This window comes from Rousettus aegyptiacus, unplaced genomic scaffold (genome assembly GCF_014176215.1).
Source record: "Rousettus aegyptiacus isolate mRouAeg1 unplaced genomic scaffold, mRouAeg1.p scaffold_m13_p_1, whole genome shotgun sequence".
Taxonomy (NCBI): Eukaryota; Metazoa; Chordata; class Mammalia; order Chiroptera; family Pteropodidae; genus Rousettus; species Rousettus aegyptiacus.
Window position 1 is genome coordinate 15,912,653 of NW_023416284.1, and position 139,554 is coordinate 16,052,206.

Below are 139,554 nucleotides of genomic sequence, written 5' to 3' on the forward strand. Positions count from 1 at the left end.
CCACTCCTCAAGGGACCAGTAGAGGTGCTACTCCAATTATTCTGGATTGATGAGGGACTTCTAGGATGATGAAAAGGTGGGAGAGAAGATGTCAGAGGACTCAACGGGAGTTCTGAACCATTCGGCCTGGAAAAGAGAAGGTAAGAAGGGCCAGTTTCAAGTCTCTCGTGAGTATGGGGGCTGGGCGGCAGGGTGGGGAGAACAGGAGGTCAAGACTCAGGGTATCTAGGACCTGGGCCCTAGACCTGGCTCTGTCACTAACAAGAGTTATGACTTTTGTTTGACAAGGGACTTTAACTTTCCAATCTTCAGCTTTCACAACTAAAAAATTAGGGAAATAACTTTAAAAAAAAACATCCAATCAATTTATATGAAGAAATGTATAATAATATAGCTAAAAACAATTAGAAGTGGCTTGAATAGTCTGGCAATGGGGAGAACTGCTGAGCAGATCCAGTGGTGGGGGTGGGTGTGCTGATACAACAGAATAATAAAATGCCATTTCGAATGCCGAATAAGTAACATTTATTGAACACTATGTATCAAGTACTTAAGAATTCTCAAAATGCATGATCTCATGTTATATCCTCTAGCAGCTTCTGAGGTAGGTTACAGCCATTTTTCAGATGAGTTAACTGAGGACTTGAGAAATTAAGTTACCCAACTAGTTACTAAGTGATGACATCAGGACTCAAATCCAGAGGTCCATCTGACTCTGAAGGCCATGCTCTAACCTTTACACTCTGCTGCCTCAGTTAGATGTGAGGACCTTGCACAAATAGAGAAATACATGTATGAAACAGTGTTAAGTGGGGGAAATAAAACCCTCAAGTGGATACGCTGATGTAAGAAGTTTGGAAGTTTAAAAATAATAGGTAATTTAGGATGCTGGGAACTTACTTGGGGCTGCTAAAGTTTAAATATTTCTGCTTAATTTTTGGTAATAGAGATGATGAAACCTGACTACCTGAATGAGGCGGCGAGTACAGATGATAGGGCCTTTCTAGTTCTAATATTTACTTCCCTAGGTGAGTAGAAAAGAAAGGTATGGATGCACTTCCTCATCACTGAGGAGATTGGAAATCCAATCACATGACTCTCCTGCCTCAAGATTTTCAGTTACTTTTTGTGTTGCCTACTACAGCACTGGTTCTCAACCTTGGCTGCATGTTGAAAGCACCTGGGAAACTCTAAAACTACAGATATCCAGATCTGCTCCCGGAAATTCCTATATAATTGACATGAGTGTGGCTTTGGCACTGGAAAGTTTAAATCTCAGATGATTCCAATATGCAGAAATATCTGACGACTGCTCGCCTCCACGGTAAAGGCCAATTTCCTGCACTTGGCATAGACGGTCCTCTCTGATATCTTCTGTAAGCTCTCCTATGTCTTTATTTTTCACCTATTTTCTCCAAACCCATTACAACGTCCCGAACATGCTATGCCCTATTTATTTGTCCTGTTATTTATTTCCTCTGCCTGGAATGCATTTCTTCTCCCATGTCCAGTTGGAAAATTCCATTCGCCTTTAATGCCATCGTAGCCAGCCTCCAAGATGTTCTCCAGTGCCCCCGACTCCCGGTATACATGTCCTCCCATCCTGAATAGGCCTGACCTGCACAATGATATGATATTGTGGAAACCATGAAGTATGATTTCCAAAGATGGGGCATAGAAGACGTTGCAGCTTCCATTTTACTCACTTGGATCACTTGCTTTGGGACAAGCCAGTTGCCATGCCTTGAGTAGCAGCTCCATGGAAAGCTCCCTCCAAGTGTTAAGGAACTGAGGCTTCCTGCCAACAGCCGTGTGAGTGAGTCAGTTTGGACGTGGCTCCTCCAGTCTTAGTCAAGCCTTCAAACGACAGTAATCCCAGCTGACATCTTGACTGCAGCCTCATGAGACTTTAAGCCAGAACCACCCAAATGAGCCCCTCTAGAATTCCTGAGCCACAGGAAGTGTGAGATAATGTGTGTTGCTCTAAGCTGCTAAATTTGGGGATAATTATTATGCAACAATAGATAACTAATACAAACACCGAGCTCAAGTATATGATACTCTATGAAGCCTTTTCAGCCTTTTTGTTCTGTTGAAGTTGAATTAATCACCACGTGTCACTTCTGAGCCTCATATAACCCCTGTCACGGCACTCACCACGTGGGACCTGTTGACGGGGCCTTTCCTGCTCTCTAGATTCAGTTCCATAAGGATGGGGCCAGCCACAGTACAGACTTCAATAAAAGTGCTTGTGGAATGAATGAACACATATTCTCATATGTGTTTTACTGCCATCCCAGTAGATTCTCACAGGCCTTCTAGCCAGGCTTCTTCCCTACACAAAAACTCCAAGGTATGGTTGCTGGTAATCATGAGTGCCATGATGAGTGAGTCCTGAGGATTTTCCTGATAATCCAGTAAAACCCTGGTACCCATGGACGTATCTAAAGCACTAGACTGGAAGTCAGAAGATACAGATTTTAATTCAAGTTTGCCAACTACTTATTGACGTTATCTGAGCTCTGGTTTCCTCATGGACCAAATGATATAAGGGCTCTCTCAAGTCTAAAACTTAATGATTCTATGTTTTCAGCTAGCAATTACTCCTGTTTCATAAAAGAAAATAGACTAATAGTTTTAAACCGTAGCAATGGTTCTCAAACTTGGCTGCATACCAGAAATATCCCTGGAGCTTCTCTCTCTGTCTGTCTCTGTCTCTGTCTCTGTCTCTCTCTCACACACACACTCAATCACATCTTTGGTCCCCACACTATACCATCTGAATCAGCATCTCCAGACCTCTGGAGACATGGCCAGGACATGTGTACTTTCATATAGTTCCAAAGTGATTCTGATGTGCATAGAGCAGGGAATCATTAACCTATAATATGTGGGTTAGAAATTAAAAAAAAAAAAAAGTTCTGCCAGTTGTTTGACTTCATGGTTTATACAGTACTAATGGGTTTGTTCCCTGAACTGTTGATTTTATGTGAGGTGGGTGGATTGATTGATGGATAGATGGATGGATGGATGGATGGATGGACGGATGGCGTAGGTGGATAGATGGATAGATGGATGGAGAGCCAGCCCATCTCTACTGGCAGAAAAGCAATTCAAAATACACTGTCAGGACTCAGTCAGGACTTCAACAAAAATACCTCTTCGTATGACTCGACTGCTTAGGGCATTTACTGAAGATCAAATTGTGGGTTATTTTAGCTAACATAGAATAAAGAACTTTCTTTTCTTCTTTCTTTTCTTTTTCTTTCTTTCTTTCTTTCTTTCTTTCTTTCTTTCTTTCTTTCTTTCTTTCTTTCTTCTTTCTTTCTTTCTTTCTTTCTTTTCTCTCTTTCTCTCTCTCTCTCTCTCTCTCTCTCTCTCTCTCTCTCTCTCTCTCTATCTTTTTGTGAGATAGGAATGAACAGGCATTAAGAATGCTGACTTTGGAATCCAGCAATTAGGTTAAATCCTGGCTCCAGCACTTCCAGGCTGGGTGACTGCAGCTGGGCTAGCAAATCTTTCTGAACCTCACTTTTCTGATCTGTTGAATAGGAGATAACATGCACTATCTTACAGAAATGTTGTTAGGATTAAATGTACTTACAGTATATGTAAAACGGCATGGTATTTGGCACAGAATAAGTGCTCATTAAGTAGTAGCACATTATAGCAAAAACAAAATATGACGATTTTACTATTAATAAAAACATATATTTGTCCAGTGCTTTATAAAGTATAAAGTGCTCTTATATTGAAACCTCCCCCTGCAATACTGAAGGGGCAAGGCAGACATTAGTGACCCCACTTTACAGAAAAAGAAACAAAGGCTCAGAAAGTTTCACAGGCTCCAGATCGAATGGCAAAAAAGCATATCTAGATTCAGACCTGGGTGTGAGTCCATGAAGATGAATAATTTTATATGCATACTTGGCAGGCATTTAGAGACCATCTGGCTTAGCAGGCTAAGGAGGACTGTATTTCTAAGCAGCTTCTTTTTTTAGATGAGAGCAAGATGGGAAAAAATAAGCTGGCGAACTGCTTCCCCTCATTTTCAACACTAGTGTGATTTGTGCTCAGTTCTGCCCTCCTTCTAACTCTCAACTGCTACATGTCCATGTATCTTGGTTTGCTCCAGCTGCCCTTGGCTGCATTGCCACTGGCCCTGCCCTGGGCCCCACAGCTGGGATCTGAGAAAAAGAAGTAGGGGCAGCTAGAGACATCAGAGGGTTGGGTGAACACCAGCTGTTCCCAAGTCCGACTGGGAAACAAGAAGCCTGCTGATGGGGGTAGGAGGGCAAGGAAGGAGGGGACAGAGATCCCTGCTCCCATGTCAGTCAACAAGAGGATGCTTTTCCCGTCCAACAGATGGGTCCTGCTCTTGGAATAATGTAATAGAGTGTAATGCTAAATGTGGCACAGAATATATTTCTTGTGGGGAGCAGGAGACCAAGAGATCAAATGTTAGTTGAATTTAATCGGGAAGGCTTTTCATAGAAGTGGAACTAGAAATGAAACTAGAAGTGTAACTAAAGGATCGACAGTATTCGGATATACAGAAAGGAGGTTAGGAAGGCTCTACAAGCAAGAACACATCATGAGAAAGAGCATACATGTGTACAGAATGGGTGAGTACATTAAGGGTACAGTGGAAAAATAAGTGTACAGGAAGAAGCAAAGGACAGGAGAGGTGGGGCAAGACAAGACAGAATGAGGGAGTGAGATATAATTCTACACGAAAAAAATTCTGCAGATTCTTGACAGCTAGTGACAGAGGTGAGAAATGCCAGGACTAAAGGGGCTTAGGGATCAGCTAATTCAATAAGCTCCACTCCATACCCCCAAGTTATAGATAGAGAAACTGATGTCATGAGAGGAGAAGCATAAACGTGAGGTCACAGAGCGAGAGAGACTATGAGTTGAGACTAGAACCTAGGGCTCCAGACTATCAGTTTGGTCCTCTTTTCATTAGACCACCTTTGTCAGGCATTTTGATACAAAAGTGGAGTTTCAGGCAGATGTGGCAGCAGAATGCAGAGAAAAAGAGAGATGGGAGTCTAGGAGATTGTATAAATGATTTCATGGGTGAGCTGATGGAGGGACTAGACTCAGCTGAAATGGAGAGGATAGGCTGGGAGTGAGAACCAGCGAGAGGGAAGACAAGGTGTTGGTAAGAAAAGATACGGCAGTAAGGAAGAAAGCTATGCAGAGGTCATTCATAGGCCATCCTCAGGCCTGGGGAGTTTCCCCTGAGGTCATGGGGCACTTTAACCCCCTGACCCCTGCCTCAAAAGCAGTAGACAAAAATGAACCCAACTAGCTTCTACTTCAGATTCCTATCTCCACGTCCTCTTCCCTTTGGCCAACCTCCACAGGTCTTCTCAGATTCTCCTATTCAACATTTTAGGATGTTTGGTTTACACTTGGGGCACCCACGTGTGTATTTGGATGATCAGGTGTGAAATTAAAACCCAGACCAGAACCTAAGAGTGTAGATTCTTCCTGACGGTGAAGAGAGTCTGCAAGGCTAGAACTATGGTGTGGATTTTGATTTTTGATGTGAGGAGCAGGAAAATCAGAACAAAGAAAATGGAAAAACTGGAATAAGAACTTAGACCAAGATCATCTCGGCCATTCAGGACAAGGGCAAATTATATTTAACTTTATAGTTATGTAAAGAGGATAAAAAAAAAAAAAACAATACTAGTAATAGTAAATATTTATTAAACTCTTAGTATTGGCACTGTATTAAGCTTGTTACATGCATTATTGCAACTTTAAGAGGTACATACTATTAGAATTCCAGTTTACAAATGAAAAAATTGAAGCTCATAGAAATTAATACATTAGCGTAAATCCACAGGGACAATAGTGTAAGTCATCTCATTTCAAAGACCGTGTTCTTAATCCCTGAATTACTTTCCTCATGTATCAAATCAACAGAGCATCTGACCCACAGTCCTCAGCGAAGCTTAGTTCTCCCTCCAACCCATTTCAGTAGTGCTTAGGCTATCAGTGAATCTCTATACAAATCATATAGAGATTGCTGGAGAATTTGACATTCTTGACTCAATCTATCATGAAATTACATTCCTTATACCCTGACAGTTTAGAGACGGAAACCAATTCCATGAATTAGGCAGTATGGCTCAGTGATTAAGAGCTTGAATTTTGATGCCTGAAACCCAGCTTTGCCAAATTCCTGCTGAGAGAGGTTGATCAAATCACTTCTCTAAGGCTGTTACCTCATACATAAAATGAAGCTAATACCACCTGACCTCATGGGGTTACTGTAAGAAGTAAATGAGATGATACATGTAAAGCACTGAACATTCTCTGACACACATTAAGGGTCTAATAAATGTTGGCTATTATGATGATTATCGTCATTTTTGCCATGCAGTTATGGCCAGGAACACTTGGCTATTGCAGCTGGCTGTGATGGGACAGCAAGTGAGCTTCCTAATAAGGACTGGCTCCTTAGTGGATGGCCTCTCCTATTCATTCCTCTGTCACTTTGCAGGCCCGAGAATAAGAGGTGCCCCAGAAGAAAACGGGAGCACACAAATACCCCCACAAGGCCAAGGCATGAAGTTGGAGTCTGTCGACTGACATTTCAAGAACCCAGTAGTCTTCCTGAGGAAGGGCAAGGGGGCAGCTGTGTCAGGACACACGCTGGAAAGGGGCTTGGGGACTGTGTTGGGGGGATGGCAAGAACCTAACCAGCCTTAGCTTGATGTGTCCAGCAGTGTGAGGGATGAGGAATCTCATTCCATCCAGTATTTACTCACCTCCCTTCCTAACTGCCGCACCAGTCCCTGCACAGAAACTTCACAAACACTAGGAGGCCTCCATGAGTATGGTTCTATAATGGGATGGGGAAACGAGAAGATGCAAAGGAAACCCGACATCTTCTTTGCTTTTGGAAAGGATTCATTAGAATGCAGTCTATCCACACATGCCAATTAACATGCAGAATTACCTTGCTTATCTAAAAGGCCATTTATCCAGTGTCTTTCAATTCCCTGGAAGCTAATCAAAGACCAGGACAAAGAACCAGAGGCTTTGATATCCCTCCTGAGCAGTCAGAGGAAGGGTTACAGAATCTAAGCGCTAAAGGCAGGATATTTTAGGTGCAGAAGAGTCCCTAAAGCCCTCTCTCAGTGACTACCTACTTTTACTTTAGACAATTTTAAGTTAAGTCGCTGACCAGAAGTTATAAATTTGAAGTGAACTGGGCGAGCTGCTAGGGGCTGGCACATTAAAGGCAATGAAGAGTAATGGCTGTAACGGGACAATACAGACTATGAAAACCAATCGAAAGGACTAAGAGGACAGCTGCTAAGGGCAGCGCAGTATAGGTACAAATAGCTACTCGAATCTTTGCAGGCCAGAGGGTGCCACTGCTCTGACATCGGACCTGGTCGCAGATGTCTTTGCTCTCTTGGGATGGTGTGAAATGTTAGGTTTGGCCAGACGACTTGCTTTGGCCAATGACATGTGGATGGAAATAATAAGCATCACTTCTGAGCAGAAGCTTTAAGAGCTGGTAGGTGTTTCGCCACGCTCCCTTCCAGCTCTACCACGGCGACTGGCCATGCTTTCCAGAGAGTGGCAGCTCTGCCAGCCTGGATCCCCATGTGAAGATGAACTTGACACAGAAGAGCTCCCAGCTGACCCACAGAGGACAGGCAGCACGGGTGAGAGATAAATGTTTGCTGTTTTCTGGGGCTGCTTGTTGCTACTATATAATCTAGTCTATCTTGACTGACTGAAACACCCTAAAAAGTTAAATAAGGCCAGTTCACATCAAGAAGTGTGTTATTGTTTTGGTAAATTACCAAACTTGTCAATATTATGTTTTGTGACATAAAGGACAATTTCAGTTATATGGATAATTTACCTACTCCAATGTTGCTGGATGAATGAGTCATTACCAGAATATGAACTGAATGGAGGAGAAATGGATCCAAGCTCCAAACAACTTCCTTTTCTAGGGAGGCTACTAGTCTTTACAAAATATACCTGCATCGTGTAAGGGTCTAAGGTAGAAGCTGGGTCTCAGGTGCTAATGCTGCCAGAACCTTGGCATCTGCGGAACCAGCCTCAGGCACAAGGGTGGCACCTACTGGTTCTGTGCGTGCCAAGGGGCTCTGGTCTCCAGTTGGGGTTGGAAGGCCCTATTATATATCTGCATATGCCCTCATAGAAGGATATCCATCATGTGTTGCTGAGCAAGCCAACAACTTTAGAATATACAGTCTTTTTAAGCATATATGGAACATTTACAAAACTGACTCACACTGGGCCAAACAAGTTTCAGGATGAAAATCATCTGGGTCGTTTCCTCGGACCAAAAGCAATTAATCTAGAAAACAATAGCTACAGCATAGCTAGAAAAATGAATGTTTGGGAAATAGGAAACAGACTTTTAAATAACCCATGTGTTACACAGACTCTCACTTAAATCCTCCTAATTATTCATAATGTGGAACCCCATCTTAGATAGGCAAAAACTGAGACTGGAAAGAGAATATAATTTGCTTACATCTACCTAGTTAATGAAACCAGAACTTGAACCCAGCTAAAGAACTCCAGAGCCCGGGGCTTTAATGATATTCTCCTTAGGCTATGTCTCACTGGAATTCATAGATCCTCCTCAGGTTCACAGCCTCCATGGATCCACATTTCACCTCTTAGAAAGAATAGCTGTTGAGAGGTGAGAGACCCAGTCCCAGCTTGCTCTGGTGGCACTGGCCTTGGACCTATTGTGCAGAGATGCATTTCCTTTTTGCTCTTGCCTCCTCTGAAGTCCCTTACTTGGAAGGAGGTGAGACGTCTGTAGCAGTGAAGAGAGGTGTTTCAGGTTGATGTTTCCAGACAACTTTGAACTAGATCCCCAGGAAGACTTCCTTTCCTTTTAAAGTTTTTTTTTCCACATGGGCATAAGTGGTAAGCGAACAAAGACAGAAGGAAGAGTTACTTCCAGATGGCTCCCCATCTTGCTCTAGGCAGATTAGAGAATATTCCAACATATCATTAGGCAAACATGACTATTAATACCATTTATATTATATATGGAACAGAATGAAAATTCAATCTGTATCTTGACTTAAATTTGGGGCTGGGCCTCAGAGCCAGTAAACAGACAATTTACAGCACCCTGGTTCTGAGAAAGTTGGAGGCTCATGGTATCTAAGGTGAGAGGCAAGAAAAGTATTCCTAGACCTCTCCAGAGGTGGCGCCTTGTACTCTAGCTGACCGAACTACCTCCCCTTTTGTGGCAAAGTCCTGTTCAAATGGCTACGTGACACTTTTATTCTACCTTCTCCATCTCAACTTGTGTTGTTTCCTGCAAAGATACATTTTCAGCAAAATTCAAAGACATCCGGATCTTCGAAGGCCCCCCTCTGTACCTAAGTTTTGTATGCCATGAGAACAATACTGTCTGCCCTACTCCATGGGATAAGGATAACTCATCCTAGGTGCCCAGTACTATGTTCCATGCATTGAGGCTTAAAATAAACAGAAAATCTGATGGTAGTCCTAATCCTAGTAAGTGACCTAAAGTGCTGAAAACTCACCAAGTGACCCTGGGTAGGAAGCTGAGGTAGGAAGAGAGAATGCCAGGTTGGACTAAAGGTCTGAAGGTAGAAATTTTCACTCTAGCCTTTGGCTTCATTTTTCCTGCTGAAGAAGGTACACTGGCCCAAGGTGAGGGTGGCTTGCTAGATGGGTTAACGGTGCTCAGCTTGGGGCTTCAGTGACCCTTAGTTTCACTCCACTGCTTGCTCCCCACACCATCAGGGTTCAGGTCCCAGAAAATCAGTGTGTGCTGATCAGTAAGTGATCCAAGCCCCATCGTGAATTTAAGATCAACAAGTCCAAGATCAAAGTAGTCAGTTACCTACCCAGTAGTGTGATTACGTCTTTTTGATCTGTGAAGAAGGCCCATGCCGACCACTTTCTGATAGGAGGTTATGGGTGCCCTGAGCAGGCCCCCAAAGGGAACTCAGCTCAATGACCTTTTATGAATGGCCAGTTGTGCCTAAAGGCTGAACAGATGGTGAGGGGCCCCTGGGATGAGTGACGGTCCGATGCCTTCAATGAGGTTGTTCCATTGGTCATAGTCCTCTTTCAGGTCTGAAAAAACAGGAAGGTGAAGTATATTGTTGAAAGTTTAAATCACAGAGTACCTACCACAGACTTAGTGAAACATCCTAGAGAGAGGAACACCTGGGATACCAAAAGGGCTGGTCGCGGTGGTTGTGATGGTGGTGGCAGTAATGATAACTACTGTTCATTCAGTGTCTTTATAAATGTGCTACATAAATGACTGGCTTCATCCACCATAATGTGATAATACTAATAATAACAAAAAATAACATTTATTGGAGGATAATTCATCCTAGGAACTGTGTTAAACATCCATCATTTCATTTAATTTTCATAATATCCCTAAGTACTGTTATTAGCCCTATTTTACAGTTAAGGAAACTGAGACTCAAAGAAGTTATCTGATTTGCCCAAAGTCATTACAGCTAGTAGGCAGCAGAGACAGAATGCAAACCTCGGTCAGAAAGGGTGAGAAAATGGAAAGCCTACTTCCAGGCTCAGGGCCACTTCTGAGCAAGCTTCTCATGCCAGCCAGTGGATGCAAATCCAGGGCCACCTCGGCGAAAGGCAGAAGGAATAGGGTGACAACATCATGAGGCAGCATAAAACTGGGTATGATTCAAGAAAGGGCTCTAGGATCATGGGCAGATGGGTCTGACTACATGGTAAGAACAGGCAGAAAGGCCTCAGACTGAGGGAGTAGGGCACAGCTGAGCAGGCAAATGGTGTCCTTGTTCAAAACGAACAAAGACTGGGATAGAAGGTAGGGACCACTCTCCTTCATTTTTGGATCCCAGTACCCTGCCAAGAACCTGGCATGGAATAGGTCCTTGACAAAAAAGTGCTACATATTCATTAATTTGAAAAATACTGAGCACATCCACAGTGTGTCCCAGTCTGCTCTTGGTGCTAAAAACATATCCACAAATGAACAGAAATCTTCATTCTCATAGAGCTCACAATCTAGTATGAAGAGATAACAATAAACGTAATAAATTATATAGAATGTGAAAAGGTGATAAGTGTGATGAAAAAAAACAGAGCCAGACGAGAGAAGCGGTGGTGGTGGCTGGGGGAATGGGGATGAGGGGAGCTAGGGAAGGTGCAGTGTTTTAAAGGGCTGGTCAGGTGGGCCTCATTGGGAAGGTGAGATTTGAGCAACGACTTGAAGGATGTGGGAGTGGGCCATAAGACTGTACAGGAAGAATGTTCCAGGCAGTGGGAACAACAGTGCAAAGAGCCAATAAAATTTCCTGAGAGACTGGTGGAGAGGTATAAGAGAAGGCATGCGAATGAGGACTTCGGCTTGAGTAACTAGGAGGGTGGAGTTACTGTGAGTTGAGAAGGGAAAGACTGTAGCTGAAACTTTTATTTGTGATTTTATTAGATGTCGAGCAGTGTATTATATAAATCTAATGTCTGTGGGAGAGATCAAACTAGAGATGTAAGCTGGGAAGTTGTCAGCATGGAGATGACATTTAAAGCCATGAGACTAGATGACCTCAGGGCATACAGACATAGAAGGTCCAAAGACCAAACTGTGGAAGCAGCAAAGTAGACTGAGGAGGAGCAGATCCTGAGCTAAGAGAAAATCCAGAGTGTCGTGTTCTGGAACGTGGTCTTTACAGGGTCTCATAGAGGATGGCATCGTCATCATCATCACCTCTGCCAGAAGCTGAGAGTTCATGCGAGATGAAGAACGAGAACTGACCACTGGATTCAGCACTGTGAAGGGAGATCACTGGCAACCTGGACAAAAGCAGTTTTCATGAAGAATTGATGCAAAAACTTGACTGGAGTGATTTTAAGACAGAATGGGAAGGTAAAAATCAGAGAAAGTGAAGATAGATATTCTTTCAAGAGTTCTGCTGTTATGAGGAACAAGGAAATGGGCTGGTAACTGATGAGGTCAAGAGAGAGAATTTTTAAGAAAAATTTCAGCATGAAATGAACCAGTAGAGAGGGAAAAATTGATGATATAAGATAAAGAGAGAATTGCTGGCACAACCATCTCGAGTAGACCAAAAAGGATGAAATCTACTATGTAGGTGGAGGGGCTGGCTTGCCTTAGAAAAACAGTGGAAAACTCTAGGAACCAGACAGAGGGTTGAGTATATACATGAAGGTAGGTAGGTGGTGTGTTGGGATTCGGAGGAAATGCCGATTGCTTCTCTTTTCTTGGTGAAGTGGGAGGCAAAATTAATCAGCAGAGAGATGGGATAGGGAGGAGATGTTCGAAGTTTGAAAAATGTGTGAAACAGTCTTCCAGGAGAGTGGAAGAGAGAATGAACGAGTGGAGACAGGAGCTGCATGTAGTTAATATGGAAGAAGCACCAATTTTCTCAATGGAAGATAATAACATCCCTGTGTTGACAGAATATGTGCTCTCAGAATATTTTTTAGGAGTGGTGAGAAGTTCAATTAAGCTACCTAAAACCCATTCTAGTTTTCCATATTACAATGTACTGTGTGGCCACCAAAAAGCTTTTCTCTCTTTGAAAAGCTAATTAACCCAAGCAGAGAGCCTTTGCCTTTTTTCAGATTCTATCTAGTCTCTCATCTCCTGGATATTGCAAGAGCCTCCCACTTGGGCTCTCTGCCTCTTAACTTGCCTCATCTTGCCCATCCTCCACATAGCCAGACTGCAAATACAGGTCTAATAATGACATTCTGCTGCTTAGAACCTACTAAGGACCCTCACAGACTGTGGAATAAAATTCAATTATTTCAGCAAACACATGGATTTCTAGATCTGGCTTCTACCCATTTCTCTACCGTTATCTCCCAACAATTCACTGTGCTAAGCTCCAGATATACTAGGTCCACACAAACATTTGTGCCTTCTGTCTAGAAGACTCTTGCCTCTTCCCTGACTGGTGAACCCTACTCATCTGTTAAGATTAAAGACAAGCATTGGTATGTCTAGGGAGCCTGCCTCCTGGCTGTCCTCTCCCTCCTTTCAAAATTAGGTGCCTATCCACTGTCTCCCAAAAACTGAGTACATCCCTTGGTCATAGGTCACTAGCAGAATAGTAGAGCAATTAAGCATGTGGGGTTTTAGAATCAGACAGCCTGGGTTGCATTCTGGCTTTGCCACTCAATGACCAGATAACCATGAACAAATAAATGAGTTAAATGTTCTAAGCTTCGGTATCTTCATTTGTAAAATGGAGTTAATAATAAAAATATCTACTGGAAAAGGTTATCTTCAGGATTAGACATGATAATGGATCTAAAGTACTTGGCAGAAGGCCTGGCATAAAGCAAGTCCTTAAACTTCCTATAGTCTAAAACTCTCCTGCCTTCAATCTTCTCCTGAAGGTCTCTAGTAATGAATATCTTAGCTCAACAGACACTGCTACTAGGGAGCCCGATTATGCCATGATGGGCTCCCGTCATCTTCAGCTCTAACCTAATGATACAGCGCCTATGAGGAAACAGGGAATGTACAAGGGGTCTGAGGCCTCTCTGAGTAGTTCTTGTGGGGATAGCCAGGGCAAGTGGGTCAAAGTTAGAGTTAGGTCAAACCTTAGAAATCCGGGCCAGCCTGGCTCCCTTGTGAAGGAAACCGCCCTACACACAGCACCTGATGAGGGATCAGCCTTGTGCAGATAATTGTAGCCTATTCCATTAGATCAGAAAGGGACATCTGATCAAGAGAGCTCTAGGCCTAGGTTGGGCAATGTGCTTCGGCAGGTAAAGATGAGCTGGAAAAATTAAGTCTGTCTTGGGAATCTGGTCTAAGAAATCCAAGAAAATATGGCAGTGAACAGTGGGAGCTGAAGATGAAAGCATGCCACAAGGCAGAGAGAACAAACCCAGAGTGGTTCGTGCTGCCCGAAGCTATGAGGGAGCAGAAACAATGAATAAGCAGACACTATCAGCAAGAAAAAAAATACAGAGTAGAAAGAAGAAAAATGCAAAGAGAAACAGAGATGTCCTAGGAGGAAGAGACAGAGACATGAAGCCCATGACAGAGACAGAGAAGTCGGCCCTGGGAGCCACCATGGCTCCCATGTCTTTTCACTTTCACCCTGGAAAGACGTACTTTCATACACAAACCCCACTTCTTTCTTGAGGTTAGCGTGTGAATCCCTCTAGTCCTTGTAATCAAAAACAGCCTAGATTATCAACTCCTAAAACCATTAAAGTGACCAGTGGTGGCAGGGAAGATATAAGAGGATATCTCCTATGGGTAGGAGGCTGGACCAAAGACCTCTAGAGCAGGGGTCCTCGACCCCAGGCTGCAGACCAGTGCTGGTCCGAGGCCTGTTAGGAACAGGCCGCAGAGCAGGAGGTGAGCCGAGGGAGAGTAAGCGAAGCTTCATCTGTATTTGCAGCCGCTCCCAACACTAGCTCCACCTCAGTTCATCAGGCATTAGATTCTTGTAGGAACACTGGTCCCTGGTGCCAAAAAGGTTGGAAACCGCTGCTCTAGAGGCCTTGCCATTTAGCGGGACTGTGGTTTATGACATTAGTCATAATACTTCCAGGCTTTTTTTTAAAGCACTTCTACAAATTTAGCCCATTTATCAGCATAACCTCCTCTACAACATAGATAAGGTAAGGGATAATGAGTTAGGACAGAAACAGTGGAGTAGAGAGATGAATGTTCCATTTACAGCAAGGAAACCAAGGCTCAGAGAAGTTAAATGACAAGGCCAACTAGGTCATTCAGGTAATAAGAGAATCAGGATCTCCAAACTTCCAGTTAAGTGTTCTTTCCATAATTCTATGCAACTTTCTCCTTCACTCAGGTTTTCCTTTTACCATAAATCTCCCTGATCTCAGACATGTCAGTACAGACCACTGTACAGGGAAATCTAAGGCATTCCACAGCGCCCCATAAGCCCCAGTTCTCTCCTTACCAAGGTGCTTCTGCAGGAAGGCCAACATGGCCCGCACCACAATCTCCTGACCTTCATAGGGATCCAAGCTCCCACGGGTTAGACTGGAGAAAAATTTGCCAATCCAGTGACCAGACATAAAAGCAAAGTCAGTTTGACTCCGATGAACAGAACCACTAGAAGAAAAGAAAAACAAACAGCTGGTAGGAGTCTGGAGGCTAGGGCATACAAATATTTATTTGTTAAGTACCTACTACATGCAAGGTACTTTACCTGCATTACATCTCAGTTTTCACAACAGTCTTGTAAGGGAAGTATTTTCCCCTTTGACAGAATCAGAGGGGAGAAATGATCTGCCCAAGGTCACACATCTAGTCAGGGAGGGAGTTACGATGTGAATACAGGTGTGCCTGGCTGCAAAGCTGCCTCAACTTTTAGACCACGATGCCTGACAGTGCAGGGAATGGCTGAGTTAGCTGGAGCGGGGACAGGGGCAAGAATACAAGGTCTGCAGCACCTGCCATTCCTGTTCTTACAAACTGTTACACCATAGCTTTTGCCTAGCGACTTCTAAGTATTCACAAAACATATCAGTTCCTTTCTTCAGAACTGTGCCACAAGGTAAACAGAAAAAAGGAACTGCATTTAAGTAATCAGAAAAATGAGGGCAAGGACTTGTAAAAGAGGGTTTCTGGATTAGCATTTAAGTCCTCTGACATCAACTATATTTAATTCAAAGGTGAGATTCTTGGTAGGTTAACCTTGGCCTAAATTACTTATAACTAAATTTACTAGTCAATTCAATAAAGAAAGGAAAATCTAAATGCTAAATTGTTTGAAAGCATGCAGAAAAATTGACTTTAAAACAAAATAAAATATATAATTTTAAGACACATGAAAAAGTGTAAAGAATAATATCATGGATACTTGAGTGTCCAGCACTCAGTTTAATACATTACCAATAGTTAAACGCCCCCCTCCCCGCTCCCGTGGACCCTCTGCCAACTGCTCTCACTTCCCTTCCCTCCAGAGGTCACGATTACCCTGAATCTGACTGGCTTGGGGAAACTTTCTGCTTTACATGCAGAGGGTCCTGGGATCATGCCCCAGGTGGAGCCACAGACCATATCCCGGATGTGCCAGGCCCCAGGTGAGCCAGGCCCCAGGCGCACGCCATGAACGTGAGAGATGCCCCGCCTTCAGAGATCCCCTTCTTAAGGGGAAATGGCAACATCCATAGGTCAGGGGTAGAAGTATGTGTGTGTGTGTCAGGGTGGGGGGAATTAAAGAGGGGGAGAAAAAATTTTTTAAAATTTTCTGTGGAAAATGGTTTCTGAAATAAAAACTATCTGATAGTGCCGGTGATGGAAGTGAAGAGAATGTGGGTTCTCTTAGCCAGAATATAGAGGGTTTATGGAAGATATCTGAATTTAGGTACTCATGAAGGTCTCTAACAATTTATCTTGTGACTGTCAAAGGTCCAACATACCAACACTCTTCAGAAGACCCAATAAAATCCCCAGATGAAGTGAGGGATCTCTGGAGTCCACCCAGACCCAAGGCTCTTCCTCTCCAACATACAATCCCATAATACCCTTTTCCCAGAAAGCAATAGAAAAATCCTGTCACAAAGTCATATAAACTACCGAAGAAATAACTATAGGTGGAGCTAAGTGGAGAAGGACAGATATGAAATTCTAAAGAAATTAAGATTTTGAAATTCAGGATGCATTCAGGTATTCGATTAATAGGTAGAACTTCCGGATAATCCAAAAGTAATTAAGGGAGCCATGGCTGTGTAAAAAACAGAGAGGACACTGGTGCTCCTGACCTTGGGGTTTACTCACAGGACAGTTATGATCCTGGACTGTTCGTGCTGGGCACATATCTTCTTCATCAAGTTGACACTCTCCTTTGTCTGGAACTTCTCAGTATTGATGAAGAACACAGGGCCTTGGGCGTCTGGGAAAAAGTCATGTTCTAGGGGAAACATCCAAGCATCCAAAGCCACAGCACACCTGGAACAGGACCAGACATCTCCAACTACCATAAGAAACCCAAGCAAGAGCACTTATGGTAATGGGGGCATAGTTCTCACCTCCACTGGGGTGAAGGCTCAAAAAGCCAAGAAGGGGGTACCAAGGCCCACGCCCTTCAGTTAGGATCTGAATAGAACACTTTTACCTACCACCAAAGATCCTTCTAGATTTTAAACTCACTGAGGGCAAGGATGAGACCTTCTTTTCTTGGATCTACTCTTAGGCAGCTGACTTTGATTATACAGAATAGCACTTCATTCATTTAATCATTCATTCTTTCAACATCGATTGAGTATTGAACTTAGCCCTGTACTGTGGACACAGAAATAAATGACAGTTCTTGCTCTCGAGGAGCTCCTGGTCTAGAAGGGGAAATAGTACAGACAAGGTAACAAACTATAGCTTAGACTCCTAACTACACAAGTAGCTATGTGAGCTCAAAGCCTACATGGCAGAGGTCAGAAAAAGCCCTGGCCAGTTTGTCAAGCAGTAATCTTGACAACGGCAAAACCAGGGCCCTAAAATAAGCCTCCCTCTGCCCCAAATGCTCCTCCAGTCTTCCCCATCTCAGTAAAGAACAATCATCTTCCACTCAAACGATGGATACACAGATAGAAAACTTTGATTCCTCTTTCTTTCACCTTATACATCATGTAATCCCGAAAATTCTAAAACGTATCCTGACTCCATTCACTTCTCCATCCCACTACCTCCATTCTAATGAAAATCCATCATCTCTAACCTTGACTCTGAAGTAGCCTGCCTCTAACCAGTCTCCTTGTTTTCAATCTTGCCCTGCTACAATCCACTCTTCACAGGGAAGCCAGAGGGATCTTTTTAAATGTAAATAACATTTTTTTCCCTCTGCTTAAAATCCTTCATTAGCTTCCCACCATACTTAGAATAAAATCTAACTTCCTTATTCTGGTCAAAAGGCCCTGTGACCTTGACTCATGTTTATCTCTTTGATTACATCTTTGATCTCTTCCTCCTCACTCACTATGCTCCTCCTATACTGACCCAGCAGGCTTCTTTCAACCTTAGTGCTTTTGCATTAGCTGTTCCCTCTGCCTAGAATGACTTTCCCCTATACTTTTTTAAAAATTAGTTTCAAGTATACAGTACATTGGTTAGACATTACTATAGTTTATAAAACGATCCCCCTAATTGCTCCTTCTCTCCTCTGGTTTTCCACCTAGCTAACTGCATTCTCTATGCCGTGCTCCCCATCCTCATGCCCATCTACTAACTACTAATTTGTACTTCTTTAACCCTTCACCCCATTCTCCCAGACCCTAACCCCCGCCCTAGTCCATCATCAAACTGTCCACTGTATTTGTGAGTCTGTTTTTGATTAGTTTGTTCTTTTTTGTTCCTTAGGTTCCGCACATAAGTGAAATCATATGGTATTTATCTTTCTCTGTCTGACTTATTTTGCTCAGCATAATAACCTCTAGGTCCATCCATGTTGTTGCAATGGTAGGATTTCATTTTTTTAATGGTTGAGTAATATTCCATTGCATAGATGAACCATAACTTCTTTATCTAATCATCTGCTGATGGGCATTTAGGTTGCTTCCATATCTTGGCTATTATAAATTGTTTTCCCTTACACTTTTATATGGTTGGCTTCTTTGCCTTTGAGCCTTGGCTTATGTCACCTTCTCAAAGAAGCCTCCTGATACTCTAGTATATTGGCCTATTTTATTTTCTTCATTGCACTTGGGTGCTGGGATTTGGTTATCTGTTAGCATGTTTACTAGTCTGCTTCCTCCACAATAACATAATTCCATGAAATCAGAGAACTTGTTTTCTTGTTCACCACTGAATCTCCAGCCCCCACAACAGTACCTAGAACATAATACTTGTGTAACAAATACTTGGTGAATGAATGAATGGTGTGTGAAGCTAACAGCAGCACTACTGAGAAACTCACCGAAATTGAGTCTCCTTGGCCAAAGCCAGAATAGCTGTCGCCCCTCCAAATGAATGTCCCATCACAGCCACACAGTTCATGTCGATGCTGCCCTGAGGGAAGCAGAGAACTTACCGAGGCAGAAACGCAGGGGTGCTGTTTTAGGAATTCTTCAGGGGCAAGGGGAAGAAATGGGGAGACAATGATGCAGAACCACAATTCAGTGTGTGAGCCCCTCACACCACACTAATGCTCACTGACGAGCGGCCTGTCAGGCAATCCCTAGACTGAACAGCCTTCGGTAGGCAGGCATTCTGAAAACCATGTTTTTCATCTTTATTTTTGTAATCTTACCACTTACAATATCTGGATTGGAGTAGACATTCAAAAATCTATGAATAAATGAATAAACATGATGTGATCCCATCAGTCTAAGAGCACATTAAAAGTGAGAACGGTCCATCCTCAAGATCTTTGTCTTAAAACCACTACAACGGGATGACACACGCACCAAGTCAAGGAGAGAATGGGGCAGTTCCTGCTGCCCCGTCCACTCTGCTCTGAAGCAAGGTCTGCTCATATAAAAACTAACTCAGGTTCTACTTCCTCTGGATCTCTGTCCTTTTATCCACCAGAGAGTGAATGTGCTCACTTTAACATGCTCTCAGCGTATCTATTTCTGGTTGTCCTTAGAAGCCTTCAGGGTAGTTATATAAAAAGTTACTGCAGCTGCCAATGAGGGGCTTGGGAAAACTCTCTAGGTTTTTCTGCCTGGCCTCTGCCCTGAACCCTTGCTCTCCCTAATTTCTATCGCAAGGCTTTGTATCTAAATCCTCCCCCTTTGCTCAATGCCTCCAGATCAGCAACTTGGTCGGTAGCCTCTTCAGGTATGTTCTATGTTAATATACTCATATAACTCTAAAATCAGGAATACATAGAGAAGTCTCCCACCTGCCATTTTCCCCTTCCACATAGTTGCCCACTCCTTGTCTCTAAACAGGTAAGTTTCTTCTGTGTCTTTGCAAAACCTACTTATGCATACACAGGTAAACATGAATATATACTTCCCCCTTTTTTACACATGATATTGTATCTTACTTTTTGCATACTAGTATATAAAGTGCTTCCTTTTTTACAGTTACATTTGATTTCACCATAATACAGACAGTTAGTGATCAAATTTGTTTCTCTTCTTCCTGCACACAAGCTAGACTATTTCCCAGCAGTTAGATGTGGCCTTGTGACTGAGTTCTACCTTACTGGTGAACATTTAGGGCATTATCAATTGTTTGCTATTACAAACAACACTAGAATGATTACCTTATATGTATATCATGTTGCCTGTGTGCAGGTATGTGTAGAATAAATTCCCAGAACTGGAAACTGTTGGGTCAAGAAATGTGTGCATTTGTATTGTGAATGGCTATTGCCAAACTGCCCTGCATGGGGCAATCTGTACTCTCACCAGCAATATAGTAGATTATCTAGTTCCCCACAGCTTTCCCAGTGGGTAATCAATTTTCAGATCTTAATCTGATAGGTGAAAATTTACTGAGCTTTTTTAATTCTGAATTTCTTCAAAAGGCCACCTCTTAACTAATACAACTGCACTGTAGCTTGCCATGCCCCAGTGCCTGTCTCAGGCTCACAGGCCTGCAGGCCTAGACTTCAGTGCCTGGGGACCCTGCTTATCTGGTTGACAGACACACTCCAAATAGCTGGTAAAGCACTCTAGATTTCTAGTTCTGCCTTATCTTACCTACTGGCCATCTAGGCAGATGCTTCTCCCTAGAAGACTTTACCAGAGCCTTTGAAAGATATTTTCTAAAGAGGCTTTGGAGCACACAACATAGGCTTTGGGATCAAAAACCTCCAATTTATATTTTAACTCTACCACTTCCTTAGCTGCGTAACCTTGGGTAGGTACTTACTGCATACATTTGTGTGAGGAGCTCTTACATCGTAAGTACTCTTAAAGTAATAATTGTTATTTTATATATATTTGCTAAATTAAAAAAAGGCCAAAAAATAGCTTGTATTAAATAACATTATTGTTTTTAAAAAATACATGCATATGTTATACACTTTTTAAAAACTGGAAGACTGATCATCAAAATGTCGAAATTTTTTTCCTTTTTCTTCATGCTTTTGTGTGATTTCCTAATTCTCCAAATAGAGTCTGAGTTCCTTTTAAAATGAGGGGGAGAAAGACTAGGGGGAAGGAAAATGTACCTAACAGGCACCAAACTGCCAGGGCAGTTTCTATCTTCCTGGGGGTTCTTGGAGTTCCCTCGAAGGAAGGAATGAACCTGCAAGGAACACAGGTTTTTTGCTGTTTAATAGCCCTTCCCTTAGGAGAAAGACAATCTCTCCCTCACCCATGTAGCCCTATGGGGATGTTAGGTTCCTCTGACCCAGAAGTGGGTGTGTAACCGAGGCAGGCCAATCAGACTACCCTGCCCCTCTGGGTGATTGGCCCAGAAGGGGCATGTGACCCAAGCAGGACCACCCCCTTCCCAGATTAGTAGAAGCTGAGTCTCTCTTTCAAATCTAGAGCAGGGCTAAAATGTAGGCTTGGGCCGCCAGCTAATACTTTTCATACCTAATGAAGGTGTTCTGGTGAGAATGAAGTCCACGTCTATAGAATGGAACCAAGCAAGAAGGAAGAAGAGTGCCAGAGCTTTGATAACAATGTTTGAGCCACTGGGTCTAACTACATTGGCTTAAAGCCAGTCTGCCTTTGGTCGTCCTAATTATTTGAGCCAATAAATTCTCTTTTGGTATAAACTAGTGAGTTAGGTAGGTTCCTATTATGTGTAACCAAGAAAGTCCTAATGAATACATGAGCTCCAGAATACATGGTCATACCAATTTTTGTCATACCTTCAAAGTCATCAGATCCAACCCACCAGGCAAGATGTTGGGGACGGTCTTCCCAGCTGTGACCTCTTGCAGGATCCTCAATACCCGTGTGCACTCTTTTACCCGTTGATGCACCTGGAACAGAGATAGTCTCAGGGGGAGCTGGAATATTGCATGAACATGCAGCGAGACTCTCGCTTCCCTATAGAGCAAAGGAAGAATGCAGGGGTAGTTTGCTCACCCACATCTCAGCAAGAACTGTGGGCCTCACATGCTAAGAAAGGCTAAGCTCCCCCTCAGCAGCTCACATAAGCATCACCTAACGAACAATACAATGGAGTCAGCCTTGCTATTCACTACTTACCTACCCATGGGATTGTCGAGTGGACCAAACAAGACAACGTATATGAAAACGTTTTGAAAACAAAAGGTAACAAGGGTGTTCTTAGTATCAATCCAGTACTGGATTCTACTTGCCCTTTCATAGCACACATCTACTGTTTTTTCTGCCTAGCACTCACCCACCCCACTTCTCCTGTTAACCCTGCCTTTGAGGGTTACCCTCCGCCCTGCAAACAAATAAATAATCTAACAGTGTATTTCTAATGGGAACTTCTCATTTTGGTACCTCTTCCCTAGGACTCTCTCTCCAGAATTTGTCATATTGTAGCTTAGGACAGGGGTGGGGGCCTAGGGGAGCAACCCCAAAACAGTCCTATTCTTTCAGATGGTGATGTCAAACATATGCAACCTCAGAGTTGTCAAGAGCTGTGGTTCTAATCTCATTAAGCTAGTTTGCTGATGAGACCGACCAGCAAAGGAAACAGGGGAGAGTGAAAAACAAGTCCTGGCAACATCTGAGTTGATTCCAGTGGTCCTGCCCTTCCTACAGTCTGCTTATATAAGCCTACCAATTTTTTTTTTTTTTTTGCCTAACAAGCTTAAGTTGGGTTTCTGTCACTTGCATTTATAAGATTCTTGATCAATACCCTACTTCTACCTACAGATGTGGCAAACGCATACTCACTTTGCGATTTCAAGAGAGGTTAGATAAAAACCTTCTTAATGACTGTAGTATAGGGTGGAAAGGCTTAGTAACAACCTCTCTCCAGATGGCACAAACCTACCTGGGAATTACGAACATGGAATTCCTTCTCCCCTTCCTCAAGTTGACGGAAGGGTATCCATCCCTCCTCCAGTGACTCAGTGGACTGGTTCTCCTCTGGGGCCTGCTTGCAGAAACAGGTGGCCGCAGCTGACCCATCTCTGAAATACACATTCCACAAGAGAGAAAAACCAGAAGACACTTGAAGTAATTTCTGCCCTTTACCAAATCATCCTTTTCAGCCAAAACACTCTGGATCTCCCTCAGCTGATGGGGAAAAAGACCTGGGGCATGTATAGGAAAGTAGAAAAAACATGGATTTCGGAGACCTGGGTTTAAACCCCAATTCACCTGTGTCACTTTCAGAAAGTTACTTAACATCTTTGAACCTTGGTTTTCTCACCTTTAAAATGGGTAGCATAATATCTGCCTTGTGTAGTTGTGGTGAGGATTAGAAATAATATATCGATAGAGGACTAGCATATATCCTCACCCAAAGCAAACGCCCAATCCATAAGTAGTTAATGACGACTGTCATCTCTCACCTGTGCTCCATTACTGCAACTACAAAGCCATGGGAGGCCAGCTCCATGCAGAAGGCTGAATATACCGTCCTAGAGATTCAGGAAAGAACAGAGAAAAGTGATCAGAAGAATGGCCCACCCTTAGCCCCCATTCCAACCATGCTCTGCTAGTGGCCATCTCAAAAGATTGAATGAAGAAAGTTTCATTTGTAGAAGCTTTTCTCGAGGTGCTTTCTCCAGCCAGAATACCCCAGCTCTCACCATGGCTCAAGTGTTCTCCTCCAGGATGCACGTACAAATCAACCCATGATGTTCTCCAATCCCATACAAATACTGACTCATCTCCACAACCCAGCCCACCCCTCACCCCACAATACAGTTCGGTTATTTCAACAACTGCATTTCTATTGTCTATATATTATATGTCTCCCTAAGTAGTTGTGAGTACCTCAGGGACAGGAATTCTGGCTATTTCTTTAAAATGCAAATACGCATCTGTGATTTAGCGTGTGGATTTTTTGTCTGTCCTCTAACTTCCCAGAAAAACAAAGAAATATGGCAGACGCTACTAACTGCCTACTCCGAACACTCTTTTCCCTTCCTCCTTATAACAAAATCTGATTTTCACCCGAATCTTATCATGCCATCAAAAGACATTTCCTAGCCTCCCCTGCAGCCAGGTTTGTCTGTGTGATTTTTCTAGCCCAGCCAAAAAATATATAATGCTACCCTCATAAGTAATTTAAAATTTTCTAAGAAACATATTTTTAAAAGTAAAAAGAAAAGGTGGAATTAACTTTAAAGGAAAGTGCTTCCTTCTTGGAATGTGGATGCAATGGCTAGAGCTAAAGCAGCCACTCTGGGTCATGAGATATAACCTTAGAAATGGAAGCCACCTGTGGCAGAGCAAGATTATAAAAGAAGTCTGCTCCTCTGATAACTTTGTGGAACTGCCACATCAGCTCTGTCTACCTTTAGCTTTCTTTTATCTGAGAAAGAAAGAAACTTTATGTTGTTTAGGTCACGATTATTTGGCATTTTTCTGTTATATACAACATCCCTGAATCCAAATTGATTTAAGTAGGTCATTTTCTTGTTTCTTTTCACCTTCTCCCACTTCTCCCGGGGAGGCAATGAACTGGACTTAAAAGCCAGAGAGATTTCTGACCTCTCTCTAGTTCGAACTTGCCTTGCTAGCCTCATCTCTATATCAATTCACCACTTCCTGCTGTGGGCTAGAGTTACATGAGTCCATACTGAGCCTTCTCTAGTGGATGCAAAGTCCTTGCTTTGTTTATCTCTGTATGTCCCACCTTCCTCTCATGCCAAGGGACTGGCACAGAGTAGGTGCTCAACAGATATTTTCTGAATGAGTGAAAACCTAGCAAAACATAGCTTTTGTATTCATTCAATAAATATTTATTGGCAAATAACTACTTTCCAGGTACTGTTCTAAGCACTGGGAGAGAGAAAAGACAGACATGGTCTCCGTCTTCGTGGAGCTTACAATCTAGTAGGAAAGACAGACATTAGAGAATAATCACACAAGTAGTTAATTTATTACAATTATGTTAAGTACTGAGAAGTACAGATTATCTTATGAAAGCATATTACTAGAAAACTTAACCTAATATAATGTAGGGGTCAGGATGGATGTCCCTAAGAAAGTGACATCCAAACTAAGACCTTAAAGGTAATTTGGCATTAACTAGGCAAAACAGGGAGCAGAGAAAAAGGAAGAGGGAAGAAGAGCAAATATTCAAGGAAAAGGGAATATCCACGAAGCACAGCACAGATGAAACTCCGAGGTAATACTTATGGAATTGAAAGGTTAGTTTGTATCAGGAGCTGGAGTGGAGCAAGTTGCAACAAACAAGGCTAGAAACTTGTCTTGGACCTGCCTCCAGGAAAGACCATAAAAAAAGTTGAAATAAGTTCAAAGGGCTATTAAAAAGACTTAAGTAGGGAAGAAACAATCATTCATTTGACAAATAGTTATTGAGCACCTCCCAAGTGCCAGGCACTGTTCTAAATGCTGGAACGGCAAGATCGCATTTGGTTTTAAAACAGATCTCCCTGGCTACAGTGTGCATAATAGTTTGGGAGGTAGGGAGGTAACAGATGCCTTTAAGATGTGTAACACTCTGGGACATAAACTAGACTTATACAATGATGAATGGACATAGAGGAAATTCAAAAGTTTAAATATGACATATGTACTATAGTTATTAAGCTAAAAAAGTACACCGAAGTGTTGACATCAGAATTCACGGGGAGAATTCTGACTGAATACTGATTAATAAAATTTAGGCCAAGGTCTCCCAAAGTCTTGTAAAAGAGATCTTACAGTCACCATCCTATGTTTCTCCACATAGAAATGAAGAGAACTGCATGTGTGTACACCTATTGGTGCCAGTCTAATGGAATCCTCAAAAACTGCCCTGTGAGAGCAGCATCCTCATTTGACAGGTGATGAAATCCAGGCTCAGCAAGTTCTACGACTGCCCCAAGCTCACGAAGAGCACAGATGGTACGGCCAAGATTTACGTGTGAGGCTGCAAGCTGCACAAGGGCAGGGAGTGAGCCTCTCATTCACCACTATGTCAACGCCACAGGCAGAGTTACCCTTCCATATGTGAAATAAATAGCTAACTATAAAGCTCAAGCTCCTTCTAATACTTCTGGACTGTTATACAGGAAGAAAGCTAAAAGTGTTTATTTATATAAATGCTGGAACATGAGAAGCAAAGGATGTGAAGCCTGCTGAAAGGTTCCAGCAGGTGACAGGAGCTTGGGAAAGGCCTTGGAGAGGTGGACCCAATGCTATGGAATGAAGCAGATGGTAGGTAAGACAGCTGGCAGATGGAAATATCTATTTCTCTGCCTTTTGAGAATAAGACTCAGCAGCTGTCACCAGGCAAGGAATATGACAAAGTCTAAGGGATAGAAGCTCTTACCTGAAGGCTCCCAGGCCGTGGGAGAAGATGATCAAGGGGTATCCAGAGTCCTTTGTCTTAAAGGGACCATTCCAGCTAACAGGCAGGCGACAAGACCCTAGCAGAGATACGGGCTATAGAATCTCTGGCTGCCCCAAAGCTGTAATCCCAAGGGCAGCCTGGGCATAGCCGTGATGGAAACACGTGTCCCTCCTGTCTGGAGGACCACATCCGCCCCTGGGCAGCCCAGGGAAGTCAATCACCTGTTCTTTCCCCTTTTCTTCCCTAGAAAGCATGAACACAATAGAAGATGGGAAGCCAAATCCAAATGGGAAGTACTGAACAACTAGGGAGTAAATCCCTAAGGTGCCAAGGCAGTGGGTAGAGTTCCTAATGGTAGAGCATTTGGAGAAAGTAGATGATTTAATGTGACCCCACCCAGCAGAGGACAGTGCTGGAGGGGGAACTGCAGGAGACAGTAAGCTCTTTGGCAGTTAAGAATGTTTCTCTGATCTATATAATAGCTGACACAGAGTGGGAATCATACATGCTAAATAAATGAGGAATAGCCATCATTTACGGAATACATTCTATTATCCCAAATAGTGTACTCGAGGCTTTGCGTACATCCCAGACTTCAAACCTGTAAGGGTAGGTATTCAGGCAGGTTATGTAACTTGCCCAAGCTCTACATGATAAAGTAAATGATAAAGTCTGGATTAGAACCCAGGGCAATCTAACTCCTTAATGAAAGCTTGTATATAATTCTCTCCCAACTCTCCACACCATGCTAACTAATGGATGCCCCGCTACAGAAGAGCTGGACAATGAAAGCTTTAAGGTACTGTGTCTACTCAGGGATCTCCTAGGAACATAATCAAGAATCTGGGAAAGTATCTGAGGGGTGAGGCCAGCTCTTACCCATAGCCAGGTTGAACAGTAAACCCCCCAGGTACTTATTAAACTGCAGGAAATCAGCCAGGCCAGTCCAGTACTCATAGCGGGGAATCCACAGGGGCTGCTCCATGGTCTCCTCTGCCTCCTGGCACGGGTAGAAGAGTCGAAAGAAGGTCCCCTGTACGAAAGAAGAGAGCAGCTGAGCAAAGCAAGAAGCCCAAGCACTACCAGACTTCCCAACACTCAGCAGGTGTTTGGGGCACTGACAAAACACCAAAAAGAGAAAACTTTAGCTTCAACTCATATACCTGAATTTTACATTCAGAAAATCCAGAAAGAAGCAATTTTATTTTTAGCATACATGTAAGGCTTATGCTATTTCAAATATACAACTGTATTTTTAATTATGACTGAGAAGCACCAAAATATTTTGTGCTTGGGACAGTGAAAGATTTAAATTTGTCCCTGAGCCCAGGCCTGGAGGAGTGCCAGGAGGGATCAGCCTTCATATTGAATGGGATGGCATCAGGGCGTCACCTCCAGACTGGCCCTTGGGAAGCAGGAACATACTCATTTTACACGGGAGTAGGTGAGAGGTTACCAGGAAGTATGTGCCTCTTGCATGGGAGAGGGAAGTACAAGGGCCCAGCACAGAAAAATCTAGGAACTGATGGAAAAAAAAATCTGGAACCTAAACAGGAAAGGAAAATAAAGGAAGACAGGAGATGAGAAAAGAGACTGTCTTCCTATACAGGTTGGGAAATCAAAGGCCCATGGCTCTTCCTCTCATACACTCAGATGAGTATGAGACTGAAAACCTTTCCAGAGTCAGGCATCGGCTCTCAAGACAGATCTGAGAGCTGCCTTTGAAGCCAGAGTCCTCCTTTCCTGCTAGCTGGAAAAAAAAAAAAAAACCCTCATCTCTATTGAGAGGTTTCTAACTGGAAGGGGAAAAAAAAGGTCAGGGAAGACAGGCCTAGGAGCTCTATAATTAAATCCAGACCAGCTCTAATTCAGTTTCTCCCACCTGGAAGTACACCATCAGACTGGCTATCGATGTCGGGGTGCAGGCAGCAGCAGTGGAGATGTGTAGGGACAGAGCTGGAGACACTTACCTGGAGACTCTGGCCCTCCATCACATCCCCACAGCCCACAAGGTAAGGTCCTGTGACAGGTGGAAAGCGCACGGACTGGTTGATCCCCATTTTCATCACGAGTTGGATTGAACCACGACTTGGGCAGCGCGCTGACCTTGATGGCTGGAGAGTGGAACATAGAACAGCTTCTTGTGGGTTCCCTCTTAGCTTTCTATTGCTAACACATGTCATCTGCCACCCCATCCACCCCTCCTTGTCACCCAGTCTTCCCTGCCAGTGACTCATTCAATTTTCCATATCATGTGATTTTGCCAAGGTTTAGGGCTGCTTGGGGGATGAGACAGGTATGAAGAGCAGAGAGCGCTTCCATGCTCCTCAAAACCCACTGATAAGTGATTACGCAGCAGCTTCTCTGTGCTCAGCACAGCAGTAACTGCTGCAGAGACTATAATACAGACCTTGTCTTCATGAAGCAAAGAGTAGCAACTACTTAGACCTATTATTTATTCTGTATTAGCATTAAGCTGAGATCCTCACATACATTACATCATTTCATCCTCTCAACCACCACCTAAGGAAGGTACTATCTTAGAGGTGAGGATAGGAAGGTAGAAAGAGGTTGAATAACTTTCCCAAGTCGCATTGCTTAACGGTGGCAGAACCCAAGCCTGTCTGATCCAGATCTGAGCTCTCAACACTTACTGATCCTTCTCATGAGGAGACTCATTTATACAGTTGTCCCTTAAACACCAAGGGTTTAAACTGCACAGGCTTATTTATACATGGATTTTTTTTCTCAATAAATATATAGTCAGCTTTCCATGTGTCTGGGCTTTACATCCTGATTCAACCTACAGCGGATCAAAACCAGTATTTTCGATTCGTGCTTGGGAATTTGCAGCTGCGAAGGGCTGAATGTATGCACTCACTGTTCTATGCCACTTTATAAAAGGGACTTGAGCATCTGTGGAGCTTGGTGCCCTTGGGAGTCCTGGAACCAACCCATGCAGATACCAAGGCCCAACTGTAGTTAAGTTTTGGGGGAGTCAAAAGTTATACATGGATTTTTGACTGCAGGAGGGGTCGCACCCCTAACCCCTGTGTTGTTCAAGGATCAACTGTATATTTACAAAATCATTGACCTAAACTATTAACTATAAAGGTGCTGCTTACACTTGGGCCTTGAAACATGAGGAAGACGTAGAGACAGGAGAGAAGAAAAGCATTTCTAGACAGGACAGAGCAAAACAGGGAAGAGATAGGGAAGAGTATAATGAGGGCAGTAGATCAAACAGGAGCCTTCTACATGGCAGATGTACATGGCTTCTGACTAGAAAAAAATTCCTGTAACTTGGCTGCTTCCTATATTGGAGCTAATGCCATTGCTCTCTATCCCTCTTCGGTCTCATCACTATTGGCACCACCACCATCAGTACATTTACTCTGTGCCAGGAACTACACTAAGTGCTGTACATGTATTATTTAACTGAATCCTTTCAACAGTCCTCTGTGATATGTACTGTTATCTCATCTTACAGATGAGAAAAATAATGCTTGATAAAGTCAGGTAATTTACCCAAGAACATAAGGCAAAGCCAGAATTTGGTCATCGGTAATGTGGTTGTTAACTGTGGAGAATGTGGTCAAACTTCTCAATATCCTGCTTCTCGATGTCCACTCTATCTCGCCCTCTTACAAAATACATCTGTGATTTGGGTGTGGCTGACCCCCCTCTAACCTCTAGAGTTGGGCCTAAATTGACTTAAGCCAATCAGCCCACGGTTTCCTCTGGTCAGTAAATGGAAGAATGGGTACATGACATAAGTTGGTCCAACCAGGGTAAAGCCCAGGACTTTGGTTTGATGGTTAAAGATTTCTGGTTTTGAACTACAGTGCTATACAGATACAAAGCCTTGAACTGTTGCAGACACTTTGCTACCTTGAGGATGAAACCACCTCCGGAGCACAGCAGAGAAATGGAGTCATTCTTGTGAAAACATTAACAATCCCTAGATTAGACTATACCTGAAACCTGATCCACTCCTACTTTATAGTTACATGAGTCAACAATATAGCTCCTTTTTTGTTTAAAAAAACTGAATTTAGATATCTATTGTTTGAATCAATACACTGAGTCCTGATGCCACATTTTTTTTTAACGCCTACAGTACCTGATCTTCCTAGGTGGTCTCCCATCCAAGTACTAACCACGCCCGACCCTATTTAGCTTCTGAGATCAGAAGGGATCGGGCTTGTTCAGGGTGGCATGGCTGCAGACTGATGCCACATTTTTAATTATCACATTTTTCTGCGTTAAGACACTCTGGAATAGATCAGAGAGTTCAAGTTAAGGCATGTCTGGGCAAGAGACCTTAGAGATTATTTCCACCAATCCTCCCACAATCACCTCTACCACCATCCACAATCCTCCCGTCTGGCCCAGTACACACAGGTGCTTTACTGAGGAAGAAATCAAGGTCTTAAGTGGTTGAGTGCTCAAGGTCACAGGTGGAACTATTATTACACATAGATCTCCTGATTGCCAGCTGTCTGGTGCAGTGGAAAACCCCAAACAACCAATAATCCTAATGTCATTCCATTTAACTTTGGAAGATTATAAATTATTTTCTTCCTACTATTAATGAAGATGTCTACTAATGAAGACATCTTCATTTTGTTTCTCTGCAGCAAATTTTAAAATAATCCCAATTCTTTTTAAGAAGCTAAGCTCCTAATGCAGTCAGGGGGTTGTTTAGCCAGAGTGAAGTTGAATGTGTGCTGCTTAGTCTCAGACCCTGACCTTTCTTTTCCCTTGTCATCAATGGCAGAAGTCCTACAGCATGGGCATAAGACACATGTCACCCACATGACAATGAAGCAGCTGAAAGTTCTAACTGTCATAAAAAAAAAAAGTCAAACAAAACATCGCAGGAGTTTTGAGAAGAGAGTTCCTTTAGCTTGGGAGTGGAGAGCAGGGCAAGTTAACTGATCTCTCTATGTCTGATTCCACATCTGTACAATGGGAACACTATGCATCTTCGTAGGGTTGCTATGAAAATAAAATGAATTAATGCATTTAAAGTACCTAGTGTTGTACCTGGCTCTTAGGAAGTATCCAAGAAGCATCTGTTGATTGAGTGAAAAGTATAAACAATAAGATTTAGCAACTGAATGGATTTGGGAAGTCAAGAGAGACAAAGATGTAAGCAGCTTCTTGTAGGAAGAGATTTTGGTCATACCCCACATGGAGAACAGTTCTTGGAATAAGAATCAGGATGACTGGACCTAAAAACAGCTAAATAGAAGGAGAACAGAACACTCTGGGAGTCCTGAAAAGTTTCTGGGAAGGTCATTAACTAAATTAAGTTTGGAAATATATAAAAACTAAAGAAGCTAATTGGCCAAAGTAAGGCTAACATGAAAATAAAACTGTGCTCCTTGTACTCACACCAACTGATGCCAAGTAGAGTGGAGAGATGGAAAATCCGATCAGACTTGCCAATTTTGCCTAAGAAACATCCACACAGAGCATTCAGCATAATTTCTAATAAATGCAATGGAATTTTCCAAGGAAATCAGCCCAGGTATCTCGACCTTCTTTTGCTCACCTTATCTAAACAATTAATGGTGGTGCCTATCTAGAAGACTCTCCGCCTTTCAAAACCTGGCCCATGAAATCTCTGGTCCTCTCTGAAGCTTTCCCAAGTCCTTCCAACCTTCCCCCCTCTCAACTCCAAGCACTGTCTGCATCACCCACATCCCAGGTAACCAATCATAGGCTTTCTTATGACATCCCTTAGATTTGTACCTACTCTAGCAGTTTTCAATCAGTGACTTGCCTGCAAGTGGCCCAAGGAGAATCTAGATCAGAGGTTCCTGAACCTATCATTGCAATCACCTGGAACACTTCAGAAATATAGATTTTAGGGCCCGCATTCCCAGAGATCAGGTAATTTTTAAAAGCTTCCCAGGTATTTCTGATCAGCAAGGTTTCAGAACCTCTGGTCGAGTCAACACAGTTTTCTTTTACTTAGTCACATGTGCATGCAACATTTACTGAGTGTTCCATTCCACTATTTTCATATTAATGAAAAGATAATAACTATGGTTTCACCTTTTTTAATCCCCATGGCCACCAGAAGCATATTCCTGCCAGTCACTAAGTTTAATGTGGTAGCCTGCATATAACAGCTCTTAATAATCAATTTATCCAATAAATGCATTTAATTTTTTACACTTATGCTTTGTCACTTCAGATACACTAAAGAGGTAAAGACTTCTTTAAGTGCTTTATACTTCTTTGCACACCAAACTGTCCTCATGCTATCCCTACACAGTAGGGACCCAATAAATGTTCCTTTATTTGGCTTTGATGTAAACCCTCTCAATCCTTTAATCTCTGTCTTTTTGATCTAATAATAAAGCTATATGGTATAGCTGAGAAAGAAAGCTTTTGTTGAAGTCTGAATCCACCTCTGCCATTAAATGGCTGTATGATCTTGAGGAAATTCCTTAAGTTCTAAGCCTCTGATAATTTATCCACATGAAAGAAAAATAATCATTCATGAAGTTGTTGATGAGGATTAAATGAAATCATGTAAAACATGACATATAGAAGGCACGATAACCATAGGTGGTAGTTCTATTATTATAACTAACTATATGACATCTTTGAGCCTAAGTTCCTTATGTGTAAAATGGGGACATAAGTGAAATTTAAATAAGAAAACTGACATTGCCTAGGGCCTGGTACATTTTAAGTGCTCATAAAATGTTAGGAATTAACAAAGCTATGTCTCCCTTTTATCAGACCCAGCAAAGGTCTCTTTCATTTTTCCTGGATTAAACTCTTTAGCAATATGGATTCTTTCCTCCCAGCCTTTTCCGGCCTGAGACATCCCTACCAAAACCACAGTCTACTAAACAGGCCCAGAAGAGCCCAGAGGGAAGGGTTAGGGCTTACACTGCAGCTGTCCATCTGTTTCCAGTGAGCAGAAACTGCTCTTTTGCCAGCTGTGTGCACTTTTCATCACTGGCTATTTCAGGACATGAGTCCAAGATAAGCACTTCTCTGGGGCTGCCTTTCAGGCAAAGCTCTCTTGAGACTAAAGCTCATTAGTCTGACCTTTAGTCTCTGGAGGAAGTGAAGAAATATCATCCCTTAGAGAATGCAGATATCAAGCACTAAAGGGACAGGCTTGAGCAACAAGGGGACAGAGCTAGAAAAGAAGCCAAGATAAGAGTGTTCCAGAGCATTAATAATAATAAAAAATAATCTCTCTCAGTTGTGGCGGCTTTACAGCTTACGAAACACTTTCACACATATTAGTTTATTGGCTCCACAACACGGCCTCATCCTAAGAGTGACAAAGTAATTGTCATCTCCGTTTTGTAGATGAGACCGTGAGTCCCAGAGAAGTTGTATGATTTGCCCAAGGTCATACAGCGAGCGAACTGCAGAGTGAAACTAGAACCTGGTTCTGCTGACTTCAAGTCCTGGCTCTTTCGCGGACTGGGAAGAAAGAATGGTGACCTTTCTTCAGCAAAGTGAGGGTAAGAGGGAAGCACACAGAAGGTGTGGCGCATAAAGTCCAGGTTTCCAGAGAGGTGAAGCTGTGGGCTCAGGGTGGGTTGTGGGGGCTGGGGTCGTAAGACGAAAGCGCGGGATGGGATTCCAGAGGCTCCGGGAGTGAAAGCTCGAGGACAGTAAGAGAGTTAAGGAGGTGCCTGGTTATTGGAGGGCGCCTGAACAGGAAACAGAAAGGATGAAAGATTCATGTGAAGTTCCTGGGATACGAAGAGGAGCCCCAAACCGGGCTGGAATATGAAAAAGTCTGCATATACTTCAGTTCAGAATAGGAGTTTCCTCCTATCATACTTACCCCGTCAAGCTGACTCCTCAGAAGCAGCCTAGACGCTCACCTCGACGTAAACAAGCAACTACCCAGGAACCCACGGCCCCTGGGTAGTTGTAGTCTTTAGAATTCAACATTGTTGCTTAATAGCCTTTCCCGCCTCTCTGTCTGGAACTACAACTCCCGTGGTGCACCGCGCGAGACTGACCATTACAACCCTAGGAATACAATTCCCAGAGTTCTACGCGGCCTTTTGTCGCGGGGTGAGACTGCCCAAGGCCCGGGATGCGGTACGATTTCTCCCCCTGGTGGTAGAGAAACCGCCTCCACGACCACAAGGCTAGAGCGGAGGATTCTGCTTATAGTAGTAACCCTCCGCCTCACCGTTCCTTAGTTCCCAGGCGTGCCCAGAAATAGCCCTGGCTTCCTTCCCTTTAGTTTCAGGAAGGTGAGGAGGAAGTCGGAATCTGCTTTGTGTGCCCCCCAGGTTTGCTTCCTGCGAGAATATGAGACTGATCAAGAACACGTTTCTTATACACCTTTACTGGTTGGCACGTGAATTTCCATTGTCCTTCTCCAGAAATTCACTGGGCGGGAACAAGGAGAAACTCAAGAGATCACCGATCCTCCGTGTCCCTCAGCCCCAGCCCCAACATCCGTTCGCACTTCGCTGGCCCTGTGCTGGTTTTTAGGGACACATTGGTGAACAAGATACTGTCCCTAGCCTCAAAAGAATACCCAGTCTAGCAGAGGATTCCGACAAAGGAATCATTACAACACAGTGATATGTACTCTGATGGGAGGAAAAGTAGGCGGTTGTGGGAGCCTTGAAAGGGGGCCCTTGCCCAGGCTTGTGGGGAAACTGGGACGGTGTCAGCAAGGCTTCCTAGAGAGAAGTTAAAATTAAGACTTGAAAGAATAAGATTTAGAAATACAGGGAGTGTAAAGAATGTTACACACTCTGCTGGAGCACTGTGAGGGATGGAAAGGAGAGAAGGACACCTGAGGAGGCAGGCAGGCAGGACCGCATCCTCAAGAGTCTTGTAAACTTCCATAATACACGTGGATCATTCAGGCAGCTCAAAAACTTTCAACCACTTCCTCCTGAATGAGGTCCCGACTTCTTGGCTTGGCATTCAAGGTCTTCCCCAATCTGCCCCACTCCACCTTCTTCTCCAGAACTGTTGCTCATGATCATCTGACAGGAATCTCTCCTTTTCTCCCCCGCCCTGCTCCTAGCTACAAATACCTCCTCACCATTCTCAAGGTGCATCGCATTGGGTTACCTCCACATTCATGCTCTTCTCTAGGTACACTGTCCTGCCTGGTGGCCTGTCTAATCCTGTTCTTTTTAAAAAATTTTTCTAGGTCCTCTTTTTCTCTCCATGAAGCTTCCTTGACCCCTCGAGTCCTAAAGGACCTCTGCCCCCTCTTAGTTGCTGGGATTTTGTGTGGACCTCTCATTTGGGGGCTTACCTCACACTGCCCTGTGCCATCTCCTAGGTGGGAGGTCTTAACACTCCCAATAAATTGTAAGCAACTTGGGTCAAGTGCTCAGTCATACAGCTGATCCTTCCACCAACACAGCTACCCCACGTACCCTCAAATTATCAGTATCCAGAGTCTGTTTTAGGCTTCTTAAGCTCACCTCTCCCTGCACACTGTTACCATCACCATCCTTCCAGGAGCCAAGATAAAGTCATCAGGAGAGAGTGATGGCAGCACAGCACTGGGATAATTATAACCCAGATTTAATTAAACCTGTGGTTGGTGGCAGTGAGGGCAGAACATAAAAAGCTTAGTGCAGATCAGAGAGTGGCTCCCTTTGGCTAATTCATTGCCGTTCTGCAGCTGGTCCAGAACATTCATGAGTAACCAAAAGTTCCTGTTCATGAAAGGGGCAGCTAGAAGCAGTTTCTCTGTCTCCTGTTCCCAGATCAAGCCATGCTAAGGACATTTGCTGGCTGAGTTTTAAATTTCTCAGGAAGAGAGATGTCACAGCTTCCTTCACATCCTTTTTCACTGTTAAAAAGATCTGCAGAAGCTAGGCCTGGTTAGTGCTTGGATGGGCGACCACTTGGGAAGACCAGGTGCTATAGACATAAAAAATAAAAAATAAGGGATTGTAAGATGACAAGGTCCTTGCAATCTGTGAGGTCGACCAAAGATTGCCTCACTTAAAAGAAAAGAAAAGAAAAAGAAAGAAAGAAAGAAAGAAAGAAAGAAAGAAAGAAAGAAAGAAAGAAAGAGGAAGGAAGGAAGGAAGGAAGGAAGGAAGGAAGGAAGGAAGGAAGGAAGGAAGGAAGGAAGGAAGAAAAAGAAGAAGAAGAAAGATCTGCCTTGGGCCCATACTCTTTCATGTTGCTAAATCGAATACTCAAGTTCAATTCATTCCTTCCAATTTGGTCTCTTCTGGGATAAATACTCAAATGCTTTAAGCTGTCAGCAAGCAGCTGATTTTCCAGGCTTTTCATCATAAATCTCATCCACCAATGGCCCAAGGTTCCCCCTTCTAGTCAGCTACCATCCCACTCAGGATTTTATCTTGTTGCTAAGTTAGTTTAAGTTGGTATTTGAGTGACCAGCTTTGGGTTTTCTGTTCTCCCCCTGATAATGGAGAAAATAAATTGGAATAAGCATTGCTAAGAGAGTCACTTAAAATGGAGTCAAAAGGTCATTAAGGGGCCTATGTCTCATGTATCAGTTCTTGGAATTCTTGTTAAATTTGCTGACCTATTGCTAAACTCAGCTCAAGGCTCAAGGACAAACAACCTAGATCAATGATTGCTACAAGGACATATATGGACTTTGCTGTCTCCTCAACATGGTGACCAGACTATCTGTATTTTCCACCTTGAAAGAAATCAATCCACTTTCATTTTAACAACCAGAATCCTCCATTTACATAAAAGACCTAACCAATCCCAGCTGACCTAGCTAACATTCTTCATTTATATGGAAGACCAAACTGAGAACAGCTCTTATGGTTTTGCCCTTTATAAACCCTGCCTTTCTTCTCCTTTGGAGTACAATTTAGGTTGCTACCTGAATCTATGCCCCGGATTACCATCCCTCCTACTTTCAAATAAACAGCTTTTATTCTTTATTACAGCTTAAACCTTATTTTTATTAACACTCCCTACCAGCTGAAGTTGGTGAATAACACTTTTTCTAATCCAAGTATAATCTGTACATAATAAACTATGAAAAGTACATTAACATTAAATATATGGCATAACATCCATTTTAAAATTTGATGTTACCACCCCCTGGTTTAAAGTGTAGAATTCTACATTCAAAATGTAGAATATTTCCAACATCCTGAATGGTTGCCTCATGTCCCTTCTCAGTTTATAACCACTCATCCCCATCCACAGAGAGAATCACTCTTTTTCTTTCTATCATCATCAACTAGTTTGGAGGAAACAACATTTTTTAACTTTTCTAAATAATATTTTATGCTCAATGATCCATCAAGGCATGATACCTGTGTCAGTGCCATTCCTATCACAGACTGTCAGAAACACATCTGATATTGAATAAGTTGGATACTCATTGCAGGCGGGAAGAATGTACCTGATAGAAAACTGTGGGCATCTCAGAAAGATGGTGTCAGAAAGGACTTGTTATAGGATTTGCTCTTTTGTCAGATGATTCCCAGGAAGGTTTAAGGGCTTTGCTCTGGATTGGGTGGTGTCAGGAAGTGGGGGTAATTCTGTAATTGGGGATTTTAATAATTCTTATCTAGACAAAGGAAGACTTGATAGAGGTTAGAGCAGTCATGAGTAAGAAACAACAGTCTTATATATGAGCCAGGATAGGGGAATCATTGGCCTTTTTTGTGATTTGCACAATGTTCATATCTTGTCTATGTTCGGTCATGATTATGGAGTGGTCCTGTTCATATCTTGATCCGTCAGAGTCACAGAATGGCCTCGTCAGATATGGATGTTCTGTGAAATTGTTTATGGTCAGCCAGGGACCACCAAGGCTCATCTGTGAGGGCTGGGCCAGCTCCCAGCTATCAGAGACTGCTTTTCTCTTTTTTATATGCCAACATGTGTTACTGTTTCCTCTGGGTTGGGTGCTAGATATATAAATGATTCATCTTTGTGTCCTTAGGATCCTCATGGTTGGTTGGGAAAGTGGATAAGAACACACATACATATTATTGGAAAGTGCTATAGTTAAGGGTCTGGGTTTTGCAGATAAGCTATGAACTTGAAATTCCAGACTTACCACTTACTGTGAGATTTTGCACAATGACTATTCTCTAAGCCTCAGTTTCTTCATCTGTAAATGGGGACAACAATCATATCTATATTATAGAGTTGATACAAGTATGGACAAAAAAAGAAAGGCGTTCTATGGAAAGTAACCCCACAGGGTGATCTTATCATAGATTCCTAACTGGGCAGGTCATGGTGGGTAGTCACACCCCAGGCATATAACTTCTTTAGTGAAAGGTTTTAAGTCAGCTCTGTCCATTGTTCTTGTGCTTGTAGGTTAACAAACCTTTGGAATACTACAATATCCCTCCAAGGAAGGGTTCCAGTATTAATCCTCAAAAGACCATACATAATCTTAACTATCCAATAATCCAATCCCTGCCTTGCTTTAACCCATATCCATGTAATCTTCCTTACTTTCCTTCTTTAATTTCAAATGCATAAAAGAAGCTGCAAAACTGTCATTCTCCAGAGCATTTGAGATCTTGCTTCCTGGCATATGTTGTCAGTTTGGTTCCAATAAACTCTTAGAAAAATACTCTAGCTATTTGGACATTTCTTACATTGACACAAGGATTAAATGAGCTAACTAACCCATGGATCACCGACTACGTAAATAGCTTGGATTTGAAAGGGGGCAGAGGTAGATCCAGGTTTTGTGGGGCTAGAGGCTTATACAATTTGGGGGACCTTATTTAAGAAGAATTTAAAAATAGCTTACTTTTTCAGAATTTGCGAAACATATCATTGTGTGAACACATCACAAGGTCCCCTCCCAGGGCCTTAGAAGGGACTCTGAAGCTCAAACTTAATTAGCTTCTCCATAATTCTGACTTTGAGGAGCAAAATTATGAAATAGCTTTGTTTTTTTCAAACCACTGCCTTCAAACAAGCTCTCCCAAAATATCCTAGCCCTGTTTGAAACTACGCGAGCACTCTTAGCTCTTTCTTGTATTATAGCCTAGAAATTAGTAAGCAAAGGGCTAGTGATACTTGGGTCCTGCTCTAAATATGGCTGCACTGTCTGACAGTGGGGCAAATGTATAATAGCCACCATAATGTAAAGGTATCTTCAGACCGAAAGGTGAAGCAGGTAACTCCACAGAGTAAAATAGAATTTATTATAGGGTAATTTACTTACAGGAAGATTGGGTAGGAGGGGACAGAGGACCCAGCAGTTTTGTGCAAATTATTCCCCACTAAAGACTCCTGTTACTGTGCTGTTTTTATAACATAACTCAGGTACTAATGATTGACAAGACAAAGACTGCAATAGTGACACAGGCCATACCTCCTGGTGGTATCATTTCAGTTGTCATCCTAGCCATTACTAACAAAAATATTTATAGTTACATTTCAGGAAACGCGGACAATCATTACCTAGAGGCTTTGATATACTTACTAAGGGCAGTGAGGTTGGTCAAAGGTCACAGCATGAAAAGACACAAAGATGAAGATGGTTTTTTGCTCACATCTACATCTATGCACTCACCTGTTTTCAGCACTGGGACCCAGCTATAATCTGGATGAATCCTCTTTCAACATTCTATTAACAGGTAGAATATATGCTTAATAAGGTCAAGAATAATAACTGTCCTTCTCTATTACTGTTACTTAACATTCTGAATCCTGCCAGACCCTGTCACCCTCCAAGCCTTTACAAATGCTGTCTCCTCTGGTGACAAAGGTGTTGAATCCACTGTGGCCCATCCAGCGTCCACCTTCACTCCCTCCCTGCCACCCTTCACCTAACAAACTCTAGCCCCAGTGTCCAGCACTGGTAAGAATCATGTTTGTGCTTGGCGTACCTGATCTCATTCAGTTGGCACGATGATTTTTGAGACATCAGTAGTATTATTCCCAGTTTGTAGGAAACCGAGGTTCACAGAGGCCAGGTGACTTATCCAAGGTCTTAGAGTTTATAACTGGCAAAGCCAGAATCAAAACCCAGATCTACCTGTCTGTTACCATACGTTAATGCCTGGCTGGCAAGAAAGGATAGGAGTTGGGATCTCTGAGGCTGCTCCAACATTCCCCCTCTGACAGGCCTAACTTTACAACTGAGGCGACATTTTCCAAGGCGGAGGCCAGAGCAGCTGGGTGGAGTAGGGACTACAGGTCCCAGAGGAAGGAGACCAGTTGGAGGGATCTTCCTACAAAGGAAGGGGCTGGATATCCTTCCCAGCCTGACCTCGGAGGAGAAAACTGATGAAGACATTCTTCTTTCAAACTCCTTCCATATCTTCAGGAGTTTACTTGGCCTTGGCAATGGTCTGCTTCCCAGAATCTCTCATCAAAAATGATTCTTGGAGGCTAGGCCCGCCCATTCAGGGATGCCCAGAGGCCAAGGAAGACCTGAAATCCTACTCTTACTCTTCTTTTCCTGGCTCCCAGCCTTGTTATCATCAACCCCATCAAATGCCTGGTAAAGGCTCCCCAACCTGAAGAACATGAGCTGGCCTGATAGGGACCAAGCTCCCAACAGGTTTGGGAAAATGGGGATGGGGTGGCTGTGGAACCTTTACTGACAATACCACGTTAGTCCTTGCTTAAAATCCTTTTAGGACTGCCTTCAGCCTCCATAACAAAGGTTGAAGTCCTTATCAGAAGCCCAGAAGCCCAGATCTGGATCAACTTCCTTCACCCAGTCAGATTCACTCCTCCTTCTCATCCAAAGTGACCTGCTGGTCCCTAGACTAGCACAAGCAACCACTTGCGTGCATTTGTTTGTGCTGTTTCCATTTGCTTGAGCTGCATCTTTCCCATCTGCTTCCTGTGCAGTCTTTCAAACCCAGCAGAGATGGCACTTTCTCTGGGAAATCCTTTCTGGCTGAATCCCTAACACTCACTGACATTGCCACAACTGGACACTTAACAGTGCCGTGGAATGACCTGTGTGTAGGTCTGCCTCCCCACACGGCCATGAGCTCCTTGAGGGCATAAATGCCATCTTGTTTGTCTCCGTGGGCCTAGTACAGAACCTGGCACAGTGGGTGTTGGTTAAAAGAATTAGTGAATGAGTAAGAGGTACCCAGAACAGGGGTTGCGAACATAAAACACCTTCGGGGTCCAAGCAATGCAGGTAAATTGGTGTAAGACAGTAGGGGGCAGAAGGGACTGTGACAAAGCAGACAGTAAGCGACTTGACTAAAGGAATTCAAATTTGATTAAAGAAAATGGGTGGATGCGATTCAGCCTCTGTTAAAAACAATTATAATAAAATAATAGCTAATAGTTATATTAAACTTACCCTGTACCAAGAGAGAAGGCCCAGTGATTCAGAGTGTGGACTTGAAATGGGCTGCTAGGTTTGAGTCCTGGCTCTCCTGCCTGATAGCTGTGAGACTTTGGTCACATCACTTAACCTCTCTGAGCCTCAGTTTCCTTACTTGCAAAATGGAAATAATAATAATACCTACCTACAGGGTTGTTGTGAGGATTCGAAGAGTAAATACAGGGAGAATACATAAAAGGTCTCCCGACTCACTAGCTGGGTGACCCTAGACATGTGATTTCGCCTGTCTGCATCTTTCTTCCCTAATTCTGAAGCAGAGATAAGAGCAACTAGCTCTTCTGATGGTCATGAGGATTAAATGCGGTGATGCATGTGAGGGACCCAGCCTTTTCTTAAGGAATATCAGTCTAGGCCAGGCTCCTGAGGTGGGGCCCAACTCCCAGAGAAATGGGACCGAGCCCCCTGCATCTCCTCCTCAGAGCCCAGCTCTGGGCCTGATCCCTGCCCTCAGCTCTCACCCCTCTGCCAGGCATCTCCTCAAAGAGCCAACAGAAAGCTGTGTTTACTCTGCCTAGTGGCATCCCTGGGGAGGGAGGAGAGGAGAAATAAATCTTCCTGCAGCAGCTTTGGAAAGCAGGCTGATAATTATCTGCCTGCTAGGTAAACATTTGCCAAGCTGGTCCCACTGACTAACCCCTTGGGCCCCAGGGCTGAGGTGAAGTTGTCTGGGTGTGGGTTGCTCTGGCAGGGGTGTCCAGGAACTTACGGGAGGCTGGGCGTGGCTTCTGGAGCCTTCAGAGATCTAATTCAGGTTGAGACACTCAGGAAGGTGCAGAATGACTTCAAGACCAGGGTTTAAAATTTACTTTACTTGGCCTTTCCAGTCCTGTTGTCCCCCAGGCCACCGTTCCAGGAATACAGGCCCCAAAGGAGGGACCGGGGTTGAAGGCTCATTCTGCAGCTTCAGGCCGGGACCGTATTCTGTATGTGAGGGGCTGCACCAGAAATGTCTGCTCACCTCCATCCCATCTGTCTTTCTCTGGATAACAGAAACCCACCCGACAGGAAACAGAAACCCACCTCCCATGGGACAGGAGCCCAGACCCTGCGCTAAGTCTAGGTGTGGCTGGTTAGAAGATAGCCTTGGGCTGACTATAATTATTCACATGTGTACATACCTGTCCAGCTTGCCAAGCACCTTCCCATGTGTTCTGTCATTCATCTCTCATTCAGCCAGCCCCACAATAAACTTGTAAAGCAGGAATTAGGCCCCTGTGATGCAGTGGTTCAAATTCAGCTCTGTTACTCACTGCCTGTGAGGCTTAACTGAAATCGTGGATCTAAAAACTCAGTAGTGCCTGGGGCAGGGCCAGCAAACATGTCAGCACCTCCCTCAAATTTCCCATTTTACAGAAGAGAAAAATGAAACTCAGTGAGCTATCAAATTATATATACTCTCCTAAATGTTTAAAAAATTATCATACATAATGAGATTATGTATATATATATATAATCTCAGAAATCATTTGTGTAACTATTGGACAAAAATCATTTGTATCTAATCTGTTTTCTATAATTAGCATCTTAGTTCTCAGAAATATAAACTGTCTGGGCCCAAATACATAGGGAGTCATCACATGACCCTTGGGGACTCGTCAGATGATGTCCCAGGGGGCTAATGAAGGTCACATAGTCTCCTCATGGCCTCACTTCCAAGTCCTGTATACTTTTCCTTAAAAAAGTCAAGTGTTGAAAAGATGAGAAAGGGAAGGACTGAGCTTCTGAATTGCTTCAGGATCACTTCTGAGTAAGAATCCCAGACCTGTTTGCTCTGAAAGGCTAGTCCTGCTGCCTCCTTAGGCCGACAATGAGATATTGAAGGCCCAGAAAAAGGGTGTGACTTGTCCAAAGCTACACACATCGCCTGGGGGAGGAACAGAGTCCAGAACTGCTTTCTCCTACTCCCATCCCTGGGACCCTGGGCTGTTCCCCTGGCCCTCCCCAAGGTGAGATCCAGGTGTGGGTTATCCACTATGGGCAGGAACTGCTCTGCATTTTGGTAGTATCTAGGGGCCACTCTCGTTAGCCGAAGCTTGAGTGACATAACAGGGTCCGGTGAAGATTCACTATGATTTGGGGTTATCTGTGCCCAACCAACTGGGAGTTGAGACCCCAGAGGCTCCTGCAGCCTCCAGCCTCCTGCACTTGTTAATTCTGCAGTGAGACACCCAGACAGCTCAGAGCTGGAGGAACAAACAGCAGCAGACAAGAAGCAGCAGATGGGTTTCCACGGTGATCACCTCTTGGAGCTCCAAGTGTCTTTTTCCTGAATAGAAATGGCGGTACAGCAGGAAGAACACAGGTGCAGGAGGGAAAAGCCAAGTCCTGTTCCTGATCTACCCCAGCTGGAAGCTTGGCACCCCTTGGGCAAGTCATCTCACCTCCCTCTGGGTCTGAGGAGGAACAGCACCTGAACTGTGCTCTTAACCACAGCACTATATAGAGCTCAAGGCTCCTTCCTCTTAGAGGACTAAATGCATTCCTTTTGGAGATTTCAGGCCCATCCCAGAAAAGGAAGGGTGGGAAGGGAACAGAATCAGGGTGCAAAGAGGGAACATTTCAGATCAAACACAGTGATGTTAGCCCCTATTTTCTGCCTGGGCATCTTGGCCAATATGACACCTGGAACCTCAGGTAGGAAGCAACTCCAGGCTCAGGTAGCCCCCAGATACCCCCACCCCTAGGCAGCCTAACACCATCATGGCCATGAACAAACACTGCAGTGCTCAGAGCTCTGGGATGCTATCCAGAGCACGTCCGTTTCCTCGAACCCACATAAAGGCCTGCTTCAATCCTGTCCTGCAGGAAACAAGTCTTCAGTATCCTCCCAGAAGCTTCAACACACTAAACCAGAGCCCAGGCTGCTGCTACCACCACCTCCTCCGGCTGCTGTCCTCTCCCTCATGCCCTGCCCCACTCCTATCCCCCCAAAGTCCCGCTCCTGCCCCTGGTCCACAGCACCATCATGGTTCATCTGTGTGGCTCACTTGGTTAAGGTGTGGGAATTCAGGCAAGTTACTTAAAGTTACCTGGGCCTCCATTTCCTCATCTGTAAAATGGGGATAATAATGTATCTCCTTCCTAGCCCCTGCAGGAGAGGATTAAACAAGCACTTAGAGCCGTGCCTGGCACAGAGCAAGTGTAATATGAATGTTAGCTACTATTGTTCTTCATTGCTGTATCCCCAGTGCCTGGCGCAAAGTTTGGCCCGCATTAAGTACTCAATAAGTATTTATTGGATGAATGAATGTGTCTGGGTATAAAGGGATAAAGAGATGGCACAAGAACCTAGAGGAGGGCCTTAACCTAGCCTGAGGAGAGCCGGGGAAGACTCCTATAGAAAAGGAGGCTTCAGCTGATTCTTGTAGGGTGAGGAGGCCAGCAGAGCGAGGTAGAAGGACGGCACGCGGGCTGGAGCATCAAACTGCGTGTGCAAAGGCCTCTTACATGCAAGAACCCGATACCTTCAGGGAACGTTGGCCCATCACTCAGTGACTGACCCTGTAGTGCGAAGAGGCCAGATTCCCCCTTTGCTAACCCTCTTGAGGACATACTTGGGTGTGATAACGAGAAAAAATTCTGAGATGTCCCAAATTAAAATTACAGTGTCTGAAGAGTGAGAGAAAGAAACAGAAGTTAGCTTGTTAATAGTGCTGGACTAGCTCTGACAAAACTGGTCACATGCCTGTATATTTGCTGGAATTTAGGATTAATTTCCAGGTGGCTATTTCCATGATTATCAAACCCCAGAAGTCTCTGTCATCCTGATCCCTGGAACCTCTGCTTCTTATTTACACATGAAATTTCCCAACCGGCTGCCCACAGCCGACCTACGGGAATGGACGCTTCTTCCCTTTGGACCCTGCTGCACCTGTCCCAGAACTGGACCTGCTTCATCTTCTCCTGCCCCCTGTGCCTGTAGCTAATGTAAATCCTTTCAGAACAGCTTACGTCTTATACCTTTCCCTCCCTACCTGATGTATAATAACGCTTGCGAAACTCCAGGATGAGGGAGATGTTTGTCTCTCCCACCTAACCGTGCTGCAGGTGGTCTAGACTCCATGTCCCAAGACCAGACTTCTTTTTTTGCTAGCAATGGCCTAATAAACCCTTTCTTTTAAAAAGACTGTCAGCCATGGAAGTTAAAAAACATTCCCATGGTGGCTTCCTCATCAGATCAGCAGTGCTCTGAGATCAGAGGAAGGCAAGCAGGGAAAGGAGGCTGCCACTCATTAAAGGACCCCCATGGGATAGACCTAGATTTAACCTGGCAACTGTCTCGTGGTGGATATCATTATCCTCATTCTGGAGATGACGGGACAGAGGCAGAGTTCACTCCAGTTCTGCCCAGCTCCCTGTGGCCTTCCTTGTTGTACTGGGCTCCTGGTAGCAGAGTCTGTGTCTCCCCTACCACCCCAGTGATTTTTCACTGGGTGAGATCACCCTTTCTCAACTTCCGTCACAGAGCATAGACCAAGGAACTGAGCAAAAGAACCCTCCCAATGGGTGTGGACTAATGGAGATCTTCCTATATGGACAGGAATAAGCATCAAGACTCGCTGCCTGCAAAGCTCCAGGCAAGGGTAGACCCGTGCCCCTGAGTGAGAGGTGTCAGGAGTGGGCCTGAAAAGGCTGGAGCTAGATGAGATTGCAGTGGGGGCTGCTGAAGAAAGAGGGACCAGTCCTGGAAATAACGGGAGCACCTTACCTAATACTGCCCCTCCACGGCCACTTAACACCTCCCTTAACTGATTTGCACACTCCCACACTCAGAAATCGCAGCTGGGGTGACCAGTGTGAAGCTCTAAGGATTAGGGTCAGGAGTTCAGGGTTCAAATCCTCACCTTGCCATTTCTTGGCTGGGTCACTTTAGGAAGATAACATCCTCTTTCTGAGCTTCACTTTTCTCATCTGTGAAAAAATGATAGTGATAAGCCTCTGCCTTGAAGGGTTATGTGAATTCAGAATTCAGAGACAGAGGCTGTGAGAGCTCATGGCAAACTGTGAGGTGTAGTCCTTCCTGGTTATTATTGTTAGCAATTAAGGAAACTGGTTTGGAAAGGGTTAAGTGGAGACCCTGCCTCCCAGCGAGGAGCGAATCAGGGCTGGCCGGGGAGGAGCCAGGCTGCCTCTAGGAGAGAGATCTAGACTGGCCAGATGTTGCTTGGAGAGGGAATGAGAAGACTTCGGCTGGGCTTCGGGGCCATGGAGCTGGGGCTTGGTGCAGCGTCCCTGGCCTCTGCACCGTGACAGCTCTAAGCTAGAGGGTGCAGGGCCAGCTTCCAGGGTCGGGGAGAGGTGGGGCTGAGACTCCTGAACCAGGGACAGAGGCCGGGTGGAAGACGACCAGGACCAAGATCCCTCCTGGCACCCGGGCAGGGTGCACCCGCTGCACCCAGGCCTTGACCTCAGCTGCCCCTGGTAGCCCACATGGGACGCAGGGTTTAATTTTAGCCCAGCCACAGGGCCTGCAGCCCAAGACTGCCTGTCAGCGGGTACAGGGGTGGCCAGGGCTGCTTTGGGGTTGCTCAGGCAGGGGAAGGATTGGGAAGACCACCTCCGCTTCTTCCAGCCCTGTACCCTGTGGGAGCCCTGATGGGTCCCCCATGGCCTGGCAGATGGTCCTCCTCTCCATTGAGGGCCAGGTCAAGGGGTGCAGCCATAAGGGCAGAAGGCCTAGCAGTCTGGACAGGGTTTGCATCAGCTTGAATAGGGGAAGGGGCAGGAGGCCCTACTGGGAGGGCAAAGGCTGGCTTGGTTGTCCAAAAGCCAAAGAAGCAGAGTCCTGACCACAGGAAGAGAAGGCCAGCTGTCTGGCCTTGTGTCTGGTCAGTGACTTGTTTGATCTTAAACAGGCAGCCTGCTCTCGATGGGCCTCAGTCTCCTCATCTTTGCAATGAGGGCACTGAACTAGAAGGTTCATCCCAGCTCCAGCGGCCCACCCTCAGGTCCCTGCTCCTCCTTCTTCCCCAGTACTGGCTGTGGGTGGCCACATGCAGTCGTGGAGAAGGAAGTCCCTCTGGCTGGCACTGTTGGCCTCCTGGCTCCTCGGCCTCCTAGGAGTCTTTCCCCTTCTCCGCCTGGCAGTGCCTGCCAGACCTCAGGCAAGGCTACCCCAAGGTTGGCCCCGTTGGCTGGATGCAGAGCTCCTGCAGAGTTTCTCCCAGCCCGAGGAACTACCAGAAGATGCCCCTCAATCTCCTAAAGCCCCCCATAGTGGCAGCTGCAGCTGGGGAACTTGCTTTGACACCTCGAAGTGCAGGGGTGCTGGTTTCAAGGTATTTGCATACCCAGCGGCTGGACCCATCTCTGAGACTCAGCGCAGGATCCTGGCTTCCATTGAGGGGTCCCGCTACCACACACTCAGCCCTGCTGAGGCCTGCCTCCACCTGCTTCTCAGCCCGGACGCCCCAGACGGAGAGTGCAGTCCGGTGCCCCCACAATGGAATGGGGGCAAGAACCACCTGGTCCTCCGGCTCCACCCGGCCTCCTGTTCCTGGAACTTCCAGCTGGGACAAGCAATGGTGGCCGAGGCCAGCCCCCCAGTGGACACCTTCCGGCCTGGCTTTGACGTGGCCCTCCCGCTTCTCCCTGAAGCCCACCCGTTTCGAGGTGGAGCTCCTGGCCAGCTGCAGCAGCACAGCCCCCACCCCGGGGTGGCCCTGCTAGCCCTGGCAGAGGAGAGGGGCGGGTGGCGCACGGCAGGCACTGACTCCTCTGCCTGCTTCTGGGATGGGCACTGTGAGCAGGACCGAGGACCTGAGCAGTAAGTGGACCTTTCCCCTCAGGGGCTGGATGGGAGGGGAGGGAGTCTGTGATGGGAGTGAGCCCAGAGCCCGGGGGAGAGGGCAGGGTTAAGATGAGAGAATCAGCTAGTCCCGGCCAATTTAAGTCTCAGTTGCCGCAGGAGGGAGTCAAGTTAGACAGCAGAGAGCAATACCACCAAGATGGTGATTTTCTCCAAGACAGGTCTCAGAGTACTTCCTTGAGGATCTTTAAAAACATAAAACATGACTCACTCCTACTTACTCGTTTCCTCCTATTCCAACCCCTCCTTCCCTAATGTTTTATTTAACATATACTTCTATAGTGCTTGCCCTGTGGTAAGCACTTTCATAAATAACGATTATAATAAGATAATACTAACTGCCATCATTGTTTGTGTACCAGACAATGAAGCTCAGAGAGGTTAAGTAACTTGTTTGAGGCCACCCAGACAGAAAGAGCACAGCCAGTATTTTAATTCAGAATTGCCTGCTTCCAAAGCCTTCAGCATTAGAATTCTGAGTTTTAAGTAAGAGCTTATGATCAACCCCATCAAATGCCTCAGACCCAGTGCTTAGTAACTGGTCAGAGATGAAAGCTGCTCTTATGCCTAACTTTAGGGATTAACCTCTCAAGGAAACAGCCTTCAGTTACAGCAAATATGAGTTAGGTTAGACCTACAGAAGAACTTACTGCCAATTAGAGTCCTGAGTACATATAAGGGGCACCAAGGTCTATGGGACACAGAGAGCTGGTTTAGAAACTTCTCTCCACCTGGGCAAGTTGAGATGACATACTTTAGGTGATAAAGCAGTTAATCCCTAACCACGGTACCCACAGGAGGCCAGTTCTATCCAAAGTCATGCTGGGCAGGCAAAAATGAAAGCCCTTTTGAGGTTGCCCAGGGCCCCTCAGTAGAGGGTTCTCTCCCCATTTTCCAGGGCAGTCCTGAGTGGTCTCCTTCCCTTGCGTCCCACCTCGGGAAACTCCCTGTTCTCTGCTAGAACAACATGGGCTATTCTGGGCTCCACTTCCCTCAGGGGTGGCCACGCTCCATTTCTGCCTCTGCCTGGGGCTTCTGGGCCTTCCCTCAGCCAAAGCATTCTTGTGGGAATGAAATCCCTCTACCTCCTCAAGGCACATGGCCTCCAGGAAGCCCCGCAGGGAGCCAGGGGTGAGAAAGGAATTGCCCCAGTCAGCCCCCAAGGCCCTTCTGCCAGGACCCATCCCTCACTGGGCATCTTCGGTAATAACCCAAAAAGTCAGCATTCCCCCAGGCACCTCAAGCTCAGAGCTCAGACAGAGCTCACCTTTGGTGACAAGCTTCTCCCTCCACTCACTGTGCCCCACATTACTTTTTGGATTCAGTATTGAGCTATTCTTGCTGACGGGAAGTTCTTTTAGTGGACTTTAGTTACTGCTAAATGCAATTGGTTATTGATAAATCTGAGAGCTATTGCAGCCTGAACCTCTTTGAGAAACTGAAAGTTAGAGAGCTGCACACAGCAGGTAGGTGCTCACTAAATGTTTACTAATTGATCCAAAATTTGCCAAAACTGGCTAAGGTTTTCTAATCATCATGGCTACCCTCTGAGTAGCATTTTTTATTTATCTCTAAGGCATAACTCCTGGCAAGCTCTAATTGTCCTCTGAGCATCAAGTTCTGTCTTTGACTTTAGCCCACCTGCAAGCAACAGGACTTGTAATCTCTGGGGTAGTTTGAGCCTCAGTTTCCCTGAAGTGCCGGGCAGCTGCCTGAGTGAGCCAGACGGGGACAGAGTGAGAGAGAGAGGCCTGAAGCCACAGGGCCAGCCCCTGGAAGGTGGCCTGAATAAACAACTGCCCGCCAGAGAAAGAGGCGATTCACAGTCCCTGCCGCTGTCCCACATTCACTCAGCTGGCAGGAGAGGGGGAGGGGAGGAAGCGGACATGGGAGAGCTCGTTCTGGGCCTGGTGCTGTGCCAGCCGCCATACATAAGTCATGGCTAAGCCTCTGAAGCACCCTTCAATAGAAGTACTTGTGTCCCCATTTCAGGGAGCAGGAAACTGAGGCTCACAGCGAGGGCCCTTGATGACGAGCTCCTCGGTTCCCCATGGGCTCCCCCATGTTTCTGATCAGGCACTTGGCAGCAGCAGAGCTGGGACTAAACCTTGCACTTCTGGCTCCAAAGCCCATGTTTTTCCACCGTCGTTAAACAATCTCCTGTTGCTTTGGAATAAGCCTCCACCCACTGAAACTGTTATTTATTGATTTTTATGAATAGGGAATTCATTCACATGGTCCAAAATTCCAAAGGCAAAAAAGGTATACTGTAAAAACCCGCTCCCACCCTGTCTCCGGCCACCTGGTTTTCCTTCCTGGAGCCAAACACACTTCTCGTTTCTCTTATGTCGTTTCTGAGGTCTCTCTGTGTGCGCAAGCAACATGTACTTAAGCTCTCCCTGTATCTTGTTTGTTTGTTTTTTTACATAAATTCAATCCACGTTTTAAAGTTCTCTGGCCCATCTCCACTGGGCACAGAAGTGTGATGCCTAAGGCCCATGATACTTTTGGGGGCCCGTGAAAATGTTTTCATTTCTTTGAAAATCAGGAGGGAAAAAATGAACTTTTAGGTAGAAGAAAATGTTTTCACGTACCATATTAATATGTTCATTTTTATGTCGACACAGTTATCAAATATAATTTTTATAATTTTTTTATAGCAGAGGGGCCACAAAGGTCAAAGTGCCTAGGGCATATGGAAGTGCGTCGAGCCACACTGACTCCAGCCTTGGGCGCTGAGGCCTCCTGTCTGTGGCAAGCACCTTACATTGTCACAGAACCTTAAGGCATCGGCAGTTACCGTGATGACCCCTCTATAACACACCTTTACATAAACACACACACACACACCTGCATGCTTATCCGCCTTCTGCTTATTTACCTGTACTGATGGGGAATTTACCACCTCCTGAGGCCACTCACTTGCTACTGGCAGCAAGCTCCATTACTAGAATTTATGCTGAAGCTGACATTTTAGACTGGGTCTATCAGTCCTGGGTCTATCCTCTATTGCACACTGAGCATTCCCTGAGTACCCATTCTCTTCCGGGCACTCTGCTAGGCCCTGGGGATACTGAGATGATGGAGGCACAGCCCAGCCCTAAGGTAGCTCGGTCTTGTAGGAGAGACAGACAAGTCACTGGTCATGACACACACTGTTAAGCAGAGACAGGCTATGCAAGCTGCCCACCTGGCTCCTGTACTTCAAAGCTATGTGGCCTCAGAGTCCTCATCTGTAAAATGGGATACTAACAGCACATACTCATCTTGTAGGTTTGCTGTGAGAATGAAGTGAGGTAATGCATGTAAAACACAACAGCACCTGGAACAAAGTACATGCCGAATAAAGATTAGCGTGGCACATTTCCACTACAGTGCACGCTGGGACTGTGGGAGCAGAGAGGAGGGAGCTATCTGTGGAGAAATCAGGAGGGCTTCCCAGAGGAGGCAATGTTTGAGCTTAGACATTAAGACCAAACAAGAGGGATTCCTCAGACTGCAAGGCAGGGACAGGTGCTCCAGGCTGAGGTGGAAGGACATGGAAGGGCATAAAGGAAGCTAATGGGTGCCGAGGGGTGCAGTTCATTCAGCAGGTTCTTTGTCTCTGGGTTCTCTGAAGCCTTAACCTTAGGCATCTTCGGTCCCTTAAGGCTTTCCTGGGGTGGAGGAGGAGGGCTGTAGCTGACTGGTGCTGTGGCTTTTAATGAGGTGTAGGGCGTTTTGCTGTTTAACTTTCGGCTTTTTCCAAGGAAAGCCGGGTGGACACCTGAGCACTGGAGAAGGCAGGCAGGGGTCCTTTGGGAGACCCCTAGCAGCAGCTCTGGGACGGTTCTAGTTCCAGCTCCTCCCAGCTCTTCGTGACACCCTCGTTCCTGGGTCAGCGACTCAGTAACCCCAGGACTGCTTCTTAAAGGTTCAAACTCAGGCCCAGAAAGGCTCTAGTGGATGAGGGTCCTAGGATCCTCTAGGCCCTATTCATCAGTCCCACTCTGAGCAGGCCCGTGAGCTCAGGAGTCCTGCCTGCCCCCCTCTTCCTCAGTAGCTAGGTCATGAGCACTGCTTCCCTGGGTGGGCAGGCCCAGGGAGGTGGCTCTGAGGAGGCTGTGACTCTCCCCTTCCCCCTGCAGCCTGAGTGTGGCCTTGGAGCTGGCGAGGAGGAGGTGGGAGGAACAGAAGAGGCCTGTCCTCTTGGTGAGGGGGCCTCTGGGCAGCAGCTTCCTGTGTGGTTCCAAGCTGGGGGCCCAGCCCACCTCATGACAGAGGAGCCTTTCATGGGCCTGGGCTCTCGGGATCGGGGGAGGGCAGGGCATAGAGGCTACTCAGGTGAGGGTTGCCAGAGAGCCTGCATGTGGCAGAGTGGTAGGCGGGCAAACACATGCATGTCCAAGTCAGATGGGGCCGTGGAAAGTCAGGTCCCACCACGTGCCATTTTGGAAATGAGGAAACCAAGGCCCAGAGAGGAGAAGGGAGATGTCTAAGACCACTGAGGGTAGAGGCAGAGCCAGAACCCAGGGCCCAACTGTAGGTGAACGGCGGGTATAACGCTGGCGCTTGTGTATCAGTGCGTGGTTGTGCATGTGCACGAGTTTTTGTTAACATATGAGAACATAATGGTGGGTTTGTACATTGTGAACTCGGCAGTGTTGGTGTGAGGGCTGGGGGGCCAGCCAGGGAGCCAGGGGGGAGAGGGGCAGCTGTCCCGGGCCTCACACGTACTAGACCCCTCCTGTGTCTCCTTAGGTCCCACCCTGGCTCAACACTGCCCAATGCTACCTTCTGCCTCATCCCTGGCCGCCGTCCTGATGCCTTGCGCTTCCTCCAAACTCTGCAGGTACAACCCCAACTTGGATATCCCCTATCCCTGCTCCCCTATACTCCTGAGGTGTCAGGATTCTTTGGGCCCTGGGCCAATGGGAAGGAGCTGTGAGCTGTCCCTTACTCCTCTACCCGGGGACTCAGGTGTGCCTGCCTACGGCAACATTCTCCTCACTCTCTGCAGAACCACCCCACTCCACCCCACCCCACCCCAAAAAAACAACACAACTTTTCTCTCCTCTTTATTCCTTACTCCCAATAGCAGCAGCTGCTGACTCTCAAAATAGGAGGTGGGGGGGCATGAGTGTGCACAGGGTGGGACCGGGCTCTGCAGTAACGTCCCTGCCCCCCAGGCTGGCTGCATCCCTGTGCTTCTCAGCCCTCGCTGGGAGCTGCCCTTCTCCGAGGTCATCGATTGGACCAAGGCGGCCATTGTAGCTGATGAGAGGCTCCCATTTCAGGTAACTGAGGGCCCTGCCCAAGGGGTGAGGACCAGACCCAGGACATACCGGGGACCCCAGGATCTCAGTCGCCAGGCTAGCCTCAGTCCTCGTTCCCATCTATGTAGTGTATTCACGATTTTCCCTCCAGCCCCAGCTTCTGAGACTCCCACGGGATCAGATGAAGGCAGAGAATCCAGAGGAGTCTGAGCGCAAGTCCTGAGTCTCTTTCAGCCTCAGTTTCCCCACCTATACAATGGGATAAGTTAGACCAGCTGATCTCCATGGGCCTAGCCCCACTGGTCCATGACTGCCGAAATACCCAATTTAAGGGAAGGACACACACACACACACACACACACACACACACACTGGAGTGCCTCCATGGGGGTTTGGGTGGGAAAGCAAAAGGCACAGCGACTTTTTCATCTGATGAAACTAATTTTGTCAGCTCCGAAAAACGTATATGCAAGCCTTGAATCCACTGAAAAGTGAAGGATGGTGTAAGAGGTTAATAACAATAGCTACCATTCATTGAGCCTTATGATATGCTAAGCACTTACTCTGTATCATCCAATTTAATCATCACAACCGCCCTGAGGCAGGTGCAATTATTATCCCCTTTACAGTTGAGGAAACAGACTCAGAGAGGTAAGTGGCATATCCAGTCACAGTTACTAAATGGCATTTACACTCAGCTCTGTGTGACCCTTGAACTCTTGATTGCTATGTCACCTGGGATATGGCCAAGGGTGGCTGCTTCTGACCCATTTGGAGTATGATGGGAGAGGGCTTCTGGTTCCCAGACCTTCAACCCCAGGTTGTCCCCACCCAGGGTCAGTCAGGGCCTGACAAAGCTCCATGTCTTCTCCTTTTCTCCCTGTGTGCCCCAGGTCCTGGCTGCCCTCCAGGAGATGCCCCCCACGCGGGTCCTGGTCCTGCGTCAGCAGGCCCAGTTTCTGTGGGACACCTATTTCTCCTCAGTGGAGAAAGTCATCCATACCACTCTGGAGGTGAGGGGGACTCACCTGGTGGGGGCCCTGGCACTTGGCTCCTGCCTCATCCCTGTCCCCTCTCTACACGCCTTTGTCTGGACACCTCCTCTGCTGTGTTTGGGCTTCCCCCTTGAGATGCTTCTGGGATGAATCTGAGACTTGGCTGTGAGCTCGTGGGTAAATTCCTTCCCCAATGTTGGCCTTAGTTTCCCCACCCGTAAAAGGACAGCTGTGGCAAACAGATTCCAAAGCATGTGCCATCTCCAATGGCTGCCCAGGGTGCTGTGTTGGGAGGGGTTCTGGATCTGGTGTTGGTGACATCTGTCATGAATGAGGAAGGAGAACAAGGCAGCAATCTGCCACCTCTGGACACCCTCACTGAGTGCCCCCTACTCTGGAATTCTGCATCTGAACTCTTCTGTCCCCAGCAATCTGGTGACACAGCTGCCACACACCCCATAGCCTGAGGTGAGAGATGCCAGGCTAGGTCTGGTCCTTACTTCCTCAGACCCCACCCACTGCCACCCTGGCCACGCCCTCTGCAGCCCTCTCTCACTTTGCAGATTATTCAGGATCGGATCCTTGGAGCATCTGCTCACCCCTCGCTGTTGTGGAACAGCCCCCCGGGGGCGCTCCTGGCCCTGTCCGCCTTTTCCACGAGCCCCTCGGACTTCCCCTTCTACTACCTTCAGCAGGGTATGCCCTGGGGATGGAACAACTTGAAGTCCCCTATTCAACTCTCCACAAGTCCATCCCAGCCTCAACCGCAGAGCCCTGCCAAGACCCTCCCTGAGTCCCCAACATCTCTCCTGACTCCTGGGGTCCCCAATTCAGGTCACTCTTCAGGAAGTTCTGTCCCCTCCCACCCTAATAGCTTGTGTCTCATTCCCCCAGGCTCTCGCCCTGCAGGCAAGTTCAACGCCTTGATCTGGGTGAAGGCGCCAGGCCAGCCCCCCCTGAAGCTCATCCAGGCGGTGGCAGGCTCCCAGCACTGTGCCAAGGTCTGCCTCCTTGCCAGCTGGGGTCTTGGGATCCAGGGGGGCAGACAAAGGACATGGCAGGGTCCTTGAAGATATTTAGACCCCCAAGGATAACCACGTATTTTGTGGGGAGGCACAGGGAGGACTTTCAAGTACCCTTGCTGCCTTCTTTAAGTCTCAAGTTTCTTCTACCTTCCCTGGTCTCCCTCTCTGCCTCCCCATGGAAACTGAAGACTCCATCTAAAAATCAGGTGCCCCTTGGGGAGGCTGGAGAAGTACACATACATGCTCATTCGTTTATTCACCCAGCAGTCACTTTCTGAGCACCGGGCTCTGGGCTTGACACTGAGGATGCATAGAAAAAGCAAGATTCTGCACTGGGATTCAGATTCAGTTAGCATTTCCTGGCACACAGACTGTCAAATCTCACTTCCAGAGAAGCCAGCTACTCTCCTGAGTAGTCACGGAGGGGAGAAGCAGTGACCTCAGACAGGCATAGCTGAAGTGGCGACAAAGGACGTTTGAGCTGGGCTGGGGATGATAAAGGAGTAGGACAAAGAGGATGAAAATCTTCAAGAGAAAATGGGGAATGGGACATGAGGTCAGGGCCCAGGCTAGAAATACTACCTCCGACTCTCTTGAGTTCTAATGCCACAGATAGCTTTTACCTTTGTGTTTCTGGAATTCCTGCCTTCCAGAAGCCCAGAGGCAAGAACATAGCAGCAATGACAGGACCTTGGCTCTGACTAAGCTCACAAAGACAGCTGCTCACCCATATTTCTCTCATGCTGAGAAAGATCGCTCCCCCTTCTGCCCCAGACTTCAGTAACACTCCCTTTCCTCCTAGGTCTTGGTTCTCTGGAGCAGTGAGAAGCCACCTCCACTTAGGTGGCCTGAGATAGCAGTGCCCTTGATAGTCATTGAGGGGCACAGGAAGGTGAGGGATGGAAAGGGGCATGGAAGGGTGGGCTCAGCCCTGGAAGGCTGGGAACTGGGGAGGGCATTTACCTGAGTTTGAGCCAAAGCTGGATTTCATGTTGGGCCTGAAAAAAATCAGAGGGGGTTTTGGCTACAGGTCTAATAGAAATGATTCTCTTCCATCCTTGGCTCTTGTGAATGATGCTTCCAGAGAAATGGGGGAAGGCAGAGGGAGTACGCTGAATGTCTTGGATGAGGGCTAGAGGAGAAACCTGGTATCCTGAGGAAACATGGACAGATGGCAGCCCATTAGGCCAGAGGGGGGTGGCTTTCTGAGAACCTAAGATGGTGTGAACCACATGCTCGCTGTTTGGTTCCGGGCAAGTCCTTTCATTTCTCTAGACCTGTTTCTTTCAAACAAAAATTGTTTGACAACCCCTCCCATGGTCGAGAGGAATCCTGACATGTCGAAACTGGAAAGGCCCCTAGACACCAACTGCTCTATTTTACCTAAGGGGAAATTGAAGTCCAGGGAGGTAAATCGAGTTCCTCAGGTCCAAGTTCCGGGCAGGCTTGCTGTTTCCACCACCCTCCTTTCTACACCATGCTATAGTACTCATGCTCAGCAGATACTCATACTCGTATTCACTGTGGGAGCTTTGCAAGTGTTCCCATAGCTGAGTTGCTCTCACCTCCTTCCCACTGCAGGTCAGTGACCGCTTCTTCCCATACAGCGCCATCAGCACCGATGCCATCCTCAGCCTTGATGCTCACAGCAGCCTTTCCACAAGTGAGGTGAGGACTGAGCCCAAGAGGAGCCCAGTGTGGATAGGGATAGGGCCAGAGGGCCCTGGCGACCCCTCAGATTTCCAGTGCTGGGAGGGCCAGAGGTCAAGAGGTGCAGCCTCCTGCTTTTTAAATCACCCTAGCAAGACACTCGGCCTCCTCCTTAGAAATCCAATAGAAGCTTCTCACAGACTCTTTTGAAAAAAAAAAAAAAATTTTGCCAGCTCCCAGCTGGAAAAGTTCCTCTAAGCATTCCCTGGAAACTTTCATGGTCCTGCCTCCTCTCCCCTGAGTCCCCTCAGCCAGGCTGGCTTTGCCTCCATATCTCTGGATGTTCCTTCCTCACACCTCGCTTACGTATCTCCCCAGGTGGACTTTGCTTTTGTGGTGTGGCAGAGCTTTCCAGAGCGAATGGTGGGCTTTCTGACGTGGAGCCACTTTTGGGATGAGGCCCGGAATGGCTGGGGCTACACTGCCAAGAGGGCCAACGAATTCTCCATGGTCCTCACCTCAGCTGCCTTCTACCATAGGTACAGATGGCAGCCCTGGCACAGGGATCAGAAGGCTAGAGAACCCCTCTTTAAACCCGGACTAGGGTGGCTTGGGAGTGAATACAGCAGTTAGCCTAGAGCTCAGACATCCAGGTTCAAGGCCCAGATCTGCCATTTCCCAGTTGTGTGATGGGCAAGTCTCCTCACCTCTCTTGAGCTTCAGCTTCCTCACCTATAAAACGTATTCACCTTATGGCGTTGGTGTGATAATCAGGTGAGAAATACATATGAAACGCTTGTCACACAGATGGTCAACCAATGGTAGCTAGTGTTATTTTAAGCAGAGCCATGCAGATATGGACAGTGTTTTGTTTTGGTAGCAGTGCAATAAGATAATGGTCCTGATGCTTTGTAAATGTGGGTGTGTAAAACTAAATTTTAATAAGTTAAAATAAATAAATAAATAAATATGTGTGATGGGCTGGAGACTGCCCAAGGCCTTCCAGAAGCTGCCTGAAGAGCCCCAGTCTTGAGGCAGGAACTGAATTCTGGAGGGCCTCTTTACAGAGGTTCCTTAAACATGTTCAAATCTAATATGTGTAACCTGGAACTTCTTGTAGATTTATCCAGGTCCGCGGAGAATTCTCTGTAGAGTGAAGAATATTTGTAGAGTGAAGAATATTTTTAATGTCTGCTGGGTGGACCCAGGTTATTAGGAGCGCTGTTCAATGAAGCAAGGCTCACCTGGAGCAGCATTAGGCTAGTTAATTCCTATCCTTCCAGAAGCTGTTTTTGGGATGCCATGTTTGATGGTATCAGCTGATCCCCTCCTCAATCTGGCTCTGAGTTCAGACCTCAGAGGCTGGGGGCGGGGGCAAGGAGCTGTGAGGGAGGGGCAGGAAATACACTATTATTAGCGGCTGGCAAACCACAGAGCACAGAACAGTGGAGAGCGGTTAGTACTTGGGGTAGGAGCTCTCCGAAGTGGTTAGGGCTCAGAAAGGCGAGCAAGGCTTTTTCGCAAGAGGCTTCACGATTGGGGTCAAAGGAAGTGAGGTCAGGAGTGAGGAGAACGAGTTTGCGCGGTGAACTCAGCTGCAGCCTCTTCTTGTCCTCCTCCCTCAGGTATTACCACACCCTCTTCACCCACTCCCTGCCCAAGGCTCTGAGGACCCTGGCAGATGAAACACCCACCTGTGTGGACGTCTTGATGAACTTCCTAGTAGCAGCAGTCACCAAGCTACCCCCTATCAAGGTGCCCTATGGGAAGCAGCATCAGGAAGCCAGATCACTATCGGTGAGGATGGAGGAAGACCGACCGGCACAGCTCTGGGAGGGCTGGGGAAGGAAAGGGAGGGTCCCCTCTTACCCGCTAATCCAAATCCTTTGCTGCAGGGGGCGGGGGAGAGGGGGATTCGGAAGGACAGAAAACCCTGCAACGCTTCTCCTGTTCTTAGGCGCCTGGGGACCTGGGGCCCGCGCCTGAGCCGCAGCACGCAGACCAAAACTGCATGAACCAGATGGCGGCAGGGTTCGGCCACATGCCCCTGGTGTCCTCTCGCCTTCGCCTGGACCCAGTACTCTTTAAGGACCCGGTGTCCATGTTGCGCAAGAAATATCGCAGCCTGGAGAAGCCCTAAGAGGGACCCGCAGAGACCCCAGCCCTACTCCCAGTGAGTGTAGCACCTGCCTGGAGGGGAGGCTCTGCTCAGATGTCCCCTCCCTGGGCTATCTGGGTACTCAATCGTGGTGCCCAATTGGCCAAAATGTCAGATCCCGATTGGCCAATCATCGTCCTAGCGCCCGGAGGGGGTGGAGCCTCTCCCCGCCCTCCAGCCCAGCAGCCAATTGCACAGCGTTTGCTCTGTCGCCGTGTCTCTGCAGGCGCCCACCCCTCGGCGGAGCTGACTTCTTGTCTTTCAAACCCCCGCCTCCTCCGGGGGCTTGCCTGACCCCATTTCTTCTCTAGATAGGTTTGATATCCTCTGCGCTCTCACAACCGGGGGTTTCCCGCAGTCCTGGCAGTGCGTACAGTCATGCCGCAGGACGGGCCTGGGAGCCACGGGGGAAGGGGGCGGAGGGGGCAGGATCGTGTCCTTTTCTCTCTGGGCCTTGCAGGTGCGCTACGAATATTTAATGGATTAATGGACAGATAGATAGAAGAAACGTTAACTGTGTGCCTGGCTCTATGCAGACCGTGGCAGGAGCAAGGACAGGGTGTACCAAGTAAGAAGACAAAACTCCATCTCCACCCACGGGGTTCCTAGTCCGACGGGAAGGCAGCAACTCGCAGGCGCCTGGGTTTCTAGGTTCGGTCCTCGCATCCCAGCGATGCAAAGAGGCGTAGGGAAGCGAGTTTCGGGGCTTCCTTCCCGACCGATCAGAACTGGGTGGGGCGGGGGAGGAAAGGAATGAGAACGCAGGCGGTCCACCGCTGCCGGGCTGCGGCCCCTGGGCTCAGGCGCGGCTGTCGCCCTGCATTACTACCCTGGACCACTAGAGGTCAGCGCCGCACCGCGCTCCCTCCTCCGGGAAAGGGAATGGCATTTTCAACGCCCGTGGGGGCCAACAGACCGCAGGGAAGCGTGGAGGTTCGGCGGTGCGCAGCTGAGGTTTGAAAACTCGGGGGGTGGATGAGGAAAGACCTGAAAGAAGAACCCCATATTTAGAGCCACACACCTAAGACTAAAAAGGGCCATCTCTAGGTGGGCTTTGGGGGAGCATGGGATGTCTCAAGCCCCGGGAGGTCAGAATACCATGGAGGTGGGGACGCTAAGTTCTCCTGGGTTCATCCACCTGGAACTGGAATCATCACTTCCGAAATAAAGCGCGTGTCCTCTCCCCCTCATGCTCAGGCTATAAATACCTCTTCAGCAGCTGCGCAGGGAGGAGGACTCAGGGTTCATCTGGGAGGTGAGTCCAGCCCAGGTCCAGCGTGTTTTCCTGGGTTGATGGCCTCGCGTCTTTGGAAACTCCAGTCACTAGTTCGCTGGCGGGAACATGCTGTCCCCCAAGACCTTTCTAAGGTCTCCCATCCCCATCCTCCAGCTTGAGCTCTGGCCCCTAGATGACTCGGGTCCCCCCTGGGGCTAGTCACAGCTGGGGGTGCTCTCCCTTGGGAGGTATGGGGCTGCTAGATTCTTGAAGTGGAGGGTAGACTGAGAGTTAATGGGTAGGAAAGGCAGCCTGGCCCAGGGTCACCAACAGAGTGGGTGAGAACGCACACAGCTGCAGCCCAGGCAGCCTTCCCAAGGTGAGAAGGGCGCTCAGTGCCAGGCCCATCCAAGGAAAAGAGACAGCTTTCCCCTCCCCAATCACAGCTGTGGCACCCAGAACTGAACTTGCCCATGGGGAGGACACTGCCAGGCCCAAGGACTCACACTGTAAGAATATGCAGCCCAGAGCAGATCCCCATCCCCTGTTGTAGCGGGGCCTAGCGGAATGAGGCAGAAAACCCAGACTTGCCTCACATTGGCTGTGCAACTTAAGGCAAGTGACTCAACCTCTCTGAGCCTCCTCAGTTTTCTCATCTGTAAAAATGGAGCATTGCAATGACTGAAGAGGATTGTAAGGATCCAGGTTCCTCCAGCCTGCCACAGCTGAGGGGCAAGAGGGGCTGATTCCCCTGAGATTGGGGTACAGTGGAACATGGTCATCAGCAGTCCCCAGACATCCTTCCAAGCCAATACGCATGACTTTCCACAGATTTTGAAGAACCCAGTGACCTAGATCACAGGCACCCCTGTATGACCATGCTGGAAAGGCACAAAGAGATCATTTCACATGAGAAGAGTGGTTCAGAGGGGAAGGCAAGTGATTAACCCCTCTTCCTCCCACTACGGGTCAGCACTGCCCTTAGGGAGGCTGGGAAGCCCACCTGCCTCCTCAGCAAGAATAAAAACAAGAAAAGTAGCCGCTCTTCACCAACGAGATGACTTGTTGCTTGGCAGGTTCTGGCTCCAGGCCTCACAACAACCCTGTGAGGTAGGTGTTAACATTCTCAGATGAGAATCAGAGGCACGGCCAGGCCGACATGCCTAAGGGCACTTGCTTATTATGGCAGACAGACCACTAGATGATTGGGCATGCTGCCTTCTCTGTGAGGGATGTGGGGGGACAGGTCTCCCCACTTCATTTTGTAAACACAAGCCACCTCCAAATTCAGGGACCTTCACACGCACTCCGGGACATACTCCTCAGCCCCTCTTTCCCCTCCATCCCCAAGTTCAGAATAGCCCAGGCCATATGGGCAACAGAGCTGGCCCAACCAGACCTGACTTCAGGCTCCAAGTTCCCTGGGACACTATCGGGCTGAGAAGTGGCCCAGGAGCTGTAAGGTGGTTAGGGCAGGACCCAAGCTGAAATCCTTGCACCCACCCCCATAGGTGGCCAGGGCATCTTTGTGTTGGCACAACCTCCTGGGCTGAGGGAATAAGGAAAGAGGAAACCAGCCAGGTCCTTAACCTAGGCAGAAGCCTCCTCCCTCCAGGAAAGGGAAATGCTTGGCTAACAGCTGAAGTGACTACCACACAGATGGGCCTCCAGTGCCCCTGGCTTTCCATCTCAGGAGGACATGCAGAAGAGTGCACGGTCCTCACAAATCCCCAACCCCCATGGCCTCCTTAAATCAGATTGTTGTTAGAGGCAAAGAGAGGGGGATTTGTCCCTGGGCTCCTTTATAGAGTCATAAATCAAAGGCCAGACATAAGGCAGGTAGACAAGGGGATGTTAAGGCCCATCTCCCCTCCAGCACCCTTCGCTGTGCCTCAGTACCTTTCCCTGAGGCTGGAGGTAGAACACCATTGGCTGAGGATTAGGTCCACAGCCAGGCCTGCCAGGAGCTGACCAGTAGCCAGAAGAGTAGGGTCACTCTAACTTTTAACCTGCCTAATCCACATCCCAGGGCTGGCTGTGGTCAAACAGGGGAGGCAGGGAAAGAGCCCCACTCCTGGAGTGGGCAAGGCTCCTCCACTGAGCATGGAGCAGAGGTCTGGAGAGGGATCTGGTTCATAACAGAGCCGAGGTAAACAGAGTCCTGGATGGCCTTGGGGGATGCTGAGCCCTGCCATCTGCAGATCCCGTCTGTGCCCCACTTAGTGCCTGGCCAGGCAGTCAGTCCGAGGGGCCCTGGCATGCCTGACAGTCCTTCATGTCCTCAGAGTAGTCCTCGATCTGGATGGTCATGGTGTGGAAGTGGAACTTCCCCTGCAGGCGGGCGCTGGCTGCCTTCAACACGGCCTGCGCATCTGTGTTCTGAGCTGGGGAACAAGAGGATACACCAGGGGAGGCACCAGAGAACTGTTTACTCACTCTTGGGCCCTTAGGAACAATCAGGAGCCCCACTGTCATACCCTACCCCCAGCAAAAAAGGATAGGGGACCATGAACGTTAGGAAACCCCAGATTTCACTCTTGTACCCAGCAACCCCCTGGTTCCCATACCTGCCACTACTCTAAAAGAGCAGAAAAAGCACTGGCTTTAAGGTTTTCCTCTGCCACTTATCAGCTGTAAAAGCCTGGGCAAATAACTTTACTACACCACCCCACCCCTAGCCTCAGTTTTCCACCTATAAATAGAATTGTAATAATTAAATGAAGTAATGTGTGCAAAGCACTCAGCATGGGGCCAGGTTCAAAGCATGGGCTCTGCAAGCATCTGGGGTTGTCTGGACCAGTCAGGGATGCCCCAGGCCTCTGGATGCCTCCCTCCCTTCTCCTACCCTGAGCACACCACCACTCACCGATGGCAATATGGACAGACAACACAGGCTGGGCCACAGTCAGCGCCCAGATATGCAGGCTGTGCAAGGCTTCCACACCCTCCACTGACAGCAGCAGATCCCGTACAGCTGTGAAGTCCACGCCTTTGGGGGTCCCTGAAGACAACAGGGATGGGGCTAAATGACGGAAACTGCTCCCTTTGACCCATGCTGGTTCCTGCTCCTCAAATGTCATCTCGGAGAAGACCTCCTTGGCCAGCAGATCCGATGTTGCCCCCATCTCCCAAATGATCTCCATCATTCCACCCTGTTGTAGTTTCCTCTTCACACTTAATACTGTCTGAAATTATCTTGTTTGTTAGATTCTTATCTGTCTCCCCCTTTAATATGGAAACTCCACATGAGAGCAGGACAGTCTGTTGTGTTTACCACCTTATCTTCAGTGCCTGGAACAGTGCCCATAGTAGGTGCTCAATAAAAAATATATTTTGTTTTGTTTTGTTTCTGAATGAAAAGAAGGGAAACAGGAGATCCCCACAACCACATGGGGCATCATCACTTTTATCTGAATCAGTCATATTCTTAGAGAAAAAGCTCTGGCCTGCAGCTGGACACTCCTGCTGACCCCAAACCAGGATCCAGACTGACCCTGCTCATGCAGAGACCCATGACCCAAGGCCCTGGAGCACAGGAAAGCTGGGCGAATGAGTGTGGTAACTCAGGGCAGACCATCTGCCACTACCTATCACCCCTCAAAGCCCACCCACATCCTCCCGAGATGGGGCCGCAGAAAAGAAAGCCCGAGCTGGAGTGGATTCGGCAGCCTTGTCCAACACCAACTGTCTTTCTGAGGTTCAATCTGCCCCACTGTGAAATGGGAAGCATAATCCTCACCCGTCTCTCTGCCCGAGGGAAGGCAAATGGATAGAGAGGAAGTGTACGGGGAAAGGCTGGAGTGCCAGGTGCTGCAGAAATCACCCAGAGCCACCTGATTAGGCAAGGAGGACACATCCCAGCAGGGAGGAGGCACCCTTAGGCCTAAGAGGAAGGGAAGGCATGGTCCAGGAGACATTTCCAGGAACGGCCACACCTTAACGCCCAGCTCAATGCCAAGAATGGCCCGGGGCCCCAGGAGGTTCTCCAGCCTATGCCAGTCTCCAGACCCTGGCTCCCCACCAATGTACTGGGATCCAACCCCGACTCCCACCCCTGGAACTTCAATTAGCTCTGGCAAGCCAAGAGTGAAAAGGGCGCCCCAAGCCTAGTTACCTTCCATCAGCACCAGGATCACATCTCTCAGGATGGTCAAGGTTGTTCCCAGGACCAGGATAGAGAAGAGGAAGGTGCAGATGGGGTCTATGTACTTGTATTCTGGCTACAGGAAAAAGGGAAAGCAGAGCTGGGGTTGAACAACACCTCGGCTTCCCTTCTCCCTTCCCACCCAGCACTGTGTCGGGGAGAGGGGCTCTCTCTGTGGGATGGGCACAAGGCTTACCCTGGCCCTGCCTCTCAGTTTATTCCTTTTGCAAAAGAACAGGCAGAACAGATTACAGTTCAGGATAAGGCATAGTCCCTTCCCACCCCTCGTTGCCCAGGGGGCTGAGACATGAACAGAGCTAAGCGAAATTTCACACACCATCTAGTCCAACACCCCCATTTATAGGTGGGGAAATTGAGGCTCAGTTAGAGTAAGGGACTCACTCCATATCACACAGCTAGCAAGGGATGAAAACAGGCTTTAAACTCAATGCCCAGCTCTTTCCAATGCACCACACTGCCTCTATGTGATGGGCAATGCCCAGGCTTTAGCTGCACACAGTGCTGGGTTTGAATCTGACTCCACAACTTACCAGCTGTGTGACACAGTGCAAGTCATGGAACCTTTCTGAGCTGCAGAAACCACCACTACAGGGTTATTATGAAGGTCAGAAGTTGGATATTCTTTCCCTCTCCCCACCCTTCCACCCAAAGCTGGGAGCGAGCTAGAATCTGGAGAGTCCTGTGCAGAGAGAAGCCCCCAGATGATCTATACTTTCCTGCCCTCCCCCACCCCACCCAAGTCCCTCTGTCCCCAGCTCTGACCTTGAAGTATAAAATATAGGCCGCCACCAGGACACCCAAGCTCTGTAGCAAGTCTCCAATCACGTGAATAAAGGCAGCTCGGACACTGGGGTTCTCCTGCTGCTGGCTGGGGTCATGGCTGTGCCCATGGCCGGACTGGTGAAGAGTCAACCCCATTCTACAAAAGAGGAAACAGAGTCAGAGGCTCACTGAGGTAGCAGGTAGAGGCTTTGAATCAGCCAGGTAGAGGCCATCCATTAGGGCTGGCCTCCCTGTGGCTCAAAATCCCCAACCCCCCCGCCCCGAGACTGCGTGATATCTTTGGCCACGTGAGGAGCTGGACCCACATGGCCTTGGTTCAGAATGCCGTAGGAGAAAGGGCTCAGCTCCAACGGCAGGCTGAATCTGGGCACAAAGATGCCCCAGTGCTCAATCTCAGAGCAGGAGGGCACCACAGAGGTCATTAGTTCCCCCTACCATGTCACAGAGAGGGAAGCTGAGGCCTAGAGAGGAAAGGGGCTTGCCCAAAGCCACCGAGCAAGGGAGAGAGAACCCAAATGAGACAGATGCTCTACACACCCTGACTCTCACTGAGGGGTCAAACCAATTTCAGGCATATCAGCTTGAAAAAAGACTTGGATTCTGCCCCTAGAAACATCTGTTCCTGTAAGAACTAGTCTCACCCCTCCCCACTTCAGGTATAAAGCCTCCCAGGTCATTCTCTGATATGTAGGGGGTGGGGGTAGAGTAGATGCCGTCCCAGATTTACAGCTCCTGATGGCCTTAGTCCAGGCCTAAGGTAGGACCCAGGTGTTCCAGGTGCCAGAGCTCAGAGCTTTAGGAAAATTCTGTTCCCGTAGCCTGTACTGGAGTGCGGCCTGCCTGCTTCCACCAAGAGCAGGCCCACAGGTGTGCACGTGAGAAGTGGGAGGAGGGAGGAGTCACTCACATGATGTTCACAGCCACAGCACAGCCTGCCGTTATCAGCATGGTCTCACCCTCGATCTCATAGTTCCCAGAGATCAGCCGCTCCACCGCCAGGTACACCAGTACCCCAGTCACGACCCAGATGGACAGCACAGAGAGCAGGGCTCCCAGGATCTCTGAGGAAGAACTCACCCCAACACCAATCTTAGCAGGGGGCCCTAAGGCCGAGGAGACTTCCCCTCCCTCCAGAATCCCCCCATCCCCTCCCCACAAAGTCAGGGCCTGTGTCTGATTGGGCTCTGCTGAAAGTATGGCTAGTGTGGTTGCACCGTACCCCACCACTCATCCATCTGACAGTGTCAGAGCTAGAAGGAACTTAAGAGGTCATCTGGGTCAAACTTCTTTGTTTTACATATAAAGACACTGACTTTTTAAGATATACACCTATTGCTTGACTGGCAAACTGAGGCTTCTCGGGAGGAGGGGTTGGCCATCTCCTACCAAGAGGAAAATGACCAGGCAGCCTAAAACTAAAGAGGCTTTTTTAAAGCCCGTTTCTTCCGGAAGTCTTTGCTGAACTTTCCTGCCCCTCAGAGCTGACCCCATGGAGTTATGTGCAGAGTTAAGGCCACATTTTGTTCTTTTTTTTTTTTTTTAAGAAAAAGTAAGGTTTTTAAAAGACAAAAGATAGAGATGGGCTACGCTAAGGAAGGCTGTAGCCCTGTGGAATTTGGGAGATTTAAAGATAAAAAATAGAATATGCTCCAAGGGAGGAGCAGGTTTTCAGCAAAGAGATCTGTAACCAGTCATTTTGTTCTTGAAGTTTTCCCTCTTTATTTCTCAGGAAAATGAACTCTCCCTCCCTACAGACTGGGAGTTACCCTCACCCAAGGCACCCGCCCTCCTGGCCTCACTTGGGGTATACCCATTGCAGCTACCTAAGAACTCATGTCCTGACCCACCCCTCACCCACCCCAACCCCATCCAGACCAAGGCCCTCACCAGCTCGCTGCCAGCCAAAGTTCATGGTCTTGGTGGCCGGCCGAGAAGACATCCAGAGAGAGAAGAGGCTGATCAGCATGCTGGCAAAGTCAGTGAGCAGATGGGCTGCGTCGGTCATGATTGCCAGGCTATGTGCTAGGTACCCACCTGCAGGGGCAGGACCAGGAGAACAGAGGATTTTTATCAGCTCCCCAAGAAGCCAACTTCCCAGACTTTCTGTGTAGCAGAGAAACCATGGGCTCTAAAGAAAGACACTGGATCTGGGCCCTCTTCATTCATTCACTGTGTAACCATGGGCAAGTGACTTACTTTCTCTGTAACCCAACTTCTGTTATCTGTGAAACAGGACTAACAGCACCTCCTTAGAGGGTGAATGTGAAAATCAAGTTCAAATAAGGCCTGGAATAGTAGGCATTTAGTAAATGCTCTTTCATTCTAGGCATTCAGGCCTTCCCTTACCTACTTGTCATGTGTGATCTTGGGCAAATTACTTAATGTGCTTCAGTTTCATCATCTGTAAAATCAGGAGACTAATAGCACCCATATAACAGCGCAAAGTTATTGTGAGGGTTGCATGTATATAAAAAACTTAGCATAGCATAGGGAATATAGTCAATAATACTGTAATAACTATGTATGGTGTCGGATGGGTACTAGACTTATCAGGCAATCACTTCGTAAGGTATAAATGTCTAATTACTATGTTGTACACCTGAAACTAACTGTATGTCAAAGGTAATGGAAAAAAAATTAAATTAATTTAAAAATTAGTGAATGTTTCATCAAATGGGGCTGTTAGAATGGCTGACCCTTAAACAACAAAGTTTGACCTGTACTCGCCCACTTACACGTGGATTTTTTTTTCAATAAATACAGTGGGCCCTTCATATCTGCAAATTTCAAATCTGTGGGTTCAACCAGTTTGGATGGGAAACAGTAATTGCGCGTTCCCAGCCGCAGTTTCCCAGCCTCAGATTACCTAAGGTGGATGGAAAATGGATGCAAAGAGCTGACTACAGCTAAGTTTTCGGGGAGTCAAAAGTTACACGTGGATATTCCACTGTGCAGGTCAGCATTCCTAATCTCCCGCATTGTTCAACTGTCAACCGCATTAATATTACTGGAAAATCCGGGAGTAAAAGCCTTTTAGATCATCTTGACTATTCACGTGTCGATTTCATTTAATTAGCACCAAAGTCCTTACCAATGACTTCCCCAATCATGAACACCAGGCAGATAGCAGAGGCCACATAGAGCTGACGACGGGCCTTCTCCTTCTTGGGGTCACAGTGACTGCCAGGACCCTTCTGGGCGTGACAGTAATGGTTGCTCTCCACATCCAGCTCAATGGCCGGCAAGTCAACACCAGGTGGGGGCAAAGAAATCCAGCCAACTCCATCCTGCCACAGAGATCCCGTGTATGACCTGGCCAGAGAGGAAGGGGAAGAGGAGGCTCAGTTCTGAGATGGGGACAAGGAGGGCTCACTCTAGTCCTATCTTTCCGTGGGGGCTTGGCGTTCCCATGTGTCTAATTAGGAGAAAAGATAAGGCCACTCCAAGCTCGACAGTCCCAGAGGAGTGACCAGAAGCCCGTGTTTGCCGGTGGGTGCTGGGCAAATGATCAGTCTCCAAGAGTCTAGGGACCTTGGCCCAGGGTGTTCCCTCCTCCCCCAACCTCCCAGGGCCTGAAGGAGGCAAAGACCTTGGGAACTGGCCAAGGGGCGGGGCGGTCCAGCCGAGCGCGGAGAAGGAACAAGGCTCAGGCTCAAGGAGATGGGCAAACCCCCATCTCGCGCACCTGGGGACAACGGGGCCTCCCCAGGCGGGGCTGCCCGGGACAAAGTACCTGGCTAGGGGCGGGGCTCTATTCACCGCACTCCCAACCCGCGGGCAGGGGTCAGGATCCGTGCTCAGCCTTGAGGGAGGGATGATCTTCGCGCCACGCAGGTTTTCCAGTCTCCTTCACCTCACCCCACCCCTCCTGTGTGGTCCTGGTTCAAGCCGCGATCCCAACTGTCCCAGGATAGCAAACGAGGAGGTGCGCCAGATGCCGCTCATATCGCCGCCCCTCCCCAGGCTTTCGCCTTACCGAGCTCCGGGCCTGGCGTCCAACAGATGCTCCTTATCCGTGGCCCTCATGCGGCCTCGCTCGCCCCGCGCTGCGTGGGGAAGCCGCGCGCGGACGCCCGTCGAAATGAACCGCAGAAGTTGCGCGCCAGGCGCCTTGGGGTGCGCACTCTCCTGCGGGGTGAGCCCCTCGTGCCGCTCGCGTCGCCCCGCGTGCGCCCCTCGCCCGCCGGCTCTGCCGCGCGCCTGCTCCGGCCTGGGCTGCGCTGGGGCCGCCGTGAGACCGTCCCGCCGCCTCGCCGCTCCAGCTCCGGCTTTGCGCGCGGAGCGCTCCCTCCTCTCGGTGCCCCGCGTCCTCCCGCTTTATCTGGCCTTTGCCACCCCGTGTGAAGCGGTCCGCCGCGCGTCGTGTGCAAAAGCCCGCGGGGAAGGGGGAGGGGTGACCGGCTGCAAGGATGCCCCGGAGCTGCCCTCGAGCACCGGTCCCCTGCGTCCCTGGGGCTCGGGGAACCCACCTACTTTGTGACGAAAAGCTTAACCGCCTCTACTGAGTTAGGACTGCGCTATGGCTGCGCGCCCTCACCCCCGCGCGGAGCCGGCAGCGACCCATCGAGAAGTTCTGGGCCCTTGGTTTGTGGAAAACTGCTTCCGGTCCCTGGAGAGCAGGAATGTGCCTCCTGAGGCTAGGGTTGTGTCTTCCCTTCAGGCTGGAGACTCTGAGGGCTTGATCGGTTTCCACTCTCAGGCCGCAGCCTTCTGAGGTCGGCTGTGTTCGGCTCAGGCTAGACGGCGCCTGGGGGCGGGGTCTGCCCCTTCAGGCTGGGGCAGTGGCCTTCTTTAGAACTATTTGGGATTTCCCGACCCATCCTTGCCACCGATGCGACGCCAGTTCCTCGCTTGCGCGCTCCAGTTAGAATCTGGATGACCGACCAGCTTTGTTTCCATCTTCTCCATAAGGCGGAGTCGCTTCCGCAGCAGCCTCCTTCTGGGCAGAGCGCTGACACCACCACCGCTGTCCCTTCTCCCTCGCCCCGCAGCAGCTCACAGGAGCCCCAGGAAGGTGTCAGGCGTGGTGTTCCTCAGGGAGAAGTCGCCCTGTCCTTCACACCGGCTTGGTGGCCCGCCCTCTCGAAGCTGCATCCTCCTACGGTGGTCTCCGGGGAGGTCCGGGACCTGTGGCCCCGATGCTGGCCTCTGATAGGTGTGATCTATATAGAAAGCACTTTGGGTCACTCAAATATCAGGCTGGCAACCTCCCTGGCCAATCACTCCATCACCCCAGCATCCTCGGTCATGGCTACCATGGCTTGAGTATGGCCCTTTACAGAACCTAGAGTCTAGGATGCAAGCCATTTGCCCACACTACTGGGGACAAAGGAGGGGCTCCTTGAGTTTCTTCCCCAAACAAGAGTCATCTTGTTAGGAAACTAGGTGAAGGGGTGATGATGACAGTGGCATGCCTGCGAAGACTGGGCTTTTCCACCTCTTCTGGAAAACCTTTACCTCAGGCTTCCCGGCTTTCCTGGTATGGTCTAAGGCCCACAGGGCTACCTGGAGAGAGTGTTAAAATGCAGGTTCCAGGTCTCTGCATCAAACCAACAGAATCAGAATCTCTAGGTGTGGAGTCTGAGAATCTGCATATTTACAAGATTCCCAGGGGAATTTTCTGCACAGGAAAGATGGAGGACCTCTGCATAAACTCTTGCTGGTCATCTCAAATAAGTATTCACCTGATCTCCCCTTCTAGATTATAAACTCTTGGAGAGCAGAGAAGTATTTTGTGCTTCGGTTGCATTTTAGTTCAGCTCTGAGTGCCTACTGGGCCCTTAATTAAATACCTGTCAACTGGATTGAAATAAAGAAGCACACAAATATCAGGCTGGTCATTCAATCAGATGAGAGTAAATTAGGTAGGTGCAGTTCACAGGCGTTTCTCACTGGGGCATCTCAGTTGTGTTACAGTTTTAAACTGCCTGTGCACAGAGGAATAAATCTTTTATTTGAGGGCAAAATATTTATGCTTTTAAAAAGTATCTTACATGTCCTTCTTGTTCCCTTTAATACGAAGTACATTGTAAATTCTCAAACACAGATTTGCAAATTGGATCCAGATACGTATACATTTTACCTAAAGTTTTATGCCAGATTTCCTTTAAATTAATGCTTTCCCATCATTTATTTTGATTTGTAAGAATTTGACTAATTAGGCTTTGATATACTGAAAACTGCCAGGTCCACTTATATTATATGCCTGGCTCCAGCAGAGATCCCCAGGAGGTCCTAAGTGAATGACCTAGAAGTTCTCAGACCCCAACATTACCTGAGGAATTTTACTTTTAAAATATAGATTCCACCATTCTACAACCAGAGTCTGATTCTGTAGGTCTCAGGGGGGGTCTGGGAATCCATATTTTTTTAGACCTCTGTGTTTGATACTATTATGGAATTATTCTTTATTTTTTATGGTATAATGGTTATAATTTTTTAAAAGAAGCTTTATCTAAAGTACTGAAGAATACAATGACATGGTATTTGGGATTTGCCTTAAAATAATTCCAGTATATGTGTGTGGGGGGGGGGGGAATGACCAATGGTAGAGAAGAAATAAGTATGTCAATAACTACTGAAACTTAGTGACGGGTACATGAAGGTACATTATACTACTCCCTCTACTTTTCCATATGTTTGAAATTCTCTAGAATTAAAGGTCTAGAGAAAAATAAGGCTTCTATGGTGGTTCTATTGCAGCAGACTATGAAACTATTCAAGATTCATTGGAATAATTTTGAAGCCAGTTTCCTCTCATGCATCAAGATCTTAACGGAAGCGTGTTCATCTAGCACGCTTTACACCACCCTTTTGTGTTCCGGTTTGCAAGGACAGGCAGAGCCCTTCATGTGGCAAAGTAGAGAGTCCTGTCTTTGCAATTAACAAATATCTTCTGGAATTTAAATTTTAACTGATTACAGAGCCTTGACTGCCCTCCCCTTTCCCTCTGATAAGTGACAAGAAAGTAGACTGACATTCCTGTTTGCAATGAAATCAGCAACCTGGAGAAATCTGGAGCTAGAATGTGGACAGATTGTAATACTGCTTCTTGTGATTTCAAGGTGATAAAAGCCTTTTGCTTTTTGATCTCAAATTCCTTCAGTCTTCTATAGGAGGATACTTTAGAGCAGGAGTCACCAACCTTTTTGGCACCAGAGACAGGTACTCCTATGAGAATCTAATGCCTGATGATCTGAGGTGGAGCTGAGGCAGTGACATTGGGGAGCAGCTGCAAATACAGATGAAGCTTGGCTTGCTTGCCCACTGCTCAGCTCTTGTTTTATGGCCCAGTTCCTAAAAGGTTACGGACTGGCACTGACCCACAGCTCAGGGGTTGGGGGCCCCTGCTTTAGAAGGTAAAACTATCAAGAAAAGCAAGTGTGTGATTATCAAAAAAGGATAGTGGCTACCTCCAAGTGGAAGGGGGAGTTACCATGGGAGCGGGCACTTGGAGGGCGTCTAGGGGCTGGCGATGTTCTTTTTCTTGATCTTCATGCTGGCCACACAGGATTTTATTTTACAATAGTTTATTATGCTCTACAACTAGTTTTGTACAATTGTAATATTTTAAAAAATTTGTTTTCCTGCCTCAGAACTTGAGAAAGGACTAGAAATGAGAGCAAAATCTGATTCCCTGAAATCGAAGTTAGGGACTGAGCCTTGTAAAAACTCCCAGAAGTAAAAATGGGCAGAGATGGGAGGGTTAGAGGCACTTTGATAAAATGAGTTGCACAGAAAGGAAATGCTAGGTTAAATATTCTATCCACCAAAAAATATTAAGAGCCTTAAAGATCAGGCAGTATTCCAAGCATGAATACTTGTCTGAAGTTAAATAGCTTTCTTTATGGCAGGACTGCTCAGAGGCCTTAACTTGCTGTGTTCTGACTGTTGAAAAGCTGGGAGACTCCAGTGTTTCTCAAATGTCTATCTCTAAGGCATCTCAGACCAAATTAATGCACCACCTCTGATTCGCTCAGCTTCATCTCTCTCCCAGCCCCTTGACCCCTTGTTCATGGAAAGCCTTGGTGCTACTTCGGCCTTGGTCATCGCCTCATCCCCTAGCACTGGTGGCTGTCCTGGCCTTCCTGGAATGAGTCTGGGCTCCAGCAGAAGCTCCCTTGTGCCCACTGCAGTAGGGGCAGCAGCAGCTCCAGCACCCAGGCCCAACCCAACTGGATCATGGAGATTCTACTGCTCCCACCACCCACAGAGCCAAATGATGGTATTCCATGTAGCTTAGCTTCCTCAGCAGCTTCCCAAAGGGGCCAAGTGATGTGACCTGGAAGTGCAAGGGGATTAACGCTCTGGGAAACAAACTCTAACCCTGAAACAGGAGATAAAAGGAGCCAGCAGACAAAATTCTCTCTCTTCCCTTTGAGTCAGTTGTGTTCTTCACGACCTGCTAGAAATAGCTCACACGACTGAGTAAGAAACAGGGTCTCCGGTGAAGCTGTGCCAGCTCAGTCATGCTACACTATTTGCTTCCCTCATTTCCTGCCTTGTTTCCTCTTTCCTTCACCTTGGTTTCCCTGGGATTCTACCTAGACTAAAACTTTTAGGCTTTGCCTTAGGCTCTGTTTTCTGGAGAACCAAAGAACCAGGAGTTAAACCTGTTTCTTAAGGGTCATCTCAGGGCCAGTTTTCCATGAAGCTCTAATTAGGAAATGCTCATTTAAAAAGCTCCTCTTTTAGTGGGATAGAAGCCCAGCCTTGCCATTACACACTTCCTACCAGGCCTCGGTCCATCCACTCTGAAATATCCAGAAAAAAAAAAAAAAAAAAAAAGGTCGAATGAAACCTCAACTCCTTTGGTAATGACAGGAAGAGAGCGCTGTGCATTTATTAAAACAACATATAACACAAACTCAGTTACCATACCCTATGTCAGGGATAGGCATCGAAATACAGTACATTATCCCTTCCAGGCCTGTGAGCGCTACCCAGCCCTCCTAGCGAAAGGAAACGGGCGGCAGTATCGACCTGGCTTCCTTCCCCCCTAACAATCTCCAGTCACACAATGACCAGACATTACCATACAAAAGTTTCTTTACAAAAAGCACCAAATTGGCATACATATACAAGTATATACAAAAAAAAATCACATTTTAAAAATGTACAAAATATTCCATTTTGCACCAATGTAGAAAAGTGTCCTGTGTGATTATTTCAAGCACGTTTCCAATTCTGGTTCAGTGACTGCTGGACACAGCGGTGGAGGTCCTACCCCTAGTCCCTGCTCTGAGCAAAGAGAAGACACACCTCCCCATTGCCCCTCTAGGGGCCCCGACCCCTCCCACCCTGGGCCTGTCACCAAGGCAGCCGGGCCCATCCCTACCCTCCCCAGTCTCTCCCTCCCAGCATCTAGAGGGTCTCTTCCTCATCCAAGTCCTTACTGGTGTCCTGAAAGAAAAAGATGAAGAAACACAAGGTGAGACAGGGACTCGGGGGGATCCAGGGCTTACCAAGCTAAAGCGACAAAATTATCAAACTCCAATTCCTGCCTGGCTTCTTCCTCTTTAAACCAAAATAGAATTTAGTTGCCAAAAAACTATGGATGGCACATCAAATACAAAACTGGGCCTGAAAAATAACATTAGCAAACACGTGCTAATTAGCAACTATGGCCTTCCTATGTGCCAGATACTGTGTTAAATGATTATCTAGTTTACTCTCCACCATAATCTTTTGAGGTCAGCACTGTTATGCCCCCATGCATAGATGAATAGCCCAAGACTCAGAAAGGTTGTGAACTGTTCGAGATCACACCGCTAGTCCACAAGAAAGCTGCGATTCAGAACTCTTAACTAATAGTCTGCCCAATTGGCAAATTCAGATGCCTACGGGGGCCAGCAGATGGGTGACGCGGGTGCAGAAAGCAGGCAGGCTGACAGTGGTGGGTCTGGGCAAACTGGCAGGTGCATGTCTCATCCAAAGCGGGCAGCCACTGCCCAGTGCCAGCTCTCTGGAACTAGGCAGAAGGGTGAGCCTAGCGTTGTTAGCTCTCTGCAAATTTTCACAAGGTAGAAATCCAGATTCTTAGCTGGAATCTCCTTTTTAAAAATCTCCTAATTTTTAAAATGTTAGCAAGTGTTTAAAAAAATTTAAACACTGTACTGGCCAAACAAAACACATTGGTAAACCAAGCCTGGCTCACGCACGACCTGTCTTTACCTCTGTTACACATTTAGATATAAAATGGGAGCTTTTTATTATGAATAGTTTGAGGGTTTTTTGAGGGGGATAAAGGGAGCAGGACTTTACCCTTCAAAGGTTTAAAACACATATTGAGAATATCATCACACATTGCAATCATCCCGTGTCCAGCACAGTGCTGCGCACAATTGGTATCTCATGTTGTTGAACAAATGAATGAACACATGAAAGAATAGAGGTAGATGGACTTCTTACCTTCTTCCTTCCTCTCTATGGACTCTTCCTCTTCCTGATCTTCTTCTTCTTCAATGTACTCTTCCTCTTCCTCATCTGTGTGTGACAAAGAATAATAGTGTTAGGATAGGCCAGTTTCTCAGAGGAGCCGCTCAAAGGGGAACCAGGCTGGAGATGGCACTGATCCAAATCCCTTCCCATACCCTGTTGGGGTAAATGGGCCCTGCAGTGACATCAGTGGTCCAGGGGGTGAAGAGCTTGCCAAACCCAAGCTGCACAGACGTGGGCTTCCTTCTTCCTCCGCCCTTCCCTTCCTTGCCACCCCACTTCCCCACCCCCAAGGGAGAGAGGTTCAAAAGGCTCTTTTTGTTCTAGTAGCAGCAGCAGCTTCTATCGCCTGACCTGCCTATGACCAGAGGGGACCTTGGGAGGCACCCTGTGCTTCTGCATAGCTCTCAATCAGACAGATAAACATCATCTGTGAAGATGGGACAAGAACACCTTGATTCTCGGGGATTAGAGTCTTTGTCTTGAAGGAATTTGCCCGGCCTTTGGAATCTGCTTGTCTAGCACTTCCTGTCCAGTTTTCCTCATTCCTCAGCCCACACAGGGGTGCAACCTGTGTCCTCACTTCCCCTGCTGGGATATCACCTTCAAGCTCTGCTCACAGGGAACATGCCTGTTACCTATCTCCTCTCCCAAGACACTTTCTTAATACTTTGGGGCCTTGAGGGGGTCACCACACAGTCAGAGCGTTAGTCAAGAATGTCTAGGGAGAGGCTCAAAAGAATTAATGTCTCCAGATGACAACAGAAACTACATCTTGAAGTTGCTTTGTTAAATGATAGAATTTATAAGCACTTAGTGCCTGGGATATAGAAAGTGCTCAATAAATGGTAATTGTTGGTTCTCTGCCCATTTCCCTCTGAGGAAACTGAGGCTGAAGGAGATGATGGAAGGCAGTTCAGGTCTACACAATGTCACACTGTTCAATATACAATCCAGTCTTGAATATCTTAGCTTTGGGAGGGTTAACAGTGGAGCAGGTGATCTACAGTAACGGCTAATTTACCGAGCAACAATTATGTACCTACCAGGCACTGTGCTAGGCTCTGGGCTCATCCAGAAGTTGAATGAACACATGTGACTGATATCTGGGCATATTGGCTAGAGTATCTGCCTCCACACAGGGGTCAGTGAGAGGGAAGCCCATTTCCAGGGGTAAAGCGGGGAATCAGACAAGTAGCATCACCACCTCCTTTACCTGTCCCAAAGTCAATGGCCCTCAGGGTGTCTGCTATGTGCTCTAAGTCCAAAGTAAAGTAGTCCATGTTTTCAAAGCCCTGCTCTGTCTTCCCCAGCTGGCAACCCTTGGAAGCTTCCACAATGCTGTGGGAGAGAGAGAGAGAGAAAGACAGCAAGAGCAAGTGCAAGCAAGAGAGAGAGAGAGAGAGAGAGAGAGAGAGAGAGAGAGAGAGAGAGAGAGAGAGAGAGAGAGAGAGAGAGAGAGAGAGAGAGAGAGGGAGAGAGGGAGGAGGCGACCAGGTGAGATCTCTGGGGCTCAGTGCAGGGAGAGGGTGTCTTAGCTCCAACTCACACCAGTGCACATGCATGTGCCCACGCCCAGGCCTTGCACCCAGATGCTCCCCCTGGAGAGGCGGAGTGTTTCCTCTTCAGTCACAAGCAGAATGGATGATCCAAGAAAGCAGGGGATGCAAAAGCCAAGAAAGCCAGCCCGGGGTAAGACTATCCCAGCAGCTTTAAGGCAAAGGGAGAGGCCCACTGGACAGAAGTCAGAGGCCCTGATGGGAGCTAGGGCCTTGGATCACAAGCCCTGTGGAGACACTGACCTTTTGATGAGTTGCTTGGCACTCTGTTGGGGGAGAGAGAGCAAAGGGTTAGGATTGCATTAGGCGTAGCCCCAGTAAATCAGCAAAACCAATGACTGGGTGCTTCACATGGGTACTTGGTGCCATTCCCTAGCCCAGTTGTAACCTGCTCCCCACCCTGAGCTGAACAGAACTTGGATCTTTTTCTTCTGTCCATGGTCTGCACAGGTCTTGGTCATCACCCTAGGCCCCTCCCATCATCCTGGCAGGAAGCTTGGATTTTAGGGGTATCGGTCTAAACACCTTAAGCGCTGACTCTCCAAGATGAAAATCATCCTAATCACTTTTTATATCCAATGTCTAGCCGAAAGCCTGGCCTACAGTAAGTGCTTAGGAAATTTTTATTGAACTGAACTGTGGAAACTTATAGCCGATCCTTATCTGTCTCCAACAAGCTCTTCTAGGTCAGGGCTGTGTCTTGCTCATCTCTGTCTCCACCTCAGTGGCTGACCTACAGTAGATACTCAATTAATAGTCTCTAGGTTTAGGTAGCGATTGTTACATGCCCATTTTACAGATGAGGAAACCGAATCTCAGGGAGGTTTAAGAATTGCCTGAGGGCACATGGGAGAGCATGACTTAAACCTTAGATAGAACTGTCGAGTTGAAGTGACTCTGCCCACACCCTCCTAGTCCTGCTCACCAAAAGGAAGATGGCTCCACCGGGCTCATCCAGAGACTGGATGGCTGTCTCCACCAGCTTAGTGGACTTCTCCAGCTGCTCCCGGTACTGCTGGATGAGGGCCTCGATGAAGTTGAGCTTCTCCTCCTGCTCCTGCGTGATCCGCTGCAGCAACTCACTCTTCTTCTCATCCAGGATGGCATACAGCACGTCGAACTTCTGGCTCAGCTCTTCCTTCACCTGGTGACTGTTCTCCTGTGGACAGAGATCTAGGGGTCACACCCTGTGGGGTCTTCCTCCCCATAATTCCTTCCTGGAATGGGCATGCTAGGAACAAAGACTCTAAAGCTGGAAGAGGTCTTGCTACATCCCCATTTTACAGAAGACGAAATGAAGGCTCAGCATGGAGAAAGGTTTCACAGCTACTCAGTACATGTTTGGAGTCTGGCATAATGGAAAGCAACCCCCTTCCTCAAACATAGAGACTCTATGGTCAAAAAGGGATAACATATATTCTGGGCTTCCTGTGTGTCCCCAGGTCACACTCTTCCCCCATCTTAGGACCAAGTCTGGCTTCCAGAAGCTGTGCATCAGTTGGTCCTGGCAGAAGTGGAAAAGCAGCACCCCTAGAGGCCTCGTTGAGGCTCCCTTCTCACTAATGCAGATGCTACCTTTTAGTTTTCTTACCTGTAAAATGGGTATAATTAGCAGCTCATCAGACTGGGGGATCTAGTCACCTCTATCAGTTTTGGAGCCCCTCCACAGGTGGCAACAATGTTCCTCTCTTTCCTTTGAACCTATCCTTCGCATAGCTTTTTGCCCACCAGCAATATGATGATCCGTTCCCCACATCTCATTTCCAGGTCCCCACTCCAAGTGGAGATAGACAATCAGAGATGCTTTTGCAGAACTAGAAATGTTTCCTTCTGCCGCTATGGTCTTGCTATTCAAAGTGTGGTCCATAGACCAGCAACTTGGGCAAACCCTGAGAGCATGTTAGAAACACAGAATCTCATGCCTCATTCCAGACCTACTGAATCAGAACTTGAATTTGAATAAGACCCCAAGGTGATTTGTAAGCATTTTAAAGTTTGAAGCCTTGGTCTACAGCACACCAGAGAACAAGGCTTTAAATACTACCAGTGCTAAAAACAATACTGGGAATGATGTGCGGGACATAGTCTGAGATTAGGAACTGCAACTGTCTTGTTCACCACTCCAGCCCCAGCGCCTTTGGCAGGGCCTGACACACAGCTGCACTCAAGAAGCATTTGTTGAATGAATGGATTAATGGATTAGTCAGTCCCTCTCAACCATCCCTGCTTGAACTGCCCAGGCTCCAGGATCCAACATTTAACCACAAACCATGGGTGAGTCTTTACCCCAGAGGCTGCACTGGAGGCTTTAAACCCCCAGGCAGAATTATTCTGTCCCCTCACCTTGGTCACTCGACTGGAGTCCTCCAGCTGACTGATGATGGTTTGTACACGGTCATTTCCGGCCACCAGCATGGAGATACAGTTACTCAGTTCAGTCTACATAGGAGGAAGAGGTGGGGGATCAGGAGAGGAAAGACAGAAATAGTCCCAGGGCCTGTCCTTTCGGGAGTTGGCAGCAAAATGGCACTCTCAGTCCCCTTTCTGCTAGAAAGAGCCTCTAGTAACTGTCTGGCCCCTCTTTCTTTACAGCTCAGATCCAGGGCAGAGAATATCAGAGAGATTCTGTTGCCCTTATTTTGCAGATGAAGCACAGAGAGAAGTGAGCTGCCCAAAATACATAGCAAGGTACTGGCAGAGGAGGGGCTTGTTCTAGGAAAGAAAGGACAAAGAAAGAGTTGAGAGTTCTACAAGAGATCGAGAGAAGAACAGGTGAATAAGAAAGAGCATGGAAAGAGGGGCCACATCTTATTGCACAGACAGGATAGTGGGTCTCCCATAGACTCAGACACACAGGGAGAGGGCTCTCATCTGCCTCTTGCTGCAGGGGAATTTGAAGACAGGGAGAGGTGACCAGCAAAGGAAGAGTTATCTAGGGCCCAAAGCACACTTTGGTATAGAAGTCATGGCCTGAGAAGGCCCCCGGTGGCCTGGCCCTAGGGTCTAGTCTCTCCCCTGTGGCCACACCCAGGTGCTCTCAAGTGGCTCTAAGTATAACCCATGAGCTCAGCCACCTCCCCCAGGAAGGCAAGGGCTGCTGTCCCTGTGGCCTGGGAAGTCCCTTCAGAGGGACCATTACTGAAAGGCCGCTCAGCAGATCTACAGGGATCAAATCCACATCCTGAATCATCAGGCCATGCCCTGTAGGCCCAGGCTGTGGTGGAAGTGGCTCAGGCCAGTACCTTTTGTCCCTGGAAGACACTCTGCAGCGGGGCCACCTCGCAGGCCTTGTGGGCCCCAAACACCTTGCACATGGAGCACGTGGGCATGTCACACGTGAGGCAGTAGATGTTGATTTTCTCGTCTTCGTGCTCCTTGCACATTGGGTGGCTACCCTTCTGCAGAGGCCGACTGGAGTGGAGAAGAATCACAAGTCACGCAGTGGGGGTCCCGAGTCTCTGTTTCCTCCCCAGCTCCAATCACAGCTCCACCCCAGATCTATGACCTGACCTCTCAGTGGTTGGCTGTCCCTAATTCTTTTCTTTTTATCCTTTGGGGACCCAAGACCAGGGAAGCCAATGACACCAAGTCTGTCCCCATATCCTAGGATTCAAACTCCGGTGATCTGGAGACATTTTCGAGAAGAGGAAACTGGGCCCCAGGAAGGTGAATTGACTTGCCCAAGGTCGCCCAGCAAGTCAAGGCAGAGGAGGCTAGAGTTCATTTGCTCTAATTATAGTCATCATAGCTCTTGGTTTCTGCAGGCTGGGCTGTGAGTGAAGCAATTTATATTCATGGCCTCACTGAATTCTATATTTAATCCACCAGACTGTAACCTCCATCAAAGCAGGGAAACTTGCCTATTCTCTTCACTCTTGAATCTGCAGTGTGCAGTGCCTGGCACAGAGGAGGTGGTAATTAAATACAGGTAGAAATAATAAATTAGTAAGCATGACACGAGGGTGCCCCGAGGCTCAGAGAAGGAAGCAGTTAGTCCGACAGTCCAGCATAAGCCTTGACCTCGGCCAGAAACTCTCTCCAGAGTCCAGTCTTTTCCTTCTCTTTTTGCCCAAACACACATTCTTAGAATGTCTTTCTCCCTTTGTCTCTCTCTCCACTTAGGGTCTCTGCTATGTTATCTATGTTTCTCTCAGGAAATCGGTCACTTCCTACTTGAGAGTCAATTTGGGGAGTGGAAGGGGTCTAGGACTTATCTCCCCAGCCAGACTGTACACTCACTCAGAGTCAACGCCTTGTCGGCAATACCTGTGATTTCCCAGCTTCTAATATAGCAGACATCTCCCAAGCCCAGGCTTTAGCATCTGGGTTGGAATCCAGATTTTCTGCATTTAATTCATTCCGTGACCCTGGACAAGTGCTTTCACCTCTCTGAGCCTTCGTTTTCTCCCAGAGCTACTGGGATCATGGCAGGAGTTGTCTATACTGAATGTGTAGTGCCTGGCGCAGGGCAGACCCTCGATAAAGGCATTGTCATCCAGGTATACAGAAAGGCCTCAAAGGGTTGGAACACACCATGGTCTTCACAGGTCGACACTGGGCGGGCTAATCTTTTGGTGCGATATTGATTTTATTGTGATTGTAACGATCGACGATACGTTTGCATCGTGAGACAATAGCTGTTAGGCGTGTTTATCATGGAGTCAGACAGGCTCCCACTCGGTTTTACCACTTGGACACATCTCTGATCCCCTCTGAACTTCCATTTCCTCATCATAAAATGAGAGTAAGAATGTCTTACAGAATTACTGTGAGAATTAAATGGGGATAATCCATGGAAAACATTTAGTACAGCGCCTACACACAGTAAATGCTCAATAAATATTTGAGATTTTTAACATTTTCTTTACAAACCCTATTTGACAGTCACAATAACAAACCTTACTGTTCCCTCTGTAGCAGGGCAAGTGAAGGCCCAAAGACTTACATAAGATCCTACAACACATGAGTAACAGAGTCAGATCAGACCAGGCCAGGGCTTTTTCTCGCTAGGACTGGTCTGTCACCTTTCCCTGGGCAGGACGCTGCCTGCAGGCAGACATTCGGTAATGGTTTTGGACAAGAGCTGTGAGGACAGGATGCCCTGATTTGTAAAGATTCCCCTGGTAGCTGTGTCTCTCTCCAGCATGAGGCCCAACACTAGCCAACCTCCACCACGCACAAACTCTGCCTGAGGCGGAGCCGCTGTTCTACAAGGGGGGAGAGACGGAGCTCCATCGACTGGGCCCACGCCCAGATCTTCCACTTCCCACCTGGGAAACCCTGGGTAACTGACTTCACCTCTTCGAGTCCCGGCTTTCTCAGCTGTGAAATGGGGATGATAAAAGTCAGGCCTGCTCCAAAAGGCTGCTGTGAAACAGCAGGAGGAAGCATTCCCAGGGCCCAGGGCTGTGCCTCCTGGCACACGGAATCATAGGGCACATGGATTCATAGCTGTTATCACCATAGAGAAACTGGCTGTGTTCTCGCTGGGCACTTTCTCTGCTTATCAGGGCCGTTTATCTGGCCCCAGTGCCTCTGTCACCCTCTCATATCTCATCTTTTCCCTGGTTCCTGTCTCAGTATTTTTCAGGAGGGGAATTCCGCCTGGGCCATTCACTGAGTGATGCCAAGAGTTAGGCCCAGGGGGACAGAGTGAGCCTCTGTTCCGGCCTGAGGGAGACGGCTCTCTGGACTGGCTAGTGTAGCTTGTCCAGCCAGGGGACTGGATCTGGAGTAGATAAAGGGGGAAGGAGCCTCGGAGAGATGGGCACAGAACAGCTGGGGAGGGAGGATGGGCTCCCAGCGGCCGAGCGAACTGACCTTGAGCACTCCTGCTTGTAGATGTCAATGATGTTCTCCACCAGCAGATTCCTCTGCAGGCCATACACTCCATGACGATCCATGATCACCTCATGGCGGCAGGAGGGGCAGCGGAAACGGCCTCCAGACATGGACATCGAGCCACCCCGGTTAGTCCAGTAGGGATTTGCGGCCTGCGGGCGGCAAGGGCAGAGATGCAGCTTGGGCTCCCTTCTCAGCCCCCTCCCCTTCTAACCTCCGATTATCCTTCCCCCTGCTTACCCCAACCATTCTTGTCAAACCACATGACCTTGCCAAATCGGGAGTCCCTGTCCTGAGATGGGAGGCAGCCCACTTACCCAGGGGGCTTCTGAGAAGCAACTAAGCAATCAACAGGTTTGGGAGTCAGCAGACCTGGGCTCAAATCACGGTTATTCTAACAACTTTGGGCAAGCAACCTTATCTCTTTAAACCTTGGTCAAATTGGCATTATAATTGGAGCCAGTTACTTTAAAGATAAAATAGTGAGAGAACATTTTGTAAAGTGCTTCTGGGGAACCTTGAGTCCTGTCTCCCAGGCAGGACATCACTCTCATTCCTTTCTTAGGGAGATGAAGCCCCTCCTGCCTTATATTAAACAACTTCGTAAGGGAAGATGTCTCCATGCCTAGTGCCTCCCAGCCACCATTCTCCTAAAGCTCTGGGCCACCTGCCACCAGGGAGCTGGCTCCAGCCCCAGGGGTCTGGTTTCTCTCTCCTCTGCTTGCCTCCCTTACTTATCGCTTAAGGCATTTGACTTCTGATTGAAGAGTCAACTGCGGTGCTCAGGGCAGAGAAGGCGGGTGGCAGAGCCGCAGGCAGGGTGGGGAGGGGAAACATGCGTCATGGAAAAGGAATGGGCGGCCAGAGCTGCCTCCCCAGACCCCTCGGCCCAGTCCGGAGGCTGATGCAAAGGTTCACTTCACAGGGGAAAGAACCGGCCCCTGTTTAGAAGGGTCCTGGGCTAAGAGAGATGGGCTAAGAGAAAAGGATTCCTGGACCTGATTTCCTTTCATCACAGGAAAGCCGAGTAGCCACCTGGACCCCCAAACAAGGCCATGCCCAGCACTGACCTGGAAGATGTCACTGGCACACTTCCGGCAGAGGTTGTGCTGACATGGCAAGATGACCACAGGCTTGGTAAACATCTCCAGGCAGATGGGACAAATCAACTGCTTCTCCAGGTTCTCCAGGGGGCTCCCATCCTGGATCAGGCTTGATTTATAATCCATACCGCTGGGAGGTGTGGGATCCACCTGGCCGCCTCTTTTACCTGTCTCGCTCTAAGCAGACCTTGGGTCTTGCCTTTGTCACAAAACTCCCACCGGGAGCCTCTTGGCCTGCTTCTCTTGGCGCCCGAATTCTGTCTTGGTCTGAGGCCCCTCTGATATTTATAGCTGGACCCAGGTCACATGAGCCCCAGGAGGGGACCAGCTGAGCATTCTGGTGCCAGCACGGCTGGCGGGGCTTGTGTTTCCTTCAGGCCTGCAAGACCAGCCTCTCAAATCACATGTAGGGATGAGCAATCGCTGTTCCCCTGGGACGGGGGTCGTAAACAAGAACAGCCTGTTCATGGGCAGACTTACGGGAGGACTAGGGAACACTAGGATGGTGAGTTGGGGATGGGACACAGAAAATGGGCCACTGGGATTTGTGGGGTTAACAGCCAGTGCCCCCTTACTGACCACAATCAGGTCTATCCTTCTTCTGGAGTCCTGGGCAGCCCCTAAGATGAGGGGGCACGGGCTGCCCCTCTCTCAGAGCCCATCCCTCTGCCTCAGACCTGAGTATAGCATGTTGCTGGAGACCCTGAGACCCCTATCCCGGCTAGCCTGTCCTCCCACCCCTAATGCCACTAATGCCACTTTAATGCTGAAAGGGCTCCTTTAAAACATAGTCCAATCTCCTCGTTTTGTAGATTTGACCCTGGGGTCAAATAAGGACCTTATTCAAAGTCAAAGAAAGTGAGTGGCAAAGCTGGGAATCTTAATTCATTCATCGGATATTTTTCTGAGTACTAACTACACAGCAAGCACCAAGGTGACAGAGAGGTGAGTAATCCTTTTCCCTGCCCTGAGAGGCTCACAGCCTAGGGAGGCAGATAGAAATAACTAAGCCCTACCTAGTCACTTGGAAGTTATCCACATGCTCCCCTTTGCATCGATTTAATGTTTTCTCCATGTCCTTCTGGACATCTTCCATGGTGGCAGGTAGAAGGCATGAGAGCAGTTCTAATGGCTATTTTTAAGGTAGAATCTCATGTAAAGGGACATTAGGGCTACCAGGTATAAGGTGCTGGGGTGAGAGTGGGAACAGTGACATCAAGCCTCAGGACATGCCTAAGAGAGTATGGAATATACAGAAGAAGTATGTCCCAAAGGGACAGAGGGAGAGTAGGTTTGCTGGCCTCAGCCTGGAGAGGAGCCCTACGTCAATACCTGGTGAGTAGTAAGGGCAGAGAAGCCAACCTTGGGAGTAAGAGGGCAAAGAAGAGGGGAACCAGTGAGAGAAAGAGAAGGAGGCCTAGAAGACAAGCGGCTGGGTATTTCAAGAAAAGGGTAGTCCCCTCAAAATGTTAATAGTTAGTTTTTGCTGAGCACTTACTATGTGCCAGACACTTTGCTAAGTGCTTTGTACGCATCATTTCATTTCATCATCTCAACAATGTAAGAACTATTACATCCCTGAAAAGGATTCCTGGACCTAATTTCAACATGGGGGCAAGGGGTACCCCAACACTAACAAACAATTCTTGGACACCAACATGGTATCCAAGATTCAACTCAATTCTGACACTATCTACCTGGGAGATAACATCAGATTCCACAGGTAAAGGGCTCAGTCCCACAAAACCACCCCCCACCTCAGACATCAGCCCAGACTCTTACCTATGCTGCTGACTGACTGGCTACAGACTGCAGGTTTCCACGACCCCCTCTCCTCAGATTCTATTAATTTGCTAGAATGGCTCGCAGAACTCAGAGAAATATTTTACTTACTCAATCAAAGATTTATTATAAAAAAGGTATAATTTAGGAGCAGCCAGACAGAAGATGTTGTAGCCGCCAGCCCCCGATAGACACACGGACTACCAGAAATCAGTGAGTTATAGGAAACACACTCTTTATTTAGCCAGTTGGGTCTGCCAGGGGTACGCAGACCCCAAATCAAGCAGCCCTGAAATGTAGAGGTACCGGGTTTTTAAGCCCTAAACCCCCATTCTTCATCCCGTTTGAACACACAAGTCTATTTTTCTTCTTTGTACTGTCAACCTACAGGTCGGTTATGCGAGCAGGGGTACAGAAGCAGAAGGCTTATTGTTAGATCATTATGTTCCCATGGGCAATAGCCAAGCAGTAATTTTCCAACCAACACAAAGAGATGCATAGGGCAAGGTACGTGGGAAGGGGCAGGGAGCATCCAAGCCTTCGCCCAGTGTGCTAGTTTCTCAGGACCTCCTGGAAGCTCTCCAAACCCTGTCCTCATTACAGACGTGATTGATTAAATCACTTGCCATTGGTAACTGATTCAACCTCCAGCCCGTCTCCCCTGCCCAGAGTCGGGAGGAAGATGGGGGAAAATGTTCCAACCCTCTAATCACCACGTTGGCTCTCCTGGCAACCAGCCCCCATCCTTTGGTGCTTCTAAGTCACCTCGTTCACATAACAGAAAACTTTTATCACTCTTAGCTGGGAGCCAGAAATGGGCAGGCGAAAACCAAATATATATTTCTTATTATAAATCACAGTATCATACTCCTTACTCTACAGATGAGGAAACTCGGGCACAGGGAGGTAAAATAACTTGTCTGAGGTCACACAGCTTATAAGTGGCTCTGGGACATGAACCTAGATATGCTTGACTCAGGAGCCCAAATTTCTCCTGTTTCTACTGAACTGTAAAGGTCAACAATGCCAGGGCAGCCAGGGGCTGGAAGAGGATGAGGGTTGAAAAGAGGCCTTCCCTTCTTGCTCACAGCTCAGTTTTGTGCAGGCAGCATTGTACTCCAGGAAGGTGGGCCTCTCCACTGCCACCGAGAACAAAGGTTTAACTATCACGATAATCCCATTTTCCTTTGCCTAAAGATAAAAAGATTTCCTCCCTGTTAAAAAGTCAAGTAGAAGAAGAAAGCTTCATTCTTGCCTTCGAAGGGGGTTGTAGGTATCATTTCATCCTGCAACCAAGATAGGACAAGTCTAGGAAGAAATCTGTCCCTTGAGAAGGGCAAAGGAGAACCAGAGAAAGTACTGGGGTCCGTGAGGCCATCATCGTGCTGCCCACCTCCTTCACTATTTAAGATGTGACATAACAAATGTCATCACAGTGTAATTATTCTATTACTTGCGGCAGAGAGTTCTCTTTATACATTCATGATTTCAACTCCTTTATGCTAATGACCCTCACATTTCTAATTCCAGTTCAGACCACTCTCTCCCTTAAACTGAAGATTTGTTGGAGATTTCTACTGGGATGGTATAATAGTGCCTCAAACTCATCATATCCCAAACAGAACATAACATCTCCCCCTACTCCAAGATCCTCCTTCCCTTTTCCTCATTTCTCGTCTCAGTGAAAAGCACGACCACCCACCCATTGGCACAGACCAGAAAGCTGAGAGCCATCCTTGGGCTCCCGCTTCCTCCCACTGCACACCCAGGAAATCTCAGCATCAAGCATGGCTCCATCTTCGCATCTCATTTGTCATCCTCCCCTCTGTGAATCTGACTCTTCCTCTGAACTTTGAAGACTTTAAGGGCAAGGACTGTCTCCAATCATCTCTGTACCTCCAGTGCCTGGCACATGGTAGGCATTCAACAAATGTTTTTTTAAATGAGTGGAGAAGTGAATAAATGAGTTAAACAAGGGAACAGTAGAGTCATGGTAAGACTTACGGGAGATCAATGTAGTTGAGCAAGGTTTTTTTTTTTGGCTGAGATGGTACAACCAATGGAGAGAAAACGCTGAAGATTAGGGGCGAGAGGTGATGGAGTAAATTCTAAAGCCTTGGGAAGGAGAGGGGTACTCTGACTTTTGAGATGAAAGGATGAGAGAAAGGAAAAGATGGAGGTAAGCGACAGTGATATTGGGAGGTTGAGAGAATGGTACTCATATCAACGACCTTGGTCAAGAGAGTCGAGGTCAATTTCTAAGGCTGAGGCAGGGAGAAGTGTAGCATGAATGGATAATGGGAAAAGTTTGGACCAGCTACTGTGAAACACAGGAGGAAGTACCCAGAGAAGGCTGGAAGGACTGTCTGGGAGCAGAAGAGCCTCGCTGATGTTTCCCAACATAGATTTGCCATTTGAGAAGAGCCATTCACATGGTTCTGTTGACTTTCCCCAGCCACACTTGGCACTCCAGGTGCAAAAGCCAAGCAAATGGACAGTGGGATCTACTCCAGCCTGGGAGCTGGCAAGGCCAGCACTGCTGAAAGTCAAGGGGTGCGGAAGGGAAATTCCCACATGGGCCATGCTGGGCATCAAAACATGTCCTGTCATTTAATCCTCACAACAGTCTGCAAGGCAGTTATTATGATCTTCATTTTTCCCAGGAGGAAACAAGATTCAGAGAGTTAATAGCTTGGCCAAAGTCACACAGCCACAAGTGGCAGAGCCAAGCTAGGGTTCACATCCAAGGCAGCTTGACTCCTAAACCTGTGCTCCTAACACTGAAGCATGTATTGAGTGCTTTTGCATGCTGGGCACTGTGCTAAGCCTTTTCAATCCATCCTCTAGTTTTCAAAATAACTCAGTGAGGCAGGGGTCATGATATAGTCCCTGTTTCACAGCTGAGCTACAGAGGTTTAGCGAGGTTAAGTCACTTGGCCAAAGTCCCCCAGTCAGGGAAGTGGCAGAGCCAGCATCAGAAGCAGGAAGTTAAAAACCAGTATCACCACCAGTTATTGGACTATACTATAAAGTTATGGACTGATAGATGAAAAGACAAACTTTAAATATCAACAGTGCAGCTGAGCCTAGAACTTTTAACTGCTGTGTTTTACTGTTTCCCTCTCTGCAAGCCTCCTCATTTATTCCTTTTATTGTTTATTAATGAAAAATTCAAATATACAGAAGTAGAGAGAATAGTATAATAAACTCATGTAACCAAGTCCATCTTTAATCATTAACATTTCCCCAACTGTATTTCACCTGTAACACCATTCCCTACATGCTTCTTTTTTCTGAATATTTCAATCTTAGTTATCAAGTTGTTTCACCCCTAAATACTTCAGTAAGCATTACTGATAAAAATTATTTTTCATAATCACCATGTCATTTTCATACCTAGCAAAATCACAATAATTTCTTAATGTTATCTAAATCCCAGACCATTTTCAGAAATTGTGGATTGTCTCAAATGCCTTTTTACAGTTAGTTTGTTCAAATCTGATCCAAAGAAGGTCTTACATGAGGTATGTTGTTTTTGTTTCATTTATCTCTTTTAATCTCTAACACTAGCCTTCCCTCCCATTCTTCTGTGCCTGTTGAGAGAATGATTCTGGGTATTGGGATTCTTGTTTTGATATACCAGGAACTGAATTTCAGAGAGGTTAAGTGATTCGTGGACCATCACACAGGTAAGAGACAGACTTCTCATTTGGGACTACCCCCAAAGTCTGTGTTACTAAGGGAAGGAGCTTTATGTCTGCGGGGATCCCAGCTGAGTAGGGGGCAGGAAAAGCAGCAGGGAAAAGGGTCTGGGTTTGGCAAGAGAAAGGGAGAGATGGAAGGTAATTGTAATCACATCACTATTTTTGATTGATTTAATGCTTGCAAGTGGCTGGGCACTATTTCACTTAGTCATCACAACAAATACGAGTTGATCATACTTATCTCCATTCTACATGAGGAGACCGAGGCGCAGACTGGCACACGGAGTTGCCCCCAAGTCCCATGGCTAGTATAGGCAGAGCTGATTTAACCCTAAAGTCTATGCCCTTTGATTGTCACTCGAGAGGGGACTTTTCAGAAACCCTAGATCTTGAGGCCTCTCGGTTGGGGTAGAGAGCCCTGGCCCGGCGCCCGGACACCTGGGCTCCCTCTCTAGCTCTGTCACAGACCAGCAATGTGATGCCAGCCACCTTCAGTGTCTTCGTCTGCCAAATGCAACAACTGAAAGAGATGACTCCCGAGGGTCCTTCCCCCTCCCCACTGGCAGGGTTCTCAGAGGAGCTCTTCCCAGGATGGATGACACAGGCCTGGGGGTGGTGATGCTGGAGAGGAAACCACCCTCCATCTCCCCTTTCACTTCTGCATAGCTTGGTACATCACTGAGCAGGTCCTTTCCACGTGAGTGCTGTTCTTTCTCCTCCCGGCCCCCACGACCGACCCTGGAGGATGGGGTCTGCCCTGCCTCTTCCTCTGGATTTCCCCCCTCCCCAAGCCTTTGTGGTGCCTAAAGCACCCTCAGAGAAAAGAGTAGGGGAGCTATTATTTTCTTACAGTTTGAGATCTCTGTCACATGCTTCAAAGTCATCCTCATTAAAGAATCATCCCAAATCATGGGATCAAACAAATAGGTCATTTGATCTGGAGGCTAAAGCCAGAACAGATGTGACAGATAGTTCTATAGGGTCTAGGGCATGATGCAGTACCCCAGGAGCCAGGGAAAAGTCCCCTGGCCCACGATCAATGGAAAGGGGCTTACTGCTCAGGGCTGGGAGCCCCATAGGCCTCTTTCCTCTGTCCCCAGGTCCGACAGTTATTGCAGGCAGCTAACTACAAGGGCTCTGGGGAGTGGGTGGCCATTAGAGAAAAGGACTTCCCCAGGGGACATGGGTGTTCATAGGGTCTGAAGGGGGCTCTACATCAATGATCCTGAAATAAAGTATTGAAAGTGCTTTATTAACAGATACAATAAACCCTGACTAAAAGGCCCTGTGACTGCAAAACAACACAGTTACTATGGATAACCCTATGGTCTGTGTATTAACTATTGTTGCAAAACAGATTTTCCCCAAACTTAGCAGCTTATAACAATAATAAACATTTATTATCTCAAACCATTTCTGCGAATCAGGGAATCAAGAGCAGCTAAGTTGAGTGATTCGGCTCACTGTCTCTAAGGTGTCTGTAGTGAAGATGTTGCCTGGGGATGCAGTCAGTTCGTCCTACGGCTTCACTGGAGCCGAGAATCCACTTCCCAAATGGCTCACTCACATGGTGGGCAAGTTGTGGGGAGGCCTCAGTTCCTCAGCACACACACACTTCTTCACAGGGCTGCTTGGGCATCCTCATGGCATGGTGGCTGGAGAGCAATCCAAAGGAGCAAGACAGAAGCGGCAATGTCTTTTATGACCTAGCTTCAGACAGCACACACCACCACTTCCACGGTATTCTATTGGTCGCACAGACCAACCCTGATACAGTGTGGGAGGGAGCGCACAAGGGCATGAATAACAGGGGCAAGACTTATTGAAGACCATCCTGGAGGCCGGCTAGCACAGTCTGTTCTAGGTGTTTTACAGCTAGTCATTTATTTATTAATTTATGCGGTCGATACTATTATCATCCCCATTTTACAGATGGAGTCACAGAGAGATTAGGTCACTTGCCTAAGGTTACATTTCTAGGAAATGGTGTGGGACATTGTTAGGGACTGTCTTCCCCCTAAAATTCATATGTTGAAGCCAATGTGATGGTATTTGGAGATGGAGCCTTCGGAGATAATTAGTGTTTAAATGAAGTAATGACTTGGGGCTCTAATGCCCTTAGGGCTTTAGATACACAAGGGCCCTGCCCCTACGCCTACACCCCCCATGCACAACTGTTGAGGAAAGGCCACATAAGCACACATGAGATGACAGCCACCTACAAGCCAAGAGAAGAAGGCTTAGAATGAAACCCACAAGCACCCTGATCTTGGACTTCTCAGCCTCCAGAACCACGATAAATAAATTTCTGTTGTTTAAGCCATCCAGCCTGTGGTATTTTGTTACGGCAGCCTGAGCAGACTAAGACAGGCCTTGAACTCAGAGCTCTTGTTCTTGGGCCACTGAGCTCTTGTTCTTAATCTTTCACTCCCTCTATGGCCCTATTAATACTGGCCCTGCCTCACCCATCTGGCCCCTGGGCTGTGGTGTAAGACTCTGGGAAGACTTGGAAAAGGGACTAGAGGAAGCCTCATGGCAAACCCAAGGCCTCAGGGCTCAGCACTGACCCAGATGTCCTGCGCTTGTACCCCAAAAGAGACAGTCTTGGGGGCCAGCGGCCTACCCCACCTGGCCTGCTGTTCTTCACCCCCACCAATTTGACCCTGGGGTTTGGCCATTCACACCCTCGGGATGATCCAGATCATAAGCGGTAAGCGGGAGGAAAACAAACTATATTTAAACTGGCAGTTGCTCCATAAACAAAGCTAAAAGACAAGTGACCCTTGGGAGAAAACAGTAGAAACACTTGTAAAGACCAAGTCTGGATCCTCACAAAACACTAAAGGTTTAAAAACAAGCAAAGGATACAAAAAGGTGATTCACAGAGAATAGATGCCAATTCACAAAGAATAAACAAAAACAAACAAAACAAGGTGCTTGTCCTCACTAATGTCAAAAATCTCAATCAGATCTGATTTTTCTATCAGATTGACAAAAAGTGACCAAAAAATATTAAAGATTAATAATACCCAAGGTTGGTGAAGGTGCCGGGCCGTGGACACTACTGTTACTCTTGACCTTGGGGGAGGTGGTGCCACTTGACAAAATCAAAATGTAAAACAGTCACACATGCGCCCCAGCAGTTGTATGCTAAGGCATCTACCTTATCAAAAAACTAGAAAGATGATGCTGAGAAATATAGTTAGCTAGCTACAAAGAGATATTCAGATATACAGGTGTATTTACATACAAGAATTTTTTTTTTTTTTTTGCAATATTGTTTATAGGAGCAAAACCCTGGAAACAACTCCAATATCCATCAATGGAACAAATAAATTGTGGTGTGGTCACATGGTAAACACTGTGCAGCGATGAGAATGAACGAATATCGCCACGTGTAGTACCGCACACGAATCTCATTGAGAATGTTCAGCAAAAGAGTACATACTGTATGATTCTGTCTTTATTAAATTCAAAAGAGCCCACATTCATCAAAGGTGTTAGAAGTCAGGATCGTGTTAACCTTGGTGGGGGGTGGAGGTGGCTGGAAGGGGGTGTAAGCAAGGCTAGTAATGATCTGTTCTTGACCTGGGTTTGAGCTACGCAGGCAGACTCACTTTGTGAAAACACCTTGAACTGTACACTTATAAACTGTACACTGTTCTGAATGTATATTACAGTTAAAGAAAAGGTTCACTAAAAAATAAAGCAAAAAGATACCACGATAAGCGTTCCAACTGTCCCTGCGTAAAACAAATATACGTTTAAACATAAATATTCCTCCAATAAAAAAAATGACAAGCTTTCTATCTGAATATTAATATGAAAAGATGTCAGCAATACATCATTAGGCACAAACAAAAAAATACATGCCACTTATATGTAATCTGATTATTTTCTACTAAAAATTATATATATGTATATGCACATAAATTTATATATCAAAATTTTTTGTGCAGTCATAGAAAATGGCTGGAAAAAAATCCCCACTGGTTAAAAGTCACTGTTCTAATGGATTAGAACTCAAGGAGCTGGGGCTCCTCACTGAGGCCCCCGAACAAGGCCCAACAGGAAATGTGAGTTCCAGCTGAGTGAGGTGGGCCCTCTCTTCTGTTAGTGCCTAGCCCTGGCCAGCAGGCCAGAGGGGACTTAGGATCATGGCTTCTGGAAACACTGTGAGAGGTGAGTGGCCCTGGAACCCTGGGACAGCCAGCTCAAAGCCTGGGGGAGTGCATTTAAAGGCCACTGCTCTCATGGGCCCCAAGGGTGAGGAGGAGTGGGAGGAAGGGGAACAAAGCCCTATCCAGGGACCCCATTTCATCGTCACGACCCCATGAAGTAGGTATATGACTGTCTCCATTTCTAGATCAGAATGCCAAGGCTAAGTACCTTACCCAAGGTTCACAGGTAGTAAATGGAACAGCCAGACCTGAAACCCAAATCTGTCTGAACCTCGAGTTGGGGGATCTGCACTGGGGTGGGGACGGAGCAGGTAGAGAGAGCAGGGAGGAACAGGCTGCCCTCCGAGAAGATTCAGAAACTTAGTCCACAGGTGTTTGCAGGGCCCAGAACCTCGGGAGCCCCCAACCTACCAGGAAACACAAAAGCCATTTCTCTCCAGTGCCACGGCCACAGCACCCATCTTGGGTCAGATCTCAACCACTAAATCTGGCCCCAGAGGCCACTCCGTTAATTTAGCACTGACACCTTGGGTTCCAGCTGCCGTGAGGCTGGCACCATCCAAAATAGATCTCAGGAGTGAGAGCCTGGTCAGTCCTCCGTGCCTCAGAGCCAAACCCCCTAATCCCTTATCTCCCCCTCCACCCCATCGCTTTCCCTGCCCCTCCCCCTCCAACCCTCTCAGCCCTTGGATTCTGAGTCACTCTGGACCTGAAGCCTGGCTATTGGAAAGAAGCAAAGGGTGGGGCAGTGGTGGCTGGAACAGCCTGGGTCCTGGATTCAAATCCTTGAAGTTTGAGCCAGATGTCACTTGTGACTTGGCTGATTGTCTTATGCAGCTTAAAATAAGCCAATTTACTGATTGTTGGGAGTGGCAGCTGGCAGAGAGGGAGCAGCAGTCAGTGGTTGGGAGCCTACTGTGTACCAATTTTAATCAGTCCTTACAACTGTGAGAAGTGGGTATTAGTGTCTCCATTTTACTGATAAAGGAACTGAGGCTCAGACTGGAAGTAACTTGCTCAAGGTCTCCTGCAGCTTGGACTGTGAAACCAAGAAAGGACTAGATTTTAAGCCCTGCTGCTTACTGGTTGTGTGGTCTGGGGCAAATCACATTACCTCTCTGAGCCTGTTTCTTCATCTATAAAAATGGCATTAAATTATTATCCAACTTATATAACTGTTCTGAGGATTAAAAAAAGTAATGTTAAAACTCTTAGCGTGATATCTGATATAAAGAAGGTCCTCAGTTAATGTTATTATGATTAATTCAATCATCCAACCAATGAGGAGGTTCACTCCCTAAGAGCAGTGGGGCTAAATCAATCCAAGAGGTCTTCCTGAGAGAAGCATCATTTCTGTCTGGAGACCATGAGTCCACTGGGCGTGCGTGTGGTTGTGGTGAGAGCGGGCCTGCAGGACGGTGGTGGTGTTTTGGAGAAGATGGAACAACTGGGGTAGGGAGAGTTGCCTCAGTCTGGTGTGGGCGGTGGGGGGGTGAGGTCAGGTCAGGTCTAAACACAGGCAGTCCTCCAAACCTCGTTCTCAGAGGATGTCCCAACAGCCTGTTTGGGCACCTTGGATGATAAACAGCTTGTCACCCTCTGAGCCCCAAGTGAACCTGATAAATCTTGGCAAAGCTGAAGAGAAGAAAGAGGAGGCTCATCTATAAATACCCCGTGACTCAGGCTCAGTGTCCTGTTGAAAGAGACGTTTGTGTATGGCTCTGCTACTCTGGCCTCATTCCAGCTCGGGGAGGAAGGTCTGGGCCACTCTGAGGTCGGAAGCCTCCTAGTTTACTCAGTTGGGGCAAGTTTAGGGTCTGGGGCCAGGCCCACCAGGGCCTCATTTAGTGTCCAGTCCATTATGAGACTGAGAAAATCTCTCACCTCCTTGGGCTTCTCATCATCCAGGAAATGAACTCATGGGCTGTGAGGCAGGATGATCTAGTGTTTGGGCACACAGATTTTTGGTGTCAGAAAAACATGGGCTCAAGTCCCGATTTCATTTCTTAATGAACTATGTGACTTTAAGCCAATCACTTCACTTTTCTGAATCTGTTTCCCGAACTATAAAATGGGAGTAACAATTGGGATTCCTTCACAGAATTATCATGAGGATGAAAGACGAGACATATATAAGGCACTTAGCACAGTAACCGGCACATAGTAGACACTCAGTTAATGATAAATATGATTACAAACCAAGCGAGCTGTTTAAAGTACTTTGAAAGGGAAACTTAGGATTTGGTTTCCTCCAGAAAGATGTTTAGGGAGTCAGTGGTTATCCCAGACCTTTACCATCTCTCTGCTTCCCAAATATGAAGAGTCAGGGTATGAAGGAAACAAGACAATTCCCAAGATTGGTAGGAAAAGGGCAAGGCCCTGTCATTTATCAAATACCTACTGTGTGCCAGCTGCCGTCACTTACATTGTTACCTCATTTGACTTCTCAGTCACCAGAAAGGTATAACTCACCTTTATAGATGAGGAAACCAAGGCCCAGTGAAGTTAACTGAATGACAGAGCTGGGATTTGAACCCAGGTCTGTGTGTCTCCAAAGTGCTTGTTGTGTGTGACCACAGGACCTGGCTGCTTCCCTGGTCTAAAAAGGTGACCAAAGGAGGGACAGATCCAAGAGAATGGAGAAGGAAGACTTGTTGGCAAGAGTCTGGGAGAGTGCAGAGTACTAGAAGGACAATTGAAACTAAGGAGCTGGAGGTGACCGCTCTGTAGGTTGACCAGCAGACAGATGGAAAAGTATGGCTGACTTGAGAGGAAAGATCAGCCTGGGATGGAGGGAAGAGTCTTTTGCTCAAGACCATCTGAAGGAGCTTCTGAACTTAAAACTGCTGAAGACTCTCTTCTGCCTGGTCCTGAATGCTCTACCTGTAGTACTCACCTCAGAGCCTTTGCATGTGCTGTGTACTCTCCCTGGAATAGTCTTCCCCTTCTCCACGGAAATGTTACCTCTCCAAAGAAGCCTTCTTTAACTACTCTATTTAAATAGGAACCCATACCATTACTACTGGACTCAACACCTGTTTGATTCTTTCCTAATATTTATCACAATCTATAATTGTTTTACTTAATTTCCTTGTCAGTTGTCTGTCCCCAGCCCACCTCTACCCAAGAAAGTATTTGTTCCATGAATGGAAGAATTAGATGGGCTTGTTCACTGCTTATCCACAGCCCCTGGCATACACTAGGAGCCTAGCAAATATTTGTGGAATGAATGAGTGATCCGGCCCTAATATCCCCCTTTTTTCTGATTCTCTGATCCCTTGAGACTGGTTTGCTATTTCCCCATCACTCTCTCCTTGTTCACCCTCCTATGTGCCTCCACTTGGAATGCCCTGTCTCTTTTGCCCAGTCAAACCTTGCCTAAGGCTTATCTCCTATTGGACCTCCATTCACCCCTAGATCATGTGCCCTTATGAAGTGAACAACCTATGCCCTGCTCCAAGCACCACTACTTATATGTGACCTTGAGCACTTTAGCCCCTTGGGTCCCATTTCCCCCAGTTAATTCCTTTTTTTTTTTTTTTTTAGGTGAGGCAACCCTTGGTTGACCTCACAGATTGCAAGGACCTTGTCAGCTTATGATCCCTTATTTTTTAAATTTTTTACGCCTACAGCACCTGGTACTCCTAGGTGGTCTCTCATCCAAGTACTAACCAGGCTCAACCCTGCTTAACTTCCGAGATTAGACGGGATCGGACTTGTTCAGGGTAGCATGGCCATAGACTCCCCCCTACCCCGGCCCCAGTTAATTCTATCATTGTTATTATATCTAAGGGAAATAATTCAAAAGCAGAGCAAAACCATAAATGTCCAAATATACACTCTGAGGTATTATTTAAAATAGAAGACATTTAAAACAACAAAAATGTGAAATGTTAATAATAACAAAAGCTACTGTTTACTGAGTGTTTGAACGGGCTAGGCAGTGAGCAAAGCATTAAGAGCTGTGGTCAAGGGCCTCGGTTCCAGCACTTGAGCCAATGACTTGATCTCTTCGAGCCTAAGTTTCCTCATCTGTAAAATAGGGGTGAGAAAGCTTCCTACCCCAAGGGCTTTTGTTGTTTTTATAGGCAAACTTTTTATTGACTTTAATCCAAATACAGGAAAGTACACAAATAAGTGTACAGCTCGATTAATTTTCATGAAGTAAGTGTGGTCGTATGACCAGCAAATAGGGCAGTTTTCAGGACTACATGAGACAACACCTGGAAAGTTCTTTGAATACTGGTACTGGGTGGCTAATGCTACTCGCTCGTTACATGGGCATTGCGCTAAACGCTTTACGTGCATTGTTTTTATCCAGTCCTTATAGTAACTCTATGAGGTAGGCACTAATATTACCCTCGTTTCAAACAACAAAACCTAGATTCAGAGAAGTTAAATATACTGGCCAACATTACAAAGTTAGTAAATGATAGAGGTGTGAGAGGAACCCAAGTCTTCTGCCAAAAACCCCTCCCAAGCCCTTTGAGAAACTGATTCCTCAACGCATCTATTGTAGCATCAACGAATAAGTTAAAAAACTGGGTCGTCAGTGACCAGTTTGGAAAACTGTGGTCTTCTGAATTCTTAAGCCAATTAAAGAAATGTTAATTGAGCACCTACTATGTGCCAGGCACTGTTGTAGACACTGGGGATACAAAGCAAGCAAGATAGAAAAGTTCCCTGTCCACAAAGAGCTTAATGTTATGGCGGAGGAAGAAAGACACAAATAAATAAAGATAATTTCTGATAGTAACAAATGTCATTGAGAAAATAAAACAGAATAATGGGATGGACAGAGGTTTGCAATCGGGGAGGCTGTTTTCGATGACACACACTCAGGGAAGGCCTCCCAAGTGGAGGGGACCTGAATGAAATGGAGGCGCAGGCTGTGTGGCAGCCCGTGGGGAAGGTCATTCCACCAGGGCAGCAATGAACTTGGCACGTTTAAGGAACAGACAGAATAGTATGCAGCCATTCTAAAATAGCATTTTGAAAACTAAAACTAGGAAAAAGGTAAAATAAAAAAGTACAAGATAAACTAAGATGATAACCATTACAGTACCCGTGCACAGCTTATCCCAACCTTTGCTAGACAGACAAAATTCTAAGAAAAGTGAAACAGTTATTGAGGTGGAGTGTTTGTGGATGGTATTTAAATTGTTTTCCTTTTTGAAAAATATCTGCTATTGTCACATTATTGTTTCTGTAATTTTTTAAAAGTCAAGAAAAAAAGAAGAAGCACTCTGGGGGCCTCCTACAGACCGAATAACACAATCTTCTGGTTACTGTGAAGGCTGTGCATGGCAGTTAGATTTATCGTCTTAGTGAACAGGCTGTGCAGTCTCAAGCAAGTCACGCTCCCTCTCTGGACCACAATACTGGACATTCAAGATGCCACATTGCCTGGTACGCCTGCCAAAAGTAGGGTCCCTCATAGATGAGGGCACAGGCAAAGAAAAGCCTTTCTACTATTCACATGACATACCTACAAGAGAACTTTTTTTAATAGCAAGGGGAAAAAAAACACATTAAAACATAGGCAAAAGATCTGAACAGCTGACGAAAGAAGATATACAAATGGCAAATGAGCATATGACAAGACGCTCAACATCAAATGTCATCAGGGAATTGCAAATTAAAACAACAATGTGATACCACTATACGCCCATTAGAATGACCCAAATCCAACATGCTGACCACCAAATGCTGGCAAGGATGTGGAGTGACAGCAACTCTCATTCATCGCCGATGGGAATGCAAAATGGTACAGCCACTTTGGAAGACAGTCTGGTGGTTTCTTACAAAACTAAACATATTCTTACCATACTGTCCAGCAATAGCTCTCTTTGGCATTTACTCGAATGAACTGAAAACTTACTTACATTTACACAAAAACCTGCATGTGAATGTTTATAGCAGCTTTATTCATAATTGCCCAAATTTGGAAGCAACCAAGATGTCCTTTAATAGGTGGTTGAATAAGTAAACTATGGTACAGGATATTATCCGGCACTTTTAAGGAAGGAAATTTAAAGGCATAAGAAAAAAATCAATCTGAAAACAATCAATCATACATACTAAATGATTCCAACCATATGACATTCTGAAAAAGGCAAAAAAAAAAAAATACAGAGACGGTAAAAAGTTCAGTGGCTGCCAGGGGTTTGAGGAGAAGGAAAGATTAACAGGTGAAGCACAGGGAATTTTTAGGGCAGCGAAAATGTTCTATATGGTACTCTACAGGTAGATACATGTCATTACACACTTGTCAAAACCCATACACGCAGAGCGAACCCTCACGTATACTATGGACTGTGGGTGATAATGGCATGTCAGCGCTGGTTCACTGGTCATAAGGAATGTACCACTCCGGTGCACGATGCTGAAGGTGGGGGAGGCTGTGGGTGGAGGGACAGGGGGTATACGGGGAATCTACTTTCTGCTCATTTTTGCCGTGGACTTAAAAACACTCTAAAAAAAGGTTAATTAAAAAAAATCAATATAAGAAAACAAAGAAGCATTGTTGGGTATAATTTGTTAGCTCAGGTGTGGGAATGGGAAATTCCTGGAAGATCTCTGTTTCCTGACCTCTGCCACCAGTCACACAGGAAAGAACAAGAAGAAAGTCACGTGTAGAAGGAGGAGATATGGCTCCTGGCGTCTGCTCTTCATTGGGCACTGACTGTGTGCTAGGCCCTGTGCTTTATTTATAGGAGCCATTTCATTTGTCCTTTCAAAAGCCAACTGAAAATGTTTCTGTAACACTGAAAGGCTGAAACTTATTATTATTCCCAGTCAATAGCCCAGGAAACCGAGGCTGAGGGATACAGATTTTCCCAGTGACCCTGTTCTACCTGAGCCCAGAGGCTGAGCTCTAAGCCAGCAGGAGAAGGTGAGGCCCTTCCACCTTCAACATTCCAGTCCATGATTCCGCAAGTTGTTCTGTCTCTTCTGGGGACCCAGTTGGGGCGCCCTGCTGACTTGGGCACTGGATCCCTGGAAGGACCTGTGTGTGCCCTTAGGGGACTGAGAATTGACTGCCAGGAGCTCTACTTCATGCAGGAATTTCACACCTTCCAAACTCTAGACTGCAGGTGGAGGGTGTCCTGGCAGGAGCAGCAGCCAAGAGCCGCCTTGAGGCTGGGAAAGGTCTCCTCCAGGCCTCAGCCACCTGCTCCCCAGCCCCACCCTCTCCACCTCCGACTTCATCTCTGGAATGCCAAATCCAAGAGCTTGTGGGACCAGCTAGGTTTTAATAATTAAACTCTGATGTATGTGCTGAAGAATAAAGAGAAGAAATGAAATGGAATCACTATAGTCAAGCTGCTGTATTATAAAATCAAGTAGTTTGAGGCATGAGGAAATTATTCTATTCTTAACTAGCCTGGGGACTTAAATTTTGGAACTTTCCAGTCCTGCATTAATGCCCAGGAATAGATTAAACCTCCAGATAACCCTCTGATTACCCACTGTAGGACTAAGGTATCCAGACCACCTGACATCCATTATCCAGACCACATCATCTCGATTATGTCTCAGAACAATCCAGAGGCTGATTCTTCTTAAGAACATACTTTTCACCATAAGAACTCAGCTTTCCTTTCTTCTTCAGAACACTTAGGATATTACCTAGTTGTGCTTCCCCACGCAGACCCTAAGACCTGTAAATAAATTTTTGTCATTTATTTCTAGCCAAAGCCTCCAGACTTTTTGAGTTCATTTGTGCTGATTAGAAAGGCATTTCCCCCTGGCAGTCAAGACATTTGAATGCCTTTTCAGCCCATCTCCCCAGGCATTTCATGCCCTGAAGAGCATGAGGGTGGTAAGTAGGATAATAACAATCATCATAGTATTAAAAAAATCATCATCATCATCATCATAATCGCCACCTTGTTTTGAGCGCTGTAGGGTGCCCAGGCCATGGTGCCAAATGCTTCACTCACACTGTCGCATTCGACCCCTTCAGGTACTTTTAGTGTCTCTGTTTTATATATATAGGAGGAAACTGAGGCTTGTGAGAAGACAAGGAACTTGCCCCAGACCTCAGAGCAGGTGAACCACTCTGCAGGAACTGAAATCCTATCTGCTAGCAGCACTGAGCCCTCCTGTGAGTGGTGAGAGCCAAAGTCCGGCATCCTGCTGTGGCCACAATCAACACCGAGCCCAGTTCCTTTCACTTCCAGGAACGGAGTTGACTGGGATGGGGCAGGGGCGGGGGAGGAACTTCCAGGAAGCTGCCTTTCCAGTAGACAGCAGGACCCGGCCTACGGCCTGTTGGCTCAGGCCTCATGACAGCCCCAAGGGGCAGGGCCAGGGCCAGCCTGGGAGAGGGGCCCTCCCCAGGCTTCTGGAGTGGGGAATCAGGTGACAGAACATCTGCTCCTGCCCAGGAAAGACAGGGCTCTGCCCGCGGCAGGCCCTGACCCCTCCGCTCACCTCTTCTCTTCTGATTCTTGTTCTCACTCACCTCTCCACTCCTTTGAGGTGCATGACTATTCAGAGACAGAGTCATTCATAGGGAGAGGAGCCCAAAGAGGTCTATTTGTCCAGGGTCTTGTGGTCACAAAGGCCTCAAATTCAGACTTCTAACATTAGTTTTGAGGGTAGTGTGCCCTAGGGGTTAAGCCTGCAGCCTCCGGAGCCAGACTGCCACTGGGCCTCCCCACCAGGTCACTTAAGGCTGCGAAGCTTTGGTGAGGTTCCTTAACCACTCTGTGCCCTCAGTTTCCCATCTGTAAAATAGGGCTAAGTACTCATTTCATGAAGTTGTTGTGAAAATTAAATGAGTTAATAAATGTAAACTATACATTTCTGTCAGTAGAAAGCCTGGCACAGAATAAGCACTTAATCAGTATTAGCTGCTATTTCCAAATAATGTTATGTACAGAATCACAGACAGAATGGAAAGAAGACGTTTACCAAGGAAACTTTAAAAAATCATCTCCTATCCTCCCACCATTCGACGCAATCACTGACACCATTTCACTCCATTTCCTTTTAATTTTTTCCTGTCCATCATCTTTACAACATTTTAATCATAGTGTACTTTAAAGTCATGTAACTTCGAGACTTTTTTATTTAACATTTTATCCTAGGCATTTTCCATAATCATGCAATAGGTTTTTCTTGAGAGTCTACTATGTGCTGAGCATGGTTCTAGGCTCTGGATATACAGCAGCCAGCAGAACAGACAAACCTCTTCTGGGAATTTACAGTCTACTGGGTGTTGCTACATCGCCTTCAGAACTCATTCTTTTACGTCAAGGTTCACATGCGGCAGAGAGCAGAAATGTGAAGCATGGACGTCAATGGATTTTTACATATTTATTCACCTATGTAACTATCACCCAGATCAAGATACAGAACATTTCCATCATTCCAGAAGATTCCTCCCCCTTCTCCAGCAATAACCACCCCTCATGCCTCTAGCTAACCTTCTGGCTTCTATCAACATAGATTACTTCTACCTTTTTAACAACAGAATCTATTCTTTTGAGAATACCTACTTTTTATTTATTTATTTTTATTAATTTATTTTAATTAGTTTCATGTATACAGTACATCGGTTAGACATCTATATAGTTCATAAAACGATCCCCCTCAATTGCTCCCTCCCTCCCCAACCCTCTACCTAGCCAACATATTGATGCTAACTGCATTAGAATGCCTACTTTTTAATGGCTGCAGTATATTCCATCCTATGGACATATTGTTGGACACGTATTTTGCTTTTAGTGTCTCATTGTTATCAACGGTGCTACAGTGAATGCCATATTTCTAATTAGCTTCTTAGGTTAGACTCTCAGAAATGGGATAATTGAATCTTGGTAAATATTGACAGACTGCTTTCCTAAAAGTTTGTATAGCTCCACCAACAGAGGGAGGAGCAAGCTATGGGCACACCACATAACTAGAGTCCAGCTCAATAACCTTCCTTCTTCCCCTGTTTTCGCTAGAATCCTCAGCATATGATACTGTGGTACAGCAGCGTGTCTCCACAAGAAGTCTAACTGGCGTGAGAAGGACTCACAAGACAGGACCTCTGTTGGTCCCGAGTTTGGGACTCAGCTTTACAAGGTTAGAATGCTGTCTTCACCCTTCATCGTGGATTAACAATAGCCAACCAACAGAGTTTGATTCAATCATAAATCAGGTATCAATCTAGGAATTCTCCAACAGTCAGGAAAACAAGAATTCACATGTCAGAAGACCGGTGTGTCTGTTCTCTCTCTGTTAAGGCCGCAGGGAAAGGCAAATTATAATCAGAAAGTTTCTTGGTGGCTCGGTCTGGGTTCCCCAGAAAGCAGAGCTGGTGTGGAGGTAGGCACTGAGGTGTGGAGAGACGGCACTCTTACTTTCAGCTCTACAGACTTCCTCGGTTCCGAGTCCGTAAGGAAAACGGGGTTCAGTCCAGAATTCTTTGACAATTTGTCCTTTCCACCCCAAACTTCCAAACCCCAGGTGCTCTGCAGTCTCCCACCTGCTCTTAAATCTTCTGGTTCTCCCCATGTGCCTGACCACAGCCTAGTCCAGATAACCATGGTCTCTCACCTAGACCTTTGCAATTGACCTCCCTGCATCCCTCCCGCCCACCCTTGATTCAATCTCCACCTGGCTAAAGTGACCTTTTAAACTGGAAATCTGCTCATGTTTAAAATCTCTACTTAAAAACCTTTGGTGATGGATGGCTTTGGTGATGGAATGGATAAACAAAAATCGATGGTGAATGTTTAAATGCAATGTGCTACATACACAAAATGAAAGATTATTCAGCCTTAAAAATGAAGAGATTCCGATACTTGCTACAATATAGATGAACCGTTAAGACATTATGCTACGTGAAATAAGCCAGACGCAAAAGGTAAATATTTATGGTCCCGCTTATATGAGTTGCCTAGAATAGTCAAATTCACAGGGACGGAAAGTAGAATAGTGTTTTCCAGGGGTTGTGGGGAAAAGGGAACGGGGCGTTATTGTTTAATGGGTACGGAGTTTCAGTTTGGGAAGATGGAAAAGTTTCGGAGATGGATAGTGGTGATGGTTGCACAACAATGTCAATATAGTAAACGCCTCCGAACTATACACTTAAAAATGATTAAAACGGTAAATTTTAGAAAAAATCTTCCATGACTCATTATTAAAGAATTAAAGAAAAAAATCTTCCATGACTCATTATTAAAGAATTAAAGAAAAAAATCTTCCATGACTCATTATTATTATCTCAAAATCCGTAACACAGTCGACGCGATCCTATTGGATCGGACCCCTGCCCTGTTTTAAGGCTGATCATCACACCTCTTGCTACTTCAGGTGGGATCTGGATCTATCAGGAGATAGAAACGGGAAACAGACAGATGGAGAGAGAAAGATGCGGGTCTTATTATTGACGATGCTGGGCTGGAGTTGAGGCTTGTACCTGCGGCTGCAATGGAGCTTCCTAATACCATCCTCCCTCCGTTGCCTTCCCCCAGCTCCTGATATAAACCTCCAGCTCAGTCTTCGGTAGAGCCCTCAACCGAGGATGCTCTTCCCTCCATGGCTGACTTGGCTGGTTACTACTTATCAGTTATTTCTTAGCATAAATGTCACATGCTCAAAGAGGCCTTCCATGACCCAAATGACCCATCCTACCTCCACTCCCTGCCTACTACCAAGTCTTGTGGCTCCTAGACTATTTCTTCACAGCACTTTCCACGATTGCACTTTATGTGTCTATTTCCATAATCACTTTGTGGAAGTAAATGAGAAGATAAACTGTGTGAGGGCAGACCCTCTGCATGTTTTGCTTCTGGCCACATCTCCAGTGCCTGGCTCAGTGCCTCGCTCCTAGGCTCCTACGCATGTCGGAGAACATCTGTATTAACCAGCACTCCTCAGGAGATTCTGTATCCTGTTGGAAGGAGTGTGGGTAAGGCTTTGGGGATGGGAGGTCAGGGGCAAGCCTAAGTAACATTCACTGCTGTACCTGGGGCCTCCTTCTCTGCCCTGTCCCCAAACAATGCTCAGTCCTGCTCTAAATAACTATTGACCAAGTATTCAAAGGATGTCAGTTTGAAGAAGTGTCCGAGTGTTTCATTTTGACCCTCAAGCCCCAATTTAAATGCCACTTCCTGTCAAAAGCTTTCCCTGACCTCTTGTCCCCCTTCACATGAGAACGGTTTAGGGTCCCCTCTTCTGGGCTGATGCAGACCCTTCTGGCACTAATCACACTGCACTGTCTCTGCCTGTTGAGGTGTCTCCCCTACTAGACTATGAGGACCAGGAAAGCAGGGGCCTTGTCTTCTTATTCACTGCTTTGTCACCAGCATCTAGCACAATTTTTTGCACATAGTAGGAACTCACTAAATAGCTGTTGAGTTAATGAATAAAGTAGCTACCATGTGCCAGGGCTCTGTTGGGGGGGGGGGGGTAGGGGATATGTGTAGTGATAGATACTTGCTCGCTGTTCCCCAGCCTCTGGATTTAAGGCAGTCAGTAAACCCCAACCTCCAGGACGTGGAACTTGGTCAAGGAAGGGCCCACAACCCTAGATGAGGCAGTTCCAGGACTGCTTGGGGAATAGAGAAGCTAACTTTCTCATTCTTCTTGTGAGATGTAAACCAGTGAGGCTGAATCTCCAGGAGAATTGCTGACCTCCCTGGGCCCATGAGAACAGCCTGCATTAAGATGAAGCCACCACCATGGAGGGCAAAACAGAGGAAGCTGAGTCTTTGGTGATATGGGAGCTGCTTAATCATCCTTTCCTGAAGCTAGTCCTTCCATCTCCATTCTTCTCAGGCACACATGCCAATCCTTCCCTTTAAGTCAGTTTGAGTTGGATTTCTGCCCTTGCACCATGCAACAAACATCCAGAAGGGTCAGAGGTAACATAAGCTTCAACATCTCAGTACCCGCTGGGGAGCTGAGTAAATCTTCAGTTCAGGAAGCTCCTGGAATCTTGTCTTGCAGCCCTCGACTCCTCATCTACTGTGGCTCTCAGATAAGGACACCCCCCACCACCACCACCCATATCAGACACGCTTGGTGCCAAGGGCAGGGGATGTGGAGCTGGGTCTAAACAACCAGCTGTTCCTGCTGTTCTCAGTCCTCACCTAGGAGACAACTAGGACCCATCCAAAGACAAAACAGCTAAAGTTGTACCTGGTGCATGACCTTCTTGGGCCCCTAAATCACTCAACTGGGGGATGGATCAGAAATAAACATTTTAGTCTTCTTAGTAGAAGCAAAGTGGAGGCATAAGATCAAAGAATAAGAGTCAGGGCTGGGAGGATCCTTAGAGATGAGCTGGTCAGACCCCTCATTATGCAGATAGAAAAATTAAGGCCCAGAACTGGGAGACTTGCTCAAGGTCGCACCGCATGTCGGTGGTGCCAGAACAGGCACTCTCCTTAAAGGAGTTTCTCCACCAGAGATGGGGCTGGAGGTTCCCCCAGCTTGGGAGGGAGTGGGGAGGGAACACCGATAGGGACGCTCCCTGCTATGGCAGAGTAAGAACTTCTTCCCCAGCCACTGATCGGCCTGGCAAGTCACCCTTAATAATCTGGTAGCATTCTGATAATGCCTGTGGCTGGCCCAGGGTGAGATGACTTCAGAAGGTACTGGTCTCTGACAAAGCATCAGTGATGCCTATAGAATTTCTACAGAGGAGGAATTTAGGGCCAGCAATCTGGTGAGAAAAGGGACAAAAAGACTTGACTTGAAGCTGTATTTGCATAGCAAGTCCACTATTGTTACTTGATCAAGGATTCTCAATTTCCACACCATCGACATTTTGAGCAGGATAATTCTTTGTTGTGGAGACTTTCCTGTTTAGCAGTATCTTTGGTCTCTAACTACTGGATGTCTGTGACACGGTCTAGTTGTGATAACCAAAAATGTCTCCGGATAGTGAAAATGTCCCTTGAGAAGCAAAATTGCTCCATTTGAGAACCACTGACTTAACTGTATGTTTAAGTGGCTGAGAAGGCATGATGGAGATTCCTCTAAAAGAACAGAGAGCCACCCTTCTCCTCGTCCCCACAAGAAAAGAGAATCATCACAGGGATGATCAGATTCATGGTCACATAAGACTGTGTATCTCATGGGATAACTAGCCAGAATAAATGAGATCATGCATAAGCAGCACTTTGCACCACTGCTTGACATAATATGTAATATGAATATTACCTATTTTTACTTACATTACCCATTTAAATTTACTTATCTATAATTCGTAGGCGAAATTGCTCCCTGATGATCTACTTCCTGTGAACCCATTCTGATTAGAGGTATCTCCACTTGCTTTTTCCCATGTGATCCTTTGTTCAGACAGGAAAAGTAAGATGCAGAAACACCAATTTATGCAGCTTAGAACATGGAATCTTGGTTCCACCACCGATTTATTAGAAACTAAAGTTACTGAGTCCCTGTGAGTCTGTTTCCTCAGCTGTAAAATTCATAGTATGCTAATACTATCCATTTCGTGGGAGTTCTTGTGAGATTTATAAATGAGGTGACTCCAGACAGGTCTGGAAATTCAGATCTGCTTAGGCTGGTGCAGCAGTTGCACTAATACAATCTACCACCAGAGGGCAGGATTGCTGCATCCAAGTACTCACCTAGTCCAGACTATCAATTCATTCTTTGAGCATGCTTATCTTAACTTTTTATTATGGAAATTTCAAACGTAGACAAAAGTAGAATAGTATAACAAACCCCATGTTAACATCACCAGGTTTCAACAACTACCAACATTTTACCAATCTTTCTCCCTCTTTTTGTTTGCTATGCTGCCTGTGGAGTATTTTAAAGCATATCGAAGATCTCACTTCACTTTATCCATAATACTTCACTGTGCGGCTCTAATAAAAACCAGTTTTTATTTCTACAAGCATTATATCATTATCACACCTTAATTTAATCTATCAGTTCATATTAAATTTGCCCTGATCATATATCAAGGATGTCTTTTGACAGTGGGCTGACTTGAATCAGAATCCAAATAAGGTTTTTGCATTTGGTAAAGTCTTGAGTTTTATGTTTTAATATTCTATCTTCTCTTTTTATTTTCATGCCATGAATCTGTTGGAGAAACAGATCACTTGCCCTGTAGACTATCTCACATTTTGAGTTTGGCTAATTGTTCATGGTGACTGCCTGTTCTCCGTATTTCTGGTAAACTGGTAATTAGATCTTGGCTTGATTAGGCTGACTTTTTCAGGCAAGAATATTCCATGGAGAGCGCTGTATCCCTCCTTAGTGATTTTAAGACTGGCCAATTGGTTTAGGCAATGTCAGCCTAAGCTCTCCATTACAAAATTCCCCAACAATTTTTTACCCAATTGTTTTAGCATTTTGTGACCACTGTCTAGACTTAGTATTTCATTGTTTGTAAAATCATGCTTTTCTAATGCTATCATTTCTTCTGCATTTATTAGTTGGAATTCTTCTATAAAAAAATAACTTTTCTTGTGATGGATGTTAGCCTTATTGTGATCATTTCACAGTATATGCATATTTCAAATCATTGTTATACACCTGAAACTACTGTCAATTATATCTCAATTTTAAAAATATAACCTTTTCCTATCTATTTGATTACCTGAAATAGAACCCATTAAGGAAAGACTAGGAAAATGTTTGATTACTTCCCTTTATTTATCAATGTTTAGAGTAATTAGTTGATTCCTTACAAAACTCCAATGGTAACAAATCTGTGATTTTCCTTAAGTATCACTACTAATGGATTTTTTAATATTTTCTGTGTTGTAATCTATTGAAGCCATTTTTCTCTTAATGCTTAAAACTGTCCTATCTTTGGCCAGTGGAGGTCCCTTTCTATTGGTTCCTCAGTCATTGCTACATGACCCCAATAGTCTGATCGCTTCCTGGCATCCAGGCACAAAACGACCCAAGCTTATCTTTCCTGTTCCATATCAGAAATCAGCCATTCATCAAATTAGCCTCAATTTTCTCTAATTTTTATTTTTTTAAAACTGTACTTAGAGGACAAATCTGTAGAGTAAGGGTTTTCATTACTACTAGGTTGGTCATTACTTCTAGGCAAAGCTAGAAATATATTTATTTTAAGAGAAAAATACATAATTCCACTAACTCAGATCCAAGATTATCCTAAACATCTTTAATACCTGTAACACTTTTTCTCAGACATTGAAAATTTTGATTCCTAATGCCATTAACATAATTTGCTTTATCCTAAAATATATCAGTCTCAAAATAGCAATATCAATTATTACTACTACTAAGAAGTCTAATAAATGCAAGTTAATATTTCTATGCAGTTCTAGCTATCCTTAGACTACATCCCATTACGGAGATAGTCAAAATACTTATAAAGCCACTTGGAATTATTTTCTCTGTGTAGTTATACCACCGATCTGACATATGGATGGTTCATTTGTTTCTATTTGTTTTAATTTTTATGGAATATTTTATTTTTTATTGAACTTTGCCTTATAAATATGCAAAACATTTACAAAGTTCCAAAATAGTAACCATATAATAAAGTACATTCACAGAAGTCTCATTTCCATCCCTGCTCCTACCAACCCAGATGGTAAACCATTTTTAGAAGATTGGGGTTTATTCTTCTTCCATTTTTTCTTTAACTTTTAAATAAAGGCTATTAATGTATATTTATATTTCCCAACTACTTACACAGAAGATAGCATATTATAAACATTATGCACACTGCTTATTTCACTTAACTATATAGACATCATTCCATATTAGTATGTTTTTTACTATATATAAGAAAGCTTCCACATCTTTTTACAGCTGCATTGCACTACATCCTACTATAATTCATCCAGCCAGTTCTTTATTGATATGTGAGAAGTTTCCAATCTTCTGCTATAGAAATAATACCATAATGAATAGTCTTGTGCATACAACTTTTTGTATTTTTCCCAATATATCACTAGGATTAATTCCTAGAAGTTAAGGATTTGACCTAGGATGACTGGGTGTAAGAGTGAAAACACATGTAATGTGGCTATATATTGCCAAATTTCCCTAATTAGAGTTATTATTTTGCCTTCCCACCAGCAATGCATTACTATCCTCAGTGATGCATTACTGCACCTGAGAAAGCTATCCTCAGGTGTATTTTGGTACCATATAGAGAAGGCTACAGAGATGAATCACAGACAAGGTTCCTGTCTCAAGAGTCCCAGGAACTCTCAGTCTGGTAGCAGAAGGCCTATGGGCAAACAAATGATGACATAATGTAATTGTTACATTACATTATGCAGGGGCAGATTTACCCCCACACAGTCCCTTTCAAAGCTAACAAAGCTTCAGAGTCCCTCACGCAGACCTTTTCAAAGGCTCTAACAATGTGTTTACCAGGCCATATTGTAATCTCTTTCCAAAAGCGGACACCTCAAATTGTTTAAGCTTCAGGCTCCACAAACCTGAATCCACCTCACAGACTTCAGAATCAGCCTATCTTTGGGAATTAGGGGGGGGGCGTGAATTTCAAGTCTCAGCTCTGCACCCAGCTTGAAAGGAGGGACTCCTATATTTAAGAACTGAGACAAAAGGAAAAGCCTCCTCTGACCCAGAGATACCCTTCCCAATGCTGATCAATTACCCACACCGGTAATTGATCAGCTGTCTACACAGAGCCTTCCATATTCCCCTTCCACTTTCAAGAGCAGAAACCAAGCCTTGGCAGACCTTCTATTCCCAGCAGAAAGGTGATAACTGGTACATGGCACTCAGGACAAAAGTTTGAACAGATCATTGAGCAGTCTTTTGGGGGGTAGTGGGACGTGTTACACCAGGGGAGTGGGTAATCAAGGCAAGGAACCCCCACCAAAAATCCAGACACCTTTCGGTCAAAGAAGTCAGAGATCTGTTTCACTTGTCAAAACAGAGTTAATAATAAAGCCTGCCCTTGTAGGATTAGGCGCGATCTTTTATATAAAGACCTAACCCAGTTCCAGACTAGTAAAAAACTGATCAATGGAGAACAGAAAATGGGTATTTGGTCTATGCTCGAAAGCAGTCACAGGGATTCTTTGTACAGCATGCCTCATACAGCACTAGGGGAGGAACAACTACCTTACTAACAAATAGTAGGTGCAGAATAAATCGGTGAAGGAATGGACGTTCCCGGTAGATGCTTACTGATCTGGGTAACTGAATGACCAATTGGTCCTGGTCTCTGAGTAACTGACAGTCACCGGCTGGCTGTCAGAGAATGTTTCCTGGGATCTGACTGACGGCTGCCGGGTGGCCCAATGACTCGAGTTGACGGTCGGGCCCCTAAAGAAACTGCTGTGTTCGCTGTCAATCCAGGCCCTGACACGCTCGGACAGCCGCCGCTCGCCGCGCGCCGGCTGGATCCTTACTGTCCACGAGCCCGCGGGTACAGGCACCGGGCAGGACGTGCAAGGGTGGCGGCGGTCAGGTGCGGGCGCCAGCGTCCCTTCCTCCTCACGCTGGACTGGGCGCCCTCGACCACCGGCGACCGCGGCCCAGGAACGAGGTGCCGGCTTCTTTAAGGGAGATACCACCGCGCCAGCGGGGCAGGGGACGGCGTCTTCCCAGATGATCGCACCCAGCCCCGCGCCGCCGCCGCCTCGGCAACTGCACTGCCCGCAAATATGGCTCAGTGACTCTGACAAAAGGTGCAGCCACCCTCCCGGCGGGGCGGACGCCAGGCCTCCCAGCTTCGGCCGCGCCTCCCCGCGGGCCCGCCGAAGAGCTCCGTGTTTCGCACGCACCCTAGGCTCGTGCCGAAGAAGATGCGCCAGGCGTCCTACCCCAGAGACCCCCGCACACCTGCCCGCAGCTCGGTAGGTTGACAGGGGGAGGGGCGGCCGCGCTGGGCGCGCGCATCCCCCACCGCGCCCGGAGCTGCCGCAGCAGACCAGCCCCGGGGCCGCGGGCCTTGCGCGCCCTCTGCGGCTGGAGCACGACCGAGCCCCGAGAGTGGAGTGGCTTCCTCGCTCCGGGGCAGCGCCACCCCTGCGAGGAGGGACACGAGTGGTGCGTGCCGAAGCGCGCACACCTTCCGCGACTCCCGGCTCCTGGAAGCCAAGAAAGCGGAAGGCCGCCAGCGCGGAGCGCCATGCGCGCGCCCTGCAGAGACAGCGCCGGGCGTTCCGCCTCGCGCTACGGAAAGCCGGAGGGGGGCGGGGCCGCGAGGCGTAAGGGGGTGTGTCCGCGCACCACGGGGGCGCGCGCCGGCCGCTGACTGGAGGCCGCGGCGGCGGAGGCGCGAGCTGCCCGATAATGGCGGCCTGCAGAGCCCGTGAGAGGGAGAAGTGGCGGCGGCTACCCTGAGGTAAATCTGGCCCTTGGGTCTGGCAGAGAGGCCCTGCTGCAGAGCCGAAGGCCCTGCATGTACCTCCCTCCTCAGGGGGCCTGTCACAGACCTGTCAGCGCAGTCGTCCTGGGGAAGGCCTCACGCTCCTCAGACCTTCGGCCCGCACCCCTCGGGCCACCGGCCCCAGCTGCTGCCTCTGCCTTTAAGCCTGTGGCCTCCTCCTTAGGCCCCGGGCCTCAGCCGCCAGCCCCGAGGGGTCGGGGCAGCCACAGGACTGGCCCTTGGGGGTGCAGGGCCTGGGAAGGATCCCCTCCGGGTTTCGACTGTGCGCAGCTGAGGAGGGGGAGGGCCTGATACTTGGCCAATGAGCGGGGCCCTGAGTCGCCGCGTTGGGCAACACCTCTGCCCAGGACTGGCCTTCCCGGGCCCCAGCAGGTGTCCGGCCTGGCCGGCCCGCGTCCGAGCGCTGGATTAGCGCGGGCGTGGGGCCCCGGGAAACGCCGGCCTAAATCACGGAGGTTCGGGCAGGATGCTGTTTTGATCCCGGAACGCTAAGATTTCATTAACACCCTCCCTCCCCCTTATTCAGGTGCTCTTTCGTCTGGGGCTATGGGACAGCTGCAGAGACACGGGGCATTTTGAGATGGACAGTAATTGGCAATCCACAGAGAACGGAAAAGAAAGTCTCCTGTGTAGCTAGGGCAGAGGCTTCTGGGTCAGGAAATCAGGCAGTATGAAATACAGTAGGAATCCGAAGGGTGGGTGTCCAATCTGAGGAAGTAGGACTAGGAAGAAATCTCAGAATCTTTCATTTTCTTTATTAAATCGATCCTATGGACTTAAAGGAGCTGTTCCCAACTTTTCAGGCTCAAGGGTCAGTAGTTTTTTGTTTCCCCAAACAAAGAGAGCCCCTTGATACGTAGTAGGACAGTTTTTATTGGCAAAAAAAATGACCTAGATATAAACAGCTATTGTTAACAACAAAAAGGTAACCATATTCTAAGTAGCTTTATTTTTAAAGGAACATTTTCTCCACAAACTTTATTTCCGTTTAGTTTGCAAGAAGTAAGGAAGTAACATAAAAGGAACATATGCATTTTGACTGTTTACTTCTAAATAATAAAAGCAACTACACATTTTCAGTTCTATATGTGATCTGGTTCACTTTCAGTCCCTAAGCATGAGCCAGGTGTTTGTATTTCTGTGAAGGGTTTTGTTTTTGTTTTTGCTGTTTCATAACCTTTTATGTGTGTGTCAGCTTTAAGGATAAGTGGGAATTTTGTGTTTTTATGTGATCAGTAGGAATGTTGAATTTTTTGGTTTATTTTTAACAGTGACATTTTGAAGCAGTTTGTATAAGAGGCAGTGTAGTGTAGTGGTTAAAATTATAGATGTTGGAGCCAGGTGGCCTGATTTCAAATCCCAGGTCCACCAATTACTAGCTGTTTGATCTGGGCATGTTGCTTATACTTTCCATGCTTTAGTTTCCTCATGTATAAAATGACCATAATATCTACTTCATGACATTGTAATGAGTATTAAATGAATTTAGTATTATAAAGTGCTTGAAACAATTCCTGATACATGGTAAATTTTACATAAATGTTAGCTGCTTTACTGTTATTATTAGAATATTTAGATTTGCCCAAGGTACAGCAAATATCTTTCATGTACTACAAACAGCGAAACAGATGATAACTAAATCATGCATAAGAAGAAATACAAGCCAGTAGCTATGCTTGATTTGAACAGAGCATTTCGTTGATTTTTCCAGAAACCTTGACTTTGAAGATGGTGAGCAGCCAGCCAAAGTACGATCTAATACGGGAGGTAGGCCGAGGTAGCTACGGTGTTGTGTATGAAGCAGTCATCAGAAAGACCTCTGCACGGGTGGCAGTGAAGAAAATTCGATGCCATGCACCTGAGAATGTTGAACTAGCCCTGCGTGAATTCTGGGCACTAAGCAGTATCAAGAGCCAACATCCAAATGTGATTCACTTGGAGGAATGCATCCTGCAAAAAGATGGGATGGTGCAAAAGATGTCCCACGGCTCTAATTCTTCCCTTTATTTACAGGTATGTGTCATAGAATGGGATATAGAAATGATTTAAACACAACATTGGTGAGCAAGAAGAGGAATAAAAATCAGATGAACTACTTTTAAATGCAAGTGCTTATACAGTTAGGAGAATTGAGTAGATGTTTGCTTTAAAACAAGGTTTTATTTAAACCTGTGATGCAAATACCTAAAAATAACATAAGCCACCTGTTAGGCCATGATACTTGCCAATCTGCATAGGATTGGGGCAACATAGAAGCTAGAGAAGTGATCAAGACTAGAGTCTAATAAATTCACTTATTTGAAATTTTCTTTGGAACTGAAGACAGAAGAAAAGGAAACACTCCACAACCAACAGCAAAGCTCATAATTGGGCGTTTCTGTATAATTCACTGGTTCGAACATAAGTCTCTGCTGTTTTAGAAGGTTGTATGGTTTCTTAACCATACAATCCTGCTTAATTTTCACGAAGTATGTGGCTTAGCACCTGAATATTATTAACGTGCTAAAAACTAACGTTTGGGTTCCTACTTAGTTCTATGTTCTGTGCTAAGTACTTTAAAGGCAGTTGCTCAGAACAATCCTATGAGGAAAGTACTATTATTACCACCATTACAAATGAAGAAACTGAGGCTTAGAATAGATAATGAATTTATCCAGTCATGTAGCTAGCAAGTAGCAGAATTGGGAGCTAAACAGGACTGACAGCAAAACTTGTGCTTTCCTAGCCTCCAAATTACTCTTTTGCCTTCAAGTTACTCTTTTACAGACCTGGGAAAAGTATTAACATAGGAAAAAAGAAAAGTTTGGGTTTTTTAGGTTAGTTTCTGCCATAAATCAAAATCTCTAGTTCTATACTCACTAAAAAGAAACGATACTTAAGACATAGCTACTTAAAGGCCAGAGCAAAATCTCTTAAGTGCGGTCATTCTTGGAAAAGGAAACAACCTTCCATGAGCATGTCTAAATTCAGAATTTACCGTCAGGGTACAAAAGTCTGTTTTTAAAGCAACAAAAGCTTACATACTAGGAACAACAAAGAAAATTAACACATTAATCTGTGTTATTAGGAACCTACAAGTTTCATTGCGTGGTGAACAAATATCAATCTTGAAAATCTAATTTATATTGCAGTTTAACTTGCTATATCCTGAAGTTTTCTCTCCTAAGACTGAATATAAAACACAACCATTTTGTCCATCTGATTTGTTTACTTTTCTAAAAGTGCTTATTTTATAAATTGCACTGACAAAAAATATCAGAAACATTCTTACCACATTTCCTCTTATACGTGTATAGAACTTTGCTGAACTTTGCATTGAATTTTAGAGACTAAGATGCATAATCTTTTTTAGAAAGACATTTAAACATATGACTTACTGCTGGTGGTATGCTTGAGTTCCAGATCAAGCAATCTTTATGGTAACTAGGCATTAGCTAGTCTTTCAAGGCTTTATGTTATAAGTGCTTCCAGACTCAATTCAGTGATTTTCGAAAAATCTAAAGCACCCTTTTTGTTTAGTAACCTCTTTCATCTTTTAAAGCCTGATAGACCTGTGTTTTACTTGTGACGCTTTTTGCTAGGTATACGACCATTAATAAATAACCCAACTTTTCCCAGCGTCTGTATCTTCATATGTAAAATAGATATAATAATTTGTACCTTCCATAAAAGTTGTCAAAATTAAAGGTGATCCAGATATAATGCTTGGCATATAGGAAGTATTCAGTACTACTTAGCTCTATTAAAATTGTCTTTTCTATGGATTTGTTTAGTTAACTAGACATTCATTAACACATTTGGCAAGTGCCTTTTCTAAATTTACATCTAGTAAAGGCAGACAAATCTTTGGTGTGACCACAGAGTTCCTATGCATGGTTTTCTCCATTCTCTATACAATTTTTTTTTCCTCCCATGTTTTTCCAAATACTTCCTTATTGTCAGTTGGAATCATTAAATCAGTTCCTGACAGCTAAACACCTCACCTAGAAGAAAATGTGAAATAATTAACAGAGGACATAGTCTCAAGCACAGGAATTTAGTGGCCAATCTGCATATTGTGATAAGTGTTGTAAGTGAGAAGTGCAGGATGGTATAGGAGCATATAATAGGGAACCTGGTATAATCCTGGGATTCAAAAATTATGAACTGTTTCAACTAAAACTTGTAAGGTAAAGAGGAGTTAGACAGATAAAAATACTTCCCAGGCAGAAAGAACTGTACATACAGATGTCTTAAAGCAAAAAGCATGAAGCATTATAAGAATCAAAAGAAGTTAGTGAGACTGTAGTATACAGGGAGAGTTGTTTTAGACAAGGCTAGAAAGATCAACAAGAGTCAGCACACATCCCTTAGCCCCTGTTGAAGAGCTTATATTATATCCTAAGAGAGTGGAGAAGCTATTGAAGAATTCTAGGCAAGAAAACTCATGGCCGATGTCCTCTACATGTGAAAGTGAGCAGATTGGGCTCTATATTGCCATAGCTCTCAACCAGAGGCCCTCAAACTGTAGCCCTATGCTAGTTTTTGTATGGCCTAGATGCTTAAAATAGTTTTTACATTTTTTAAAGAGTTTAAAAGGGAAGAATATGGAACAGAGAGACCCTGTGTGTCTTGTCAACCCAAAAATATGTGGCTCTGGCCTTACTCTAAACCAGGGGGTACCATCGGTGGCCTGTTAGGAACCAGGCCACACAGCAGGAAGTGAGCTGTGGCCTAGGGAAGCGTCATCTGCATTTGCAGCCTCCCCAGCACTAGCATCACCACCTCAGCTCCACCTTAGATCATCAGGCATTAGATTCTCATAAGAGCACCAGTCCCTCATGCCAAAAAGCTTGGGGACCACTGCTCTAAACCATTATTGAATGCTGGGACTACATTAGTCAAAGCTATTTAGGAAGTTTGCTTTTGAGAGTAAAGACAAAAAAGAGGAAATAAAGAGTAATGGTACTGGTGTTAATCTCAGCATATTTAGTAACAGTGTACCTGGTAAATGAATGATCCATACCTTTCTAATCTTTCATTTTCTGCCTCACCGGCAAATACATACAACAAGGAAAATGCATGCAAAAAAGATATCTGCAAACTGTTGCAATTATTGCTGTTTACCATTGGGGAAGAGGGCATAGAGAGGTGTTCTTTGCTTCTGCCCGCCAAAACGACAAGAGGAAGTACCAGTAGATTTTTAATGTAAAATTAGCAGTTCACTCATCCTTTAACGACTCTTCGGCTTCCCTGACTTTCTATTAAACCCATGAGTTTGAAGAGGACATTATAGGACAAATGCTTTCAAAGCATTATATGCCTGTATTTTAGAGTGGTATAGTTCATGTTCAGAGAAGTAATTAATATTTATGAACTTCAGGTAATAGAGTTATAATTAGATAATGATAACAAGCAAAACATTGATTTCTAGATTTTTAGCTTGTGTCAAAGAAATATACAAACTCAAATTTTGAATTTATATCAAAATGCAAATATGATTTTTATAAATTGATTTTCAGAAGCTATCCATTGATAGAGATAGCCAACATATTTGCCTTCTGCCTACAGAAGTATGGGAAGTAATAATGTCAGGTTTTTTTTTTTTAATCAGCAACTATAGGAGCACTTTATTTCTATAATAACTAGTTGTCCCATGTTCATTTTTCTCTCAATTTCACAGACTGTGTTGATAGTATGTGTGAAATGAGCAAGAATACTTCATGCAGTTTCATTTAATAGAATTTTGTAATTGATATTTATATTCCAGCTGGCAGTCTCCTAGATCTAGCTGTTGAAACTTTGATCTTTTCATGAAGCTGTTAGCTAAGTGGGTAGAGTTCAGCTCCATTGACACATGTAGAAAACATACAGCCAGTTGGACACTTTTCAAAGTAAAGCTATTTTTAAATAAGTTTTTACCTCTTGACTCAGAGATTTAGTGTATACCAATGAGGGACAAAGTGACAGTTTGAAGTAGTGAAGTTTAAAATAAAATGCACACATGAAAGCATTGACCAAATAAAATATTCTTGGAATTTCCACTTAAAATTGGAGACTAACTTAACCAGTTACTTTTTTTCTATAGCTGAATTGTATAAACTGTGCAAATGATTATAATATGATTTTTCCCTTCTTATAGCTTGTAGAGACTTCATTAAAAGGAGAAATTGCCTTTGATCCCAGAAGCGCCTATTACTTGTGGTTTGTGATGGATTTTTGTGACGGAGGAGATATGAATGAGTATCTGTTGTCCAGGAAACCTAATCGTAAAACTAACACCAGCTTCATGCTTCAGCTGAGCAGTGCCCTAGCTTTCTTGCATAAAAACCAGATCATCCACCGAGATCTTAAACCTGATAACATCTTGATTTCTCAAAGCAGATTGGATACCAGTGACTTGGAACCTACACTGAAAGTGGCTGATTTTGGTCTGAGTAAAGTTTGTTCAGCCTCTGGGCAGAACCCAGAAGAACCTGTCAGTGTAAACAAGTGTTTCCTTTCCACAGCTTGTGGAACAGATTTCTACATGGCTCCTGAAGTGTGGGAGGGACACTACACAGCAAAAGCTGACATCTTTGCTCTGGGGATTATCATCTGGGCAATGCTGGAAAGGATCACATTCATAGACACAGAGACAAAGAAGGAACTCTTGGGGAGTTATGTAAAACAAGGAACTGAGATTGTGCCTGTTGGGGAGGCGCTTCTGGAAAATCCCAAAATGGAACTTCTCATTCCTGTGAAGAAAAAGTCTATGAATGGGCGAATGAAACAACTGATTAAGGAAATGCTGGCTGCAAACCCTCAGGATCGTCCAGATGCTTTTGAACTAGAACTCAGATTAGTACAAATTGCATTTAAAGATAGCAGCTGGGAAACGTGACACATACTATTTGCAAACATCTTGGATGGTATGCTGCTTCTCTTTTAACAGTGATGCAACATAATGTGGCTGAAAAGGAATATAAAAAGCTAAACTCCACCTTCTAAGGGTTTAGAGTTTATTGTGGGGTGTTTTTTTTTTCCTCATTTTTTCTTAAGTCCAAGCTGGCCATTTTGTTAGTATGTTTTAAATGTATATTACCAATGTGGGTGTAAATTTCTTAAAAATGATCATTGGTAGAAGTTTGGCAGGAAAATAAGAGCCAAGAAGAGAGTTCAGTTTTCTGGAAATATGTCTCTACGTATTTTAGACATTCCTTGTCAGTATTAGGAATTTCCATGGAAGAAGAGGTCTGCGTGCTGGTAATGCAACCTTCGAAGCTTTGTAAAGGAAACATATATGTATATATTTATGTATATGTAAGTATGTGAATGTGTGCATTTTGCATTCCGTATGAAGAAAATGCCACTTCTGTTTAAATTATTTAATGTAGGTTTGGGTTTTTGAGAATTGCTGGTGAGATCAGTGATGAAAAATAAAAGAACCTTCTCATCTTTTACCCTGTCCTTCCCTGTAATAAAATCATACTACCTTTTTTTTTTTTTTTTTTTTTTTTTTGGTAATATTATACAGCTTTTTTTTTAAAGGCATCATTTTGGAGAGTCTAAAATAATCTGATTAAACATAAATGAAATTAAGTGATTCAAAGCTGCTGAAGTATGTTTGAGCTCTCCAGTGCCCTATAGCTGCAAGTGTAGAATTAGCCATGCATTTGTGTGGTAGCAGGTTGGCAAGGACCTTGATGTTTCAGTCATACCTGTTTTAGGTAACCAAGTATTCAATTAACCAATCAAACCACTGCATTGGGACATGTCTGCACTTGAGCATCTGCAATCTGATACAAATCTGAACACAGGATTCTTCTGTTTCTGAAAACTTTGATATATTTGTGTGTGTACTATAGTACTTGATATATTAATTTTTTTATTTTAAGACTTTGTCTAAGCCTCAACATGAAGAAACCAAATGAGCTCTCTCCCCTCATATTCCCTGTCCTAATAGGGTCTCTTGTTTCATCACTGGAATTCCATTCATTTTGGCACTAATGCTGTTTTGTCTAATTTGACACAGTAATGGTAGTGATATGGTTAAATGTTGACCACCATTTCCTAAAGTGGAAGATAATACCTATACAGTTTGGCAAATGGATAATATATTGTGGCATCAACTATATCAAGTAGAAAAGTTATAGATGTTATACGATCACTTGCTATGGTCCATGTCAAAACCACTAGACTATTATTATTCTTGAAGTCAGTTTGATTTTAACCCTTCATGGTTGTTTCCAGTTTGTTTTTCTGTAAATGCAGTTAAAATCTAAGGAAAGAAGGTTTCCCTAAAAACAGAACATTAGCCTTTAAGGTTAGACTTTAAAATAACTATATCTAGTTTAATCTTTATAAAGCACTGGAATCTTTGGTTAAAAGTGAAAAAAAATAGAATATAGAAATAATAGTTTGCATAGTCTAAACTTTATTGAACTTCCACGACTTTTGGAATATTGCCATCATAATTTTTCCTCAAAATGTGTTCAGGGGACTATAGAAGGTGAAAAAGCACAAAGAAATTGGAGTACATTAAATTTCTGAACTATATGTTACTTGATCCAGAAGTTTAAAACTTGGACTGAAAGGTTTTATTGAAATAAAGCCTTTTAAAATGAAAAAAAAAACAAAAAACAAAAAAACTTTAAACATCACTTTCAAGATAAGTTAAAGGTAGAACAGTATACTGGAACCTCAGAGTAATTAACCCTCTGGATCACCAAATTAGTATAACATGTATCTGACTAAGGGGATTGAGTTATTGGAAGTAAAGAGCATCATTATAATGTCTGTCAATAATATGGTGGAGATTGTGATGATTCAGGTGATGGTATGCTAGTACTTCACTTGTTCTTCAAATATCTATGTGCTTGGAGCCATGGTTTCCTAAGTACATAGTTTTCTGTTCTTCATTTAAAAGAGTTGACTATTATCGTTTATTTTGAAAGATTTTACCTATGAAAGGGAATTCTTTCTTTTCATTGGTGGTAAAGGTATGAGGTGATCAGAAAGTTTCTTCTGGAATTTTCTCAAGTCTTTGTATTCTAAAATAGCCTATGATACCAAGCAAAATGATAGTAAATTCTTTGTCTATTTGTTCTTTCAGTCAGGAGGTATTTATTAAGTACCTACTATGTGCTCAGCACTAAAGGTCAGTTGATAAAATGACAATTTTAAAATGGCATATAGCCACAGGTCTTTTCCAGGCAAGGGTGAGAAATAAAAGGTGATTAGCAATACTTGAAAATTCCTGGACATTTGCTAGAAGAAAAATTAAAGCAATGATTCATGTACAGTGCTTTGCCCATAATAGGTACTCAATAAGTAATTATTCTTCATAGAGTCTCTTGCCATGGGTAATAGTGTTTTATGAAATTTGTCTTAATTGAAAAAAGACCAAATATTTCAAATAAGCTTATAGGCAGCTGTGGCCAGTTAAAATATGGGATTGTACAGTTAGTTCCTAGAATGTTATTTTGCACTAGTTGTCACTTAGAAAGATGGGGTTCCTGTAGATTTTTTGGTGCTAAGGGATACTTTGTCATTATGATGAAGTAAGTGTTAAGTGTCAGATAAATAGCACACTGAATAGTTCTTTCTGCTGGTCTGTTTTTTCCTCTTTGTTGTTGTTTTTAATTGTAAAATGTTTATCAGACTATTGTAGCAGCTACAAAATAATTCACCAGCATGACAAAATGGTCAAAAAATGTCATCAGCACTTCAAAAATGAAAGCAACTTTTGAAATTTTCTTTTAAAATTGTCAAATATATTTTATGAAGAATTTATAAAAGGGGGAAATGATTGTAATTTATTGTTCATGACTGTTTTTTTAAAAATAAAGTGAGTTTCAACAACAAAAAAACCTGAAATTTTACATTATTGCTTTGGTGGCTCTGAGTAGTTCTGTAGTGTTTTACTTCATGAACGTAATAGAGGATATTAACATTTTAATGTCACTTTCAGCCTTATCACACTTTCTCTAATTTGCTGTTATAATTTGCTATTGCTGAGGAAAAGATGATTGAATTATAGGAGTTTTTTTTAGCATTTCAAGTTCTCTAAAATTTTAATGCTTACTATCTTGTGATATTTGTCAGAACTTGTATTGCCTGAAATAATTGTTTTTTTTTTTTCATTTGTCCTTCTATCAAACTGAAAATGTATTCCAAAATCAGAAGCAAAGAGGAGGCAGTTTTTCAGTCCATAACTTGAGACCATGGTTTCTTTTCTGTAAAGTAATCTGGCCCACTTTTTTCTTTCCTTTATAGGTTTTACTATGTACGTCTTCTCCATAAGGAACTTCTCCTTTGCAGTTTATGTAGTGCCTTCACATGGCTTTTGCATACCTTTTCAATGAGTTTTACTTAAAGGCTGATTTCTTGAGGAACTTTTTTAGTAATAACATCAGTTAGTGAGGTAATGGTTTTACCCTAACCCAGGGTTTTAGCGCCTGATCTCTGACTTCAGCTGGAGTTTTCTCTAACACCAAAGCTTTATCTTTCTCACTAAAGTAATGACACTTAGTTGTTTTGGTCTTTTCTTTAAATTCAAACATTGCTCTCTTGGTCGACCAATCGTAGATGTCCGCTAAAGTGCAGCGTAATGATAGACAGTTGGTTTGTGGTTAGATACTAACTCCTACTTTGAAAAAACTAACTGGCCACACCTTGTGAAGGCAAAGTGCGTCTTTTAAAGGCAGTACTTTCCCTTTTGCAATGATTTTTCATTGGTTAGAAGGGAATTGTTTAAAAAAAAAAAAAAAAAAAAAAAAGATGCTTGGGTTTTTGTTTGGCTTCATGCTTTCGTTTCCTGTTCAGCCCTGGTATTTCAAACTTTCCTTGTCCTGAGCAGAAGTTAGGCAACTTAATATTACCAAAGGCATCATGGCTTAGCAGCAGAGGCACAGGTTTTTGTGTAGCAGATCTCATATTGAATAGCAGCTTTTGCAAACGCCTACACAATGTGTGCCATTGGGCAAGTCACTTCATTTTGAGCTTCAGTTCCCCTTTCTGTAAAATGGAGATGATATTTACATTTCAGGGATTTTATAAGGATCAGAGCTAATACATGTGGACATGAGAAATATGCAAACCTGTAGAGAATTTTTATAAGTTTATTTCAGCCAAACTGATGGCCTATGCTGGGGAGCAAGATCTTAAACCTCTGGAGAATAAGTTTTGCAGCTTCTTTTATGCATTTGAAATTAATGAGGGGATGTAAAGAATGGAGAAAGCAAGGCAGAGATTGGATTCTGGGATAGTTAACAGGAATATGTGCTCTCTTGAGTGTTAATACCCACTTCAAGGGGTATTACTTCTGGCATTTTAAAGGTGTGTTAACCTAGATGTATAAGAACAATGGACAGGGCTGGCTTAAAACCTTTCAGTGAAGAAGTTACAGGCCTGGGGTATGGCTACACCATAATCTGCCCAGTCAGGAATTTATGACCCGATCGCCCTGTGAGGTTACTTTCTTTTGAACCCCTTTTTTTCATCCACACACATAAAGTACCTGACATAATACTCAGCACATTAAGTTCTCAAATGGTAGCCATGTTTGTTATTGTGTTCTGATTTTGACAATATGTTGAATGAAGAAATGGATTCCCAATGAGCCTGTCTTCAGTTGTAGCTTTGACTCTCTCTTTTGAGAGAAGCTGATGAAGGCATTACATCCTCTCCTCAGGAAAATGTATGCCTATAATTTCAGGGGATTTATGGAAGCCCACATGGACCCCAAATTAAGGAACCCTGAATTATAGGCCCCATTGAATCCCTCTGTGCTAAATAAAGCTTCCAAGTCAAAAGTGGGCCATGTACAAGGAGACTTCTAGGGTACTTGTTTTGTTTCTTGATCTAAGTGCTGGTTAGACAGGTGAATTTATATTATGAAAATTCATCGACCTGCACTTAAAATTTGTATACTTTTCTCTAGGTATTTATACTTTAGTAAAATTTCATTTTTAAAAAAACTATGCATTGGAGATGAAGACTATCATGACAGCTATTGTCAGAGGCAGAGGGAAAAGACACAGACTTTGAAATGAGACACTATCTGTTATTAGTTGTGTGACTTTCATGAGTTCTTTCCACTTTAACAATCTTCTTAGTCCAGTTTCCTTTCTTCTTTCTATTTGCTGGTAACATAATTGATAATAATTCAGAATGTTTTCTGTCTTTCTGAATTAGACTACCATGCCTAGAAATTTAGATAGGACTAATATGTACCAAATATTAGAATGACATAACATTTCTCATAACTTCGGGTAGAAGGCAGGGAGAGTGTTCACTAGTGTGATTTGAGAGATGACAGTAAAAGAATAGCGGTAAGGGGGAGGGAGACGAGCACTGGCAACAATGGCTGAAACTCTGATAAGAATAGAATTAGACTGCAGTGGTTCTCAACTCCGGCTGCACATTGGAATTTTAAACTGGGAGTTTAAAAAAAAAAAAAAAACTGATGACTTCTGCTTCTGGCCATTATGGAGTAACAGGGCCTAGATTTATCTTCCTGCCTTAAACAACGAAAATGCCAGACATTGGACAACGAGCAGTGCAAGACAGTAATCCCTGGGAGAAGGAAATCAAATGAGGTGAGCCCTATGGTTGTCCCAGCTTACTTCCTGTAGGGAATCTTTAGGCTTCCCAACAGAGATGGGGTGCCTAACCCAAGTCTAGCAATCTCCCTGAATTGAGGAGACAATTCAGAGTTCAGGGAGGCCAAGCCAGCTAGAATTCATGGGGCAGAATATCACAAAGAGAGAGAGACAGGCAAAGACAAAGACAGAAAGAAGGAAAGACACAGAAAGAGAGAGAGAAACAAAGAGCTCTAGATATTTTCAGAGAGTTTTGTTCAAGACATTAGCTGAACACTAATCAGTACATGCTTGTAAGGAAACTACCTGAAAGCAGGAAAGACCCTCTGAAAAGATCAGGCAGAACAACTCTCAGAGATCACACGGGGCCAGTAATAATTGATATTGTGGAAATAGAATATCAGAATATCAATTCCGGAATGGAAAGACCTAATACATCAGTAGTGAGCCCAAATTAGTCCTAGACGAAAGGCTAGTCTAGACCTATATAACATACTTAAAAGTAAGTCTTGAAAGGATAATTTTTTTTTCTAAGTAACTTAATGTGCCAGAACAAGGCTCAAAATTATTTAAAGGAGCACAAAAAATTCCAGTCCTAACAACGTAAAGTTCATAATGTCTGCCATGAAGTTAAAAAGTATTAGGCATACGATGAAGCAGAATAATACAACTCATGATGAATAAAAACCAACAGAAACGGACCTCAGAAATAACAGATGATAGAATAGTATACAAAGATGTTAAATACACTTCATTTGTATATTTGAAGGTAAAGGAAAGCAGGAGCGTGGCTAGGAGAGAAGATGCGTTGTACTAAATGTAAAACAACGATAACAATTTTAAACCCGAAAGACATTCCAAAATGAACTTTTTGGACGTGATAAGAAACATAAACAGAAATTCGACACTATAGAAGAAAAGATTAGGGACCTCGAAGACATATCAATAGAGGCTATGCGAAATGAAACAGAGAAAATGAGACTGGAAAAAAATGAACACAGCATTCATGAGACACCCAGTGGCCTGTGCATAGCTGGAGTCCCGGAAGGAGAGGGGAGAGCTATATCTGAAGAAAAAAACAGCCAAATTTTCCACAAAATTTGATGAAAATTATAAATGCATAGGTCCAAGAAGCTCAACAAGTTCAAGAACAAGAAAACTACACCGAAGTATATCAATTATTTTAAATCAGTGATAAAAGAAAATATTAAATGGAGACAGATGAAAAAAGACACGTTACATACAGAGGAAATGGATTTTCAATGACAGTAGATTTGCTGGAAATAATGTAGCCAAGACTACAGTGGAACATCTTTTAAATAGTTAGAGAAAAAAACAGTCAATCTAGAATTGAAAAATTTTTTGTTTTAAATCAGGAAATAAAGACCATTTTGGAAGTACAAAAGCTGGAAGAATTCATCACCAAAAGCCTAGCACTACAAGAATATTAAAAGAATTCATCAGGGAGAAGGAAATGATAACAGATAGATCTGGGTCTACACAAAGGAATCAAGAGCACCGAAAATGGTAAATATGTGTTAAATATAAAATACTTTTTTTCTTACTTTAAAAATCTCTTTAAAAGAGAGAAAATAAAAACAATATATTGTGAGGCTTATAATAAATGTAAAATTAAGTTTAGGACAACAATAACACAAAGGCCAGAAGAATTCTTAAACTGTACATGAAGTGGTTTAATATTATTTAAAAGAGATTAGAATAAATGAAAGATATATACTATAAACCCTAAAGCAGCTACCAAAAATAAAAACAACACGAAAAGAGATATAGCTAATAATCCAAAAAAGAGGGTAAAATGGAATCCAAGAATACTCAATCCCAAATAAGTCAGGAAAAACCCAAATGAGACAAATAGCAACATGTCAGATTTAACAATGTGATTTATAGCAGAGGCTTTGGGAAACACATCATTTCCAACGTCTGGAGGAAGTGGAAATTGAAGGTCAGCCATGCAGACAGTCCGTGATTGAGCCCACATTCAAACTCTGGTCCCAAAGTCTCAGGCAAACCTCCCTGCTTGGCATACTCTTTGAATATTGTCAACGCAGGAAGGGTTAATGTGTCTTTGAGGACAAGGCAGAAGCTAAGTATTTGGAACTCCCCCAGACTACACCCTATGTGTCTCTGCCTTTGCTTATAATTCTCGTGGGTTTGGTTCTGATTTGTATCCTTTTGCTATAATAAAACTATAATCATAAATACAGTAAGTCCTCACTTAATGTCTTCTATAGGGTCTTGAATACTGCAACTATAAGGGAAACAACTTCCAACAAAACCAATTCTACAATAGGCTAATTGATATAAACAAGAGTTAAGTTCCTATGGCATATTTCTAATCATAAAAATATCACCAAACTTCTAAATAAAGATCCAACACACTTCTAATATTAAATATTGAAATCAATGTGAGCTATGCCTACATTTTAGAAAGATGTACCCATTCACCTCACATACACAGCTTTGGGATGGGGGAGGAAACTGGAGTCCCCAGAGAAAATCCATGCAGACATGGGGAGAACGTGCAAATTCCACACAGCGAAGAATCAATTTTTTTTTTCAATGAAACAACATTGAAAGAAACGACACTATTCAAGGGCCAGCTCTACAGCTTTTTCCTGTGTTCTGTGTGTCTTTGCAGCGAATTACTGAACCTGAGAGTGGTTGCGTTACGGGAACTTCTAAATTCATAGCTGGCTCTTTCGAAGTGAGGGCGGCCCTGGGCATCTCTGAAGTTGCCTTAGTGTCTAGAATGAGGACAGTCTTAACAGAGTGTTCCCCTAGACTGTGCAGTTTGCCTCAACTCTCAGCAATAAAAACATACAAATTATTGATAAATGCATCGTCGATGATACCGTAAAAGAAAACCAGCCTCCTCCCAAAAAAGTACATTAGGTATGGTTTCATTAACATAAAAATCTAGAATATGACAGAAAGCAGATCGGTGGTTGCCTGGAGGCGGAGTGGTGTACGTGGTGAGAAAACAGACTAACAAGGAGCACAAGGAAACCCTTGGGGACAATGGACATGTTCATGGGTTTCACACTTAGATCAGAATTCGTCAGACTATATACTTAAACCTATGCACTTTACATCGATTACACCTCAATAAGGCCATTTAAAAATTTAAAAAACAGGCCAAGGGTCCATCTCATGCTAAGTGAGAATTTCAGTAGGTAAAACCCTAACATTAATATTTTTACATATTAGTGATTCTAAGTTGAAAACAGAGTAAAAATATTATAATTGAAACAGCATTGGTCAGGCTGTGGAAAAGGTAGAACAGATTATAGTATAGTATCTTTTAGATTTGCTTACCTCCTACCAACCAGTAGCACAGGCCACATTTTAGCACCTGACCCTAACTCAAGACCCTGTCTTCACCCTCAGACTCCTACCTCATGTTAGAACTTAGCCTTTTCTTTTTTTAGGCAAAGGTACCCTTGGTTGACCTCACAGATTGCAAGAACCTTGTCAGCTCACAATCCCTTATTTTTTATTTTCTGTGCCTATAGCACCTGGTCTCTCTAGATGGTCTCCCATCCAAGTACTAACCAGGCCCAACCCTGCTTAGCTTCCGAGATCAGATGGGATCTGGCTTGTTCAGTGTGCCATGGCCATAGTTGAATTTAGTCATTTCTAAGAGGCAGAAAAAAGATGCAATGCATTTAATCAGGGGTCCCCAAGCCCTGGTCTGCAGACCAACTGGTTCAGTCCAAGGTCTGTTAGGAACCAGGCCACACAGCAGGAAGTGAGCGATGGGCCAGCAAGCGAAGCTTCATCTATATTTGCGGCCGCTCCCTAGCACTAGCATCACCGCCTCAGCTCTGTCTCAGCTCATCAGGCATTAGATTCTCATAGGAGCACTGGTCCCTGGTGCCAAAAAGCTTGGGGACTGCTGCATTAAATCACTTTCAGGTATTTTACTCTAGAGCAGGGCTTCCTAAGCAAGAATTCAACAAAGGAATCCAGGATTGTTAGTAGACCTACTAGAATTATAAGTAAATGCATTTTTCCATAACTTTCAGCAGATTCTTAAAAAGTTCCAAAAGTCCTTTGAACCATTATTTCCACTATTTTAAGAACCACTATTTTAGTCGCATAAGGAATCACTGCATGAAAATTCTGGATGCAGGGTCAATGGGGTGGACATTAAAAGGAAAAGAATGGACACCAAAGGGGTTGGAAAGCTAAGTCATATATTGGCCCAAGGCAGACTGAAGTTCACTGGTTGTCTCCTGGGTGGTACCCATTCTTGTATAGGTCCACATGTCAGAACACAACTACCTGTGTCTACAGGGGCTCTGGTCCTTCCCCAGCTGGCTCACAAACTAACCGGCCTGCTCCAGAGGCTTGACTTGGCCCTGTGTCTTCCACTGTAGCAGATAGGATTTCCTGAAGCTAATAAGAGATTTGGTGGCCAGAAACCCCTCTAATCATATCAATACCAGTGGATGGGGGAGGACACTTGGTTATTCCTCTCTGTCCCAAAAGAATGTCAGTACTTTCTGGGTTATAATGGGCTGTGCAGAAGAAAGCATTCTTTGGTATTAAATTATGTGTTTATCCCACGTAAGGTCTACCTTTTATCCAAGGCCTAGTCCTTAGAGGAGAAATTTCCTGACTTCAGGATTTCTTTCAAGGACATAGACCAAAAGAGTGATGTCAATAGAGTGATGTCTTTGGTCTTCACATAATTAATCACTGTCACTATATGATTACATATATGTGAATACATATATGATTACTATACAGGAGAGAATAGTAGTAACAGCTAAAATGTCTCAGGCAGTTACTATATGCCAGACATTACTTTAAGTGCTTCACATGTATTGATTCATATCATCCCCTAGTACCCGGCATGGTATGTATCACTCTTTACCACTTAACAGGTAAAGAAACAGAGGCACAGAGAGGGGTCGATAACCTGCTCAAGGTCAACAGTTAGTTCAGGTTCTGAACACAGGCTACTTTGGCCTGAAAGCCCATGATCTTAATAACTTCTCTACACTGCTCAAATGGTGGCAAGCTCAGAATTAAAGAGAGATCATGGAGGTACCCAGATGGACTGTCGTGAGACTATATGTCAGAGAAAAAAGATTGGATAAATACAGTGAGTTCGGATTATGAAGAAGGGTCTTTGAAGACAGGCAGAGGAATCTGAACTTATAATCAACACTAAAAATCGCATGTGCCTTTTTGTTACACTTCTTAGCACTATAATATACAGAGGATTCTTAATGTAAAGTGATCGATCTCAGAGTATCCCAAATCCTGAAATTTTAGTGTATTTGTATTGGTGCACATGTCTCTGGAGACAGACTCTGGAAGTTTCATTGGATTTTTAAGGGAGTCCTTGTCCTCCACGCATTCCTAGCTTTGGGAGAGTGGACACCAATAGCATAAGTCGGTGTAACCTTGGGTAAAACCCAGAGCCTATGTTTTTTCCTCTGTAAAATAGGAATAATGTCATAAGACAAATAAATGTGAAGTATGATGATGAAATCCATATTTTAAAATTTTTTCCTGTTGCCAACAATAAGATGAATTAGATACCTGAGTGACCCTTCTGATGAAAAAAAATTAAATGTTATATAAAGGGTTTTTTTTTTTATTCTTCTTTTACTATGTTGCTGAGTAGCCATGAAAGTAAGAAATATGCCAAAGCCCAGAATGAAGTGAAACCAGCAACTGTGGAGAGAGAAAAGTAAATGCCTAAATTGTCTTTAACCGTCAAGATAAACTCTGGAGACCATAACATCGTCCTTTCATGTCTGCATAGAATATGTGGGAGACAGCAGAGAAATCTCAGGGCCTCTCCAAGGTGGGAATTGTAGTAGGAGATCCTAACGGGTAATAACTGTACTCTGGTGCAGAGCACTCTGGTCCCTGGGAAGGGGAAAATAAAATTCTGCTTTAAGAATTTACAATTTACAAGCTAGCTCTCTCATGAAGTCTGAAGACAAGTCACAATACTTATGTAATCCTAAAATCGTCAAGCTGAGAATTTAATTTAAAGTGGCACATGTTGGTAGTACTAGCACATTTTGACAAATAAATGTACATTGTCTCTGAAGGAACTCAATGTCGACACAGGCTTCGAATAATTCCCACACATTTCTAAGCAAGTAGGAGCAGCTCATGGTAAAAAATAACCAAACACACACGATAACAAGGCACCACGAAGGAGAACAAGTAGAATCGAGAGAGACAGAAATAGACTTTCAACAATATTGGAATTAGCAGACACAAGATATAAAATAACCCTGTTTAATATGTTTAAGTAAGTGAAACTTGATTCTATGTGGGAGCTAGTAAATTTGAAAAAGAATCGAATACAGTTTCTGAAAATGAAAATATATGCTAATTGAATGGAAAACTCAGTAGACAGACTAATCATTAGGTTAGAATTGCTGAGAGACAGAGCTTATAACTTTTAAATGAACAGAGGTGGGGGTGGGGTTGGAATCCATCAAAAAATGTTAAAAAAAAAAAAAAGGAGGGGGAAGTACAGCAAACATAATGCGTGTTACAAGATGAAAGAAATAAAAATATATTAAGCTCAATGAATGAGTTAAAATTTCCAGTTCAAAGATAAAGGATTCAGACCAAAGAACAGAATAAAATTCAGCAATGTTTTGTTTATAAAAGACACGTCTAAAACATAAGAACACAGACTGACAATGTTTGGAAAAATAAATACTAGGGAGGGAGAAAAAAAGGATGAAATACTTATATGAAGGCAAAAAGCATTATTAGAGATTAAGAGGGTCACTACATAATGATAAAGTTTAATTCACCAGAGAGAGACAACATGTCTAAAATGGCATGCATCTAATAACACAGCCTCAAAATGCTACCAAGAGAAATGAGCAAACTGCTATTTCTTGGTGGGATATTTTAACACCTCTCCTAGTAATTGATAGATCAAGAAAACAAAAATTCAGGAAGAACATGGGAGATTTGAACCTTATTATTAATAAGCTATGTTCCAGTCATCTATATGTCTATCCCATGTCAATACTTCACTGTCTTAATTAAAGTGGAATTTAATAAATTACCCTTAACATCACCCTTGGCACGTAGCAAGCACTTCATAGATGTGACAGCAGCAAAACTTACTATGTGACTTTGGTGGAGCCACTTTACCCTGTGAGCCTCAGTTATCTCTTCTAAAAAGTGGTCTTAATAGTAAATTATTTTTCCAGGTCGCTTAGCAAACCAAATGAAAATAATGTATCTGAAGATATTTCATAAACTACAGGAAAAATATAAATAATGGAGTAACTGCTCTTACCGGTTAACTAGTATTACCAAGTACCAAGTGTCAATATCCATCCGGGTGGTCAACAGGTGGAAGAGCAGCGTTAAGGATGTCAGGACGTGCAGCGATGCTAGGCAATGGTGTAGACCCTTGGGCTACGCGGAGCTGAGAGAAGAACCAGCAGGTGAAAGTGAATCAGAAGGGCGCCTTGAAGGGGAAAGCCTGCCCTCTGGTGGATGGACCTGGAACACCTTGCTCAAGCAATCAGATTGGCGGTTTCTGGGTGTTCTTAGGTAAACCACTCCCCAGCCTGAGTCTCTACCCCACCTCAGTTCCATAGACTTGCTTCCTGCAGACATTGTAGGATAGAATAGGACAATTTGGGGGACAAAATTATCACTGTGGCCTGTGCCTCACAGTGCTAAGCTCACCTAATCTCAGAGTCTTGTTAGGGGCAGTCTCTAAAAGGTAAGCAAGCGACCACAGATCCATAGTGCGTCACTAAACAAGAGTTGGCATAGACTCCCATATCCTGATGACAACCTCTTTTAGATCATAGGGCTAGCAAGAGTGGGCCCTCTGACTACAGCTGGAACCTCAGGAGGCAGGTGGCTCAGGGTCTTGGCCCTTCATGGCGCAAAAACTTGTTCTCAGTTCTCTCCTAAAGACATTTAAAAGTTATGAAGGCAAAAAAATTATGAAGGTTCTGGAACTAGTAGATGCTTAATATTTGTTCGTAGAACAAACATTAAGTGGAGGAGGTGGAAAGGGTGCCTAAATTCCAAAATAGAGGAGAAAGAGCTGCTCAGAAGCCCCTTTGGGACCTCTGAATGGGATCTCAGAAGAAAAACTGGAGAGAAGCTGAATTTTCCCTGAGCGCTGGGGATGTAATCCAGGCAAGAGACGATGATGGCTGGGACCTGGGTGATAGGAGTGGAGTGGGAGAGAAGTGATCTAAATCTGGGTGTATTCTGAAGCTAGAGCCAACGGATGTTGCAGATGTATTAGATGTGGAGATGTGCCTAAGATTACTCCAAGGATTTGGTCAGAACAATTAGAAGGATGCTGGGATGGAGAGGGATCAACTAAGATAAAGAAAGCAACTGTGGACAAAATTCAGGAGAACAGAAGATAGATCATTAGTTTAGTTTTGGATATGCTGAATCTTGGGTTCCCAGATATTAGCATCAATTCAAACTCAATGTCTCATAATTTCTAAAATGTCTGTATTTTCCTTTCACCCTTACTTACAGGAAGATTCACTATATATGTTTATGGTAGTGCCACAGGTTCCTTCCTTAAGGGATCTGGCCTCCTATTTGATCAGGATGTCAGGTCTGTGAACAGGCTTAGATCTGGAAATTAGCTGAAAGGCTGGGATCCCCCATCGCGACAACAATTCAAGTTAGGCTATAAGACATGGAGGTTTTTTTGTAATATACTTCAATAATATTTAATAAGCTGCTCATCTATTTCATTCTTAGGGACACTCTGATCAAAGATCCCTGCGAGTCAAAACATTCTGACATCACTTCATCCTACTGCGCAGGACTCCAGCCTTGACTCCGGCGATTCAGCTCTGCCGCTCGGCCTCTGTTCCTCTAAGACCCTATCATCCCCAATGAAATCAAGGAGCCCAGCTCAGTGGTGCCTCCAATATGTCCAAGCTACAGAGGACATCTACCATAAAATGTTCAAGGATACTGATGTTTATCTCAAAACCGAGGTGAAAAACCCTCTTGGGGAATGTACTCAGTGGGATTAGGTAGTATACAAAATATTATGTGATAAATCTCCAACATTCCTATCTTCTTAGACATTAGACACATTAACCAGGGAAATGCAGGCATCTCAACCTCACTGACAAGGTGCAGGTCATGTTACGTACTAGTTTTAGCCAACTAAACAAGCAAACTATTAGAGCAACTTTCAGCTGCAAAAACTAACTAAAACACATTAAAATCTAGAATCTCTAGTAAGGAGATATATATATATATAAAGATTAGTCTGATCCAGTGTTATCTTCTTTCTTCCTTGACTCCACCTCATATCTACTAAATTAGGTTCTTCGAGGGTAGAGTTCTGATATCTGTCTTGCTAACAAGCTCCCCAGGTAAAATTTATGTAGCCAACTGGAATCTACTCAAGGAATGGCAATTTGGTCTAATCCATTTTCCTTCTTTTAACAGATCAGAATCTGAGGCTTGAGAGAGGTGACTTGCTCCAGACCAAGAGTGAGTTCACGGAAAAGTCAGGACCAGAATTTTGATCTCCTAACTCCTGTGGGAACTTCTACTGCTTTTTCAGGTCAGCTTTACAACAAACCTAGAGATATCAGGTCAGCATATCTGAGAAAGTAGTGTGAAGATGGGTTGGAATGGTGAGCAAACCAAGGCTGCATGTGCTCAATGTTACAGGCACTATGATGAAGGTAACCCTAGTTTTGGAGAGAATTGTATGCTTCCTTCTGATGTATTTTGATGTAAGTGACTGCAAAACCTACCCAATAGGGTTATGCCAAAAGAAAATGTATTTACCTAACTGTGAGGACCATATATACGTTTTCTTCAGAGGTCACTAGGTATAGAGGCCCTCTTCATCAAGGTGGGTCTTTACCATCACCATTCTCTGTTGGCTCTGGGGCAGGCTGCCCTCTTAGAGCTCTGTCTCCCCAGGTTCTTACACAGCAGAGAGGAGGAAGAAGATTTTGCTCAGAGGTCCCAGCAAAAGTCTCCTTGGCTATAATTCGAGTTACGTGTCCTTCTTTAGATGAAGTACTGAAGCCATAGAAATGTGATAGGCTTTTTGACCTAGGCCTAGGTCGAATCCCCCACCCTGAATCAAGTGACCCCGCTCTGGCAGCACAGGGACTGAGAGTGGGAGAAAGGTGGACAAGATCAGGGAAAAATCACCAGAAGAAAGCTGAGTCCACGGGCGAAACTGCAGATGTCACAATATGAAACTATGGGGAAGCTGACGATGACCACAGAGAAGGTGACAGTTATAATCCAGGGGTAGAAGTAAGATGTTAGTTATAATGCCGTGGTGATGTCAGGGATGGTGGTTATAATACCTACCTTTTGGGGTGTCTGCCAAGCCCTCGACCTCTACCTTCTGTGGAAATTGCCCTCCTCACATGTAAAAATCTAGGTCCCCACTGTAGAGTAGATTCAATGTGACACAACACCTCCCTAGCCACAGCTCCACACCACTCTCAGAACTGGCTAGAAGGACCCCTCCCTTTACAGGGCCTCCTGGTATCAGGTACACCCCAAAAGTCATTTATTGAAGACCACATGGGTGTCCGTCACTGGGGACCCAGTGCTCAACACCACAGTCTATGTAAGCTGTATCCTTCAACAGCTGCTCTCAGGCCTAACGCCTTCCAGACCCACAGAAACAAACGCTTCTCTACATCTCTTACCCTGTGTCCTCGAAACAAAAGACTATTACATCCAAACACCACGAAGTTCCGCGCTGCTGCTGACATTGCAGATGGCCGCTGTGTGGAGCATGGGGAAGGCTGACTGGTGAAAGCACTTAGGTAAGAGGAATGACAAATTAATTAACCTGTCAAATCCTGCCTCTCAGAGAGCGTGAACACTGTAGATTCATGCACAAGGAAGTATTGCTCCCCAGCAAGTGCTGAGCATCCATTTTCTTGCTTAACTTTGTGTTTCAATGTGTAGCATGGTGTCTGCAATCATAGCATATGAAGGCTGAGGAACAGTCTGCAATATCAAACAATACATTTTACTTTTAAATTTGTAAATGAAGACTAGGCATCGTATGTGAGAAGCAAGGTGCCAATTCTTTCCTGTTATGAATCTAGACGTTGCTTTCTGAGATGGTGAAAAATTGTGAGATAAGAAATAAGGATTTATATAATGCCATTAAAATATATTGTAATATTTTCTGTGTTAATGATAATTTAGCATAGACACCCCATTTAAATGTTTGAACATGTTATATAATATTCATGGTTTATCTCTAAATGTTAAGTATTGCTTTAACAATTTTAGTTGCTACAACCTCAGAGGAGCAATTTCACCAAATTGAAATTTTAAAAAATTAAAAAAAAAAAAAAAGACCGAAGAGAGGTTATCTAATTAGGCATTATTGTCAGTAGAATACAAATAATGTGAAATCTTTAATTAAAGCAACACAATTAGTAATTTTGCTGAAATCAAAGCAAGGAAAATAGATTTTGTGGAATAAATGTATAATAATTAACACATTTTTCTCATCTTTATTGTCTTACTTATCCAACGTTGCTGGCCCTTTAAGAAAATACCCCTACATGTTTAATAATAATTAGATAGAGTCATCGTTGAGATTTTGATGACTTTCTCTACGTAAAAAATCAAAACATTTTTCAACACGTCATTATGAAGGTGTACTCGTCAAGGTAAGAGGACAGATTTCTTGTCACTGCATTCCACGAGAAACCCCTTTTCCATGCATCCCCCTATTTTACTAAGTCCGGATTGGGTGTTTTTTTGTTCCTTGTACTCATCTAGAGGCACCTTGCTGAAGACAGTGGTAGAAGGTGGAGATGTTGGAGATGGAAGTGTCGGAGAGGGGGATCTCAGCGAGGACTGCCACAGCGGCTGCTGCCGTCAGTCATTCCAATCCTTGCTTCCGTCCAGCCTGCTGAGACCACAGAGCAAGCAAGACAGGAAGGCCAGGGAACCGAGAGCCGGCTTGCTCTGGGCCGGCCGGCGGTAGAAGTCAGTGCTGCTCAGTGGCTACGAGCCTGGCTCTGGACTCTCATTTCTTCCATCTACAAACTGTGCGACCCTTGATGAGTCACTTCACCTCTCTCTGCCTCTGTTTCCTCACCCACTTCCCATAAGGTTTTGTCGGAAGTGAGGTGCTGAGCATAAAGCACCTAGCCCACAGTAAACGCTCAGTAGATGCAGTTGGTTTTGTTATTTGAATACTAAACTGTAAGCTCTGTGAGAGCAGAAATCCTGTCTATTTTATTCAGTATTGTTCATTAGGTGCTCAGGGGAGAAAAAAAAAATGGTTAATGACATCTTCCTTTCCACCATCCCACTGCCCCCTCCTCTCTCTTGAAGCCCTCGCCCCTCCCCTCCAGTGACTACTGGGCAGTAGGTGCTGGGCGCCCGGCTCTGCCCCGAGGCCGCCCCCTCAGAGGGAGAGCTAGAGCCAGGCTATTGTTGCGGCTGAGATTCTTTCCGAAACGGAAAGCCCTGAATGAGAGGATAGCTGCTCTAATCTCTCCGGGGACTCACACGCGGCCAGCGGAGGGGGCGGCGTCTCCTGCGGTGCTGGCGCCTAACGAACGCCCTGCGCTGAGCCCCGCCCCCTCTCTGAACTGTCCGCTCATCCAGCCTCAGGCCCCTCCTGGAGCCTCCTTCTCTCGCTCTGAGCCTGCCTTTTCTCAGAGTCCCCATCACCTCGCTGAACCCATCTCCTCACAGAACCCCTCCCTGCTCTGCACCTCATGTTCTCTCCGAGGCCTCCTGAGCTTGTCTCCTCCCTCTCCCTCTCCCTCTCTCAGCAGCCTGTTCCCTAGCCTCTTGTCCCCGCTGACACTCTGGCTCCCGCTATCCTCAGCCTATTGCTCTCATCATCCCTCCCCTAATCCCTACCCCAACCACCCAAACCTCCACCTCCCATCCCACCCCCATCAGAAATCCCTTCTTGGCCCAGATACTCCCTCCTCTTTGAATTCTTCCCACCTCACTCCAGGCAGAATAAATACACCGGCCCCACCATGTCCCTGGCTTTGTTCATCTCTGTAACAGCAGCACTGCTCTCACTTGAGTTGTGATCAGTCCTTCACGCCTCTGCCCCACCCCCAGCCCCAGGCTGAGCTCCCGGGGTAAAAACCATGTCTGACCCATCTGCTGACCCACAGCACAGAGCAGTGTTCAAAATGATTTGTTGGCAGCAGCTGAGAGTGAAACTATGGGCATAGAAAAAAAAAAAAATTAGGCCAGAGGTGTCAGGAAGGTGTTGGTG

The 139,554-nt window shown here is 45.4% G+C and overlaps 5 protein-coding genes and 3 pseudogenes across 13 annotated transcripts; 2 read left to right on the forward strand and 6 right to left on the reverse strand.

Annotated features, from left to right (window-relative positions):
- Positions 1 to 401: 401 nt before the first annotated feature.
- On the reverse strand, positions 402 to 34,342 carry PAFAH2 (platelet activating factor acetylhydrolase 2). 4 transcript variants are annotated; one of them, XR_001595025.2, is made up of 13 exons: positions 34,218 to 34,342; positions 28,354 to 28,497; positions 27,263 to 27,416; positions 26,363 to 26,459; positions 23,427 to 23,495; positions 22,904 to 23,042; positions 21,798 to 21,911; positions 18,936 to 19,027; positions 16,808 to 16,978; positions 14,982 to 15,136; positions 9,909 to 10,140; positions 1,707 to 1,857; positions 403 to 1,618 (listed from the first exon to the last, which is right to left on the reverse strand). XR_001595025.2 is itself a non-coding variant. In XM_016129820.2 (11 exons), exons 2-11 carry the CDS (start codon positions 28,447 to 28,449, stop codon positions 10,046 to 10,048), a joined length of 1,182 nt encoding a protein of 393 aa, XP_015985306.2. In that variant the 5' UTR covers positions 28,450 to 28,497; positions 34,218 to 34,342; the 3' UTR covers positions 5,699 to 10,045. The 4 variants fall into 4 exon arrangements, 1 of the variants encoding a protein (XP_015985306.2); XR_001595024.2 differs by having other exon boundaries at positions 402 to 1,857; XR_001595026.2 differs by lacking the exons at positions 403 to 1,618; positions 1,707 to 1,857 and adding an exon at positions 5,699 to 9,004.
- LOC118606885 lies at positions 30,495 to 30,613 on the reverse strand (annotated as a pseudogene).
- Positions 34,343 to 46,890: 12,548 nt separating the features above from the next.
- On the forward strand, positions 46,891 to 60,795 carry EXTL1 (exostosin like glycosyltransferase 1). Of its 3 annotated transcripts, XM_016129824.2 has the most exons (12): positions 46,891 to 48,480; positions 53,263 to 53,353; positions 53,691 to 53,798; positions 54,671 to 54,790; positions 55,336 to 55,468; positions 55,667 to 55,773; positions 56,600 to 56,689; positions 57,379 to 57,465; positions 57,826 to 57,986; positions 59,073 to 59,244; positions 59,405 to 59,620; positions 60,066 to 60,795. In XM_016129824.2, the coding sequence occupies exons 1-11, from the start codon at positions 47,708 to 47,710 to the stop codon at positions 59,585 to 59,587; spliced, it is 2,025 nt and encodes a 674-aa protein (XP_015985310.2). In that variant the 5' UTR covers positions 46,891 to 47,707; the 3' UTR covers positions 59,588 to 59,620; positions 60,066 to 60,795. The 3 variants fall into 3 exon arrangements, with proteins under 3 accessions (XP_015985310.2, XP_015985309.2, XP_015985308.2); XM_016129823.2 differs by having other exon boundaries at positions 59,405 to 60,795; XM_016129822.2 differs by lacking the exon at positions 60,066 to 60,795 and having other exon boundaries at positions 59,073 to 59,454.
- Positions 60,796 to 62,019: 1,224 nt separating this feature from the next.
- SLC30A2 (solute carrier family 30 member 2) lies at positions 62,020 to 69,907 on the reverse strand. 2 transcript variants are annotated; one of them, XM_016129827.2, is made up of 8 exons: positions 69,746 to 69,907; positions 68,861 to 69,081; positions 67,657 to 67,803; positions 66,677 to 66,830; positions 65,749 to 65,905; positions 64,936 to 65,041; positions 63,688 to 63,822; positions 62,020 to 63,205 (listed from the first exon to the last, which is right to left on the reverse strand). In XM_016129827.2, exons 1-8 carry the CDS (start codon positions 69,793 to 69,795, stop codon positions 63,060 to 63,062), a joined length of 1,116 nt encoding a protein of 371 aa, XP_015985313.1. In that variant the 5' UTR covers positions 69,796 to 69,907; the 3' UTR covers positions 62,020 to 63,059. The 2 variants fall into 2 exon arrangements, with proteins under 2 accessions (XP_015985313.1, XP_036086148.1); XM_036230255.1 differs by lacking the exon at positions 62,020 to 63,205 and having other exon boundaries at positions 63,397 to 63,822.
- Positions 69,908 to 74,578: 4,671 nt separating this feature from the next.
- Positions 74,579 to 86,706, reverse strand: TRIM63 (tripartite motif containing 63). Of its 3 annotated transcripts, XM_016129829.2 has the most exons (9): positions 84,677 to 86,705; positions 83,586 to 83,758; positions 81,008 to 81,176; positions 80,109 to 80,204; positions 78,691 to 78,924; positions 78,009 to 78,031; positions 77,423 to 77,547; positions 76,180 to 76,254; positions 74,579 to 75,171 (listed from the first exon to the last, which is right to left on the reverse strand). In XM_016129829.2, exons 1-9 carry the CDS (start codon positions 84,833 to 84,835, stop codon positions 75,161 to 75,163), a joined length of 1,065 nt encoding a protein of 354 aa, XP_015985315.1. In that variant the 5' UTR covers positions 84,836 to 86,705; the 3' UTR covers positions 74,579 to 75,160. The 3 variants fall into 3 exon arrangements, with proteins under 3 accessions (XP_015985315.1, XP_015985314.1, XP_015985316.1); XM_016129828.2 differs by having other exon boundaries at positions 74,579 to 76,254; positions 84,677 to 86,706; XM_016129830.2 differs by lacking the exons at positions 74,579 to 75,171; positions 77,423 to 77,547 and having other exon boundaries at positions 76,203 to 76,254; positions 84,677 to 86,704.
- An 11,293-nt stretch (positions 86,707 to 97,999) lies between these two features.
- LOC118606865 lies at positions 98,000 to 98,118 on the reverse strand (annotated as a pseudogene).
- Positions 98,119 to 113,541: 15,423 nt separating this feature from the next.
- Positions 113,542 to 122,334, forward strand: PDIK1L (PDLIM1 interacting kinase 1 like). Its single transcript, XM_016129838.2, has 3 exons — positions 113,542 to 113,673; positions 115,430 to 115,731; positions 119,840 to 122,334. The coding sequence occupies exons 2-3, from the start codon at positions 115,447 to 115,449 to the stop codon at positions 120,578 to 120,580; spliced, it is 1,026 nt and encodes a 341-aa protein (XP_015985324.1). The 5' UTR covers positions 113,542 to 113,673; positions 115,430 to 115,446; the 3' UTR covers positions 120,581 to 122,334.
- A 7,471-nt stretch (positions 122,335 to 129,805) lies between these two features.
- LOC118604779 lies at positions 129,806 to 129,924 on the reverse strand (annotated as a pseudogene).
- Between the last annotated feature and the right edge of the window lie 9,630 nt (positions 129,925 to 139,554).

Coding starts and splice junctions, on each gene's coding strand:
- PAFAH2 (XM_016129820.2), bottom strand. CDS start 28,449: ATGAAAATGGGGATCAACCAGTCCGTGCGCTTTCCACCTGTCACAGGA. Junction 15,137..16,807: donor TCCAGGATCATAACTGTCCT/GTGAGTAAACCC, acceptor CTTTTCTTCTAG/TGGTTCTGTTCATCGGAGTC. Junction 10,141..14,981: donor CTTCCTGCAGAAGCACCTTG/GTAAGGAGAGAA, acceptor CTGTTTTTTCAG/ACCTGAAAGAGGACTATGAC.
- EXTL1 (XM_016129822.2), top strand. CDS start 47,708: ATGCAGTCGTGGAGAAGGAAGTCCCTCTGGCTGGCACTGTTGGCCTCC. Junction 53,799..54,670: donor ATGAGAGGCTCCCATTTCAG/GTAACTGAGGGC, acceptor TGTGTGCCCCAG/GTCCTGGCTGCCCTCCAGGA. Junction 54,791..55,335: donor TCATCCATACCACTCTGGAG/GTGAGGGGGACT, acceptor CTCACTTTGCAG/ATTATTCAGGATCGGATCCT.
- SLC30A2 (XM_036230255.1), bottom strand. CDS start 69,795: ATGAGGGCCACGGATAAGGAGCATCTGTTGGACGCCAGGCCCGGAGCT. Junction 69,082..69,745: donor GACGCCAGGCCCGGAGCTCG/GTAAGGCGAAAG, acceptor CTCTCTGGCCAG/GTCATACACGGGATCTCTGT. Junction 63,823..64,935: donor GATCCTGGTGCTGATGGAAG/GTAACTAGGCTT, acceptor TGTTGTCTTCAG/GGACCCCCAAAGGCGTGGAC.
- TRIM63 (XM_016129828.2), bottom strand. CDS start 84,835: ATGGATTATAAATCAAGCCTGATCCAGGATGGGAGCCCCCTGGAGAAC. Junction 78,032..78,690: donor GTGGAGCCATCTTCCTTTTG/GTGAGCAGGACT, acceptor CTCCCCCAACAG/AGTGCCAAGCAACTCATCAA. Junction 76,255..77,422: donor GGCCATTGACTTTGGGACAG/GTAAAGGAGGTG, acceptor TGTCACACACAG/ATGAGGAAGAGGAAGAGTAC.
- PDIK1L (XM_016129838.2), top strand. CDS start 115,447: ATGGTGAGCAGCCAGCCAAAGTACGATCTAATACGGGAGGTAGGCCGA. Junction 115,732..119,839: donor ATTCTTCCCTTTATTTACAG/GTATGTGTCATA, acceptor CCCTTCTTATAG/CTTGTAGAGACTTCATTAAA.